This window comes from Gigantopelta aegis, chromosome 7 (assembly GCF_016097555.1).
Source record: "Gigantopelta aegis isolate Gae_Host chromosome 7, Gae_host_genome, whole genome shotgun sequence".
Taxonomy (NCBI): domain Eukaryota; kingdom Metazoa; phylum Mollusca; class Gastropoda; order Neomphalida; family Peltospiridae; genus Gigantopelta; species Gigantopelta aegis.
In genome coordinates, this window is record NC_054705.1 from 27,355,470 (window position 1) to 27,499,413 (window position 143,944).

General features: G+C 36.8%; 2 protein-coding genes across 5 annotated transcripts; one reads left to right on the forward strand and one right to left on the reverse strand.

Annotated features, from left to right (window-relative positions):
• Positions 1-457: 457 nt before the first annotated feature.
• On the reverse strand, positions 458-68,958 carry LOC121377466 (sorting nexin-17-like). Of its 4 annotated transcripts, none has more exons than XM_041505465.1 (18): positions 68,807-68,958; positions 63,230-63,304; positions 61,617-61,734; positions 58,311-58,375; positions 54,886-54,996; positions 45,144-45,234; positions 36,893-36,983; positions 35,453-35,522; positions 29,411-29,503; positions 28,221-28,358; positions 27,055-27,117; positions 24,258-24,371; positions 23,538-23,615; positions 21,751-21,798; positions 20,964-21,002; positions 11,989-12,024; positions 2,949-3,002; positions 458-2,200 (listed from the first exon to the last, which is right to left on the reverse strand). In XM_041505465.1, the coding sequence occupies exons 1-18, from the start codon at positions 68,864-68,866 to the stop codon at positions 2,117-2,119; spliced, it is 1,428 nt and encodes a 475-aa protein (XP_041361399.1). In that variant the 5' UTR covers positions 68,867-68,958; the 3' UTR covers positions 458-2,116. The 4 variants fall into 4 exon arrangements, with proteins under 4 accessions (XP_041361399.1, XP_041361398.1, XP_041361401.1 ...); XM_041505464.1 differs by having other exon boundaries at positions 11,989-12,027; XM_041505467.1 differs by lacking the exon at positions 20,964-21,002 and having other exon boundaries at positions 11,989-12,027.
• A 44,347-nt stretch (positions 68,959-113,305) lies between these two features.
• LOC121378011 (uncharacterized protein K02A2.6-like) lies at positions 113,306-116,662 on the forward strand. The gene has a single exon (XM_041506108.1). The coding sequence runs from the start codon at positions 113,306-113,308 to the stop codon at positions 116,660-116,662; it is 3,357 nt and encodes a 1,118-aa protein (XP_041362042.1).
• The last annotated feature ends 27,282 nt before the right edge of the window (positions 116,663-143,944 follow it).

A 143,944-nucleotide genomic window follows, 5' to 3' on the forward strand; every position in this document is an offset into this window, starting at 1 on the left:
AACCCTTTCTCGGTCACATTTATTAAAAACATAACCGCCTAGGACGATCTTTTAATTACTAACAAGGCTTCTCAACATAACGTAATTGATACAGAACAATGATTGCCCTAAACATGTCAATCGAATAGGGCCTCAATAGTTGAGTGCACATGCGTACAAGCGCACAGGCGGTACTTCTAAAAATAATAGTCGGAGAGTTACCTGTTATTGAGATGGCCTCTGATTAACAGCAATATATTGCAAACAAAACATTAGGTCTTAGGTTTATTCAACTTAATTATGTCATTCTTAAATCTTGTAGTCGGGTATTGTGATTCACCATCTCATTTGCATGCCACACGTCGACTCTGTAAGCTCAAACAAAACAGATTAATCGGTGATTTATTTGAGTTTGTTTGCCAAAGTTTGATAGACTTTCTCAGTCATTTGTGACATTAATTTAGCACAAAAAAAAAAAAAATTGTTATTTATGTGTGCAAATAACCGATATATAGCCTGTAGTCTGTGCAATTAACCGGATGTTTTGTAGTGTTACAAGGGCAAATGGTTCCATGTTGGGTGAAAATAGTCAATTAACCGAATTATGCTATAAACCGATGTGCAAATAAGTGGAGATGACTGTATCTTCAAACCAATGTGTTATTTAAATACTACATATAGCAAGTATCTTCAAACCAATGTGTTATTTCAATAATACGTATAACTAGTATCTTCAAACCAATGTGTTATTTCAATACTACATATAGCAAGTATCTTCAAACCAATGTGTTATTTAAATACTACATATAGCAAATATCTTCAAACCAATGTGTTATTTAAATACTACATATAGCAAGTATCTTCAAACCAATGTGTTATTTAAATACTACATATAGCAAGTATCTTCAAACCAATGTGTTATTTAAATACTACATATAGCAAGTATCTTCAAACCAATGTGTTATTTCAATACTACATATAGCAAGTATCTTCAAACCAATGTGTTATTTAAATACTACATATAGCAAGTATCTTCAAACCAATGTGTTATTTAAATACTACATATAGCAAATATCTTCAAACCAATGTGTTATTTAAATACTACATATAGCAAGTATCTTCAAACCAATGTGTTATTTAAATACTACATATAGCAAGTATCTTCAAACCAATGTGTTATTTCAATAATACAGAGGTCAGGCTACTTATAATCATCAAAGAAGGATTTCAAAAGGCATATCAGAATTTTGCAGTACACAGTGTATTTTTTTATATGAGGAACTATTTCCTAAACCAGGCTATATTAAACTGCTACAACAAGTAATGACATAACAAATGGTAGTGTGGCGCCTTTTGATGTTGTATAGAGATAACTGTTATACTGTCTGAAGTCATTCTTACGTTATACTGTCTGAAGTCATTCTGACATTATACTGTCTGAAGTCATTCTTACGTTATACTGTCTGAAGTCATTCTGACATTATACTGTCTGAAGTCATTCTTATGTTATACTGTTTGAAGCCATTCTGACATTATACTGTCTGAAGTCAGTCTTACGTTATACTGTCTGAAGTCATTCTCACGTTATACCGTTTGAAGCCATTCTGTCATTATACTGTCTGAAGTCATTGTTATGTTATACTGTATGAAGTCATTCTCACGTTATACTGTTTGAAGCCATTCTGTCATTATACTGTCTGAAGTCATTGTTACGTTATACTGTATGAAGTCATTCTCACGTTATACTGTTTGAAGCCATTCTGTCATTATACTGTCTGAAGCCATTCTGAAGTTGTAAAGTTTGAAGCCATTCTGAAGTTGTAAAGTTTGAAGCCATTCTGAAGTTGTAAAGTTTGAAGCTATTAATGAAGTTGTACAGAGGTACCGTAAGTGTTATATTGTTTGCAGCCATTCTGACTTTATACTGTTAGAAGCCATTCTGACATTGTATAAAGGTAAGTGCTATATTTTTTCAAGCTATTCTGACATTGTACAAGGGTAACTGGTATACTGTTTGAAGGTTATAAGATCACAAATCTGCAGATGGTGTCCAAAGGTCACAAGTTCATTCAGTGTTGTTCCAAGGTCACAAGTTCATTCAGTGTTGTTCCAAGGTCACTATGCCAATGTTTGGAGGTCACAAGTCATCATCACCAATCTGTTCGAAGGCATCGTTTTGTGTAATGCTGTTTTCTGCTTTGCTGCTCTTGGAGAATTTATCCTGCAATATGTCAAACTTAACAATATTAGACTACAAAAACAGGCCTTTTCTCACTAAATGAAAGCAATACTAGTTTACAACTATAGCTGTCTAACATAATCAATATATGCACATATAAACAGTGCACCTAAAATTCAATACCAAAATGCTCTTTGTTTATGTCTTTCTTTTTCTTTCTTTTTATTGTGACAAAAGTGATGGTGTTAAAAGGTGGTCATAGATCTATTTTAGGACATATAAAAAAAAAAAAAAAAATTCTTGTGGGAATACATACCATCCTACTTGCTTCTGGAACATTCCAGAATTGGTTGCCCAAATATTATAATAAAAAGAAAGAAATGTTTTATTTAATGATGCACTCAACACATTTTATTTACGGTTATATGGCATCAGACATATGGTTACGGATCACACAGATTTTGAGAGGAAACCCGCTGTCGCCACTATATGGGCTACTCTTCCGATTAGCAGCAAAGGATCTTTTATTTGAGCTTCCCACAGGCAGGACAGCACAAACCATGGCCTTTGTTGAACCAATTATGAATCACTGGATGGTGCAAGTGGTTTACACCTACCCATTGAGCCTTGTGGAGCACTCACTCAGGGTTTGGAGTCAGTATCTGGATTAAAAATCCCATGCCTCGACTGGGATCCGAACCCAGTACCTACCAGCCTGTAGACCGATGGCCTACCACCGAGGCCAGTAAATATTATAATAATACGTCTATATAAAATAAAACTGACTCACTGAAATTTTCTTCACTGAACCCATTGCCTTGTTTATTGCACTCTGATCATCATTCTACAAAGCAAATAACAATTTAATTTTAATATATTTATTTGTAACAAAATAATAATACCTTTGAGAACAAGTAATGTTTAGAAGTGAAATTTTAATAAATGTTAATACATATATCCATGCATGAGGTATATGAAGGGCAAACGCTAGATGGTGGCTCCAAAACCAGCAACATATCGAGGGATGGGACAACGTCTTTGTAAAGGTTGTTGGACATGTCCACCCATCCATCTGATAGCCACAGATAGCAGTGTTAAGGATGAAGGAAAGGAAATGTTTTATTTAACGACGCACTCAACACATTTTATTTATGGTTATATGCGTCGGACATATGGTTAAGGACCACACAGATATAGAGAGAGGAAACCCGCTGTTGCCACTTCATGAGCTACTCTTTTCGATTAGCAGCAAGGGATCTTTTATATGCACCAACCCACAGACAGGATAGTACATACCACGACCTTTGTTACACCAGTTGTGGAGCACTGGCTGGAATGAGAAATAGCCCAACAGGGCCACCGGCGGGGATCGATCCTAAACCGATGAAGCCCAGGTTGCTACTGCACTACTTTAGTGCCAGCGGATTGTGAACCACCTGCAAATATTCTTTTTTTTCTGTGGGCCCATATTCCAGGTGGGGTTGTTCTAGTAGGGTTTTATCCCCGTTTTTTATAAATTAAATATCAATCTCATATCCCAATTCTATAAGACTGTTTACTATTAAACACAGACACAGAGGTATGAGTTTTATCTTATTTGAAATAAATTGTTTTATATATACTAGTAAAACTAGTAATGCCCAACTTTAGATATCCACATAAAACATACAATATGCTATATTCTTTAGATAGCGCAGGAAGATATACATGGGCTACTGCTATTAAGAAAACTTAATTTTCTCTAGGATTTGGATATGTCTGGATTGCTCAAGGGGTGGGAGATGTGCCATTATTTTTAGCGGAATTTAAACAAAGAATTAAGGATATACAAAATCAACAGTGGATTGCAAAAATTACATCTTACATGTCCTGAACTTGATTTGTATAAGAAAGATATAGCACGTATCAGAATGGGTGGGGCTGGTTTAGCAGTGGATGAGGGGAGATATATTGGTTTAACTAAAACGGAAAGAATTTGTATATTATGCAATAGAAAAGAAATAAAAAATGAATTTCATTTTATTATAAATTGTTCAGTGTATGAGACATTAAGAACTATATATATTCCTAGAAAGTATTATATTACGAGATCCTTTTATAAGTTTATCTAACTTAATGGTAACAAGGAATGAATATGTTTTTAAAAATTTAGGAATCTATATTGTAAAAGCATTAAAGTGTAGAGAAGAGGAAATTGCATTACTTTAAACTGAACCATCATGTGTTAAGGTAGATACTTGATGTATAACGACGTGTATCATGTATGTATAATCCACTGTATGCTACTATACTTGACGTATAGCGACGTGTATCATGTATGTATAATCCACTGTATGCTACTATACTTGACGTATAACGACGTGTATCATGTATGTATAATCCACTGTATGCTACTATACTTGATGTATAACGAAGTGTATCATGTATGTATAATCCACTGTATGCTACTATACTTGAAAATGCTGTTACCTGCACCAGGGGCCAGTTGTTCAAAGAATGGTTATGCTGACCACAGGCATTTATAAATATCAGTTTTTGTAATTTTTGTGAAATGTAATATCTATGGGATATTGGACGAACTTCCATTTTATATGGTGTTTGTGTCCCAAGTGAAATAGTCCTCAGTAGTTTTGAGCTTTAGGGAGTGACAAATAAGAACTGTTTCTCGAGGGACATAGATATTGTGCGGGGTGGTGGCGTGTTCAATATCATTTTCGTTACTCATAATTGATCTCGATCTGTATCACTCAACTTGTTTGGTTGGCATCCATGGAAGGTCGTAGTAAGATAATCGATGATATGTTGCAAGATATGTGTTTCTAAAACAGCTGGCTAATCATTTGAACAACTGGTCCCAAAATATATCAATGTACAAGTGCTTGTATATATGGGCTTATGGCCTTACATACAATAAAAAACTTGAATTGAATTGAATAGTAAAACACCAAGAATCATAATATTTTACCAAATGTGATTTAAATCATATTATAAAACATGCTACCTTCAAATGCACATTTAATGCAAAAAAAATCTTACATATATTATACAGATAGATTAATATTTATAGTTATATACAGGACAAAAATGTGTTTGACATATGTTTACAATCTCCCAAAAGCACAAGACATCTTCAACTATTAAGAAAATATGTGAACAAATAAAATCATTATTCATGATCAAGACTGTATATCTGCACAATGCAGAGTCGAATGGGTATTTGGCAAAATAGTGATTGGATTCATGAATCTCTATCTAGTGCCTCGTCTATAGGACGACAGCCATTCCCAAGGCGATTCTTCACTGGACAAGACATCGTTCCTGCACCAATCAGAGGACTGCCACTTCCAGACTAGTCTACTAAATCAAAAACTAGCACACAACAGAGCTCACTGAAATAATTATCATGAATCACTGCCAAAACAATGATATTTGGCGTAAATCAGGAAATGTTAGCGAGCATAAGATATTAGTGAATTTAGGTCATACAAAATGATAATATTTCATGACTCTAAATTTAAAGGGATCTTATTTATCTTTCAAGGGTTTTTTCCCTTCTTTCACTCTTTATTTCTATTTCTAAATTTAAAAACAATTTTTTTTTTAAAGAGACATATAACAGACTGTTTAAAAAAAAGTGTATATTATTCTTTTGATAGTGATCAAGTGAACACACAACAATGGTTACTTGTACATGCTACTAATTAAATTATAATGTAGTAAACAATAATAGTTAGTTAGTATGCTAAATTCAAGTTGTCTATAAGCTTCATATTACATCAAAATATATCTGATTCAGTAAAATATATGTTAGTAATTTTGGAACAAGTTATAGTAACTTATACTGATTATGTTTTAATCTATTGCTAGTAAAATGTTCAAATTGTAAAATGTTAAGAAAGGCCTTAATATAAGCTAAAACCTTTTGGCGAATCCCCAGATTGCTACTGTTTTTGAACGGAAATAAACATTGTTTAAACCAAAATATACTCCTCCAAAAAAGTTAAGGATCATATATTAAATATATAATATTTTCTTATATAAAGATGAAAAGTGTTATTTTTAGTTTCATGAGTAAAAATGAAATATCGTACTTTGTGTGTAGATTGTTTTACACGATTATGCACAATTTGCATGTGCACACCTGGGCCTTGATGTGGCTTGGGTGAAAATCAGAGTGAAAATGCACTGTTTTGAAATCGCAAATTGATAGCTCTGATGAAATTGAATGTTGTTAGTTTGAGACTACACATTGTTTAATGTTAAAGTTCAGTTACAATGCCACCACGACGCCATTTGACAATTGAAGAGTGAGGCAGAGCAATTGGAATGCTTGAAAGTGGTCATAGTCAAAGACAGGTGGCTAGAACACTTGCAGTATCACAAAGTGTTATTTCCAGATTGCAAACACGTTACAACAATACTGGACAATTGCGTGATAGACCCAGGAGTGGAAGACCGCGAGCTACAACACAGCGTCAAGACAGATTTATGGTGACATTGGCTCGTTGAAATCGTTTTAATGATGCTGCAAACCTGAATAGACAATTCCACCAGGCCACTGGAGTCCGCATCACCCCACAAACACTGAAAAACAGACTCCATGCAGCCAATTTCCGAGCCCTCAGGCCAGCAGTAAAGCCAATACTGCTCCCACGTCACCATCAAGCTCAATTGTTGTGGGCGCGAAACCATGTCAGATGGCAATGTCGTCATTGGCGTCCTGTTCTGTTTACAGACAAGTCAAGATTTTGCTTGGACTTTAACGATGGTCGTAGGCGTGTTTGGCGTCAACCTGGAGAGCGACATGCTGACTGTAACATATTGCAACACGATCGGTTTGGTGGGGGTCAATTATGGTATGGGGTGGAATATCTTTGGATGGTCGTACAAACTTATACGCCATCAGGAATGGAGCTCTTACCACAATTCGGTACAGAGATGAGATCCTTCATCCATTTGTGAGACCGTTTGCAGGTGCCATTGGTCCTGAGTTTGTGCTAATGGACGATAACGCACGGCCACATAGAGCACGAATTGTGAGAGATTACCTTGAAGAAGAGACAATTGAAAGAATGGATTGGCCAGCTGTTTCTCCCGACCTTAACCCTATTGAACACATCTGGGATCAACTTCAGACACACATTTCAAGACTTGATAACCCATCAAGCACCATAGACGACCTTGCAAATGCTCTGATTAGAGAATGGCAGAACATTCCACTGCAGGACATTAGGCACTTGATACAGAGCATGCAGCGATGTTGAAGAGCAGTGATTAATGCTCGTGGTGGTCATACCCACTACTAAACAGCAATCAGTGAACTGACTTTCACACATAATGAAAATTTCTGTTCCGCTGATCATTGAAAACCAGTATGAATTTTGTACGTGTTTTCATTTTTATCAGAATTGTTTGTTTAATCACATTTTATACAGATAACCACATGCACAATGATAGTTGAAACCAAATTTAAGCATTTTATCTTTTCTGGTTCTGATGTTATGTTCAAAGTAAATACCGATCCTTAACATTTTTGGAGGAGTATACACATGTATATCAAAAGTATTCTTTTAGTCGATTGATCCTACAAGCTAAGGGTTTTTTAAATTGTCTGAGGTGTCAACCTCACTGACATTTTATGTCACTAATAATATGTCACTTACTTGAATTTTGCTAAATTTTAAGATAGCTAATATTTAATGATTTAATGACAGAGGGAAGTCATAATTATACTTTATCATCCATTAAAGGCTTTTGTAGGAGATATTGCTGGCACTATAATTTGCGATATCTCCTGCGATATTCTCCTTGGAGATATTGCTTCTTTTGTTACGTCACTGTGTAGGTTTCAGCACTAAACCTATCATCTGTAAAATCACGCCACTGTCATTCTGCTAGTTAATGAGTCTACCACTGCCAAATATAGTTTACAATTATCGCAAATGAAAAGAATGATAATGGATGAATAAAAAATAACATAGTTAACTTATCCCTATTCTAATTCAATAAATGCATTTTCTTTTGAAAAATCTTTTAAATAATAATTGTTTGGAATGAACACAGTGTTAACAACCTGGTCACTACTATCATATTTCAAGTCATCCACCTTATGAAATACTTATAGCACACACAGATCACAAAATAAGTTTACAACTGTTGTTCCTAATACAAATGTATTCTTTTTGTATTTTAAGGTTTTATTAACAACAATACCAACCATTATAATTACCAATTTCACTTATTCTGAATACTCATGAAGACAACTGGTGCTTTGTAATGAAGATTCATAATTCGACATAGTTGCCATTAATTACTTAAGCATTCCTGTCAACGTCACACATATCATCAAATTTAAAGAAACACACATTTTGCTTCAGAAAAAGATTTAACGTTAGTATTTTAAAAGTACATTGTACTTCCAACAAAAAACAGTGAGAAGTAGCGTATAAATATGTAAATACAGGTAGGCTCTTGGGAAATCCCCCAAATTTCCGACACGTTAATGCTGGTTTTATTGCCACAAATGGATTTGATTAGCCAATCAAATTTTGTTTTGTATGCAGAGTGAATAAAAAAATGTAGTTTATTGGTAAACAAAATTATTTTAAAATTTGTCACTGTCAATGTTTTCACTTTTTCTCACTATTATGTGGCAACTGTATAAACAATGCAAACAAAAGTTTCACTGTATGTGCATTTTGTTTTTGTCTTGTATTAATTAGCCGAAGCTGGGGTTAAACATTCATTCATTCATTCTTTAATTAGCCGAAACTCACTCTCGTATTGTGAGAACAGTCACTGAGAGTGACACACAATGTAACATCTTGGTTGCTTTTATCCACTATTTCAAATAACGTTTACATCTTGATCTGCAATATACTGTATATTCACTTGCTTGTTGGTGCTGTTAGTAAATGCTAGACAGGGTAATGGCCCCAGCTACATGTACACTACTTTCTCAATCTACTGGCAAAATGTACTAACAACTACTGCAGTATTATGAACATGTAGTTAGTAAAACAAATGTGAACGTGTACATGTAGTTAATAAAACTAATGTGAACATGTACATGTAGTTAATAAAACTATGTGAAAATGAAAAACATAGTTAATAAAACTAATGTGAAAATGAAACGTAGTTAATAAAACTAATGTGAACATGAATATGTATTTAATAAAACTAATGTGAACATGAATATGTATTTAATAAAACTAATGTGAACATGAATATGTATTTAATAAAACTAATGTGAACATGAACATGTAGTTAATAAAACTAATGTGAACATGTACATGTATTTAATAAAACTAATGTGAACATGAATATGTATTTAATAAAACTAATGTGAATATGAACATGCAGTTAATAAAACTAATGTGAACATGAACATGTAGTTAATAAAACTAATGTAAACATGTACATGTAGTTAATAAAACTAATGTGAACATGTACATGTAGTTAATAAAACTAATGTGAACATGTACATGTAGTTAATAAAACTAATGTGAATGTGTAAATGCAGTTAACAAAACAAATATGAACATGTAGTTAGTAAAACTAATGTGAACATGTACATGTAGTTAATAAAACTAATGTGAACATGTACATGTAGTTAATAAAACTAATGTGAACATGTACATGTAGTTAATAAAACTAATGTGAATGTGTAAATGCAGTTAACAAAACAAATATGAACATGTAGTTAGTAAAACTAATGTGAACATGTACATGTAGTTAATAAAACTAATGTGAACATGTACATGTAGTTAATAAAACTAATGTGAATGTGTAAATGCAGTTAACAAAACAAATATGAACATGTAGTTAGTAAAACTAATGTGAACATGTACATGTAGTTAATAAAACTAATGTGAACATATACATGTAGTTAATAAAACTAATGTGAACATGTGAATATGTAGTTAATAAAACAAATATGAACATGTACATGTAGTTAATAAAACTAATGTGAACATGTACATGTAGTTAATAAAACTAATGTGAACATGTACAAGTAGTTAATAAAACTAATGTGAACATGAATATGTATTTAATAAAACTAATGTGAACATGTACATGTAGTTAATAAAACTAATGTGAACGTGTACATGTAGTTAATAAAACTAATGTGAACATGTGCATGTAGTTAATAAAACTAATGTGAACGTACATGTAGTTAATAAAACTAATGTGAACATGTACATGTAGTTAATAAAACTAATGTGAACGTGTACATGTAGTTAATAAAAAAAATGTGAACATGTACATGTAGTTAGTAAAACTAATGTAAACATGAATATGTAGTTAATAAAACTAATGTGAACATGTACATGTAGTTAATAAAACTAATGTGAATGTGTACATGTAGTTAATAAAACTAATGTGAACATAAACATGTAGTTAATAAAACTAATATGAACATGTACATGTAGTTAATAAAACTAATGTGAACATGTACATGTAGTTAATAAAACTAATGTTCACGAACATGTAAATGTAGTTAACAAAACTACATGTAATGTGAACATGTTGTTAATAGCTATACTAACTTGAATGGTCTGTCCTGTGTTTACTACAGTAACTGATATTGTGACATGTTTCTCATCATCATAATTCTTGTAGTAGTTCACAATATATCAGTTTTTGTATACAGTGGAACTGTGGAACCCATTAATCCGGATAGTATGGTTTTTCCTAAAAGTGTCCATATTAACAAATTTCTATAGTACTGAATCATACCTGAAGACTTACTTCCCTTGACTGACAAATCAATAAAAATAATTATTGATCAGATCCATCAAAGAAAAATAATTTATATGTATATTTTAAGACAGCAATTAAATATTGAATTTTATTTGTATCAACATTTGTGTTTCAATTTAAAATCTGTATTTTTGCAACATCTTCATTTCTTGGGATTCTTGTCAAAATAATATAAATTTATGTTTCACCAGTGACTACTGAACCTAATTTTATTAATTACATTTTACCAATGCAACCTAGATCAGTGAACCCTGTCATTCCCAAGCTGAAGGAAAACACCCTACAATTAAACATACTCAGAGGTGTGAGACCTTTTGCCGCCATTTTGGCATTTGTTAGTTGTCTCGACTGGTGTTTACTGGTTATGGCTGAATTAACTTGGAACAAGTGGTACTTTTGTTTCAAATTAAATTATCTGTTGAAAGAAATCACGTCCTATCACGTGAAAGAGATTGTCTTTATCTTGTATACTTTGTTCTGAATAGTGACCGTCCGGTTCAGGAAGCTGAATATCCGGGTTAATGAACATCTTTACAGAGTGTAGAGTTTGTTTTGCATTTCAACGGTCTGTGTAAGATGGGTTTCTGGACTAATGGAGTCCAGATTATCACAGTCAACCTGTACATGTACAAAATGTTTGGAAGGTAAATTCATGTTTTGGCCGCTACAAAGATTAAAAACACCATAGTCTCAAATATTCGAAACAATAATGCACATGTAATACTCTGTTTAATACGATATCTTAGCCATTACAAAGGCTCTACATGTATTACTGTGAAACCTCTCAAAACTAGACCCTCTGTAAACCAAAATTCCCTCAAAACCGGACGTTTTGCTTGGTCCCTTTTTAAATATCTCTGCAGAAGAGTACCTCTGTAAACAAGATACCTCTAAAAACCAGACTTTTTACTTGGACCTGAGCGTGTCCTTTTCAGAGAAGTTTCACTATAGTTGAAAATATGTTACAATAGCAGCAAACTGAGGACAGGTTCTTTAATAATATTAAATATTATGTGATTAGTGAAAAGTGAAAAGCAAACAAAGATATTTCGTAAAAACTGTGTTACATGTACTGCTTTGCTGTCCACCTGTGATTCTCTTGACTGCTGCATGTAAAAAGAAAACAGAAAAGAAGATAACAAACAGTGAATAATTTGTAACTAAAGTAAAATCAGCAATAAAACAGTTGCCAACAACAGCCATGTTTCTGTACCATGACAAAAAGATCAATCTTAAAGTTGCAAATTCGCTAAGAAAGAAACACATTTTTTTTTTTAATAACACCCTCAACCGTATGAGACAGGGTGGCAGATGGGGGGAAAACTGCCCCCCTCCCCACCCAGTGCTGGAGAAAAACCTCAAATTATGGTAAAAATTAGAGAGATATTTGGTCAAAATGTGCTACCGTAACCTGAGACCTTTTTACAATGGGAGCCTGAACACCTATGCAGCCTAATTTAAACTAGAACTATTTGGTGTCTAATAAATGGCTATTTTGACACTGTCAAGACAGAGATAGATATTTTACTATGCACTTTCACATACATTCCACAGACTTTGATGTACCATGGGGATGTACGTAGCCCAGTGGGAAAGTGCTCAGCTGATACGTTGTGGATCTAGGATCGATCCCCGGGCTATTTATTGTTTCAGCCACGACTGGTATATCAAAAGTCATGGTATGTGCCATCCTGCCTGTGAGATGGTGCATATAAAAGACTGCTTGCTACTAATGGAAAAATGTAGGAGGTTTCCTCTTTACAACTATATGTCAAAATTAAAAAATGTTTGATATCCAATAGCCGATGATTACAAAATCAAATGCTCTAGTGGTGTAGTTGAACAAAACAAGCTTTTGAAAAGCCCAGTGGAGGGGAGGTGTAATTATTATTGTATGCCTGGTGTGTCTGCTGAATCTGTTTCTCTAAACAAACAGGTATGTTTTATATGAAGAGTTCACTGCTAAAACGAGACAGATCCATTTATCCTGTACCTTACCCATACTACCAATGTCATAAACCTATTTGATATTTACTATTATTAACTCAGATAATTGTTTTTTGCTGTCAAGTGGTCATTTGTTTACCAGCCAATAAGACCTGTATACCTCAACATAACATTTGTTTACCAGCCAATAAGACCTGTATACCTCAACATGGCATGGCGTCAAATGTTTACAAATATATACAATTTTTGTGCTAAACGTGATGATGTCATATTACCTACCGATGGAGACATCTTTAGGACTGTGATTTATAGAATAAATAGAATTTGTTACTCATGGTTTTTTAAAATGTAAAATATCAATCTTGACAAATACCAATTAATGTAGACTCAATTGAAATATATTTTCCATATTAAAGAGACACTTGTTTACATCATTTTTTTTAGGAAAACAGTTTTGGTGCACCATGAAGAAGCCTATATCACATGAAACACAGTTTTAAGATTCTATTTAATGGACATAGATCGTGTTTTGATGGAAACTCTATTGTCGTATTGCTGACTTTGTACTAACATTAGAATATTATGCATCTTCAATGCTAACTCAAAAATTTTAAAATTTGTGTACATAGGACTGTACTTGAAACGTGTGGGGTCCTACTAACATCAGGACTGTACTTGAAACGTGTGGGGTCCTACTAATATCAGGACTCGACTTGAAACGTGTGTGGGGTCCTACTAATATCAGGACTGTACTTGAAACCGTGTGTGGGGTCCTACTAATATCAGGATTGTACTTGAAACGTGTGTGGGGTCCTACTAATATCAGGACTGTACTTGAAACGTGTGTGGGGTCCTACTAATATCAGGACTGTACTTGAAACGTGTGTGGGGTCCTACTAATATCAGGACTGTACTTGAAACATGTGTGGGGTCCTACTAATATCAGGACTCTACTTGAAACATGTGTGGGGTCCTACTAATATCAGGACTCTACTTGAAACGTGTGTGGGGTCCTACTAATATCAGGACTGTACTTGAAACGTGTGTGGGGTCCTACTAATATCAGGACTGTACTTGAAACATGTGTGGGGTCCTACTAATATCAGGACTCTACTTGAAACATGTGTGGGGTCCTACTAATATCAGGACTCTACTTGAAACGTGTGTGGGGTCCTACTAATATCAGGACTCTACTTGAAACGTGTGTGGGGTCCTACTAATATCAGGACTGTACTTGAAACGTGTGTGGGGTCCTACTAATATCAGGACTCTACTTGAAACATGTGTGGGGTCCTACTAATATCAGGATTGTACTTGAAACGTGTGTGGGGTCCTACTAATATCAGGACTGTACTTGAAACGTGTGTGGGGTCCTACTAATATCAGGACTGTACTTGAAACGTGTGTGGGGTCCTACTAATATCAGGATTGTACTTGAAACGTGTGTGGGGTCCTACTAATATCAGGACTGTACTTGAAACGTGTGTGGGACCCTACTAACATCAGGACTGTACTTGAAACGTGTGTGGGGTCCTACTAATATCAGGACTGTACTTGAAACGTGTGTGGGGTCCTACTAATATCAGGACTGTACTTGAAACGTGTGTGGGGTCCTACTAATATCAGGACTGTACTTGAAACATGTGTGGGGTCCTACTAATATCAGGACTCTACTTGAAACATGTGTGGGGTCCTACTAATATCAGGACTCTACTTGAAACGTGTGTGGGGTCCTACTAATATCAGGACTGTACTTGAAACGTGTGTGGGGTCCTACTAATATCAGGACTGTACTTGAAACGTGTGTGGGGTCCTACTAATATCAGGACTCTACTTGAAACGTGTGTGGGGTCCTACTAATATCAGGACTCTACTTGAAACGTGTGTGGGGTCCTACTAATATCAGGACCATACTTGAAACATGTGTGGGGTCCTACTAATATCAGGACTGTACTTGAAACGTGTGTGGGGTCCTACTAACATCAGGACCGTACTTGAAACGTGTGTGGGGTCCTACTAACATCAGGACTCTACTTGAAACGTGTGTGGGGTCCTACTAATATCAGGACTGTACTTGAAACGTGTGTGGGGTCCTACTAACATCAGGACTCTACTTGAAACGTGTGTGGGGTCCTACTAATATCAGGATTGTACTTGAAACGTGTGTGGGGTCCTACTAACATCAGGACTGTACTTGAAACGTGTGTGGGGTCCTACTAACATCAGGACTGTACTTGAAACGTGTGTGGGGTCCTACTAATATCAGGATTGTACTTGAAACGTGTGTGGGGTCCTACTAATATCAGGACTGTACTTGAAACGTGTGTGGGGTCCTACTAATATCAGGACTGTACTTGAAACGTGTGTGGGGTCCTACTAATATCAGGACTGTACTTGAAACATGTGTGGGGTCCTACTAATATCAGGACTGTACTTGAAACATGTGTGGGGTCCTACTAATATCAGGACTCTACTTGAAACGTGTGTGGGGTCCTACTAACATCAGGACTGTACTTGAAACATGTGTGGGGTCCTACTAACATCAGGACTGTACTTGAAACATGTGTGGGGTCCTACTAACATCAGGACTGTACTTGAAACATGTGTGGGGTCCTACTAATATCAGGATTGTACTTGAAACGTGTGTGGGACCCTACTAACATCAGGACTGTACTTGAAACGTGTGTGGGGTCCTACTAACATCAGGACTGTACTTGAAACATGTGGGGTCCTACTAATATCAGGACTGTACTTGAAACATGTGGGGTCCTACTAATATCAGGATTGTACTTGAAACATGTGTGGGGTCCTACTAACATCAGGACCGTACTTGAAACATGTGTGGGGCCCTACTAACATCAGGACCATACTTGAAACATGTGTGGAGTCCTACTAATATCAGGACTGTACTTGAAACGTGTGGGGTCCTACTAACATCAGGACTGTACTTGAAACGTGTGTGGGGTCCTACTAACATCAGGACCATACTTGAAACATGTGTGGGGTCCTACTAATATCAGGACTGTACTTGAAACGTGTGTGGGGTCCTACTAATATCAGGACTGTACTTGAAACGTGTGTGGGGTCCTACTAATATCAGGACCGTACTTGAAACATGTGTGGGGTCCTACTAATATCAGGACTGTACTTGAAACGTGTGTGGGGTCCTACTAATATCAGGATTGTACTTGAAACGTGTGTGGGGTCCTACTAATATCAGGATTGTACTTGAAACATGTGTGGGGTCCTACTAATATCAGGACTGTACTTGAAACGTGTGGGGTCCTACTAATATCAGGACTGTACTTGAAACGTGTGGGGTCCTACTAATATCAGGACTGTACTTGAAACGTGTGGGGTCCTACTAATATCAGGACTGTACTTGAAACGTGTGGGGTCCTACTAATATCAGGACTGTACTTGAAACGTGTGTGGGGTCCTACTAACATCAGGACTGTACTTGAAACGTGTGTGGGGTCCTACTAATATCAGGACTGTACTTGAAACGTGTGGGGTCCTACTAACATCAGGACTGTACTTGAAACGTGTGTGGGGTCCTACTAATATCAGGACTGTACTTGAAACATGTGTGGGGTCCTACTAACATCAGGACCGTACTTGAAACGTGTGTGGGGTCCTACTAATATCAGGACTGTACTTGAAACGTGTGTGGGGTCCTACTAACATCAGGACTGTACTTGAAACATGTGTGGGGTCCTACTAACATCAGGACTGTACTTGAAACGTGTGTGGGGTCCTACTAATATCAGGACCGTACTTGAAACGTGTGTGGGGTCCTACTAATATCAGGACTGTACTTGAAACGTGTGTGGGGTCCTACTAACATCAGGACTGTACTTGAAACGTGTGTGGGGTCCTACTAATATCAGGACTCTACTTGAAACGTGTGTGGGGTCCTACTAATATCAGGACTGTACTTGAAACATGTGTGGGGTCCTACTAATATCAGGACTGTACTTGAAACATGTGTGGGGTCCTACTAATATCAGGACTCTACTTGAAACGTGTGTGGGGTCCTACTAATATCAGGACTGTACTTGAAACGTGTGGGGTCCTACTAATATCAGGACTGTACTTGCAACGTGTGTGGGGTCCTACTAATATCAGGACTCTACTTGAAACGTGTGGGGTCCTACTAATATCAGGACTGTACTTGCAACGTGTGGGATCCTACTAACATCAGGACTGTACTTGAAACATGTGTGGGACCCTACTAACATCAGGACTGTACTTGAAACGTGTGTGGGGTCCTACTAATATCAGGACTGTACTTGAAACGTGTGTGGGGTCCTACTAATATCAGGACTGTACTTGAAACGTGTGTGGGGTCCTACTAATATCAGGACTCTACTTGAAACATGTGTGGGGTCCTACTAATATCAGGACTCTACTTGAAACATGTGTGGGGTCCTACTAATATCAGGACTCTACTTGAAACGTGTGGGGTCCTACTAATATCAGGACTGTACTTGCAACGTGTGGGATCCTACTAACATCAGGACTGTACTTGAAACATGTGTGGGACCCTACTAACATCAGGACTCTACTTGAAACGTGTGTGGGGTCCTACTAATATCAGGACTGTACTTGAAACGTGTGTGGGGTCCTACTAATATCAGGATTGTACTTGAAACCGTGTGTGGGGTCCTACTAATATCAGGACTGTACTTGAAACGTGTGTGGGGTCCTACTAATATCAGGACCGTACTTGAAACGTGTGTGGGGTCCTACTAATATCAGGACTCTACTTGAAACGTGTGTGGGGTCCTACTAATATCAGGACTGTACTTGAAACGTGTGTGGGGTCCTACTAACATCAGGACTGTACTTGAAACGTGTGTGGGGTCCTACTAACATCAGGACTCTACTTGAAACATGTGTGGGGTCCTACTAATATCAGGACTGTACTTGAAACGTGTGTGGGGTCCTACTAATATCAGGACTCTACTTGAAACGTGTGTGGGGTCCTACTAACATCAGGACTCTACTTGAAACATGTGTGGGGTCCTACTAATATCAGGACTGTACTTGAAACGTGTGTGGGGTCCTACTAATATCAGGACTCTACTTGAAACGTGTGTGGGGTCCTACTAACATCAGGACTCTACTTGAAACATGTGTGGGGTCCTACTAATATCAGGACTGTACTTGAAACGTGTGTGGGGTCCTACTAATATCAGGACTGTACTTGAAACATGTGTGGGGTCCTACTAACATCAGGATGACAATATCTGTGTGAACTAGGCTACCAGCAGTTTTCATTCTATATGAAACTAGCAGCTTAAACCTCTTTTTTTTCTCATTTACGTCATGGATAAGGGTTTGTGATTAAATCCATGGTGTACGTATTGTATGAGATGTAGAATCTTTAGCCACATATTAGTATTGTCATCTATAAGTTTTGATTTGATGGTATACATGTGACTCTAATGAAAAAGCAGAACAAATTTAAAGATATAACTATAAAAAAAACAGTAGAGAGAAATCTAAACCTTCCAAAACAGCACAGACATATCTAAACATTCTAAACAGCACAGAGAAATCTAAACATTCTAAAACAGCACAGAGAAATCTAAACATTCTAAACAGCACAGAGAAATCTAAACATTCTAAAACAGCACAGAGAAATCTAAACATTCTAAACAGCACAGAGAAATCTAAACATTCTAAACAGCACAGAGAAATCTAAACATTCCAAAACAGCACAGAGAAATATAAACATTCCAAAACAACACAAAGAAATCTACACATTCTACACAGAAACAAAAGTGGGTTATGAAAACAATCCAAAAATTGTAATATTAGTGGTTGGGTATTGCCGACCGCAATAACCGTCATCGTGATAGGAATGGTTGTTTGACATGGGTGTCACCAGTGGCACTTTTGTGCCATTGGATAAAAAAAAAAATGGATAAAAATTTAAAATCAGATAAAAAGTTCCTCATTGACTGCAAAATACATGTATATACACTTTGTGTACATTATTTGCAGCTATATTTACCAATAATATATAAGTGCATAGAGAAATCTATACATTTAAAAATCTGACCAGCACAGCGAAATCTACACATTAAAAACCAAAACCAGCATAGAGAAATCTATACATTAAAAACCAAAACCAGCACAAACAAATCTACACATTAAAAACCAAAAACAGCACAGAGAAATCTACACATTGAAAACTAAAAACAGCACAGAGAAATATATACCTTTAAAAACAAAAACCACAGAGAAATCTACACATTCAAAAACAAAAAATAGCAGAGAAATTTACACATAAAAAAGCAGAAATAGCACAAATCTGTGTATATTCTACGAGGGGTGATTGATAAGTTCGTGGCCTAAGACAGAAGTACATGAGCTGCACATGTTTCATTGAAATTTGAGTGCAGTTCAACTTGTTCAACACAGAATGTTTTAAGTTACTAACTTGAGTTGTTTTTCTGTTAGAGATAATTAATTCTAGCACAATGACGTCATAGAAAGGTGCTAGAAAGGGGTGGTAGAAAAACCGTCTACCACATGTGTGTAGATGTTAATCTGCCCTTTTCATTGGTTAATATTAGGATGTACACGGCAGTTGCTACCGGGTGATTAAGTCATTTTTTAAACAAAGTAGTATATGACGTCACATAATATGAGTAGGTCTTCTCGACATCACTGTATGCTTTCACACTCGTGACGTAACATGGGTGTCAGCTTAGAGGTGACGTCACGTTACAAAAATAAAATGAAGAGACTTACAGTATAGTTAGACTAAATTAATAATAAAATTTATAAGACAGGTTGTGCTAGAAAATATTTCTGGCACTCGTCCTTTTGTAGATGGTTTTTCTGACACTCGTCTCAAGAAAATCAATCCATGGAGCTCGTTAAAGCTCGCTCCAAAGATTGATTTTCTTGAGACTCGTGTCAGAAAAACCATCTACAAAAGGACTCATGCCAGAAACTATTAACAATGAGCATCGATGGTTTCTGATAATATGGACAACATTAGCCATTGTGCGGTCATCCGCTACCTCGGTCTCAAGGGCTTAACACCCAAGGAGATCCACGAAGATATCGTGAATACACTAGGGAAGGATGCCTTTTCATACAGCATGGTGAAGAAGTAGGCTGCTGAATACAAACGTGGCAGAGAGATTCTGGAAGACGACCCCCGTTCGGGAAGGCCAGTCACCATCGCCACAGGAGACCATTGCCAAGATTCATGACATCATCATGGTAGACAAACGAGTAACGGAGTGTTACATTGCCACTGAGTTGGGCATCTCCCAGGAATGCGTCCATGCCGTCATCCACAACGAACTTCAAATGTCCAAGGTGTCAGCACGTTGGGTCCCAAAGCTCCTTGGACCTGATCTGAGACGGACTCGGCTCAACATGTCAAGGGAAAATCTTGCTATTTTTGAGGCAGATACCAACAGTTTTCTTCGGCGATTTGTGACTATCGATGACACCTGGGTCCATCACTTCCAACCAGAGACGAAGCAACAATCGAAGCAGTGGAAACACCCAGGTTCTCCGCTTCCCAAGAAAGCCAAGACTGATGTCTGCAGGCACGGTAATGACCTCCATTTTCTGTGATGCAGAAGGAGTGCTGCTGGTGGACTACCTAGACAAGGGTCACACTATCACCGGGGCCTACTATGCTGATCTTCCACCAGTGGCCATGGCTGCTATCCAGAAATGTGGATTCAAACTTGTCGAACACCCACCCTTTTCTCCTGATTTGGCTCCCTCTGACTACTACCTCTTCCCAAAAATGAAAAAGGAGCTCGGTGGTCATCATTTTGCCACATGTGATGATGTTATGAATGCTGTGGACCACTTTCTGAGGGCCCAAAATGGCACCTTCTATACAGAAGTGATCCGTCTGCTCCATGACCACTGGACTAAGTGTGTTAATGTAGGAGGGGACTATGTTGAAAAATGACTGTATTTGATTTTCTAACACTGATTCCTTCTACCTTAGGCCACAAACTTATCAATCACCCCTCGTAAATATAGAAATCACACCCTAAAACTAAAAGCATGCAGTTATTTACAAGCCATAAACAATGCATACATGTACCTGTCTTTTAAAATGTGTATTGTCTCCATAGTGAGTAGTCTGTGAAATATATACAGTACAAATTGAATATGGTGGTCTTTGAAATATACATATATGTAACCTACAAATGTATCTGAATAAAGTTAACAATGAAATTATTAGTTAATGTATATGTACCCTTCAAAACAAGAATTCTGCAGGATTAAATGTCCCACCTACTATATTTCATTTTAACTTATTTTCATGCTTATATCCAATAAGGTTCAAGCATGCTGTCCTGGGCACACACCTCAGCTATCTGGGCTGTCTGTCCAGGACAGCGGGTTAGTTGTTAGTTGGTTGGTGGTTAGTGAGAGAGAAGAGGGTGTAGTGGCCTTACACCTACCCATTGAGCCCTAACGAACTCGCTCTGGGTTGGTACTGGGCTGCGAACCCTGTACCTACCAGCCTGTAGTCCGATGGCTTAACCAATGCACCACCAAGGCCAGTCCACCTACTATAAACATTTTCAGTGCACTGTGATGACCATCTACAGGTGCAATTAAAAATCACGTTTCACTGACTTTAGAATAACAGTTTGTGAGAAACTGATCTAAACCTGAAACCTTAAAGTTAAACTTTAACACAAACATTGATGCCATTGTAATTATCACTGCCACCACAGTTGAAAAGCAATACCTACACATGTATATTTGGCCTTTGTACCTTGTAAAGGCTAGACAAACAGTTATAAGGGCCACTTTTTCAAATGCATGCCAGGCAAAAATTATTCAACAAAATTGTCTTTTTATATAAATATTTTTCTTACCTCACCATTTACACCAATGGTTTGTGGACTTTTTGTATGATCCTGTGGCTAAAAAGGAAACAATTAACATACATGTGTCATTATGCATTGAAATGATGCCAATCTGCTAATACCTTGTATTTTACAAACTGTACTCAACACAAAAGTAGATCTTTTCTGAGTATGGTGACTTAAACAGAAGATTAAAAATAGAGTACAGTTTTTCATTATACAAATTATTCTTACACAATGATAGTAGCACCACACTAAATTATTGAAGAATAAAATGTATTAAAGAAAACTGTCTTTATTACAGAGATTATTATATGAGCTTGTGTCATACTAATTTTAAAAAACAAGTATCATGATTCACGTGTTGCCCGAGTGTCAGGGAGGGTAATACATCAATCCCAATAGGAGTTTCATAAAATCAGTACAACTCACACTCAAGTGTAATCATTTCTTTATTTTCCATATTACAAAATTATATTAATATTATTGTTATTACTTTTTATGAATAAAACATAACCATAAGGAGACAACGAAATGACTTCTTTTTCAGAAATGAAGTCATTGTGACAAGCGACGTCATCTTTACAAAAAATTACATTTAATGACCGACCATTGACAAAACAAAGTTACAATGGACTATACTTTACCAAAGAACTATGAAATGTAATTGCAATGTTTCACATACTACATATATACATAGAGCTAAGACTGGGGAAGCCATGTCGTGTTATGATGTTGCTTCCCACAATTACAGCTCATTGGTTGGTCAAGTGATTATATTTGTTATTTACATGTGTGCTGCATATGTTTTTTATTAGCTCGGTTATGTTGAAACAAATGAATAATAAGTGACATTACATGTGCTTTGTACGTTTTGTTATTAACTCGGATATGTTGAATCATGTGGATAATAAACCATATTATGTAACAGCGTTAAAGCAGATATAAAAGTGTTGCTAGAAGATCAGGTCTTACTCTCCATATTAGTGAATTTGAGCAAATCCAAGGACTGGGACGAAGCCCAGTGGTAAAGGCATCATCTGATGCTCGGCTGATCTAGGATTTAGGATCGATCCCCATCGGTGGGCCCACTAGGCTATTTCTTGTTCCAGCCAGTGCACTACAACTGGTATATCAAAGGTCATGGTATGTGTTATCCTGTCTGTGGGGAGATGCACATAAAAGATCCCTTGCTATTAATGGAAAAATATAGATGGTTTCCCCTCTAAGACTTTACTTCAAAATTACCAAGTGTTAGACATCCAATAGTCGATGATTAATCAATATGCTCTAGTGGTATCGTTAAACAAAACAAATTTTAACTGAGCAAAGCCAATGATGTACTGGGTTTACATGATCTTTCATTCAATTACTCAAGGGACGTGGTCTAGCTCAGTTAGTTCTTGGTACATCACTTGCCTGAGGTGCTCTAGTCATAGGATAGGATCGAATCACCACAGTATCTGCATATAAAAGATCCCTTGTTGCCAGAACAGGCGTACATTACAACAGCTTATTTTGAATGTGCACATAAAAGCCTATGACCTGACCTTACCTAAATATAATGGAAACATGTAGGTTTCCTCTAAGATTATATGTCAGACAGCCAATGATTTAATAACTTATTATGCTCTAGTGTTGTCATTAAACAAAACAAATTTTTAGTGAGTCATGTATTTAGGTGGACGTCACTCAACTGTCTCATTCTACCACCTAAATAAAGCCTACTCATCAAAACCATGTTACAACTGTGACTTGTGAAACTTTTAAAATTAAGCAATACTCTCTCTGCCTACCTTTTTAAACTTCTTGCCTTGTTTCTTCATGATGAGTTCATCTACCATGTTTTGTAGACACATACTCATCAACATTGCCTGCACAGTTTAAATAAACATACCGTGAAATCTATGAAACATGGAAAGGTCTCAGTAATATAGTGGTGAAGCTATCAGACTTGAATTAAAACTGGTAGGCACAGGGTTTGCACAGCTCAATGAGCCATTACAGCAACCAAAAAAAGCAGCAGTCAGTGTAACCTATTAGTAGATTATATGATATTGCACCCATAATGCTTGAAGATTAACTGATAATCTGGAAAAGCAAGTTATAACAAAATGAAAATTATAAATAAATAATATAATTTCCATTTCATTTATTACAATTTGACGTCATCCCATTGGCCCAGTTGTAGCAACATGTGTTTATTCATTTCTCGATGAACGTGATATCTAATGACATCACTTTATCTTAGTACTTTGTCTTATAAAGCATTATTGTTTGAGAACCAAAACATAATTCAAAATAAAATATGAACTTTTAGTGTCATTATTAATAAGTCTGTTTCAAATTAAATTATACGGATTGTTTGCTATTTCATCTGGGTATGAACAAAAAAACTAAATCTGCAAACTTATGTGTGAACGGCTTCATCAATTCAGGGGTTTTTTTTCATACCCCGCTGAATGTACCAAAATTACGAGACAATGTGTAAAGATTAATGAGAAATGTCATCTCACCTGACTGCTTGTGATGGTAATCCACTTGAGGGTGTCGCGAGCCATCAGGTACTCGAAGGACAACTCCAAGTTAGGGCTGGAAGACGAGCTCGAATCACCACTTCCTTCTGGATACTGAAATGTATAACCAATTTACACTTTGTTTTCTTTATTGACACCATTAGAACGCATTGATTTATTAATCATTGGCTACTGGATGTCAAACATTTGGTAATTCTGACATCTAGTCTTTGAAAGGAAACCTGCTATATTTTTCCATTAGTAACAAGGGATCATTGATATGCACCATTCCACATACAGGATGGCACATACCATGGCCTTTGATATACCAGTCGTGGTGCACTGGCTGGAATGAGAAATAGCCAAATGGATCCACTGATGGGGATCGATCCTAGACCGACCGTGCATCAGGTGAGTGCTTTACCACTGGACTACATCCCACTCTGAAATGTATAAACAGGGTACTTACTACAATTAGAATAATTAAATTAAAACAAACTGAAATCATAATTTTCTTCTGGATACCTAAAGATTGCAGAAAAAAAATGTAATTACTACAATTAGAATAAAATTAATTGAGACAAACTGGAAAAAAAATGACTTCCTTCTGAATCCTGAAATACTACAGAATTACCAGGTAAATAACATATTACAAACATTAGAATAAAACTAATCAAGATAAAGTGTAAATAATGTTTTAGAAGGAATACACATTGTGTTAATAAAGTGTAGATAATGTTTTAGAAGGAATACACATTGTGGTAATAAAGTGTTGATAATGTTTTAGAAGGAATACACATTGTGGTAATAAAGTGTAGATAATGTTTTAGAAGGAATACACATTGTGGTAATAAAGTACAGTGAAACTGATCTCCCCCCCCCCCCCCCCCCCCACCCATGTTGATCCACCAGTACAATGAGGTAAATACAGATAGTAGTGACAGTGTTTGTATATGAATGTAATTTAATAATTAAAGTGGAATTTGTTTAATAAAATATTTTTTATAAAAATGCTTAAAGTCACAGACCCTAGTTTCAACAATAAAGTTTGGTTAATCTACAAACCTGTAACACATTTGGATAAAGGTACAATCTAGAGTATGTAGTGATATGCGGTTATCAAATCTGTCTTCGGTTTTGCTTGCCAGTCTCGGTTGTGACAAATTAAAGAGTAGAGTTTTGGTTTCGCTTTTTATTGACATTTTAATGAAATTAGGTTTGGCAATAAGAAACTTTGCAAAGCTCAAAAAGAACAGTTTGTAGAACAATCATGTTCCAGGCTTGTGGGTCTATTTAAAAAAATAAAAAATACTACTCAGCCGGGTTAGTAAATATAAAAATACATTAGTCTACAAATATTATCACTAGCCCAAGGTTCTTTTCTGCAACTTTTTTTTCCCATCTACATGTGTATAAACAATTTGTCAGCATGGTTTTATTTTGCAACTAAAACCAAAAAGTAGTGAAAATAACACACACAAAAAAAAGAGTTGAAAACAAACTCACTGGAATACCTCGGCCGAAGTGTAAGCATAAATCAAATGGCTGAGTTGTTTCAAATGGGTCAGTATCGGACGTCCTCAGGTAATGTCACACAGTACGATAAGACAGGCCGACATCACTGTAATTGTGTTTGTTTGTAATCTGGATTAACTTTAACAAACAATTTATCTTAATTCTCATTTTGATACAAAGAAAATAGCCAATATTGAAAACCCCACTGGAAATATCTTACGGGTACAAATACTAAAGTATGGCCAAAAATCAAGGGTTCAAACAAATAATAAACATGGGACGACTTTTGCTGAAGACATACACGCATAAGAAAACATCACGCGGATGTGGTAAAATAGGCATTATGTTCACAGACAAACAGGGTTTTCCGAACTCTGTCTCGTTTTCAACAAGTTTAAATGGTGACAAGTTTGTATTGCAAATGACACTGTTCGACGTTCAAATCATGTACCGAATTCGCAAATCAACATCACAAAATGTAAAAATATGAGTCATTTGGCAAGTTATTGCCAGAAGTGGACTTTGGTCATGACTCACCTAGGAAATTTTGTTTTAATTTTGGACAAGCTGGGCTAAAAATGGCAAATTTGGAAAACAAAATTTTGCACATTTTTCCTATCTTCACGGTTACAGTTTTCAGTTTTTCTTCTATAACAGAAACCGAACTGATTCCATGGTTAACCACACATCACTAAATTACACTGAAATTTGGAAATACCCTTAAAAAGTAGACGAGAGTTTGTGTCTGAGGTACTTGTGTTTTTAAAAATATGAAAATGAATTTTTTGCTTTAGAAACAGCAGAATGACTGGAAACACTTCAGTAATTTAAACAATAACATAACATTGTGAAATGCAGCTCTAATTGTGAAAAAATGCTGTAGTGTTTAAAAACTAGGGTCTGTCCCTTTAATAGTATGTACATGTATATAGTCCGACCCACAGAGAATGCCGTAGTGTTTATAAACTAGGGTCTGTCCCTTTAATAGTATGTACATGTATATAGTCCGACCTACAGAGAATGCTGTTTTTCATAGTATGAAATTTACTACTAGTTATTTATTTCTGAGCCGATTGTTTTCTAACTTGCACAAAAAAATTGGTTTTTTATTATTTCCAAAACACTTTTACTTTTCTTTTTACATCAAACCAAACTGAAATATTTACAAAAAACATTTTTTGTAGGATGATGGGACAGACAATGGGCAAACATTTGCATGTGATGAGGATATATCTACATTTGTACATGTGCATGATGTTTGTGTACTCTTAAAATCACTTACTGTTGTTGTGATGCGCCAACATCGCATTCTGGTAATTTTGAATGAGCCTTCTTTGATTTGATCCTGAAAACAATAAAAGAAACATTCAGAATTCACAAGTAAACAGTTTCACTAACTGACTTGAGAGTTGATTTAATTTAGTGGTTAGTGAGAGAGAAGATATTAGCTGACATCACGCATGTTCACACACTGTATACCACATTCAGATCATGCACCCATTCATGAATATTACCCACCGTTTTGCACATGGCATTTACCAATAACAGTAACAGAACATCTGGAAATAGCTTTAATACCGAAAATGATCCATTTACTTCTTTTTTCTTTTTTTTTGTGAGAAATACCTGGGAATTTTTAATTTAAAAAAAGTAGTTTTTGGCAATTATTTTCACCTGACAATAATAGCAGCATATTGCAGACATTTGATAATAAATTTGACAGCTAATTTGATATAAATTTGACATAAATTTGATATAAATCTGAGCCCTCCCAACCAACCCCCGAGTCTATAAAGGGTGTTCAATACTGCAACTCACTGCACCTCCTGCCAATACGCTACGACTGAAGGGCAATGTACATGTCACTGTGTTCAATACTGCAACTCACTGCACTTCCTGCCAATACGCTACGACTGAAGGGCAATGTACATGTCACTGTGTTCAATACTGCAACTCACTGCACCTCCTGCCAATACGCTACGACTGAAGGGCAATGTACATGTCACTGTGTTCAATACTGCACTCACTGCACTTCCTGCCAATACGCTACGACTGAAGGGCAATGTACATGTCACTGTGTTCAATACTGCAACTCACTGCACCTCCTGCCAATACGCTACGACTGAAGGGCAATGTACATGTCACTGTGTTCAATACTGCAACTCACTGCACCTCCTGCCAATACGCTACGACTGAAGGGCAATGTACATGTCACTGTGTTCAATACTGCAACTCACTGCACCTCCTGCCAATACGCTACGACTGAAGGGCAATGTACATGTCACTGTGTTCAATACTGCAACTCACTGCACCTCCTGCCAATACGCTACGACTGAAGGGCAATGCACATGTCACTGTGGACATGGCTTGGTGATATAGTCAGAATCCACTAGCCTTAGTCCTGGTAGCTTAACCATTGTAATGTGATTAGCACCAACTTTTACATACCTGTACTTGTACCCGGAAATTGAGCTCCTTGTTTCCCGCAGCAACTAAAACTCGAGAATTTGGATTTGGGTAATCTGTGACGCATGGGCGGAACTGAATGTAACCGTAGTATTTCAGCGTTCTGGCAAGACGCACATACTGAAATAAAAAATCTTAGTACAGCATTATTATATGGACTACATGTAGATTTTGGTAACCGATTAAATAATAATTTTTAAGGTTATGTTTTTTCAAAATAATGAACATAAATAAGTGTGAATATTTTGGTCAATACAATATGGGTAACTTCATTTCATACATTTAGAAAATAAAACAAAACTGAGAAATTTAAAATGAATTCATGATAAAAGTAGCCTTATAGACAGGCCTCATCGAGTGAGCAGAGTGAGCAAAAACGTCTCTTTGATCAGCTTGATTTTACCGTGTTAATGACCCTTAAACGTCCAAAAAGTAAATAATGAGGAGATGAGGGTTAATAAAGTTTGACTGCACCCTTAAAAATAAAATAGACCTACAACTATAATAATTTGAAATAATTATTAAAATATAGGTTTGACGCAATTTTTGATGGGCTGGTCTAAATATTTAATTAATAAATTATATTACCCAATAAAATAACATATTTTAAACCCCTGGGAGGTTAGGAGAAAAGGTTGAATGGTTGGTCCAAACCCACAGGAAAGTTAATATTACGATTAGAGGAGGGATTACCAATCATATTTTGAATGTTGGAGTGACCAAATGAAGGCCGGGAGGGGGGGAGGAGGGTACACTAAACCTATGGCCAAACCGCCTATGCCTTATGGCCCCCAAAAAACCTATCCTCCGGCATCCCCTCCATCTCACCCCACACAGTGTCCAAACGCAGTTCAATCCAATCATGGCAATCTGTTTCTTTATGGTGTCACTAGGAGAGTGACATAAAAAATTAATATTATTCCATCATTGGTGCCACTAGAGGTGGTAGATTTATGAAGAAAGAAGAAGTGTCGGACAGTTTTGCATGTCTAACCCACCATAGGCCTAGATAATAATTCATTGTTAAGTATCTGAAAGTTCGAATCGACACAATGGCACCACAAAACCTTGCAACAGACTCTGGGTTAGGCAGTCTAGCCCAGACCACACCTGTGTCTGTAACTGTTCTACATATAACTGAACAGACAACTTTGTTACATAATATGGCATACGTCTCGTTTGGAACCTCTCTCTTGTAATGTAGTCAGATGTTTGAGCTGATCTTTTGTGGCCAACACCCATTGTCTCTCTATATCACTCACAGCCTGCAAACAAACGAAAGCGGTGTTTTTATAAAAACACCCCAGCACATTGTTTAAAGGAAAGGTTGTATGGTAACAATGTTAAACAATAAAATAGGGATAATTTAACATGTACATGTATATACATCAATTAACTAAGTAAAAGAAGCTAAGTCAATGGTGCTGATAGCTGCTTCACCAGACAGTTTCACAATGTGATCAACAAGACACATTTACTGATTTACTGTATTACAATATTGAAGAAATCATGTGACTTCTATTAACTAAGTAAAAGAAGCTAAGTCAATGGTGCTGATAGCTGCTTCACCAGACAGTTTCACAATGTGATCAACAAGACACATTTACTGATTTACTGTATTACAATATTGAAGAAATCATGTGACTTCTATTAACTAAGTAAAAGAAGCTAAGTCAATGGTGCTGATAGCTGCTTCACCAGACAGTTTCACAATGTGATCAACAAGACACATTTACTGATTTACTGTATTACAATATTGAAGAAATCATGTGACTTCTATTAACTAAGTAAAAGAAGCTAAGTCAATGGTGCTGATAGCTGCTTCACCAGACAGTTTCACAATGTGATCAACAAGACACATTTACTGATTTACTGTATTACAATATTGAAGAAATCATGTGACTTCTATTAACTAAGTAAAAGAAGCTAAGTCAATGGTGCTGATAGCTGCTTCACCAGACAGTTTCACAATGTGATCAACAAGACACATTTACTGATTTACTGTATTACAATATTGAAGAAATCATGTGACTTCTATTAACTAAGTAAAAGAAGCTAAGTCAATGGTGCTGATAGCTGCTTCACCAGACAGTTTCACAATGTGATCAACAAGACACATTTACTGATTTACTGTATTACAATATTGAAGAAATCATGTGACTTCTATTAACTAAGTAAAAGAAGCTAAGTCAATGGTGCTGATAGCTGCTTCACCAGACAGTTTCACAATGTGATCAACAAGACACATTTACTGATTTACTGTATTACAATATTGAAGAAATCATGTGACTTCTATTAACTAAGTAAAAGAAGCTAAGTCAATGGTGCTGATAGCTGCTTCACCAGACAGTTTCACAATGTGATCAACAAGACACATTTACTGATTTACTGTATTACAATATTGAAGAAATCATGTGACTTCTATTAACTAAGTAAAAGAAGCTAAGTCAATGGTGCTGATAGCTGCTTCACCAGACAGTTTCACAATGTGATCAACAAGACACATTTACTGATTTACTGTATTACAATATTGAAGAAATCATGTGACTTCTATTAACTAAGTAAAAGAAGCTAAGTCAATGGTGCTGATAGCTGCTTCACCAGACAGTTTCACAATGTGATCAACAAGACACATTTACTGATTTACTGTATTACAATATTGAAGAAATCATGTGACTTCTATTAACTAAGTAAAAGAAGCTAAGTCAATGGTGCTGATAGCTGCTTCACCAGACAGTTTCACAATGTGATCAACAAGACACATTTACTGATTTACTGTATTACAATATTGAAGAAATCATGTGACTTCTATTAACTAAGTAAAAGAAGCTAAGTCAATGGTGCTGATAGCTGCTTCACCAGACAGTTTCACAATGTGATCAACAAGACACATTTACTGATTTACTGTATTACAATATTGAAGAAATCATGTGACTTCTATTAACTAAGTAAAAGAAGCTAAGTCAATGGTGCTGATAGCTGCTTCACCAGACAGTTTCACAATGTGATCAACAAGACACATTTACTGATTTACTGTATTACAATATTGAAGAAATCATGTGACTTCTATTAACTAAGTAAAAGAAGCTAAGTCAATGGTGCTGATAGCTGCTTCACCAGACAGTTTCACAATGTGATCAACAAGACACATTTACTGATTTACTGTATTACAATATTGAAGAAATCATGTGACTTCTATTAACTAAGTAAAAGAAGCTAAGTCAATGGTGCTGATAGCTGCTTCACCAGACAGTTTCACAATGTGATCAACAAGACACATTTACTGATTTACTGTATTACAATATTGAAGAAATCATGTGACTTCTATTAACTAAGTAAAAGAAGCTAAGTCAATGGTGCTGATAGCTGCTTCACCAGACAGTTTCACAATGTGATCAACAAGACACATTTACTGATTTACTGTATTACAATATTGAAGAAATCATGTGACTTCTATTAACTAAGTAAAAGAAGCTAAGTCAATGGTGCTGATAGCTGCTTCACCAGACAGTTTCACAATGTGATCAACAAGACACATTTACTGATTTACTGTATTACAATATTGAAGAAATCATGTGACTTCTATTAACTAAGTAAAAGAAGCTAAGTCAATGGTGCTGATAGCTGCTTCACCAGACAGTTTCACAATGTGATCAACAAGACACATTTACTGATTTACTGTATTACAATATTGAAGAAATCATGTGACTTCTATTAACTAAGTAAAAGAAGCTAAGTCAATGGTGCTGATAGCTGCTTCACCAGACAGTTTCACAATGTGATCAACAAGACACATTTACTGATTTACTGTATTACAATATTGAAGAAATCATGTGACTTCTATTAACTAAGTAAAAGAAGCTAAGTCAATGGTGCTGATAGCTGCTTCACCAGACAGTTTCACAATGTGATCAACAAGACACATTTACTGATTTACTGTATTACAATATTGAAGAAATCATGTGACTTCTATTAACTAAGTAAAAGAAGCTAAGTCAATGGTGCTGATAGCTGCTTCACCAGACAGTTTCACAATGTGATCAACAAGACACATTTACTGATTTACTGTATTACAATATTGAAGAAATCATGTGACTTCTATTAACTAAGTAAAAGAAGCTAAGTCAATGGTGCTGATAGCTGCTTCACCAGACAGTTTCACAATGTGATCAACAAGACACATTTACTGATTTACTGTATTACAATATTGAAGAAATCATGTGACTTCTATTAACTAAGTAAAAGAAGCTAAGTCAATGGTGCTGATAGCTGCTTCACCAGACAGTTTCACAATGTGATCAACAAGACACATTTACTGATTTACTGTATTACAATATTGAAGAAATCATGTGACTTCTATTAACTAAGTAAAAGAAGCTAAGTCAATGGTGCTGATAGCTGCTTCACCAGACAGTTTCACAATGTGATCAACAAGACACATTTACTGATTTACTGTATTACAATATTGAAGAAATCATGTGACTTCTATTAACTAAGTAAAAGAAGCTAAGTCAATGGTGCTGATAGCTGCTTCACCAGACAGTTTCACAATGTGATCAACAAGACACATTTACTGATTTACTGTATTACAATATTGAAGAAATCATGTGACTTCTATTAACTAAGTAAAAGAAGCTAAGTCAATGGTGCTGATAGCTGCTTCACCAGACAGTTTCACAATGTGATCAACAAGACACATTTACTGATTTACTGTATTACAATATTGAAGAAATCATGTGACTTCTATTAACTAAGTAAAAGAAGCTAAGTCAATGGTGCTGATAGCTGCTTCACCAGACAGTTTCACAATGTGATCAACAAGACACATTTACTGATTTACTGTATTACAATATTGAAGAAATCATGTGACTTCTATTAACTAAGTAAAAGAAGCTAAGTCAATGGTGCTGATAGCTGCTTCACCAGACAGTTTCACAATGTGATCAACAAGACACATTTACTGATTTACTGTATTACAATATTGAAGAAATCATGTGACTTCTATTAACTAAGTAAAAGAAGCTAAGTCAATGGTGCTGATAGCTGCTTCACCAGACAGTTTCACAATGTGATCAACAAGACACATTTACTGATTTACTGTATTACAATATTGAAGAAATCATGTGACTTCTATTAACTAAGTAAAAGAAGCTAAGTCAATGGTGCTGATAGCTGCTTCACCAGACAGTTTCACAATGTGATCAACAAGACACATTTACTGATTTACTGTATTACAATATTGAAGAAATCATGTGACTTCTATTAACTAAGTAAAAGAAGCTAAGTCAATGGTGCTGATAGCTGCTTCACCAGACAGTTTCACAATGTGATCAACAAGACACATTTACTGATTTACTGTATTACAATATTGAAGAAATCATGTGACTTCTATTAACTAAGTAAAAGAAGCTAAGTCAATGGTGCTGATAGCTGCTTCACCAGACAGTTTCACAATGTGATCAACAAGACACATTTACTGATTTACTGTATTACAATATTGAAGAAATCATGTGACTTCTATTAACTAAGTAAAAGAAGCTAAGTCAATGGTGCTGATAGCTGCTTCACCAGACAGTTTCACAATGTGATCAACAAGACACATTTACTGATTTACTGTATTACAATATTGAAGAAATCATGTGACTTCTATTAACTAAGTAAAAGAAGCTAAGTCAATGGTGCTGATAGCTGCTTCACCAGACAGTTTCACAATGTGATCAACAAGACACATTTACTGATTTACTGTATTACAATATTGAAGAAATCATGTGACTTCTATTAACTAAGTAAAAGAAGCTAAGTCAATGGTGCTGATAGCTGCTTCACCAGACAGTTTCACAATGTGATCAACAAGACACATTTACTGATTTACTGTATTACAATATTGAAGAAATCATGTGACTTCTATTAACTAAGTAAAAGAAGCTAAGTCAATGGTGCTGATAGCTGCTTCACCAGACAGTTTCACAATGTGATCAACAAGACACATTTACTGATTTACTGTATTACAATATTGAAGAAATCATGTGACTTCTATTAACTAAGTAAAAGAAGCTAAGTCAATGGTGCTGATAGCTGCTTCACCAGACAGTTTCACAATGTGATCAACAAGACACATTTACTGATTTACTGTATTACAATATTGAAGAAATCATGTGACTTCTATTAACTAAGTAAAAGAAGCTAAGTCAATGGTGCTGATAGCTGCTTCACCAGACAGTTTCACAATGTGATCAACAAGACACATTTACTGATTTACTGTATTACAATATTGAAGAAATCATGTGACTTCTATTAACTAAGTAAAAGAAGCTAAGTCAATGGTGCTGATAGCTGCTTCACCAGACAGTTTCACAATGTGATCAACAAGACACATTTACTGATTTACTGTATTACAATATTGAAGAAATCATGTGACTTCTATTAACTAAGTAAAAGAAGCTAAGTCAATGGTGCTGATAGCTGCTTCACCAGACAGTTTCACAATGTGATCAACAAGACACATTTACTGATTTACTGTATTACAATATTGAAGAAATCATGTGACTTCTATTTTTAGGAAGCACAGTCACTTGGTAACAAAAGTTTTCAGTTAATGTGCCCTTAAGCCAGAGCACTGTCTCACTTTGCTGTTATAGAAATGGCAGCACACCAAATGTACAGTTGTTATCATCTAGTAATAAAAATTACACATTCAAACCACTGGGTTATTTACATGTTACAAAGGTAAATATACCTGTGATCATGAAATATAGTTTTGATTTCTCTATTTTATATAAATGTTTTATTGAAAACCTACATGTATTTCCTAAACTGGACTATATAAAGCTTCTACATAAAGTAACAACGCAGGGAATGGTGGTGTGTTTGTTTTGTTTAACATCACCACTAGAGCATATTGACTGATTAATCATCAGCTATTGGATGTCAAACATTTGGTAATTTATAGTCTTAGAGAGGAAACCTGCTATATATTTCCATTAGTAGCAAGGGATCTTTTATACGCACCATCCCACAGACAGGATAGCACATACCACAGCCTCTGATATACCAGTCGTGGTGCACTGGCTGGAACAAGAAATAGCCCAATGGGTCTACTGATGAGGATCGATCCCAAACCGACCATGCAACAAGCAAGTGCTTTACGATTGGGCTACGTCCCGCCTGATGAGTTATGAAAAGCTATCTTCAATTGGTCTTAGACTAGCACTGACCTGGACGTACAGCAGATTCATGGTTATTTTATTCTCCAGCAGGTCATCATCAAACGAAGAATCCCAGTAGCTGAAACCAAATCAGTTAATTTTATTAAACAGATAACCAGAATTAACAAGCATTCTTACACACCCGTTGGTGAGAAAATCATTAGTTATTTTTGATAACACATACTTGTTAATACATATAGTCAAACCTGTCTTAAGCGGTCACACAAGGGAGTAAATAAAAGTGGCCGCTTAAGACAGGTGACCGCTGATTACAGGTTACCACATATACAGTCTTAAAACATTTGTTTCTTGTTTTACCATCTGTACTCCTAATCAATGAATGTGTGCTTCACAGTTGACTATATGACATGTCTCCTTCAGAAAAAATGCAAATGGACTTGTATGAAATTAACCGTTCTCAATAAGTTTTATTTTTCTATTTAATTATTTAATTCCTACTTCATGCGTTGTATTGTTATAGTAAGCGAATCTACAAATGTCAAGCTTAGCCTACTCAGAGGCAATTAGATGCATTGCAGAGTCATACTTTCTTAATTGATATACAGCAGAGATGTCAGGACTGAATGGGTACTAGTATTCCTGAAGGTGCAAAGATCGGTTATTTGCTGCACCGTATCGCTGTTGTTAAAATATCCCTTTTGTATAATAGTAACCATTTTATGTGGCCACTTAATACAGGTATTACGGCAATTTGGGATCTGATTTAGGTGGCTGCTGGCTGCGTTAAGACAGGTGACTGCTTATTACAGGTGCATTTACATTATAAATCATTTGGGAGGGGGGGAAAAAGTGGAAATCTGGAAGTAAATTTATCTAGTGGGCAATGCTTAAACGCTGATTGCCAAAATTGCTTGTAATTGCACAAGTGTGCACGAACATCGGTGCAATTTTATATGAGAAAATGAAACGTGGAAGTAAATTCATCTAGTGGATGCTGCTTAAACGTGGAATGACTATAATTGCTTGCAATTGCACAATTAAGTGCGCACGAACATCGATGCAATTCCTTACAAGAAAAATGAAACGCGGAAGTCCAGAATGCATTGCCTGGTTTATGTTCAGTAACGAAATTACTGTTAACATTGAAACTTTTGTCAAGAACGAAACACTGTTTTTGACTTTTCTTACATGTGGTAACCTGAACGACCATTTTCAACTTATTTCAATGCCTGCAAATATTCACATATCCTAAGTTCAAGGAACATAACTCTGTGAAACGTTATGCTATGAAAGTTAAACTTGATCTGTAACAGTATTTGATAAAGCTATACACAAAATGTTAGCTTTGTGAAGAAAAAGTTTTTAAAAACCTGTACATGTACATGTATGTGGGACAGACAGTCAGAAAGACAGACAGACAGACAGACAGACAGTGAAGAAACCTGCGGCTGTACCAGTAGGGGCTAATAACACATGTATCATAATTACCTTTTTCTGAGAACTATTCTATGTACTCCTTCTTTGTTTGCTGCCTTCAAGGAAATATATGGAGACTCAAAGTCTTGCAGTTTTCTCACAACTGAAACAGAACAAAATGCCAGCTATTATATTATGTTACCTAGACATTATTTCTTCCTGTACTAGTCACAAGTCAGAAACCTGCTTACAAAACAGATGGATGTTTGACTGTTTATACGGTTAAACCTGCTCAAGTGTCAACCTGTATGAAGCAACCACCTTTCTTAAAAGGCCACATTACCAATAATACAACCAACTATCATTAATATTATTTAACCTGTATTAAACAGTCATCTGTTATAAGAGGTCACATTAACAGTATTACAAAAAGTATCTATCATTAAGGTGTAGCCTTTATGCCGTTCCAACCAGCAACCCCTTCGCTGCCCTCAGTGGTGCCTACTCCCCAACTCCGTCGGACCGTTCCAAAGTGTACTCTAAAAACATAGGTAAAGAAAAAAAGGAAATAAAAAAAGTATTAGGTCTGAGGAGAATACTTTTTGGAAATTTTGACCCCACCCCCTATGGATTGGAATTTTTATGACATACAATTTTGGACCTACAAAAGAAATCAAATTCGGGGACATTCAGGAAATCTGTTTTTTTTTTACTCTAGACTTTCTAACGGACAGACTTTTATTAGGACCAACTGTGACGCCCCCTTTGCTGCCCTGGGGTCAGTTCTTAGTATCAGGCCCCACCCTGATAGTGGCGATGAGGTTGCGGTTGTATTCAAAGAGTGCAGTGCTGAGTCCACTGATAGTGATAATAATAATTTATCAAACAGGCTGTCTAGTGACAGTTATATAGAAACATTTGGGCCGATAAAACTAAATACCCATGATATGGAGGTGGATGCTTTTTGAGTGACGAAAAATTGTGTCCAGCTTGTGCTAAACCGTATCAGTTTGAACCACTTATCAGAGAGTTTGTCCCTAAACCTGGAAATGTTGTCTTAGACAAAAAATCAGATGAATCAAAACTAGCATACAAGCATTTTTCAAACATAACTTTTTATGACATTTTTAATGTAAACTGAAGCAAATGGACCTAATTAGAAGAAAAGCACACAAAATGTAATAATATTTCATCATAAATCTTGTTCAGCATAGATGTAAATATGACACGTCAGTGGATATTCCATAGGCCGATTTCGCAAATTTGCAAAAAAGCGTCCTCTCCTCAACAAAGCATGATATAATAATTTAACAAAAAACTAAAATTAGCACAATTTTCTTTGTTCTCTTAACTAGTTATCCTCCAAGTTTTAATGTGTTTGGTTAAACTGTGTATTTTTTATTATTAAGAAAATGTGTTGCCAGTCTAACCGAAACTGTTCACAGCCGGGTACAGAAACACAGAAATGTTGGAAAATATTATACTGTTGCCACATACTGACAATCACTTTACAACTAATATGTCTTATCGACAATATTATTATGTAGTCTTTGCATTTATCCCGTAGGAACTGGGAAGGGGCGGGCCTAGGGACTTGTTCTCCATCATATACTCTAGGATGAAAATACATGTTTTAAATTTTCAAGTTACTCTGCATTTATATAGTAAAGATGATATAAAGATAAAAATCTAGTTTGTATCCCTCACTAGAGACTGTATTCCCCCTCCTCCCTCTTCCACTTCAAATATCGTTCCTACAGGCCTATACAAATGTAGATACTATGTAGAGGGTGAGGTTAGGAACCAGTTCCTTTTATCTTTAGGATTTTGTAATCATGATTTCAAACCAACTGTTTCAGGTAATTTGCTCCACATACTGACATAAAACACATTTGTTATATATTGAAATAAAATAAAAATAATTACAATATATCCAGTGTTATTTTCTTTAATCATTCATGGAGAAAGAAGGAAGTCCTGATGAAAATATGTTACAGGTAAAACAAAATAATATATGATGCTTATTCCATGTGGTAACTATTGTTAATTTTGCTTTAAATTGTTAGATGCCAAAAGTGATTAATTATATTATTTTATGGTAACAGTCGAAAATTAGACGACCAATTGTTTCAACCTCTGCCAAAGGTACCAGGTTTTCTGCCAGAAAATAAGTTGAGGGTACGTAATAAAACAGGCCCACTTGTGAGCTTTTTTTTATCACATTAATTTTTGCCATTGTAACCAAAATCTGATGTAGAGTTTATACCCGGTCCGTCAGTGGCCCACCTCCCAAAGTCGTTCCTACGGGCCTGTAAAAACTAAATATATTCAAAGGAGTATATTGGGTGGTTATAGGTTTGAAATGTTTTGTTTTTTTATTGAACATTTTATTTCACGCACTTTTACAAATTTTAAACAGCAATTATGTTACTATAATCTATCGAAAAAATAAAACATTTATATATACATTGATTTCTGAGATTTTTTAGTTCATACATGTAAGTTTACCATCTGCACCCTCTGACAGAAACCCAGGGTAGGTATTAAAACAATTATTTGGTGTAGAGTATTTTTAATATGACATACAGAAAGCATTGAAAAGTACAATTTTATTATGCTTTGATGATCGACATTAGCTTTAAAACTAATTAACCATCATTCCTTCTGGCCAGAGTACATATGTTGTTTTTGCCAAAGAGTTAGCATTTTAATTTTAATGACAATATACTGAACTGACGATAAACATTGTTAACTAATGTAATAATTAACGTTTTGAAGGTGTTTTGTTATGAGGTTAACAAACCAACTAGATCAAGAGACATTAGTACAGAGTTGTTATGGGCTGTCGGTAAAAATTAATTTGGTAATTATAGGTAAATAAATGTGAAGTTTAAATATTCGTATGTGAACAAATTGCAATACCTTTATTTTATGTATATCTTAAGTGCATACTTGTTTTAATTTTCACGTTATAAATGTACCATAACCTGCTGTATTTAGTTGGTGTAAAGCCCGTTTGACGACAATAATGCGTCCATGTTTTAAAACAACTTTCAGTTTAAAATAAAATCGAAACCATGGTGTTGGCCGTTTCTTGGGATGCATTGCTGTTACTGTTGCAGTTAAACACTGCACGGTTAACCATCATATAATTACGTCGACAGTATATAATAACACTAATTATCTTGTAAATTAAATTTCGATAAACCTGGAGACATAAAAAAAGAAAGAAAAAAGACACAACCAAAGAATCAACACGTGTACCGGTATTGCTTGGTAACTCTCACCGATGACGTATTGCCTCACTTTCGTTCAGATCTATGCATAATCCCACCCACTTCTGTTTTTACTCCAAACCTAAGACACGCAGCTGACCGGTGCCTCGCAGCGAGCCGGGTGTTAGAGTAATGCGGTCTTTGACGCTAACTTAATCCATTACACACTACATGTCTTTTGGTGTCCGGTCTCCTTTAACAGGGAAGAGCCAACCCCCCCACCCCCCCCCCACCTCATCTATGAGGAGAATTGTTAAAACTGACTTGAGGAGAGTTTCAATCCAAACTTATCCATTACCAATATAATGGTATGGAATAATGGCTACCTGGATGTCTTACTTGCCCGCCCCCTGGGGGTGGGGACCATAAGGGTGAAAGGGGTGGAGCACATTCTGCATCCGTATCATGGTAAGCCTATTAAATGTGCCAGGTGCCAGAGATGGGGGCATACCCAAAGAAAGTGCAGGTCGACAAGGGAGCACCCCATCTGCTTTAGGTGTGGGATGGCTCATCCCAGGAGGACCCCTAGAAATGTCTCTTGCTCCCATTGCACTCACAACAAGGAGTGCCCTGATTATAGGAGAGCACTCCGCCTGATGATGGATAAGGGTCCCCCCCCACCCCACAGGTCGACCAGCAGGTAGACAAACGATTCCACCTCACCTTGTCATGGCAGCTGGCGCAAAACTGCTAGAAAGACTGAGTCTTCTAATATAACCATTGGAACTTAGTCTACTAACTGTATTTCTTATGCCCGCGCTACCTCAGGGGCAAATAAATTGAATTCAGACCAACCGATTACGGCTCTCGATTTGGTTAGGGTCATTTCTGGAATATTTTTGACACGAGAGGTTCCAAAAGCTCCTAATACAAAATTCTTTCTAGATGACATTATCAAGGCTTCTAGAGATGCATGCATGGTTCTGAATGATCGCCTGGCTATTAAAGTCAATGCTAATGCCATTGAAACACGTAGTGTTTCATGGTATAAAGCCAGGGATCTTGCTATTACCGAGAGCAGGACAAATACTAGCGTGGATTAACTCTTAGTAGTTCTTCTAACTAGTACTGTCCCGCGACTCATCATGTCTATACACCAGATATATAATAATAATAATAATAACAACAATAGTGTTAAACACAATATTAAGAAGGTTGAACATCAGGGCCTGGTTATTCTGCAATGGAATGCCAAGGGCCAGAGTTAAAAAAGTTTTTGGAAGTAAATAAAGAGATAGATGTTATTGCCATTCAGGAGTCCTGGATTCCAAATGTTACAGACAAAATTAAACGGACCAAATTATTTACAAAATATAAAATTGCCGGTTATACTGGACTCTTTTTCACGAATGACAATACGATTAGGGGAGGGGTAGCTACCTTTGTCAGAAATGGTATATCCCACTCCCAGATTGGGACTACTAATACCCATCCAGGTATCGAGTCGGTGGGGGTCTCTATCCATACTAAAACAGGGGATATTAATATTTTTAATTATTATGTTTATCCCACAACTTCCTGTAAAAAATTAAATTTAAATAATTTTTTGGCACAGATTGGTAACTATTCAAAAAACTTTTTTATTTTAGGGGATTTTAATTGTAAAAATAAATTATGGGGATCAAAAGTTACCAATCTTCAAGGCTGTACTATAGATACTTTTATTGAAAAATTAGAGTTGGCCTGTTTAAATGACGGAAGTTCGACTTTTCTCTCAGACTCCTACCATACTTGGTCTTGTTTGGATATTACGTTGGTCTCCAATAATATAGCGGCAGGTTGTGAGTGGGAGGTCCTGGATGACTTGGGTAGCGACCACCTCCCAGTTAAGACCACTTATAACATTTCAAATATTTGGACAGATAAAGTAAAGTGGAATTTTGATAGAGTAAACTGGTCTAAATTTGGACACCTTTGTGCTAGATTGTAATACAGCAAACTGGTCTAAATTTGGACACCTTTGTGCCAGATTGTAATAGAGCAAACTGGTCTAAATTTGGACACCTTTGTGCCAGATTATAATAGAGCAAACTGGTCTAAATTTGGACACCTTTGTGCCAGATTGTAATAGAGCAAACTGGTCTAAATTTGGACACCTTTGTGCCAGATTGTAATAGAGCAAACTGGTCTAAATTTGGACACCTTTGTGCCAGATTGTAATAGAGCAAACTGGTCTAAATTTGGACACCTTTGTGCTAAATTTGGACACCTTTGTGCCAGATTATAATAGAGCAAACTGGTCTAAATTTGGACACCTTTGTGCCAGATTATAATAGAGCAAACTGGTCTAAATTTGGACACCTTTGTGCCAGATTGTAATAGAGCAAACTGGTCTAAATTTGGACACCTTTGTGCCAGATTGTAATAGAGCAAACTGGTCTAAATTTGGACACCTTTGTGCCAGATTATAATAGAGCAAACTGGTCTAAATTTGGACACCTTTGTGCCAGATTGGATCATGAGCAGATAAGAGATAACAATATTGATAAATTTAATAAAAACTTAGTTTCGGCCATTATCAATATTGCTAAAGAGTCAATTCCGATTTACTCTATGAAAAATAATTATAACCCAGTCCCGTGGTGGACTGAGGAACTTTCAAAATTAAAAAAATTAAGTAATAAAGCTAGAAAGCTTTTATAAAAATTTAATACTGAGGAAAATATTAGAAATTTTAAAGATATAAAATATAAATTAAAACTCAGTATTACTAAAACTAAACAGGCCTCATGGACTCAGTTTTGTGGTTCTCTAAACAACAACTCAAAGGTTAGCGAGGTGTGGTCAAAGATCAAAAGGGTGAAGGGGAAACCTGTTAATAATAAAGTTTTACTAAAAAACAATAAGTCCTGTAAATCCAATCAGGACAAAGCTAATTTATTAGGAGCTAATTTTAAAAATAATTTGGCTACCACTAACTATATTAGAGAATTTCAAACCAGGAAAATTGAAATTAAAATTGAAAAAGATAGCCCTATCCCCCAAGAACTCTGCTCAGTGAAAGATGACCTTCCTTATAATGCACCTTTTACATTACAGGAATTGTTTAGTGCTTTTGGTGGCTGAAAGGCCACAGCTCCTGGCCCAGATAATGTCAGTTATATATTTCTTTAAAACATGCCCACCAAAACACTTGAACTCTTCTGGAATTATTTAATTTAATATGGAGTGAGGGTTACTTGCCCTTAGAGTGGAAACACGCAGAAGTGTTTGCACTCCCCAAAAAGGATCTCTCACTCCCTACTAATTACAGACCTATATCATTAACATCAAGCGTCTGCAAGACTATGCAGTGCATGGTAAACAATCACCGTATCCACTTTCAGGAGGTAAATAAATTATTGTCTACTTTCCAGAGTGGTTTTAGAAAGCATCACTCCACCATAGATCACGTTGTTCGTCTTCAAACCGAAGCAAAAGATGCCCTGTGGAATGGACACAGGGTAGGTGGGGTGTTTGTGGATATAGAAAAGGCATACGACATAGTCTGGTGATGTGGCTTGTTAATTAAAACATATCAAATGGGGATCAGAGGAGCGATGTTCACTTTTATTTATAGATTTTTGGAAGATAGAACATTCGCTGTTAATGTTAATTTTGACATTAGAAAATGGTATCCCACAAGGCTCAGTGATAGCGCCCACTTTATTTGCAATTTTTATTAATGATTTGGTGGAGGCACTTATCACTACAAATAAAAGTAATAAAACTAAATTAAGTATCGGTCTCTTTGCAGATGGTACTGCCTTCTGGAGAGTTGGAAATAATTATGATGACCTTCAAAAAGATCTCCAGTTAGATGTTAATAATTTGGCTTTGTGGTCTAGAGCTTGGGGTGTTACCATTTCTAAATCTAAAACTAAAAGTATAATTTTTCATAACAAATGACAATTTAAATCCGTGTGTGATCTAAAATTTAAACTGAAGGAGGTTATTATTAACCAGGTGCAATCGGTCAAATTTCTAGGAGTAATCTTTGATGACAATCTTAGTTTTGGAGAACACCTAGCTGAGGTGACTGGTAATTGTACTATTTATATTAATTTACTTAGGGTATTATCAGGCACACCGTGGGGCGCTGATAGAAAAACACTGCTCATGATCTTTGAGGCCTTTATTGTGTCCAGATTGCAGTATGGCACCCAGGCCTTTGGATGTGCTTCCCAGACTCAGCTGAGAAAACTTGATAGTGTGTATGGCAGAGCACTCAAGATAATAGTTGGGGGCACTATCTGCACACCATATGATAGTGTCTTGGTAGAGCTGGGGATAATGCCACTGGCCCTGAGGAGAATCAGGCAGGGACTGAAATATATTAATAAAATGTGTAGCCTTGTGCCTGACTCTCCAGTTAACAACCTCAAACCTGTTAAAATTAATATAAACAGAGATAGGGACATATCTATTGTATCTTATCTTAATAAATTTGCAAATGACTTTGGAACGGTTGGGCTGCCACTAAGCAGAATAGAACGAATGAATGAATGTTTAACGACACCCCAGCACGAAAAATACATCGGCTATTAGGTGTCAAACTATGGTAATGGAAACAAACAAGGTGATGATCAACATCAACAGAAAAATTCAAGATATAAATAAAAACAGTGTAAAGAACTGTGCAAAAATACAAATACAAATATCACAGATAAGATACTGACTTTTACTCTAAACTTCAATTTGTGCTGTATTGGCCATTCTCAAAGAGAATGTTACACCCCTGCACCACGGTGAGGTTACAGCACGCGCAGGGGTCTCAAAGAGAATGTTACACCCCTGCACCACGGTGAGGTTACAGCACGCGCAGGGGTCTCAAAGAGAATGTTACACCCCTGCACCACGGTGAGGTTACCTAAGCAGAATAGAGACGTATGTCAATCTGCCGTGGCAGATCACCATTCCAAAAGTTCATTACCACATCAGGCATTAAAAAAATCAACACCGATAATTATTATGTAGTCACTAGTGGTATTGTTTTTATGTTTAGTATGGCAGATTATAGATAGTGTAATGAATACTAAGAATTGTAAAATGTTTTCTTAAAAACATACTTGAGTTATCTCCCCCTTCTTCCTTGCGTACAAGATAGAGTCCAAAGTAGTACACATATTCATCTGGGATTTCAATTTGTGATGCAACTGCCTGGATAAAGAACAGCATTCAGTTATAACAAAGAAAGAATGTATGTAAAGTTCTAATAACAATCATAATAATACCTATTATCTATTTTGTGTTTGTAAGTTCTCTTTTATGAAAATCCTTGACATTTTTGATTGCACAACAGTGAAGAAGTCCTCGAAGTTCGAATAAATTTCCAGTCATAATTTAGTAGAAATAACAACAATGTAAATACCCAATTTTGCAACATATTTTAGTGGTGGCAGTGTAGACTGCAAACATCAATTTCAAGGACTGGTGAAGGTTTATCTGATTTGATTTTTGAAGCCATACCAATAAATATGCAGGCCCTAATCTTACCAGCAAAATGAAAGGTTTTTTTGCCAAAAGTTGGCTCAAGTTGCCGAGTTATTAGCAGTAGTGAGAAGTCGAAGTCGCTATAGTATTTTGGATCTAATCTGATTTAAAAAACAAAATCACACAAAAGATGTAAAAAAAACCTGACTTGTGCAATGCTATACAGCACACTTGGCACCTTGTCATCATATGTCGGACGTGTTTTTACTTTGGTTCCAGACTGTACATTAACGCATGTCACACCATTTATTGTGACTGGTCAAGCGTTGTTAATCCCCGGCCACATTCATTTCAGTAAAGCCAGAAAATACTAATTATTACTTTCATTATAACATAACAACACATTATCAACTACTTAATAATATCACGTCTTAATGAAACATACAACTGTTTTGTTTACATTTTATTACCGGAAGTGGTATTTTATATCGAAATATTACTATTAGAACCAAGTGTATAATTTGGAATGTATCCGATTGAATGTGGAACATGGTGAAACTTTAAGAAATGTACCGATAAATGTTCACTTTGTCTATTTTTATCAAACTTCTCCGCTTCCTTCTGGGAAGGGAGAAGTTACTTCTACTTTTTCAGTTCTAGATTAGGTCCTGAATATGGTGGGGTAGGATACCACACAGTGGTAAAGCATTCATCTGAGAACCAGTGGGCCATAGGACCGATCCCTTGGCAGAAGGGATGGAGTTTTCCTGTCAGGATACGCAAGACCTGAGTTGAATTAGACTCGGTGTAGACACCAGATAGTAAAATAGGTAAAATACCATCCACAAAAACAAAAATTTTGGAATGAAGCATCAGTGAAAAAACCACCTTGCAGGCAAAGTTTGTTTTCTTAAATATTGACCTTTTGAAACAATATAACAATTATTACTTGATTAATGTGGACTTTCAGGGGTCGAAATATTTAACTCTAAAGTCTGAATCAAATTGTTAACAACTATAATAAATTGCTCTCCTACCTTTACTTTTCGTTAGATTTCTCCCACATTTTTTTCCAGACAGAAATCTTGAAAAAACCATTACAATGACACAGGTTCCTCATACTAGATGATAACTATGTCACCTATATCGACTTCACTGAGATTTTGTGTCAGCTGCCATTTTGCCTTTTTATCCAAGAGGATATGATCTAACAACGTCATAAAATGTTATGATATATAAGCAAATGTGATGACATCGTATTAAAAAGAAAATATTAAAGTTTGTTTTCTTTAAAGAGATTACTAGCACATTGATTTCATATTAATTATGTCACATACATGTACTTCGGAGGCTTTCACCCCTCTTGAAGAGTATTCCATTAAAAAGTAAAATGGCAGATGGCAGAAAACTGTATGTATTTTGCCCTATGTGACCTCAGTGAAGAAAAAAGTTGATCTGTTTGACAAAATATAATCAGACTAGTCACCAATTTAAGCTTGGACTTTTTAATGTTATACCCTTGCTATGGGTCGCTAATTACTCTACAGTCGTAAAGATTCAAATGTTAATTACATCATCCACTTACTGTTATACATGTACTTACATATCTGTTACAGATAAAGTTAACAAACATATTCGTTAAACGATAAAGGTTTTTGGTAGTTTTCTTTATTTATAAGTGCACATGTTTTATATGGGTAGCCCATGTTACTTTTACATATGTGTTAAGCGTGGGTATATGTACATGTGTGTGTATGTATCGTGTGTGTGTGTATATATATATATATATATATATATATATATATATATATATATATATGTATGTGTATATATGTGTGTATATGTGTGTGTGTATGTGTGTGTATATATATATATGTATGTATGTATGTATGTATGTATGTATGTATGTATTGATGTATGAATATCTATATATTGTATGTATGTCGAGGTTGACTATTACATACATAGATATTAACGCACTGGCGCAGGGGATAATTAAATCCTTTCTGGCCTCACAAATTGTCCCATGCCGTTGCTGGGACTCGAACCTGTGGCACCGATTCGCCCGCAAATTGCAAGACTAACCACGATACGCTCTGAGCTATCGAAGCTTCCATAAAAAGGAAGCTCTTTTAACTCAACCATATGCATGGGGCCTACAATCTACGCGGTTGATCCCGCTTACGTGCATGAAACAGTGGGCAGACCTGGCACTGGCTAGTATGTATTGATGTATGAATATCTATATATTGTATGTATGTCGAGGTTGACTATTACATACATAGATATTAACGCACTGGCGCAGGGGATAATTAAATCCTTTCTGGCCTCACAAATTGTCCCATGCCGTTGCTGGGACTCGAACCTGTGGCACCGATTTGCCCTCAAATTGCAAGACTAACCACGATACGCTCTGAGCTATCGAAGCTTCCATAAAAAGGAAGCTCTTTTAACTCAACCATATGCATGGGGCCTACAATCTACGCGGTCGATCCCGCTTACGTGCATGAAACAGTGGGCAGACCTGGCACTGGCTAGTATGTATTGATGTATGAATATCTATATATTGTATGTATGTCGAGGTTGACTATTACATACATAGATATTAACGCACTGGCGCAGGGGATGTATGTATGTATGTATGTATTTAAGAATGAATGAACGCACTGGCTCAAGAATTTTTTAAAAACTAAAAAATTGTTATTTTCTAATTTTGCCCCAGGGATTCGAAATTGATTTTAAATTGACCGTTGTGATATACAAAATATAACTGTTTTTCGGTCAGTCTTGTTTTAAATTTATTTGGCTAGTACTATGTTTTGTTTACAGCCGGATACGATGCATTTGTTTTTTTTGTGGGTTTTTTATGTACCGGTATGTATGTATGTATGTATGTATGTATGTATGTGTATATATGTATATGTGTATGTATATGTGTGTGTGTATGTATATGTGTGTATGTATGTATATGTGTATGTATGTATGTGTGTATATATGTGTGTATATGTATATTTATATGTGTACACGTATGTGTGTATGTATGTGTATATATGTATGTATATGTATATGTGTTTATGTATATTGTGTGTATGTATGTATATGTATGTGTATATGCATATATGTATTGTGTGTGTATATATACAGTAGAATCTCACTGGCTCAAACGCCCAACGGTCGAACCTACCGGTATTCTCGAACCAAGAACAATGTCCCGATTTTTTCTCTCTATTAAATCGTTTTATTTTGGTGCTGATTGGTCGAATACCCCTAGGGTCGAACAGAAGCTTTCTCTCGAACCAGTTTATTAGTCCGAACTGTAAAATTAAATATATACAGCTCGAACTACTAAGTCTATCCGAAGAAATACAAAAAATAATTTATATTTATTTACGAATTTTTCATTGACCCTTTCACGTCAGTCACAGAGTAAGTTAATATAAATTCGGAAGTGGAACGAATTAATCCTAGATCATATGCCGGCTTCTCATGTTGTTTATTTAGCACCTATCGGTAATTATCTTTCTAGTACAAATAATAGTACTACGATAATCGTGAGCTGAATGAACCTTGCATGAAACACCAATCAATTGGTAAGCCTAGTTCGGCCTCGCCGGTTTACTTTAATCATTTTAATCGCTACTCTACGCATGAGTGTCAGCATATTTTGTTTTTAACTTGAAATACAGGAGAGATCAATGTAATGTAGTGATTGCAACAATAAAAGGTAAAGGGCCTCCGCCTGTGCTTCATGCACTTTCATTCTTTTCTCAACGTTGTCAATGTGTCGCAAAAGATTCTACAACAGCATAATAAAGAACGATTTTTTAAATTAATAAATATTTATAAATACAGACTACCAGTGTGTTTGTTATTTGTTTATTCAACGGTGATAAATAATAGTTACAAATATGTATCTCATCCGACATTTGAAGGCGACTTCGTTACTCATGAGTCAATCGGACCATCTCGCCCAAGCCAGTTTTACGGAAATATGCGAGGTATTCCGATTGGTTTTTGTGTTACAAAAGCACCCGACAACGGCCGAATGCATGGTTCGAACTACCCGATGGGTCGAACAGACTTTGATGCACCGACAGTGTTCGAGCCAATGAGATTCTACTGTATATGTGCATGCATATGAATATGTGTGTATATGTATATATAGATACATTTGTGAGCCACTGTGCATTTGTTTTTAGGAATTTTCTATTTCACTATTAGTGGGTTGGGTTTGGGGTTTTTTCTTCTTCTTTTTTTTTCTTCTTTTTTTTTCTTTCCCACCATTAAACTTTTGTGATTATGATTAAGAAATTATTACGATAGAATTTGGATTGTATATTGCTGCATTGATGTTCATAATGTTTGGATGTTGGTTGTTGGGGGGTTTTTGGGTTATTTTTGTTGTTTTTGTTTTTGTTGTTTTGTTGTTGTCGTTGTTGTGTGTTTGTGTGGGTTTTATATTTTGGGTTTTTTGGTGGGGTTTTTTGGTGGGGGTTTGGGTTTTTTGGGGTGGGGTTTTTTTTTTGGGGGGGTGGGTGGGGGGTGGATGCATTTCCATGATATTTAGATTGGAGCTATATAAATAATATTATATTACATTGTAATGCAATCCCATAAGTTTCTTAGCTGAATATATGTTTTATGAGCTGTTTCGTACTTCCACCGAGGCGTTGAGAGAAACTGGATATTTTATTGGTTCTTTTTCCCTTTCCTAGTGATATCTTACTCTATTCCGTCTATATTTCCAAACTGCATTTCTCATTTGTCTTATATTGGTGTATATGGTTAAGATATGGTAGATATTCATTGAAATATGGCTTCTCTAAAAATTATAACAGTTAACTGTCAGGGATTGGGTGATCCAGAAAAAAGAAAGGATGTTCTGAATTATTTGAAGCAAAAGAATATGAATGTATGCTGTTTACAAGACACTCACTTTATAAGTGAATTAGAACCTTACATCCCAGCACAGTGGGGATACAAATGTGTCTTTAGTTCCTTTTCGCGGAACTCACGCGGCGTAACCCTACTGCTAAATAATAACTGAGTACAAACTGCATAAAACTAAAACTGATATTTATGGTAACTATATTATACTCGATATAACAATAGAAAGGGAAAGAATAACACTTGTTAATTTATATGGGCCGAATGATGATAAACCACAATTTTATGAGAATATATTTGACTTTATTGAGGATTTTGAAAACGAAAAATTTGTTATTTGTGGTGATTTTAATTTAGTCCTTAATCAAAACTTGGATACCAAAAATTACATATACATAAATAACCCGAAGGCAAAAACCGAAATTCTAGAAAATTTTGAAAAATATAGCCTTGTCGATCCATTTCATGAACTTAATCCGAATTTAAAGAAATATACTTGAATAAAAAAAAATCCAGTCAAACAAACTAGATTAGACTTTTTCCTATTATCTGAAAATGTGATACCACTCGTAAATAAAGTCTCGTTTGAAAGTCGCTACAGGTCTGACCATTCAGGTGTAGACTTACATTTAAACGTAAGTCATTTTGAAAAAGGTAAAGGACTATGGAAATTCAATAACTCACTACAAATATATGTTGATTATGTCAAAGAGACTATTAAAAAGATTAAATGTCAATATGCCATTCCAGTATATAACGCAGAAAACATTGAATCAATTTTGAATGCAAGTATACAATTCACAATTAACGATCAATTATTTTTAGAAGTATTATTAATGGAAATAAGGGGAAACACAATTTCGTATACAACATTTAAGAAAAAATCGGAAAATATGTTAGAATTAAAACTTAGTGAAGAAATACAGGTGTTAGAAGAAGATGAAAATAATACAAATTCTGACTTACTAGAAGCAAAAAGAAATGAACTAAAAGAAATTCGAAGGAAGAAGTTAAAAGGGAAATTCATTAGATCTAGAGCAAAATGGATAGAAGAAGGCGAGAAGCCTACTAAATACTTTTGTAATTTAGAATCGAGGAACTACTATAGCAAATTTATTTCCAAAATAGAATTAGGTAACGGTAACGAAATAACAGAACAAACAAAAATCTTAGAGGAAACTAAACAATTCTATGAAAACTTATACTCTAAACGAAATCCATCTACTGGCGATAAACATCAAAAATATTAATAATATTAATGCAAATAAACTATCAGATGCAGTAGCAGAAGGCTTAGAAGGAGAAATAAAATATAGTGAAGCACTAGAATGTCTTAAAAATATGAAAAACGATAAAAGCCCTGGTTCAGATGGTTTTACGGCTGAATTTTTAAAATTCTCTTAATTATAGTTATAATATAAATGAAATGTCCAACACTAAAAAATTAGGAATTATTACTTGTATACCGAAATTAAATAAACAAAGCAGTTTTTAAAAAATTGGCGTCCTATTACTTTATTGAACTGTATATACAAAATAGCTTCAGGATGCATAGCCAACAGAATAAAAACAGTACTTGATACAATTATTGCTAAAGATCAAACTGGTTTTATCAAAGGCAGGTATATTGGTGAAAATATACGATTAATATTTGACATAATGGACTATACAGAAACATGTATGTTGGTTTTGGTAGATTTTGAAAAAGCCTTCGACTCGGTCTCCTGGGATTTTATTGAACAATAAAAAAGTGGATAAATACTCTTTATAAAAATTCTGTGTCGTGAATATTACAAAATGGGTTTCTATCAGAAAGTTTTAAGTTAGAAAGGGGTTGTAGGCAAGGCGATCCACTATCCCCCTATATTTTTATCATATGTGCTGAAATTCTAGCAATATTAATCAGAAATTCAAAGGATATTAAAGGAATACATATTGATGGGGAAGAATACTTTCTATCTCAGTATGCAGATGATACCACCTTTATTTTAGACGGATCATCCCAGTCCCTGGACAGTACTTTAAGTGCATTAAACATGTATGCAGATGTTTCTGGTTTGAAAATAAATTACTTGAAATCGAAAATTACATGGATAGGAAGTAAGAAATTCTCAAAAGAGGTCTTTCATCCATCAAAATGGAAGCTAGAATGGGGAGCTGAATCTTTTAGTTTATTAGGAATAAACTTTTCTCTAAATATGCAACAAATAATTGATGAAAATTATAAATATAAAATATTGAAAATGAAGAAATCTATGAAACAGTGGTCAACAAGAAAATTAACCGTTTTGGGTAGAATTATTGTGGTAAAATCGCTTGTAATACCCAAAATAACGCATTTACTTATTTCTTTACCAAATTCACCGGAAAGAATATTAAAACAAATAAATAAATTACTTTTTAATTTTGTATGGCAAAACAAACCTGACCGGATGAAAAGAACAATACTAGTGCAAGATTATGAAAAAGGTGGGCTTAAAATGATAGATATTATACATTTCTCTACAGCATTAAAACTGACTTGGATAAAAAGACTGGGTCAAATTCTAAATTGGCAAATATTTTTCAGTCTATAACAGGTTTAACAAGGTGATTTTTTAATTCAGCTTAGGATAAAGAAAATTAAAAATATGTTTTGGAAGGATGTATTAAATAGTTGGATCTTATTTCAACAAAAATTAACATTTCAAAACGAAGAAGAAATTCTAAGTTTGAACATTTGGAATAATAGTAATATACTAATAGACAGAAAACCTATATTATATAAGAATTTCATTCAAAAAGGCGTTATATTTTTATATGATTTACTAGATAGTCAAGGGCAGTTTATGGATTATAACACTTTTAATGCAAAATATAATATACGATCAATTTTTTTTAGAATATGCGTCTTATGCGTCTTTAATGTGTGCAATCAAACTATTTATACGAAACAAAACAAATTTAAATAAACAAACATACGAAGTGCCTAAACATCCAGTATTTCCTTTGAAAATAAAGCTTCTTGCGAAAAACAAATCGGGAAGTAGAGAAATATATAAAGTACTGAATAATGCTATTGTAGTTCCTACATCACAATTGAAATATTCTCGTGAAGGATGCTGTTTTCCTACTTCAAAATGGGCAAAGTATTATAGTCTGCCATTTATGATTTTGAAAGACCCAACTCTATTATGGTTTCAGTACCAACTTTTACATAGGATTATACCAACAAATTCGTTTTTATATAAAATAAAGTATATTGCTTCCAGTACTTGTAACTTTTGTAATCAGCAACCAGAAACATTGCAACACTTGTTTTATGATTGCCCTAAAGTCAGTAATTACAAATAAATTACAAATAGAGAAATACATACTCTATAAAAACTGTTCACATAAAGAGTTTGATGAAAACTGGGCACCTTGGCAAATATGTCTAGAAAATTAAACTTAGCCTTAATAGTTAAAAATAACTCCAATATAAGACACATGCTATTGGTGGTGGTTTTTTTGTGTGGGGGGGGGGGGGGGGGTTTGTAACATCAAAGCCAATAACGTTTGTTTTCTATATTTGGAAATATGGATTTTTCTTTTCTTCTTTTCTCTCTGTCTATCTGTTTAATTTCTTTTTTATTATATATTTAGTCTGTCATTAATTTTGTGCTCCAAATTTGACTGTTTCAATTAACTAGTAATTTTATTGAATGCACTTTATATTTATGTATCTATTGTTAGATAATGATTTCAGGGCCCCAACCCTGACATTATCAATATATAAATATCTGGGACAATAAATATTTTTTTTTTTTAAAAGAAACAAAAAAAAAGAGTCAATATTGGTGATATCGTCTGTGTCACTGTAATGGTTTTTTCACTTGTGTCTGGACAAAATTTGGGGGAAATGTAACAATAATTAAAGGTAGCATAGTAATGTACCATAGTTGTTAACAATTTGGTCGAACTTTAAAAGGAACAGTGGTTAAAAAATATATGCTAGTTGGACACGACTTTAAGCATATACATGCATGTTAAAACTCCCAATCAGATAGAACTGCCCATTGTCTTTGCTTACCTTACCTTTGATAATTTAAACAATCTATTTATTGGGGGGTGGGGGAGAGATTTAAAATTGAAACTGAAAAATAATGGCTACAACTGCAGAATGAAAATACTTTTCTAAGGCAGACCTCTCCATGACATACATGTATGTATGCCATCCTAAAACAAAACATTTGTGTCGGTCCCATGTGGAGTGCTCTCAGCCCTGTACCTAGCCCACAACTAACTGAGGCGGGCGAAATAAAAATCAGGGCAGAGTATTAAATGGTCTCTCCAGCTACATGTATATGTAGAAACAAATATACCTTAATAATAATTTCATCTAAAAGACCCAGTATTTTGTTATATTTTATGGGAGGAGGGGGATCAAGAGCCTTGACCTGCCCCCCTCCACCACCAGGTGTGGCTTGGACTACTGTAGCTTAACTACCTTGTAGCACTGTTTACACATACCTCTAGTATTTCCTCTGTTTGGTTTGTTGACACGATGTTCACTGTGATCTTGTGGCCATTCATCAGATAGGCAGCCAGGGAAACATTCTCAGGTTCCTGTTTCTGAGTCTCCTGCGAAAACATAAAATTAGTCATCTGTCAGCTCAACAAAACTTTAGAGTCACGACCTATGTGCTGTCACTGTGTGGGACCAACAATGATATTGGTACTGTCATAAAAACAAATCTTGCTAGTAAAGAAAATAATTATTTTGTCTTTTATTAATGACTTAATGTTACCATTAATCAAGTTCATATTAGTTCATATAACTTTACCATTGCACAACACATTAACGCATTTCTTTCATTAAAAATAGTGAATTGCTATTATACCAGTTATGTTTACAATTTTGAACAGCGTTTACATTTTATCTCAGAATTAACAGTTGGCGTATTTGTTTTCTAAACATCTTAAATATAGGTCTTTAATTGCTTTGAATTATTACCAGTTTTAACTATCAGTTATATGTTAAAACAATTTTATTACCATTACAGTTCAATCATGGTGCCAAAATATGTAAGACGACTATAGCTACGACACAGTACCACTATCCGATGTGGGTCCTACACAGTGACTATGCATGTTCAAGAGATCGCTGCACAATTCTAACATGTTAAATAGTTGTTTTAATACAACAAATATATACAATGACAAGAACACAACAGAAGTTCTCTGTAAATATATACAGACACAGATCTTCTGAAAATATTATGGTGCACCATGTATATGTACTAATAAAAACAATACCAAACAGTGAAATAAATTTTATCTGTCAAAATGAAACAAAACTTACATGAACGTCAAGAATAAATAATTCCCCAAATATTAAAAACAATTACAGTTGACTCTGTCTAAACCGGATTCTGTGTAATCCGGATCTCTGTGTAAACCGGTCCATTTCTAAAGTCCCGCCCAGCTACCGTTAAACTCTTAGGTATAAATATCTGCCTAATCCGGATTCTGTGTATTCCGGACTCCGGACCAAAAATCAAGAACGAAAGAACCATTCATGTATTAATTACCTCTGTCTACATCGGTTTCGGATTTCCCGAAACGACGGGCCTCTTAATCAGTGGAACAATGATCGCCAATTATCAAGGAATCGGGACGCCGTCGCAAGATGAAATACAAAACGTAATCCCAGTAGTGTGAATATTACTCTAATTACGGTCGGCCGTTAGATCAGTCGGATTAAAATTAGTGTGTGTGTTGATACACAACTAATTTTACTCTTACGAATTCTGTGAGTTGTACTTGTCAAACTAACACATGTATAAATACGTGAGAGTCGCTCGTATGTTTTGTGTTCTCATTTCATTTATAATGGCGGAACGTCCCAAAAAACGGCAGCGTATCGAACTTTCGTTAGAAACTAAAGTCAAATTAATACAAGAATTTGATTCAAATCCTCAGTCAAAACAGAAAGATTTAGCACTAAAATTTAAAATCGGAAAACAGACAGTATCAGACATCATAAAGCATAAACAACACTACCTGCAATTGTACGATGCAAACATTTCTAGGGAGAGAAAACGAATAACAAATGGAAAGTTTGAAAATCTAAATGGACTGTTGCACCAATGGTTTAATCAGGCAAGATCTAAAACTCTACCAATTTCCGGCCCAATTTTAAAAGAAAAGGCTCTTCAGTTTGCCGAGCAGCTTGGCATAGCAGACTTTAAAGCATCAGATGGTTGGCTAACGTCTTGGAAAACTCGTTTTAATATCAAACAATTCAAAGTTAGCGGAGAAAGCGCAGGTGTCAATCATGACGTTGTCGACGATTACAAAGAACGCCTACCGACGATAATAGGAGATTTCGACTCCAAGGATATCTTCAACTGTGACGAGACCGGATTGTTTTTTCGAGCGTTACCTGACAAGACCCTTTGTTACAAAAGCCAGGCGGCAAAAGGAGGTAAAATTTTGAAAGAACAATTAACTGTTTTATTGTGCTGCAGTTCAATGGGAGAAAAGTTAAAACCTTTGGTGATTGGCAAAGCACAGAATCCTCATTGTTTTAAGAACATAAATAAGGACACACTACCTGTCACTTGGACAGCCAATCAGAAAGCTTGGATGACATCTCAACTGTTCAACGATTGGCTACAACAACTTAACAGACAGATGCAGCGATAGCGAAGAAAAATCCTGTTGTTTATTGACAACGCACCATCCCACGGTCAAGATCTAAGTGTGAGCAACGTAACGGTGAAATTTCTCCCTGCTAACACCACTTCAATGCTGCAGCCATTAGACCAGGGTATTATCAAAGCTTTCAAAGCACGATACCGAAAGTATCTGATGCGATCACTCATTTCGCGGATGGAAGACTGTGCAAGCGTGACCGAGCTCTGCAAGGCAATCACAGTTCTGGATGCAGTAAACTGGATTAACGCAGCATGGAAGGAAACCCAACAAACAACAATCGCCAAGCAGGAATCTGATGATGAAAATGATGACATTCCTCTCGCTACATTGCTAGCCACCATCTCAAGTGAAGTTCCAGTGGCTGAGTTTGTTAATTTCGATCACGATATTCCCACAGAGGACCCGGATGCGAGTGACTGGGAAACTCAACTAGTGGCGGTGCACAAATCTACCGACAAAGGTGAGGAAAAACCAGCAGACGACAGCTCAGACGATGACAACAACACAGAGTTGGACACAATGCCTGAACTAAATTATGCCGAAGTGCTAAAAATGATAAAACAAGTTAAAAACTTTGCAGCAACTAAAGAAAATAGACTTTTACAACCAGTTTTAAACTTGGAAGTCATGACAGAAGAGTTTGCCCTTGAAAGAAACATCAGGAACAAACAGACAGCAGTGACAGACTATTTCTCAGGTGAAACTCGATAAACTACGTGTACATTCATTCAACTAATAACAGTGACACTTGCTATTTAAATAAATAAAATGTTTATTCATTCGATACAGTCCATTCAATCAATGTGACACTTGTTAAAACTACCATGTCCTTGTGCTATTTGATGTGTATTAAATCAATAAATTATTTATTCATTTTACGTTTTTTGTTTTATGTGTTAAGAGGTTTTGCAATTTAAAAATATTTTTATTGTCTTTGAAATGATCGATTGAAAGTCTGGCTTGCGGTGTAAATGTCACTGCTGATCGCGAGTCGCCGATCTTTCAAGAACCATAACTCTGGATGAACTCTGGCTAAACCGGTCCTCTGTATAAACCGGACTATTTCAACGGTACGAAGTGAGTCCGGTTTAGACAGAGTCCACTGTATTACCAAATGATTTTTTGGCCTCTCTTTGTTGGTAGCTTAACATATGCATGGTCTGCCTACTGGGAAATTCAGGACTGTCACGATACATGTATGTACAAAACACAATGATGTTTTAGACATGACCAACCTGCTGTGCCATGGACAGGAAGCCATTAAACTGGTCACTGTTTGAAATCTGGACATCTTGGCTGGCTGAAATTAGACGTAATTCACATGTCAACCAGTTGTAAGGATCACTAAAAACAAACTGCATTAACCAAAATTTAAACCCAAACTATCGCATGACATGGCTAGCTCTTCTGCAGTGAAACCCTCAAGACCAGACCCTCTCTAAACAGGAATTCTCTCAAAACCGGATGTTTTCCACGGTCCCGTGATTTACGTATCTTTTAACACAAAAATTTACCTCAGTTTTCAAACCAGAAATTTCTCTAAACTGAACACTGGATGACTAATTAATTCCCAAACTCTTTATTTAGTGCAATTTGTACCTCTGAAAACAGGGCGATCAGACCATTGTCAATCATTATGGTGCCACTAATTGTTTTGTTTACTGTCACTTCATCATCTTCAGCCAGATACCTTGCTGCGAACATGCTCAGGTTAGCCAATAGATGTGTAGTCACTGTTACATATAACTGGGTATGCAGGGGTACAGAAAGTACTCGCCCGCTTGCCAAATGCAAGTAACAATTCTGACAGACGAGTTAAAAAATGCAACTACTAGTCTTTTTCTGACTGACAGTGGGTTTTTTTATTATTATTTTTCTTTTGCATCAAATCCGCAACTGCACATTAGCTATGCCAGAATTCCAAACCAATCAAACAAATGGTTCAGAATTATGACGAAATACACAAAAATATGTGTATCACATTGATAATAGACCACTTCGGAGTTACGAACTGCGTAAGCACAGCTTTCCAAAATGACTGGTCAAGGGTCAATACTTCTTAAAAATAGCTTGTTTATGTTGTATGTTACCAGTGTTTTTTAATTAGATCGTTCTGTTAAATACTTAAGTAAATCTATATGACAGAAATGTGAAATACCAGAATATTTCAAAATGTATTGTTTTGTCAATCAAAGTTTGGGGCTTAATTTCATTTGTCATGTGATGTTGATCACTTGGCCTACCAAGTGTCCTTAAATTAATAATGTTTTTGTCAAATATATATCTATCATTTGAAGTTAAGATAGTGTTATTAAACACTAATATATTGTTCTCTAATCTGGTGGACTAAGTAACAATTCTGGCTGGCTAGTAAATTTTAGTTGGTTCTGGTCTGGTGGGCAAGTGAAATATTTTCTATTTCTGCACCCCTGGTACGGTTGGCAAATAGCACTTAAGCAATTAAAAATCAAGTGACATCTTTCATATTTTTAACTAACATGTTTATAGTTTGCTTCAAGGATTGACAAAACAACTATCAATTTAATTCATTGTCTTCTTATTGTTTGAATTTGATTTGTTTTAAAAATGTTTATTTAGCAAAATAAAGAGTAGGCAAAAGTAGTGACGGCTTTGTTGTGTTGAAAAGACATCAGCAGCATTTCATTGTCATATTGATTTTAAATATGGAACACCAAGCTTAACTTTCCCATATTGAACTGTCACTCGATAATAACCTTAACATCATTAAACGTTTTAAACGTATATAAGCAAAGATTAATATACCTGAAAACGTTAAATTAAATATACTGAAAACATTAAATTAAATATATATACTAAAAACTGGACAAAATTCTTGGTGGCATGGATGTCCGGTTTGGAGGGGTTTCACTGTATTCTAGCATTCATTGAATACAATACAGACTTGCCCTATAGTTATAGCATTCCATTTATTTAACAGAATAAAACAGGTCTGTTGAGTACATACACATGAATTCAGTACCTGTTCAGTATGTAAACATGGATTCAATACCTATCAATTATGTTCACATGAATTTAATACATGTACCTCTTCAGTATATTCACATGAATTTATTGTCATGTCAGTATGTACACTTAAATTTAAGTCGTTCAGTATGTTCACATGATTTAATACCTGTTCAGTATGTTCACATGAATTTAATACCTTTTCAGTATGTACACATGAATTTAATACATGTTCAGTATAAACACATGCATTTAATACATGTTCAGTATAAACACATGCATTTAATATCTGTTCAGTATGTAAAAATTAATTTAATATAGGTCTATTCTATATGTACACATTATTTTAATATCTGTTCGGTGGGTACACATGAATTTAATACCTGTTCAGTAGTTAAACATGAATTTAATATAGGTCTGTTATATATGTACACATGAATTTAATACCTGTTCAGTATGTACACATGAATTTAATACCTGTTCAATATAAACACATGGATTTAATATCTGTTTAATATGTACAAACAGATTTAATATCTATTCACTGTATTCAGCGTGTCTAGGAAATCAGAAACATGCGCAGTCCATTTCTGTGCTACCAGTATATTTATTGGGAGGTATGGATGCTTTTATGTATAGAGAATAATACATGAGTGGCCGTTAGATACCATTTATCTTACAACAAGTTGTTATAAAATGTATCTAACGAGCGAAAGTGAGTTTCATATGTTTTTAAACAACAAATCTATTATTCTATTTCTTTCATATCATCAAAAACCAGGTTTTAAGCAAAATTTAACATATTTTTCGACTCAAAGTTATTTACAGCCCTTTCACTTGTAGCTAACTTATGCATCACAGACAAATGATTGTCAGGTTAACTATACTTCACCGTGTAATCGATTTTGACCATGCTGTTTTTTCATTAGATGTATGGCATTTGGTAACCTGGTCATCACCTAGGAGCAGCCAGTTGTATGTCTTGAAATTGTTAACACACATACATGTGTAAACAAGTATGTGTTATCAAAAATAACTAATGATGTTCTCACCAACGGGTACGCAAGACATTTATTTAATATTTATTGTAGCAATCACTGGTAACATATCAGAATTGTTTGTCATTTTTTATGAATTTATCGAAGTAAAACAGTCACAAATGGTACAAAATCATGTAGCGTAGCGATTTTATTCTACATTTCAGTTTCTGTCTTTTTCATGACCTGTATTACAAACTGATGTAATGATGTAATTTTTCAAGGTTTATCGAACGATAATATTAAGTTGTTTAGTAACATCATCCAATCAGAATAGAGTTGATAGTATAACAGTGTGAAATTTGTAATAATATAACAGCGATTTTCATAAGGGCTTTGATCTTTTATCATAATGAACATTATCAAGAATTTTATCATAGGAAATTTTTCAATTTTTTATATTATTATTATTATGTATAATGCCACCCTCAAGTATATTGTGTATTGTGAAGAAAAAAGTGCACAAACTACAGAGGTAAATACAGTATATAGCTAGCTGAGCAACACTTTTCACCATACCAAGTTGGATGTATCTCTCAAGTAGGGTCCGCCTCTCTTCCACCTGGCTCGGGGACAGAGGCAGAATTTTCTTTGGAGGGAATGCTGGTAAGGCAGATGCACCAAATTCTTTCTTCAGCTGAAACAACAATTACATAATCATTTATACCTGTGCATTAATGCTATGTGGTCAAGTGGTTATAACATTGTATTAGCACCTATCTCAGTAGTCAAGTGGTTATAATATTGTATTAGCACCTATCTCAGTAGTCAAGTGGTTATAATATTGTATTAGCACCTATCTCAGTAGTCAAGTGGTTATAATATTGTGTTAGTACCTGTCTCAGTGGTCAAGTGGTTATAATATTGTATTAGCACCTGTCTCAGTGGTCAAGTGGTTATAATATTGTGTTAGCACCTGTCTCAGTGATCAAGTGGTTATAATATTGTATTAGCACCTGTCTCAGTGGTCAAGTGGTTATAATATTGTATTAGCACCTGTCTCAGTGGTCAAGTGGTTATAATATTGTATTAGCACCTATCTCAGTAGTCAAGTGGTTATAACATTGTATTAGCACCTGTCTCAGTGGTCAAGTGGTTATAACATTGTATTAGCACCTGTCTCAGTGGTCAAGTGGTTATAATATTGTATTAGCACCTGTCTCAGTGGTCAAGTGGTTATAATATTGTGTTAGCACCTGTCTCAGTAGTCAAGTGGTTATAATATTGTATTAGCACCTGTCTCAGTGGTCAAGTGGTTATAATATTGTGTTAGCACCTGTCTCAGTGGTCAAGTGGTTATAATATTGTGTTAGCACCTGTCTCAGTAGTCAAGTGGTTATAATATTGTATTAGCACCTGTCTCAGTGGTCAAGTGGTTATAATATTGTGTTAGCACCTGTCTCAGTGGTCAAGTGGTTATATTACTGTGTTAGAATCTGTATCAGTGGTCAAGTGGTATAATATTGTGGTAGCACCTGTATCAGTGGTCAAGTGGTATAATATTGTGGTAGCATGTGTGTGTCTCGGTGGCCAAGAGGTATAACATCAATTGTGTGTCTAGTTGGTCAAGTGGTTATAATATTGTGTTGGTATAGATCTGTCTCAGCAGTCATGGAGATCATGTAATTAGCCTGCTGTGACTTAGCGAATAATACACGAGTCAGATACATTTTCAAAACAAGACACTAAAACATATTTATACGGCACTCGTGCAGCAGATACTGTAATCAATTTCTGGTTAACTCACATGTCACAGAACAATCTATTTCGGACATCCTTATTTTTATTGGATGGTATGGCAACCAGTCCACAAGTCTCAAAAATTATCTCCAACATATGCTGGAGATGATATTTATCTACAGTGCATTATCTTTTACATGGGTGTGTAAGAAATAATTATTGTCTGGGCATTGTTTGCCGAGTTTCCAGGTGTTGGCCATGTGGTGCCTCTAACTTACCGGTACTCACTGATGCTGGTACATAATTACATAATTACTGGCAATATAACCTGTGGTGTTCCCTATTTATAGTGTCTATACATGTATGTAGCTTATCATGTGAATCACATTATGTTTTTTATAGCTTGTTTTTAGTTTGAGATTAAGTATTCAAACTAAGGAAAAGTAACTCACTTCTTCATGAAACTGATGCAGCTGCCGGTAGCGAACTGAGCAATGAAAAACTCCATTCACATAGATGTTGTATGACTGAAAATTAAAATATAACATTAACAAAATATTATCTTCAAGTACATGTAGAGTCTTAATTACCTGGAATAGTTTTGAAATATTATGATATTAAATTGAACTGTGGGAGAGATTATACTTTTAAAATATTTTCCTAATGGACCAAAAATAATTATAATAATAAAGTAAAAGGTAAGATTCAAAATGAATGCGGGAAGCTTATAGTCTGTGAGAAACTGATCTAAATGAGAAACTGTAATGCAAAACCTAAATGCAAAGTCAACACCACCACCACCAAAGAAGTATTACCTATAGCAGTGTCGGAAATAGAATAAACCTGATTTTCGGCGATTATGTTTTTCATATTAAACTGACAAGTAAATATTTTGTAAATATCTATTTAATGATACTCTACCTAATTTGGCATTTACTTGTTTGGGTTATCATTGATGTACAAGGTGGTGTTTACTCTTGAAATTAAAAGAAAGATGTCAGTAAACAGGTGATTTGTACACTTTATTGGAACAATATATAAAAAAAATTGTCAATTTCATTACTGTTGCAATATGAGAGGGATCATCTCTGATGACGGTTTATCCCTATCCCTTTCCAAAACAAAATATTTGTAGACATTTCTAAGTAACTTTTGAGCAAAACTGTCATGAACCATTCTGAGTGTGTGATCTATTATACCGGTATTAAATGTGCTATGTATTAAAGGAGCTATCTCCAAGTTGCATAATGACAGCTATTGCAAATAAAAAAAAAAAATTAAATTTTGCTTTAAAATTTAAAAACTATACATTCAAGTATATATGCCCATAAATGATTCTAACAAAATAATTTTATCTACTAGTAGAATTTTTTTTTTATTGGAGAATTTTTATCACAAACAGATGCTCACATATAACTATGATATAGCACCTTTAAGTGGTTGCAAGATTGTGTAAATTTCTAACGTACTTATATTGAATTTATATTCACTAAATATGCTGATAATAATTAATAATTTATGCTGCAATACAAAATACTCAGTTAACTTGCAATTTTAAATTAAAAGTTTGTTTAAGGGTAAATGAAAATGACACATGTAGATCAAAATGTGTTATAGTCTGTTCCAATAAAGTGCACAAATCACCTGTTTACTGACATATTTCTTTTAATTTCAAGAGTAAACACTACCTTGTACATCAATGAGAGCCTAAACAAGTAAATGTTAAATTAGGTAGAGTATCATTAAATAGATATTCATAAAATATTTACCTGTTAGTTCAATATGAAAGAAGTAATCGACAAAAATCATTTTTATTCTATTTGTATTTCCGACACTACTTTTAGTATACAAATGTATAGCTTTTTACTTCGTAAAGACGAGACAAAAAATGCAAAAGGTATAATAAGGCTAATGAGTACCGGTGAGGGATATGATACACCCATCAGGAGTTTGATGGAAAACCACAGATATTAATGAATATGCTATGGGTATGATTCAATTATAATTATGTGAAATTTTTGTAATGGGATGGATGAACAGTTTGTTTTAGACCAACCACCATCCCAAGTTGTTCTTATATCTGATGTTTGATGGTACTGTATGCATCTGTATGCAGTATGCAAGATATGATCTGGATAATGATTTCCTGTTATGTGCAGTAGACCATGAAAATTAGGTCACAGTGACCTAATAGTACACACAATAGTACATAATTATGTGAAATTTTTGCAATGGGATGGATGAACAGTTTGTTTTGGACCAACCGCCATCCCAGGTTGTTCCTACATGTGAGGTTTGATGGTCCTGTATGCATCTGTATGCAAGATATGGTCTTAACAAGGATTTACTGTTATTTGCAGTAGACCGTGAAAACGTATGTCATAGTGACCTAGTAATAGATCGCGACACACCACCATGCCAATTTGTTCCTACATGTGAGGTTCGATGGTCCTGTATGCATCTGTATGCAAGATATGATCCGGACAAGGATTTACTGTTATGTGCAGTAGACCATGAAAAGTAGGTCAGAGTGACCTAGTAATAGTACGCGACACATTGCCATCCCATGTTGTTCCTATATGTGAGGTTTGATGGTCTGTATGCAAGATATGGTCCGGACAATAAAAAGTTAACAGATGGACGGACGGACAAAGCCATATCATAATACGACCCATTATAGATGGGCATATAAAAATTATTTACATCATAAAATGTATGTGGCAACATTTGAAAATAACATGACTATGCTATAAAGCATCAAATATGATATCATAATGTTAGAAATACATGTAATAAAAAAATTCTTTATCTCCTCTTGATACTAAAGGATATACAGCTACAGATGTAAACAAAAGGCCTACTAGCGTAATGAGCTCCGCTATTTAATTTTTCATATTGTCAGTAGCAGATACATTAATTTATAATTCATTAATTTGAAAAGATCATCTTAGAATATCCATACCTGTGTCAACTTTAAGGCAGATTTGAAAAAAAAAAAAAAAAAAAAAAAAAATCTATCTATTAATTTATGGAGAGTGCCCCAAGGGACCATTTCAAGTTTCAAAACAATACAATCTGAACTCTATTAGAAGGTATACTTCAAAGCAAACATTGATGGATAGATGCCAGACAGACAGTCACCAGACAAATTGGTACAGTATTACATAGATATTAACATAGAATTGAAAAAGTAGGGGAGAAGTTTGATAAAAATAGGCAAAGTGAACATTTATCGGTACAACGTTTCGCCCATTTCCGTGGTCAGTTTGAAAAATTCAGAATTGTACACTCAGTACATTTTGATATAAAATACTACTTCTGATAATAAAATTTAAACAAAAGTTGTATGCTTCATTAAAAACATGATATGAAGAGTTTAGGCGCAAAACACGATATATAATTTTTTTTCATTTTCAGTAAAAGCGAATTTTTTAATTGGGTTATATCGCGTTTTAATATTTAAAAAATGGGATTTATCCAATACAATTTCATATGGATCAATTGCATTTTGCGGCAAATCAGTGGGCCTATGATTAGCCCTTACAGACATACAATAATGGCTTTAACTAAAAAAAAGAAAATAAAATGGTTTATACCGTGTTTTGCGCCTGAACTCTTCATTTTATTAAATCATTGTTAATGTGCCACTATGTTAAAATTGAAGTATTAATTAGTATTTTCTGACATTATACTGACATGGGGAACAATACAGCAAAAACATAAATGTAGGGTTCAAATAGCATAATTGATTAATTTCTCCAATATAGACGTGTTTTTCCAATTGTCGCCCAGCAGTTTATGACGTTGTCGATAGATGGCGTAACCGTATGGCCGCCATTAAGCAGCTGGGTGTAATTTCAGTCTCTATGACTTTTTTGGAACGTTTTGCAAAAGCAAAACCAGTCTGTTGGATAATTCAACCTCATTTAAAGATTGTGTATTCATATCAATGTCAGTGGAAATCTGTGAATGATTAAAAACATAAATAATAAAGCACCTATAGTAGCTATACATCCCAATACAAAAGCATAGTGATTAAATTAAACACATGCAAGTGTAAATAGTGTTTATGGTTATTAAGTGAAACTATACTGAATGCATCCTAAAATATAGAAAAGTATTTCAATTGTGTACGTTTGTAGAAGATGTGGTGTACTTTTTTTTTTTAAAGGATTAATTAATGAATTTATTATTATTATAAATAATTATAATATATATCTTTAAAAATTATTATCTTTTGTTTGTTAGGAAAAAATTTTTAATTAAATTAATCATCCACAATATAAACACTAAATTTCCCTGATAATGTGCCTCTGATTAGTCATAAAATTTTCTATATACATGTACTAGTTAATTGCAAAACGAACCTCTTTGATTACTGGTGGTGCCCAAGACAAGTACAAACAAAACAGGAGCTTAGGTTGGCGGTGTGTGTGTGTGTGTGTGTGTGTGTGTGTGTGTGTGTGTGTGTCATCTGATACCCTCCTCCGCTGAGGTTAAAATATTGTTTTAAAGTTGAATATATTAGGCTATACAAGTGTCCCGGGAAATTATATCTGCTTGCATAAGTTTAAATTATTCGTTATGCTTCTTTATTCGCGTTTTTAATGATTAATACACTTCCACCAACTTTGATATGAATCTACAATCTTTAAATGAGGTTGTATTATTCGACATACTGGTTTTACTTTCACAAAATGTAATAAAAAGGTAATAAATACTGAAAATGCACCCAGATGCAATGCCTTCACATGATATTATTGTGCTAGATAGTTTCACTCCCTTAATGGTGAACCGATCACGTGATTCTAAACATGGCCACGCACAATACTTTGACATCACTGGCCAATAAACCCGTCTATAGGTCCACAATCATAAGCAACCGGAAATCTAAATGTAAGCATTCTATAGTGATACTTTGCAAGGGAAAACATAGGAGATTGCTTAAAGTAAAAATAACTACTTCAGACAAAAAATATGTTGGAATTTGGGTTTGTTTTCACGTGTAGGTAAATCTTCACTTAAAAGCTATGATATTTGCACATATGGTTGGGATTGGGTACTCACAATTAGTATGAGGTAGTTCATAACTTATTTTAGTAGACGAATCTTTCATGGACAACTTATATTTTTTTCGATTTTATTTAGCTCAACATGTTTTGATTTAGTGGTTGCACACCGCTCTTTAATCAAGACAATTTTTGTTTCATACTTAGATAGGCCTAATAATTTATATTTTCTTGGTCCCATTTGTGAATGAATAATAATAATTTTTGAATATAACAGATATTTTGAAAAAAAATTATAATAATAATACTTTTTTAAAATCTCAATATTTGTTTTCTTCTTTATGGCAAATGTGAAAATAAATAAATGTCAGTGAACACACAGATTTACCAGTACATAGTCACACATGATAGTGGCATAGTCTCAAAAGGTTAGAAATCAAGAAACGTACACAACAATAGCCCACAAATACTGGATTTGATGAATGTAAATTGTGACAATGAGTAAGGAAATATTTACTGCGGTTAACATTTTCCGAAACAATCGATTATGAATTTCACATCGCTAGAGCCCCAACCGATCAATCTTCAATTGTAATCGAACATCGGAACACCACTAATATTTAATTTAGTAATTTACACACATCGTAACAATTATTTTACATAGTTCATATGAATTTGTAATTTAATCTTATTAAACACAAAATAGTTATTTTACTAGTGTTATTTTGGTGAGGATGTTGTGACCCAAGGACGTTTTGATTGGACACAGGGCTTTAGGAGCTCAGGATTAGGTTAGTCCAAAGAAGAGTAAGGTGTAAAAACTAACAAAGTAAACACCCATATGAACCTAAAATGTGTAACACCAGCAAATTTATGAATAAATTATAGCGATGGTACAATAGCATAACTGATTTACTTATTTAACTGTGCGTTAACCAAAACCCGGAAGCGTACATGTAAAACGATAAAAACGTGTAAGTCAGTGCAAGTAGGAACACATTGTCCAAAATATATACTTACTGTGAAGATAGAGCCATTGGCATCCTTTGTTTCTTGTGTATCAGGAATAGAAAAATGCATATTCGTTGTTGTGATAAAGTTACTGAAATTACAATGAGCAAAATACTGAAATAGAAAATATGAAAAACCTCAAAACAACTCCCCTTCCGCCATTTTGAACATATCATCACGTGACTACATATTGTTGCCACCTAAAATGCGTACTATAAAATGGCATTGTGTGGAACCGACAATGGATATTGGTACTGTCGTAACGATAAATCTTGCTAGTACAAGTAAAGAAAATAATTATTAACGGTTTTTCTTTTATTTATGACTTCCTGTCAAAATAAAAGGGAGCAGGTCAACTCGCCTTAAAATCAACTCGTCCCCTAGGGAGAGGCCTTAAAGGTCCACCTTTATCAAAAACGTAATTCACTATTGTATGGTATCTACGAATACATTTTACAATATTTATAAAGTATTAACAAAATATATATTTTTTAAATTTAGCCGTTTTTAATATATTCGCAATAAAAAGTCGCGTTTTTCCCATCGCTTGCCCAAACGCCTGTCGACTCAAAGACCTAAGTCACGTGATCCCGTGACGCGCTAACCGGCATAAAGGCCACCGCAGACCTATGCAACAAGGTGCAATTTTTTATGCATGCAACAAAAATCGTATGTCGTATTTTTGTTGCATACAACTGAAATTGCTCCGATCAAACATGTTTGATTTTATTGCATGTAATTGCATCTAATTGCACGCTGTCGCAAACGTGTGCGCCTTCAATGCAACAAAACGCTGACGCAATAATTTAAACTGCCAATGAACGGATAGATAGTGATAACATGACTCAAAATGGCAGCCTCCAGCAGCATGTGATCTACAGAAAAAGAGGATGAATTAGTTGTGATGTGGCAGACAATGCCATGTCTTTTTGACACAGTATCCCCTGAATATAGCAACAATGCTGAAAGGTAGATATGTCTTGCAGGAATTGAATCTGCGCTTGGAATACCAAGTATGTGTAGGTATGTTTTCTATACAAATTGTGTGGTTATATCCTAAAGGACCAAAAAAACGTTTGGGACGAATTCAGTGCTACTTTACGTATATTCAGTCTTCTTCGTCATAACAAATATGTTGTAGAACGTGTCTCGTTGACCACCGTCGAAACAAATATGGGGGAAAACCCCCGCCATTTTGACTGTCACGTGATCACTGCTAGACTAAAATTGCTGGTTGTCGCATGTGTGTGCGGATCAGTGCAACGAGAAAAATGTTGCTTGCAATCATGCAATTTCAATTGCATGCGACAAAGTTGCAAAGGTCTGCGGTGGCCTTTACACGAAAGCGTGATTCGCAGCCTTTCAGACATTATACTGGGAAGGTGGAACACGTGTGTTTTAAAAAAGCGAAAATTTTATTCTATTGAATTGAATTGTATGGATAGAATATTCTTTTGGGGGTAGTTTTCAAATTTAAAATATGGTGAACCATTGTTTAGTTTGGATGTATCAAAACAGCAGTTTTTCCGAACTTTAAACAAACCGACAATCACAGTGTTTGTCTGGAAGTGGTTCTTAAACAGAACCCGTGCGTAATGGAAAGGACCATCACGATTGGATAGGATCTGCAGTGACCACTTCATCCCTGGGGTTTACGACAATAATTTAAGGTGGTCGATAAATATGACACCTATTTATTATTATTATTATTATTATTATTATTATTATTATTATTTTTATTATTATTATTATTATTATCATCATTATTATTATTAAACATATCTGTTCCAAGCCTGTATCCCCACCGGTACATGTTCTACGATTGCGCAGAACAGAACTTTATTGTAAAACGCTTGGGGGAAAACTCCACTGCTCAGTCGATTTGACCCATATCAGACCTGTGACGTAGCATCCGGAGTTCTGTTAGTAGGTCAACATGCCGATAGCAGAGAATAATTTGTTTGAAAAACAGCTGATTCTTAACGGACGCTAGTTTGGACATTTTGGTCTTATCACATATGTACATCTACTCTCATGGTACCTCGATTGGTGAGGAAGTGGTATATAAGCACGTTAACCTAGTTACCTACCTACCTGTGAGAAGTAGGACACAAGTTCAGTCCCGACTTTTGAAAAGTGGGATATTAACATTTGACTGTAATAAAAATATGTGTTCAGATCAGAACGCATTTAAAACAACAAGCAGAATAAATAACATTATTTTACGGATTAATATCACATAAAATACAGATCGATATAATGCAATGCAGGTATGAACACATACAAATAATAATACGATTTATCTTGCTACCTACACCCAATACTACAGGTGTTGTTCATTGTTTATTAAGCTTTCACAGAGGCGCGATTATTTCATAACACTTTCTGTGGAGTCCTAATTACTGGGGAACTGCCGCCATTGTTTAAAAGGTGGCCTCAGATTACAGTTATCTTCCCAAATCCGGAAATTTGACCGCGCAAGTAGTCTGCTTTTTGACTGTGATTATTTCATGGCAGACAGCTATGAAGTGGGAACTATTTGACTGAAGTGACAGGGGAGAGCATGTAGTTTGTAAACACGTGTAACTTGTTGACATTGAAGACTTGTTTGTGGTAATTCCGGCCCATGCAAAAGTAGTGCTGTTTGTGTAAAATGGGTGTACTCCAGCCTGGTTTAGAGGGTGTGTTTGTTTAAACCAATATGCTGGGAGAAAGAGCTGGACAACAGGAGTTGTCCTTTTCAGGGTATGTGTCCCCCAGGCAGGCAAAGATACATACAAAAATCCACTGACCTGCTGATATTAATAAAAAAAATTATAGCCACTAAGGCTATAAAGAAACATATAGCGAAATTAATTGTGGTCTGAGGCCAGGTGACCACTGGCAGACAGTAGAGGTATGATCGTATGCCGGTGTAGACAGTAGGGGCAAGATCGCGTGCCGGTGTAGACAGAGCTAATTACTACATGAACCGTTCTTTTGTTCTTGAATTTGCATCTGAAGTCCAGAATAGAAGGCACCCGGTGTCGACAGAGGGTTTTTTTTAACGGTAGCTGAACGGGACTTTAAAACTGTGCCGGTTTACACATAATGCCGGTTTAGATAGATGCCGGTTTGGACGAGTCCGCAGTGTGTGTGTGTGTGTGTGTGTGTGTGTGTGTGTGTATACAAACTTTGTATATGTGTGTGTGTATATATATATATATATATATATATATATATATATATATATATATATATATATATATATATATACACACACACACACACACGCACGCACATATATATATATATACACACACACACACACACAAACTGTATACGTGTGTATGTGTGTGTGTATATATATATATATATATATATATATATATATATATATATATATATATAGATATAGATATATAGATATATAGATATATATACAAACTTTGTGTATGTGTGTATATATATATATATATATATATATATATATATATATATATATATATATATATATATATATACACACACACGCACGCACAGAAAGTTTGTATTTAATTATAAAATACAAGCCACATATTTTTTATTGTTCTAGGCTTGGTACCCTCCACTGGCGTAGGCAGGATTTTATATTGGGATTGGGGGGGGGGGGGGGGGGGGGGGGGAGACAACCCACACTATGTATATACATGTGTATGTATGATTTTATAAAATTAAGTTTAAAAAAAAAAAGCGTTTGATGGGGGTGGGGGCTTGTTCCCGTGGGCCCCCTCCCTATGCCACTGCAGGGACGGCGCTTGGCCGTAACACTTTTCAAAGAGGCACTTTTGAGGGTAACATTTGTTGTATCTGTGAAAATTTCTTTCTCAATTGAATTTGAAAGAAGAGGGGCAACCTCGAGCCATACCACTATATTTTGCACTGCCGCCCTTCCTCTGGTACCCTCCCCCCCCCCCTCCACCACACCCTGTTGAGCTCTAGTTTAGCTCGTGCTCGTCGTGGTTTCTTGTTTGCTGTATCATGCGCAATCGTAGAACATGTGCCGGTGGGGATACAGGCTTGGAACAGATATGTTTTTAAAAAAAACTAATAAAAAATAGGTGTCATATTTATTCACCGATATTCAACGTTCAACATTCAATATTCAGTATTCAATATTGCTCTGACAGAACAACATTCAACATTCAATATTTTTCTCAATTATGTGACATTCTTTAAAATCTACGATACATTTAAGAATTTAAGAGTATGTCCTATGATTGATACTGTGGTGGATCTAGGATGGCTTAAATCCCTTTCGTACGGTGCGCGCGGTTCTGGAGTGTACGGTTTTCCGCCAGTTTTTTATGACCAACGCGCAAATTTCATTACCTAGGCGGTGTGCTCACGGGTTGATCACGGCGGTGTAGCGGTTCCTGCGGTTCGATGCGTTTCGGCTCGCGTAGGGTCGTAGAAGGTCGTCTTTCAGCGGATCGCCGGAGATGACAGACGGTGATCACGTTATTTACACGGATATGCACGGTGTTCTCACGGATGTACACGGTGTCCTCACGGATATACGCGGTGGTTTTACGGATGTGTGCCTTGTCTTCACGAATATAAGCGGTGGGCTCGCGGACATGCACGGATATTCGCGGTCGCTTTGCGGATAATCACGGAAGCACTACGATGAATATGTACACCACGGATTCCTCACGGTGTGTAGACGGTTCTGGAACTGCGTAAAACAGCGAGAGACTGGGAGTGGGCAACCGCGCAGAACCGCAGAAGTTTTGGTATAAAAAGTCCATTCAATGCTGCTGTCTGCCATTTCATCTGCTGATTTCAAGAAGATAACATGCTGTCTGAAGAAGACACGCTTTTTCTACCAGACAATAGAGCTAAATTACTGCAACAATGTGCTATGGAGCTCCTGGTTCTGACTGCAGAAGCTGCTATGGTCATTATAATAATGAGGAGGCAAAAAGAAGCTGAAATTGTTGCTGCAAGAGAAAGAAGGAGAATGAAAAGACAGAGAAGAGTATGGGTCAAATAGAGGTTGCTGAGAAGGGTCAGGTTTGGACAGTATGAGCAACTCATGGTTGAATTGGGAGCAGAAGACCAGTCAAGTTTCAAGAACTTTCTGAGGTAACTTCACATTTCTGTCATCATTCCAATTAAAATGTAAGTTTTGCATGAGGACGGAGGGAAAGGGCTTATAGTCCGATCAACACAATATAGGTCATTTACGGACATGCCAGTTTTAGTGGTCGAGGAAACCAGAGTACTCGGAGTAATCCACCGACCCGCGGCAAGTAACTGGCAACTTTCCCACACTCGTATGTGTAAAAATCCCTTGACAAGTATTAACCTGCCCTGAGCGGGATTCGAACTCACGCCTAGGAGGTGAGAGGCGTAAGATAAATAATCAAGCAACTTTGACCCCACGGCTACCGTGAAAAAGAGAAAAATAGCTTTAACCTAAGTACAAAGAGAATCCTTCCTGACTGTGACAGCTTGGAAAGCTAGTGTCATAATTATGGAGGCAAAGTACATTACTAAAGAATCATACAAATCTGAAATGAACCATAATGATGAAATTGCAAGCAAAGCAAAGAAGAGGAATGATCATTGTCACAAAATGTACTTACTTTACTCAGAACTTCTTCTGCTGAAGGTGTTGTTGTGGAGGACATCTTTGAGGAACGCTTGGAAGAAGAAACCTTTGAGGATTTGGACGCCTTGGACACTTCACTAGCGGACTCAGGATCTGAATCTCCATCCTCCTCTTCTGTGGAACCATGATCTTGAGATACATCAGATGGAGCAGCACTGGGCAATTTCTCCGACAGTTGACCCCCTTTCTTTCTCTTGCCTCTGCAACTCTCCTCATGTAATTCTGGATGTAACCGAAGTTGTCTAGGACCCACTTGTCACGGTCAGTGAGGGGCTGCGCTCCAGAGCCAGAGCGCTGCTTCTTGGTGATTTTCCCTGCTCTGTCTCGCATCGATTTCAACCAGGTGGTCAACTGTTCTGCAAATATTCCGAACTGTTGAGGTTTTTCTTTCATTATTCTCTGCCTCTTCTCCTTGTTTTTATAATCAGCCATCCTGAAGTTGTATAAGAATTCATTTTCTTTATACCAGTCAGCCAATTCTTGTTCTTGTTCTGGCTGCAAGGTCAATGGAACAGCTCTCGTTTTTTTCATTGCTGGGGTTGTTGCAGCTTCGTCTTTTGTTTGTACTTCTATCTCAACTGTCTCATGTGTTTGTTGTTCTTCATCGGATTCTACCGTAGCAGGATCATGTTGTGGAGAAGGTGCAACAGGAGGAGTGACAGACCTATGTCTTTTCTGTTTGCCCTTTCCTCGTCCCTTGGGTGGCATGGTTATCAGATGATGGACAGTACAGTCTTGTAATAGGTTTTCTCAAGACAGTCGCTTTTCGTGGAATGAGGTGCTTTGGCATGGGCTGCTTTATATATTTCTCCAGAACCGCTACAGATCGTGAGAAGAACGTAATTAAACGTATTAGCCGTATGGATAACGTAACAACCGTAGTTACCGTCAAGAAACCGCATGCAAACCGCCAATGCATTCAAGGGAACCGTATAGCTTCCGCAAAGAAACCGTAGCGACCGTAAATGTTAATTGTGGCGGAAGGCTGCGGTTGTCTCGCGGAAGGTTAACGGTTTGCTTGCGGTCAGTACGGTGCATTCACGGTTCGCGCGGATTTCTTACGTTTTAGAGCTTTCCGCAGCATTTAATTTTTTCGGCGGTGCCCGCGGACAGTCACGGAACCTGCGGAAGCTTGCGGAAACATGCGAATCATCGCGCGGTGTCTTCGAGGTTCCCTGCGGTTTTCAAACCGCGTCAAACCACGGTCTAAACCGCATAAGTGGGAAAGGGGTATTAGTGATATAAGATAGTATATGGTGTGGCTCGGAAATAAAACACAGAACTAAAAAATCAACATAGGCACACATCTGAAACTAAAAATAGAATGATTATGATATGATAAACAGGTGTTTACTAGTGCACATTCCACCGATATATAACAAATACAGGGTGGCTCAGGGGCAACGTACACGGAAACGCCCCGTCGAAACATACGGTACACAGTAAAACTACACACTGATTCTCAATAAAGATGTGCATTTCAGTATTTTACGTGCGGCACCATAAAATACTGTCGTCAATTACTCTGGGAAACCAAGTGAGTTTCTAGTCCGAAACATACCCATGTATTTACCTTTGTAACATAATATGTGGACTGGAATCTCAGTTATTATTTATGGTTCGGCGACATAACATTTCAAATTGGAAATGTTCGTTACTGTCTCGCTTGAATATATTTTATAACAAATGTATACTACCAACGGAAAAACACTACTGTGTTCAAATATTTGTTATTATCGCAAAGTTTGTTAATATTCTGTTGACTTTTTATGAAATTGTGATTAAATGAGGGAACTGAATTAGTATCCCAGGGCCAAACGATGTTGTCTCAAGTAAATGTGAAATGTACGTTACACATTTTATATTTGTTAATATCGCATTTTCTAAGTGAGTTCTGACACTGATGTATATTCGAAACTATTTATTTCTATTGCAGAATCACTTTTATAAGGAAAGACATCACCTTCAATTTAATGCTGAAAATAAACAGCACGACAATTATTTAGTTTGGGCAGCGTATACAAATTCTTGAAATGTATGTGTCACGAGGATCCTACAATACCCGTAACTAAATGAAACATGATTATCCAAATATCTCTCCTAACTGTCTATCTATTAGATCTCTCTGTAACGGGCAGTTATACCCGCGTGGCTCGTCTAGGTATGATCAGAGATAAGATCTTATATAAAGTATATGTAATATAGCACGTTTAGTTCACTAGAAAACACAACAAAAACACAATACACTTTGGAATCTGTATTAATACTACGCTGACAAATGTACTGCCGCAGTAGTTAATTAACAACAACAAATAATAACAACCCAGAACTGATAACTTAATTAGTTAATCTCTAGGTGTCTAGTTTACACAATATTGTAATCACTTCACCGTGACACAACACCCACACGTGTGATAATTGAGAAACGCTTCCAGGGGAACTTAATTAATAAAGGAATTACAACTCTATTCCTAACTGGTTAATTTTTAATTAACCCTTATCTGCTCATTCAGTAACCTTGTAATACAGAATTAATACTGGTACCTATCACAATAAAGACAATAACCTACAGTTTACCTAGGTTCTCTAGGATGACTCGTTAAGCTTTATATATATATTAGAACAGTGAGCCTACAGATTACTGCGTCAGATTACCGGCAGCACCGTCTAAATAATATTGGTATAATACAGTATTAACATATTTAAAGTCACATCAATCATATCAAGGTTATACAACAGAGCAGAAATAATATTTACCAAGTCCAAACGGACAACGTTCCCCCTGGAAGCCTTCCTATGTTTTCCTTGATATTTCTAAAACCCTAGCTATTTATTATAAAGATCCCAGACTGGTCCGGAGACAGTACGCGGAACCGAATCTTATGATGTGTATATTTCCACAGCGACCAAGCGGTATTTTTTTCTTACAAGCCTAGACTGGTCGTCGCCAGTTCGTCGGCAATACCCCGATCGTACCGAACTAGCGGAGGTATTACGTAACTACTGGCCACATGGCCTCCGCACCTGGGCTGGGTGTGTATTAGGCACAGCTTGACCACGGTCGCGCGGAGGTATTACGTAACAAAGTGCCCATCTGGGCTTAAGTGCATATTGGAACTGCACACGGCCCTCTAAAACAATTAATATCGCCACAGGCGAAAACAAAATTAAGAGCATGTGCCGTCACACACCCCTACCTCAAAAAGGATATTTCCTCTACTCTACATTAAAACAAAAAGTGCGTTAACCGACGCATCCGGGCATTTATAACACATAGTAATAAGGTGACTACCAGTAATCACACTGAGTCTCCTGAGTCCCTGGTATACAATAAAATATATAAAAACAAAACAAATCAAGAATGTCAACACATTATCATAACATTCAACTTCGGGACAGGGCATCAGCGATTACATTGGATGTGCCCTTGATATGTTCAATGGTAAGTGGGAATTCTTGCAGAAGAAGACTCCATCTTAAAACTCTCTGGTTGGTGGCTTTCATTCTGTGAATGAAGGTAAGCGGATTATGATCAGTAAAGACCACCACTTGATGCACTGCCGATTTCACGTAGATCTGAAAATGCTTCAGAGCTTGTACCATGGCCAAAGCTTCCTTCTCTATAGTGGAATAGTTCACCTGGTGTTTGTCAAACCTTTTGGAGAAGAAACTTACAGGATGGTCCAGTCCATTTTCGTCTTCTTGGAACAGCACAGCTCCAGCTCCCACGTCACTGGCATCCACAGCCAGCTTGAGCGGCATTCGGTAGTCTGGTGCTGCCATCACGGGAGACGAGGAGTGCATCTGCTTGAGACGGTTGAATGACTTCTCGCATTCTTCTGACCACTGGAACTTCGTTTCCTTCTTTTTCAGTGTCGCACGTTTTCCAGGTTTTCTCCGATAGGCATGCTGTCGAATCGGTGTAGCGTTGGGTTCCAAGCGCACATCCTGGCTTAGTGTGTTGGTAACCGTTGGAAGGTCCTGACAAATGGAAACATTGTCTTGTTTCAACGTAGTCAACTGTGCTCGCTGGGGGCTCAAGTCTGCTAGAATCTGGCCGTTGGCCAACTTGATCTCCGCAGTCTTGACGTCATCACAGGAAATTGAGTGTCTCTCAATTTGGACAGGTAGCACTGGAACTATCGGCAGTCTGTCAAAATAACCTTTTAGCAAATTGATGTGACAATACCTACTTTTCCTAACCCTATCAGGAGTGTTTATCACATACCCTGTCTCATTAACCCGTTTGTGTACAACATAGGGCCCAAAATACCCCGTTTAATGGGAAGGTATAGCAGCACCTTATCCCCTGGTTTAAATTCCCGACTCTTAGTCTTCCTATCAAACACTGATTTTATTTTGCTCTGCGCATGGCTCAGTTGCTTCCTAGCCTTCCTATCTCTAACTCTCTTATTCATTAATACTCCCTTGTCCATATCATAACCTGACATCTGATCCTCCATCTCACTCTCTGTTAACAATGTAGTGCGAGTTGCCAACAATGTTGGATCAGCCCCCTGCTCTAGAATTAACTCTTGTCTATTACAAGGTAAGTCCCCTCTATCAAACACAACTGGTTCATTTACCCTTTGCGGGAGGTCAACAGGTTCCACCACATTTAGTTCCTCAGTTGACTTATCTACCATTTTACTGATAACCTCATCCACTCCAATTTCATGGCTCACACACGTATCAGACAAATCACAATTTACCTCTGGGTCTCGTGCTACCCTTCTGGCCATAGCCCTAGTCTTTACACACGCAGGATATCTAAACTCATCAACCTCACTCTCTTCTATTGGTAAAGGGCTGTCTTTAATTAACAATTGGTCACATTTCGGCTGACAACACTGACTTGTCAAATCATTACCCAACAAAACTCCTATGTTTTCAACAGGCAAGTCCTTCACAACACCCATAATGACTGGTCCCGTCACAAACTTCGAACACAAGAAAACGTTATGTAACCGGACAACCATATTTTCTCCAGTAACCGAGCTTAAGGCCAAACTACGTCTTGTATCTGAATTCTCTATACCAGCTAAACACTCCGACATGATCAGTGACTGACTACACCCGGTATCTCGATAGATTGATATTGCCTTAGGACTCAATTTTTGTTTCACATCACAAACCATACCAGTGGACACATACGGGTTTACTTTCTCTGCCATGGGACTAACCATTAACTCCCTCGCTAACGGAGCTGACCTCACTAAACCGACCACGTGCGCATTATCACGTTTCCTTTTAAAACAGTCCCCGACAAGATGGTTATCTTTTTTACAGTAACTGCAATGTGGACGAAAAGTTCGTGCATTGGCTGATAATGCAGGTTTATCCTTACTTTGCCCACCAGGTACATTCCTTGCCTGACTAGCTGACCAACTAGACGACTCTCCCCAATAGTTACCTTCCCAGGAAAAACCTGGCTGAAATTTCTTCTTATCACCCTGTTGTAAAGAGCTACCCTGTACTGCCTGAGCTTTGTGTATTAACACGTAATCATCTGCCACTATGCCTGCCTCCTCTATCTTTTTGACATCACGATCCTCTAAATGAATACGTAAGCTAACTGGTAATCCATTTTTAATGTCCTGTAAGATCAACAACTCCCGTAACTCGATATATGACTCTACCTGATGAGACACCACCCATTTATCAAACATCCCTGCCTTCTTAGCCACAAACTCACTATAAGACTGACCCTGCGTTTTTCTCAACTTGCTATACCGTAAACGATAATCCTCAGGTCGTAATTCATACGCCCTCAACACTGCAGCCTTAACTAGGTCGTACTGACTTGCTCGCTCATCACTCATTGAATTATAAGCTACGCTAGCCTTCCCCTTAAACTTAGACACGGCTAACAATGTCCACTTAGACTGCGGCCAATTTAGCTGCTTGGCGGCCCGTTCAAAAAGTTGGAAGAACATATCTACCTCCTGGTCGTCAAATACAGGCACTGATCTATAAGCCTCCGACATGTTAAACCCATTTCCGGCTTCCCGTCTAACTTTTTCAGTATTCAACTTTAACTCATGTTCCACTTTTAATTTTGCTAACTGGAATTCTCTATCCCTATCTTCTCTTTCTCTCTCTCTCTCTCTCTCTCTCTCTCTCTCTCTCTCTCTCTCTCTCTCTCTCTCTCTCTCTCTCTCTCTATCTCTTCTCTATCTCTATCTCTCTCTTCTCTATCCCTCTCTTCTTTTTCTCTATCCCTCTCTTCTCTTTCTCTCTCTCTCTCTCTCTCTCTCTCTCTCTCTCTCTCTCTCTCTCTCTCTCTCTCTCTCTCTCTCTCTCTCTCTCTCTCTCTCTATCTAATGCACGTTCTTCTCTTTCGTACTCAAGCTTTTGAAAAGCTAATTGTTGTTCCACACTTAACTCATTTATCTCTATCTCTGGAACAATCTCACTGTCTTCCATAACAGGCCTATCACCAAAAACCTCCTGGATAATAATTGTCTTTATATCACCTAAGGTTTTAGCTGATGTTAAATCAATTTCTCGCTCACCCGCGATTTCAACTAACTCGGCCTTACGTGCTCACTTAATCTCCACTACACTGAGCGTAGGCCTATCCAGCAAATTCTTATCCATGTTTAGATATGACGCACTTATTATTAATTAATTTTCTAGTGAACAAAGTTGCTACTTCTGGTTATTTGTAAAAAATAATTTATAAAGCTCCCATTTACAAACAATACTTTTTTAAATATGCATGTCCCGTTTCAGATCCGGGACGAGCGCCCCAATTTTCACTCCTGTCACGGGGATCCTACAATACCCGTAACTAAATGAAACACGATTATCCAAATATCTCTCCTAACTGTCTATCTATTACATCTCTCTGTAACAGGCAGTTATACCCGCGTGGCTCGTCTAGGTATGATCAGAGATAAGATCTTATATAAAGTATATGTAAAATAGTACGTTTAGTTCACTAGAAAACACAACAAAAACACAATACACTTTGGAATCTGTATTAATACTACGCTGACAAATGTACTGCCGCAGTAGTTAATTAACAACAACAAATAATAACAACCCAGAACTGATCATTTAATTAGTTAATCTCTAGGTGTCTAGTTTACACAATATTGTAAACACTTCACCGTGACACAACACCCACACGTGTGATAATTGAGAAACGCTTCCAGGGGAACTTAATTAATAAAGGAATTACAACTCTATTCCTAACTGGTTAATTTTTAATTAACCCTTATCTACTCATTCAGTAACCTTGTAATACAGAATTAATACTGGTACCTATCACAATAAAGACAATAACCTACAGTTTACCTAGGTCCTCTAGGATGACTGGTTAAGCTTTATATATATATTAGAACAGTGAGCCTACAGATTACTGCGTCAGATTACCGGCAGCACCGTCTAAATAATATTGGTATAATACAGTATTAAAATATTTAAAGTCACATCAGTCATATCAAGGTTATACAACAGAGCAGAAATAATATTTACCAAGTCCAAACGGACAACGTTCCCCCTGGAAGCCTTCCTATGTTTTCCTTGATATTTCTAAAACCCTAGCTATTTATTATAAAGATCCCAGACTGGTCCGGAGACAGTACGCGGAACCGAATCTTATGATGTGTATATTTCCACAGCGACCAAGCGGTATTTTTTTCTTACAAGCCTAGACTGGTCGTCGCCAGTTCGCCGGCAATACCCCGATCGTACCGAACTAGCGGAGGTATTACGTAACTACTGGCCACATGGTCTCCGCACCTGGGCTGGGTGTGTATTAGGCACAGCTCGACCACTGTCGCGCGGAGGTATTACGTAACAAAGTGCCCATCTGGGCTTAAGTGCATATTGGAACTGCACACGGCCCTCTAAAACAATTAATATCGCCACAGGCGAAAACAAAATTAAGAGCATGTTCCGTCACAGTATGGTACCGCTGTTTATACAATAATTATCGTCACCAGAAGTTATACCGTGTTGTTCCATAATTTAGTTGTATATTCCACTCAAATACTGCATGTTAGCAAATATGCCTTTTATAACAGTATGTTTATAGATATTGATTTGTGCGCGTATGACATGTTCGTTATTCAAATGTACGTTATATGAAATGTACGTTTCTCATGAAATAAGAAGAATGCTTGATTATTAGTACTGCCAAGTGATTTGCAAGGGGATTCCACTTTGTAATCTACGATCTCAGAGACTGAAACACGTGGATGGGAATATTTGCACAGAGTGTAAAAATCAAGCTGTGAGTTGGTATTTTATTCAGAACAATTTTTGCTTATAGTCAAGTATGAACAAAACTGTTTCTGCTTTAAAAATAAAATTAGATATTTTATGTAATCAATCAGCTGGTGCGTGTTTTGCTACTTTTTATTACTTTTCCTCCACAGTGGACTAAAATAATTGAAATGTACGTTACAATTGGTAACGAACATTTCAACTATCAGGTACCAGTTTGTATTGTTTAATTAATGTTCTTGCCATAAGTTAAACTTCTTGAATGTTTAGGCTATCATATTTTATTACATTTACAATCAAATTATAAATGTTAGATGTAATTATTTTTAAGTTAAAGCAGTTTTACGTTAATTTAAAATATACTACATCGGTTTCATATAACTAGAATAAATAGAGTGACATTAATTAGAACTACCTCTTCCATTAAAGTTAAAGTACGTGTCATTTAACGGTTAACCTGATTTGACAAAACTATATATTTTGCAATATTTACACATATATTTTATAATTAATTTCTTGCATCTATCAACTCTTTATGAAACCTTTGGTAACGTAATTTCATTTAAAATTTTCCAGTCTCCATTTATAGAAACTATGGCAAAAACTTGAGCTGAGATTTAGCATGCATATAGAGAACGCAAAAAGGCAAACACGGGAGAGAAATACCTGAAGAAAGAAAGAGAAAGAAGAAAGGTCAATTATATTCCATCAAGCAAAATACTGCAAGTTGAGAAGGATGCGAGTAACTTGCCAGTGGAAGTTTCATTTATGAAACAAAGTAGGCAGATGTTTCAATGGCCCCCACGTCCAGATGTCATTTGGATTAGCCTGGAGTCAGTTTTGTGTATCAGTCATGATCCAGTACCTTCGGGAAAATCAAAGCGAATGTTAAAAATTCCACAGAAAGAGGTTGACAAAATTGAACTTTGTCAAGAAACGTACGTTACCAATCATTAAGAAAGTATGCCATTAATGTTTGGATGTGACCCAAAATTATTGTTCAGTTTATCTATCAGCATAATCTGAAATCTCGAAAGATGTTTTTTCTACTATTTTCATTAGTTTAATTAGTGGCCGAATACAAATATTTGCAGATGTGAAATGTACGTTACACTGTGTAAAGGAATTATTATGTCGAAGATAGACACTCATTATTAAAGTTTTAGGTTATCAGAAAATAAGATAACTATAATTCTTCGTTTCCTTGGTGTTTTTCACTTAAAATAGTATTTCTTAGATTTTAACTTGTTCGTGAAACGTACGTTACAATTTACTATTATGAAAAGGATAGCAATTGTTTACTGCGGCGATCAGCAAACATGTTTAGGTATTGAGATTTCTTTCTTGCTTGTCTTTGAAATCGCAAAATATGTGCATTTATTATTTCATTTCAAGATGCTACTTAGTGAGTGAACTTGTAGCAGATCAGTTTGAAGTTAAAATCCTATTTGGCAGTGGTTTACTGTGACTGTGTTGGTGCCAATACAAATAAATAAATTTTGATATCAGTTTGATGTGTTTGTTTAATTGCTGATAGGTCTGTTCAATATATATTTCTATCATGCTGATAGTGTTTTTCCGATATGTGTCTTAGTGATATTTCAGTACAATTTTATTGGAAGTGGGTAATGTATAACGTACATTTCTGTACTGCAAAATGAAGTATCAAGAGCTGCTACAATTCCATGCAGTGAGACAAAACCACGAAAGTTAACTTGAAACCATTATACCATTATACAGCTGATATATATAACTATTATATGGAATATAATATTCATTGATTTCAAAGTTTTTATTTTTGGTCGTTTCATGATCCTAATATGCGCCTCGTTTACAGGCACACAATTCTGAAACTAAACATAGAACGTTTATGAAATTATACAGATCCATCATCTGGTGCATGTTGTATGGAAATACGAAGAACCTAGGTTAGCTTAAGGCTCTGTCTAGTCGACATTCGAATTTCATCTCAATATTCACATTAGACCTTCAGTTCTGAAACTAAACATAGAATGTTTATCATATGATAGAAATGTGTTCAGTAGTGCACATTCAGCCCATAAATAACAAACACGCAGTTGCTTAGGGCCAACTTCCAAGGTAACGCTCCGTCAAAGTATATGGTACACAGTATAACTACACCACAGTCGTTTACAGGCACACAATTCTGGAACTAAACATAGACATTTTATGAAAGTCTACAGATCCATCCTCTAGTGCTTGATTTATAGAAATGAGAAGAACCTAGGGTGGCTCAAAGCTCTATCTGAACGTGACGCCTCGTTAAAAGTCGAAATTTCACGCTCAATATTCAGATTGGACTCACAATTCTGAAACTAAAGATAGAATGTTTATCATATGATAGAGATGTATTCATTAGCGCACATTCAACCCATAAATAACAAACACAGGCTGGCTCAGGGGCAACTTCCAACGTTACGCCCCATCCATGTATATAGTCTCAATTCGGATTTCAGCTCAATATTGAGATTTGACCCATAATTGTGAAACTAAACATAGAATGTTTATCATTTGATAAACAAGTGTTCAGTGGTGCACATTCAATCCAAAAATAACAAACACAGGGTGGCTCGGCAGTAACTTCCCACGTAACGCCCCATCCATATATAAAGTACACAGTGTAAAATAAATATACACACAATTCTGAAACAAATAATAGAATGTTTATCATATGATAAATGCAGGGTGGCTCAAGGGCAATTTCCATTGTAACGTCCCTTTAAACTATATTGGTACAAAGTATAACTACACCACCCTCGTTTTCAGGCACACAATTCTGTAACTAAACAGAAAGTTTATGAAATTCTACAGATTCATCATCTAGTGCTTATTATATGGAAATGAAAAGAACCTAGGGTGGCTAAAGGCTTTATCTTAGAACGTGACATCCTGTTAAAGTTCGAAATTCGGATTTTAGCTCAATATTCAGATTAGACCCACAATTCTGAAACTAAACATAGAATGTTTATCATATGATAGAGATGTATTCAGAAGTGCACATTCAATCCATAAATAACAAACACAGGGTGGCTCAGGGGCAACTTCCAACGTTACGCCTCATCCATGTATATAGTACTCAGTGTAAAATCAATGATTTCTAAAATAATCGCTCGCATCCAGTTAGGATACAGCTTTAATAGAGATAATTATATGAGTTAGCAGGCCCGTCGGAGAATTTTGTTTTAAATGGGATGTGCTAATGATCAGGGTCGTTGTTAAGCATGTTTGTAGGGGTTTGAGGGTATGCCCCATCAGGGCAATTTAAAAACTGGATGGCTTTAAACGCCTTTTCTTGGCATCTGAATCGCAAAATTAGCCGTATTTAAATAATAATTTAAAAACTATTTTAAGCATTATTTTGCATAGTATTATAACCCAATAATGTTTTTTTTTTTCTTGGCATCTTGATAGCAAAATTACCCATTTTCAGACAGTGATCAGTTTCTCTTTTGAAGTTTTATAACCCAAAAAGTATTATTTAGAAAAGTTCAAACCCGTTACTCTTAAATCTCAATCACTAAATCGTGAATTTTAGCGTTGACCACCGTCGAAATGACCAGGGGCGGGAGAGCGGGAGAGGAGGACCCGAGGAAAAGCCATAGAATCAACTTTGCGTCGTATCATATATTTCATTTAATTTGACTTTGATCACTTTTTTGAAAGGGCACTATTCTAGGGACGGCTCTGTCTAGGTAGGGCAGATATACATGAAAACGATACAAAGAGGCACTTGTAAGAACTTGTAAATTAAAACTTTAAAAGGTACTATTCTAGGGACGGCTCGGTCTAGGTAGGACAGTTGTACATAAAAACGATACAAAGGGGCACTTGTAAATTATAGATTTATAGGGCACCATTCTAGGGACGGCTCGGTCTAGGTAGGGCAGATATACTTAGAACATAAAAATTAGCCTAATGTTCATTAGTAATTTTGATGATCTATACAATTTCAAAGCAAAAACTATTAGGCTATCATTATGCAACTTTGATCACGCAAAAGTAAGGCGCCTATTACTCGCGTTAAACACTGTGGTGAACACTGAACTCCATTGGGAATCAGTAACACAGACACTCATTTGCAAGCTTGCGCATACAAGCACAACTTAACTTCATACAGCTAAAAATGCTTACGTGTAAAACAATTTTTATACAAACAAAAAGGGCACGTGAACATTTTGAGGGCACTTGAAAAAAACTTGGGGGGCGGGGGGCGTCGCCCTGGTCCCCTCTAGATCCGCCTCTGAGCATACACTACATACGCTAATTATACACTATAAATATACACTATACACATACGTATATACATTAAGTATATGAAGTAAACATGTATAGAGTATGCTCTACATACATCAAGTAAACACTACGTAAATACGGGACACGCTACGTGTATAAGATATATATAAAATACACATAGTACACATTACGCACGTATAAATGTATTACGTATTCACTAAGTAGGTCAAGTGTGCACAACTTAAATGAAGGATACCTTATATACACAGCATGTACTGTACTTATCTCAAGTGTACACTGTGTACATCAAGTATTCACTACGTACACCAAGTATATACACTACGTACGCAATATATACCCGAAGTGTGTAGTGTTTACTTCAAAAATAGTGTTAAGTTAATGCAATTACTGTATATCTTGAGTACGTATTACATATGGCATGTAGCTAATGTTCAGCTCTTGTTTAACGTATATTATATATTGACAGTGTATAATGTACGTTAGTAGTTTGTACTTGATATACGTAGTGTATATATGACGTGTTTAGTGTGCATTTGATATAGGAAGTATATAATTAATTTCAATACATGTGCATTTGATATATAATACCGGCCTCGGTGGCGTCGTGGCAGGCCATCGGTCTACAGGCTGGTAGGTACTGGGTTCGGATCCCAGTCGAGGCATGGGATTTTTAATCCAGATACCGACTCCAAACCCTGAGTGAGTGCTCCGCAAGGCTCAATGGGTAGGTGTAAACCACTTGCACCGACCAGTGATCCATAACTGGTTCAACAAAGGCCATGGTTTGTGCTATCCTGCCTGTGGGAAGCGCAAATAAAAGATCCCTTGCTGCCTGTCGTAAAGAAGAGTAGCCTATGTGGCGACAGCGGGTTTCCTCTAAAAACAGTGTCAGAATGACCATATGTTTGACGTCCAATAGCCGATGATAAGATTAAAAATCAATGTGCTCTAGTGGCGTCGTTAAATAAAACAAACTTTACTTTTGATATATAATAGACAGAGGATGAGAACCAAACAGAGGGAGACAGAAAAAGACAGGAAGGGAGACTCAGAAAAACAACAACAAGAAGACAAAAACAGACAGACAGACAGACATACTAGCAGATTGGGGATAATATTCGTTTACATATTTTGTTGGAGAGTACTTAAAAAGAAAAATAATCTCCTAGTTTAGTGTTTTTTTGTTGTTGTTTTGTTGTTGTTGTTTTGTTTGTTTGTTTGTTGTTGTTTTTTGTTTGTTTGTTTTTGTTGTTGTTTGTTTGTTGTTGTTGTTGTTGGTTTTTGTTGGGGGGGGTTTGGGGGGGAGGGGCTTGTGGGGGGGTTTTCTGTGTGTTTGTGTTTTGTTTGGGAATTTTTTTTGTTTTTTGTTGACACTTTTCCAGAACAAATATATATTTATAAAATTTAAAAAATTCGTCAAAACATCACTGATCACGTCAGTACATTATATTGTAATACATTATCATCAATAAACGAAGGAAGGAAGGAAATGTTTTATTTAATGACGCACTCAACACATTTTATTTACGGTTATATGGTTTCGGACATATGGTTAAGGACCACACAAATATTGAGGGAGGAAACCCGCTATCGCCACTTCATGGGCTGCTCTTTTCGATTAGGAGCAAGGGATCTGTTATATGCACCATCCCACAGAGTGGATAATACATACCACGGCCTTTGATATACTAGTCGTGGTGCAATGGCTGGAGCGAGAAATAGCCCAATGGGCCCCCTGACGCATCAATAAGTATTAAGTTCTATGTATAAAGTTTATACTCGATCCGTTGTGTGTGAGTGTTGCAATGCAATCTCTCTCTCTCTCTCTCTCTCTCTCTCTGTCTCTCTCTGTCTCTCTCTCTATATACTCGATCCGTTCTGTGTGTGTTGCAATGTCGATATCTCTCTCTCTCTCTCTCTCTCTCTCTGTCTCTCTCTCTCTCTGTCTCTCTCTCTCTCTCTCTCTCTCTCTCTCTCTCTCTCTGTCTCTGTCTCTCTCTGTCTCTTTCTATCTGTGTCTCTCTCTCTCTCTCTGTCTCTCTCTGTCTCTGTCTCTGTCTCTCTCTCTCTCTCTCTCTGTCTCTCTCTCTCTGTCTGTCTCTCTCTGTCTCTCTCTGTCTCTCTCTCTCTCTCTGTCTCTGTCTCTCTCTGTCTCTTTCTATCTGTGTCTCTCTCTCTCTCTCTCTGTCTCTCTCTGTCTCTGTCTCTCTCTCTCTCTCTCTGTCTCTCTCTCTCTCTCTCTCTCTCTCTCTCTCTCTCTCTCTCTCTCTCTCTCTCTCTCTCTCTCTCTCTCTCTCTCACTCTCTCTCTCTCACTCTCTCTCTGGGATGGGACATAGCCCAGTGGTAAAAACACTTGCGTAATGTGCAGTCGGTCTAAGATTGATTCTCGGCATGACTCATTTGGGCTATTGCTCGTTCGAGCCAGTCGTCATCATATGGTGTAACAAATTCCGTGGTATATATTAACCTGCCTGTGGGACGATGCATATAATAGATGCCGTGTTGCTAATCGAAAAGTAGCCCATAACATGGCGGCATCGAGTTTCCTCTCTGTGGTCTTTATCCATTTGTACCACGCTTTGGTGTCGGCCCCTTTGATTTTACCCGTGGTGTATCCCATAGTTAGACCTCGGGCGTGTCTGACCTAAATTTTAGCGATTGCTGAATGGCTGAAGAAAGTTACGCCTACAGGTCACATAAAATTATAGTTCAGCAGGACGTAAATTAGAACATTGTTCTAAAAAGTAACACTTTCACTAACATTACTAATAAAGCTACAATATAAATCTGTAATGGGGGCGTGGTACAAGCTAGTTACATAATCCTTTTCCGAGAGATTTGTCTAGATAGACCACGGTTATTGCGGCCGTTGAGTGACGGGTGTAATAGATCTTGGGCTACGCCCTCGATCATTACACCCGTCACTCAACGGCCGCAATAGCTAGGCAATTCTCTCGGAAAAACATGATGTAACTATAACTTGTCCGACGCAGTATAATCGTAATTAACATGACTTTACTAAATAATTGGCAATGTAAAATGTCGTATGTCACTATTACTATTTTATCCTTTTTAATGGACTTTTTCGTAGACAATACCATTGAAAACGTGCTGACCATGAATGGCATCATTATAATATTATTTATTACAATATACTGGACGGTGCATAGCTATAGCTTCCAATGTATGAAAGCCGAAATTTCCGTGTCAAAGTTTGAGGGGCACCGTCAAATATTCACGGAGTATAAACAGCTGCGGCTCTGATTAGTAGTAATATATGACAATAGTCACCTATACAAATACTATTATCCATTCCAAATAAATAAATAAACACTTATTAAATATACTCTTGTTATCCAGTATATACTACATAATAAAACCAATAGAGGGTATCCCGTATTCTATATCTTCCTCTTTATCATATGATAAATATACTATGTTTAGTTTCAGAATTGTGGGTCTAATCTGAATATTGAGCTGATTGAGTTGAATTTGGACCATTAACGGTGCGTCACGTTCAGACAGAGTCTCGAAGTACCCTAGACACTTCACATTTCCATAGAACATGCACTAGAGGATAGATCTGTAGAATTTTATCAACTTTCTATGTTTAGTTTCAGAATTGTGTGACTGTAAACGAGTGTGGTGTAGTTATACTGTGTACCATATATATGGATGGGGCGTTACCTTTTTTTTCTTTTCTTTTTTTACGTTTCGGGCACTACCGGTCAATTCGCCGGTTGCCCCATTTATTTAAGAATTGACCGCAATTATTTTTTGATTCATGCAAGTATGAACCGAAAAAACGATGTGCACATTGTATGAGCCCGCGTAGAGAGTCATACAAAGGTAGCGAGCTCATACAAAAGTGTGCACATCGTTTTTTTTCGGTTCATACTTGCATGAACCAAAAAATAATTGCGGTCAAATCTTATAATTAAATTTATATGCATACTTTAACAATACATAACTGAATTTATTTTGTTTAGCTTTAAATACGCCTGTAGTATTGTTTGTGTAAACTTCATTGATACTTATGTCGGGTAAGAATGCGAACGTTCATTCACTATCATTTGAATCAGGTGATTTTTTTGTAAATGACGTCATTTCCTCTAGCTGCTGTGCATTTTTACGGATCGTTTAGTTATATTGGAAGGAATTGTCCTATTCGTGTTTAGTTTATATTTTATGAAAGTGAACGAAGAGAACGTGTCTAACATTTATGCTGTTGGTGGAACCGTTTAATTTTCGCCAACAGCTGTAGAACATCGCTTACAAGTAACTTACAGATATGAAGTTTCCTACATGGTTTCTTTGGCCACCGACCGAGTCTCATGTCATGATTAGCGAAGAGGTTGGGATTTTTGGGTGTGTTTTTTTTGTTTGTTTTTTTAAATCAATGCGTATATATCTACATGTCTACTCTGCTATAGCATTTCCCATTAATTTATCGTATAAATTTTTTGTAGCTTTCACGTGTTTTCTTCAAACTATTTAAATATATATTCTTTATTGCATTAGGCCAACTGGCCCTTGAGCATACAAAATAACATTAAGTAAATACATTATAAAACAGGAGGTGTATATATACATGCATTTCATTATATAAATGCTAACAATGTAATAATAATAAGAGGATAAGCTAATTAATACAACACAATTAAATAATTTAGGATATAGACACACACAAATAATATTAATATTATACGTGAGTTATGCTGGAGAAGCTTTAAATTAATTATATAATATATTATCTCGGTGTTGAAATGCTCTATAGCAAAACAGAGCTAGTTTCCTCAATAACTGAACACTTTCACTGTTACATAATTGAATAAATTTAAACATACTAGGATTTCTTGTATAAAATTCAGGAATATATCTTCTACGAATGGTATTATAAACAGGACACATAAGTATAAAATGGTATTCGTCTTCAATAACGTTACAGTTATAACATACTCGGTCTTCGAGTAATACAGCATTTGGCTCGAAAGATAGCCTATGTGCTGATACACGAAGTCTAGTCAATGCAAATCTAAATTTTTCAACATACACACAGTCTAAATATTGCTTATAACTAAATGTATCTGAGAAATTACGATATAATACAGCTCTTGTAGATGCCATTATATGATTGCCAGAATAAACTGGCTTGTTCCACAAAAGTAGTGCGAGTCAGTGGGGTGGGGGTGGCGGGTGGGGGGTGGGTGGGGGTAGTAGGCGTGGCTTAAATCTTTTCGGTTCATCGATATATGAATGAAAAAAAGTAAGCACCTCTGGACCAATCAAATTGCCGTAAAGTGTATAGACGCAAAGAAAAATTAATTATTTATCAATATCCTACCTTTTTACAATTTAACCAGGTTCTCCTTGAATGTTAAAAATATATGTACATTAAAAGTGTTTGTGTTTGTATCATAATAAAATATATTTACTGCTGCTTGTGTTCTTGTTTTCATTTAAAAGCTTTAGTGTATGTTGTTTAAAATTGATTAGTTAAAAGATTCTAACCTTGTTTGAGGGCCTGGCCTCCAAAGCTACAAGCCGGGAGATCCAGGCCTATTTTTGTCTACGTTTTGTGCATAATTTGCCAATAATTTCCATAGTTGATACGTAATGTCGAAGGCGTCATTGCACAAGGCAACGACCCCTTCGAAACACCAGTGTTTTAAGAATTTTTCTCTTCTATTAGGCAGTTCTAATGCGGCAAAATATTCTGTTTCAACCCTTGAATATACTGTTTGAAAAGTGCCATTTCGTTACTTGGCTTATAACCCTCTAATAATTTTCGTGTAGTCCAAATTACCCTTATAACTTTACTCCAGAGAAAGATCTTTAAGTTCGACGCATAGTTGCCAGGTTTATGTTTAATTCCAAAAATCATTCTATATGGATTTAATCCGAATTTATCGCCAATTTATCTTGAAAGTCGCCCTTGAACGACCCCGTCTTTGTTATTAACACAGCGTGGTTTTCTTACAATATTCTCTCGATCGATCACTGGAAGTGAGCAGATTGCTTAAAACTCTATGAAACAGACTGCCGAGAAACAGAAAAGAGACATGTAAGTCAATAATGCGAAATATCAATTAATTATGACAATTAAATCTGTGAATCCGATACACGGCTTACATTCGGAGCACAATTTTCAAGTTCGAAATTGCGTTGTTGGATAAGATGTCAGACTGTGATGCAGAATAGAAATTTATACTGTTTCTAAATTTACTAGAACATGAACTATAACTTCCAGATACAAATAAACTACCTGGTATAATATAAAAGAAGCGTTTGTAGCGAACTGTGAGAACTACTCACTAGAAAGAAACATGGCGACAAGCGATGAACTGTCTACAGTTCTCCATAACACACGAGAGGTGATATATGGAAGTAGCGCCAAGACTGAGACACTACCACTAGATCTGTTGATAGATTTAATGTCAAAAATGAACACCAGACTTTCTAACATTGAAACGTATGCGAAAAAAATGGAAGATGTTGAAACGTATGCTAAAAAAATTGAAGATGTCCAGTCGTCTATCTTGTCACTTGCTAACAAAGTTTATTCGTTGGAAGCTGACGTTAAGAACGTTATCACCGATAAACGAAACATGGAATCCAATTTCCAAGGTCTGAGTAATTTGTACGATTGTGTGAAGGAAACAGGTGACAAAAATAAAGCGGAAATAGAAGCGATAAAGCGGACAATTAAAAACACTGGTAATGACAACGCGGAATGCAAAAAAGAAATAGAGTCGCTGAAAAAGGACAATTATGAAATGAGAGATTTGATAACCGATCTACAATGCCGATCTATGAAATGTAACCTCATCTTCACCGGTCTTGCCGAAAACCCTAACGAAATTACAGAGTACGTAATAAGAGAATTTCTTGGAAATGAACTTGGCTTGGATTACGATTTTGAGTTTGGTAATGTACATCGTTTTGGCAAAAGACGACTTGGTTCATCTCGCCCCATTGTTGCTCGCTTTCTGTACCACAAGGATATCGTACTGATAAAGTCGAACGCGTACCAGCTCAAGGGAAAACCTTACGGTATCAGTGAGCAGTTCCCCCCGGCGATCGAGGAACGCCGTAAGAAACTGTATCCCATAGCCAAACGCCTGAGACAAGCTGGACACAGGACGAAACTGTTACGGGACAAGTTATTTGTAGATGGGAAACCTTACGAGGAGGCAAATTACACCGATTATCGGTCGTTCCGAGATGTAGTACAAAACAAGCCACGCCAACAGCGACCAAGTCCTACACACGCGAGGGATACCAGACCGGCATAGAAACGACCCGCGCGTTTGTTCATCGCCAACGGTAACAACCGACCCCCCTCACCTATCTGGCGCAGACCCCCATCACTTATCTGGCGCAGACCCCCCTCACGTATTCGCCGCAGACCCCAATCACCCATCCGCCGCAAACGGAGCGATGTCGGCTACATAGGACGGGCTGGAGGGTGAACATGTGATCAAAATTATGACATGGAATGTTCAAAGGAGACTAGCTTTTAAACTTTGCGACAGCGAATTTGTTAATATTATTTCAGGATGTGATTTGCTCTTTTTAAATGAATGTTGGATTGATAACACTGATGATCTCAATGTAAACGAATTTATCTTAGCCGCCCGCATAGTACGATCGAAGTGTAAGGGTGGTGGCTGTGTTTTGTATTACAAAAATTGGTTACATAAATATATATCTATTGTCAAGATATGTGCCAATACATATTGCTGGGTTAAACTTGACAAATCCCTGTTTGTAAATAAACTTCACGTATTTATTTTATGTGTGTACATACCTCCTGAAAATAATGTGTTTTATGTTAAATATGACTGTGACATTTTTGATATGATATACAATGACATTTTGATCTTTCAAACCCAGGGCGAGGTATTGTGTATAGGTGACTTTAACGCGCGCACTGGAGCGGAACCGGATTATATCCCACTGGATCGGCTTGATGATCAAGTGTTGCGTAACATCGGTGAACTGTTTGACTATGTCTCTGACAGTGTTCAACGCCAAGAGTGTCTCAAGACAAAACTGTAAATAACTTGGGTCGTAACTTGTTACGCTTGTGTAAAGCTACTGGTATCCGTATTGTGAATGGCAGATCACCTGGTGATAATATTGGTCGTTTTACTTTTTATCATAGAAATGGATCAAGCTGTATTGACTACGCTATATGCTCCAACGACATACTTCATATCGTTAGCGACTTTACAGTGTGCGATTTTAATATGTTTTCTGACCACGCGCCCTGTTTGATCGAGGTTGTTTGCTCATTGAAATTTTTTAACAAAGTTGTAGTTAATAAAGGTAATCCTTTATATATGACTTGAACTATCTGGAATGAGGAATGCAAGGTTGATATTTTAAACAGTTTAAGCGGAAAGTCCGAACAATTACAGATTCTCTTTCAAAATATTTGTCCCACCAAAGAAAGTATTGATAAATCAGTTACTGATTTAACTCATCTGATAAATGACTCGACCAAACAATACTGTTCCCACACTGTTAAATGTAAAAACTGTTGGAGGTCATTGTCTAAAATCAGTCCGTGACAAACCATGGTTTGATGATAAGTGCCGTGAGTTATATCGCAGTTACAAGGAGGCTCTATATTTGTTTAACAAGCATTCTTCATTCGAGAACAGGTATAATTTAGCTGTAAAAAAGAAAACATATAAACAGCATATAGGTAAAGCAAAACGAATGTATTTATATCAGGAAGGTAACCTGTTGCATTATTTGAAAAAACATAACCCAAAGCAATTCTTCAAGCGTTTTAAGAACAAACGTAAGCAAGTTAATACGTCATTAACAATCAATGATTTTTTTTATACATTTTAAAAATTTAACAAACACCGATCATGTTGAACAGGTTAATATTACCCAAATGATAGATGAATTTGACGATACCTCAGTTAATACCCATAATGAAAGTGTTTTTGAAGAATTGGATAAAATAATAACACCTGCTGAGATTGAACATGTTATTTCAAATCTTAAACGAGACAAAACCCCTGGCCATGATCTTCTGTTAACTGAATATTTCATAGAATTTAAAGACATTTTATTACCCGTTTTAAGCAAGCTATTCAATAGCATTATTGATTGTGGTTATTTCCCCAATTCTTGGTCAAACGGGATCATCCTACCCTTATACAAAAAGAACGACCCTAACGATGTAGGCAACTATAGAGGTATAACTTTATTAAGTGTTATATCCAAAATATTTACTTCTCTTATTAACAATAGACTTCTACAATGGAGCAGTAATCACAATATTATATCTGATGCCCAGTTCGGATTTAAGCCTGGCTATGGAACTTGTGATGCAATTTTTTCCATACATAGTCTGCTATCATCCACTTTAGCGCATAAAAAACGTTTATATTGTTGTTTCATTGATTACAAAAAGGCCTTTGATAGTATTAATAGAAATAGTCTTTGGTATAAACTATTCGGATACGGTGTCACAGGAAAACTATTAACTATAATTAGATCAATGTATAATGATGTTAAATCATGTGTTAAACACCACGGGTCCTTCTCTGATTCTTTTTCAACTAGTGTGGGTTTAATGCAGGGAGACGCACTATCGCCTATGCTCTTTTCTCTTTTTGTCAACGATATTGAACTTGACCTGTTAAACCACTGCAATAACTCTTACGAATTGAAATATTTGAACTTATTATTGCTAATGTATGCTGATGACACAGTTATTTTTTCAGAAAGTATAGAAGGCTTGCAAGAAATGTTAAATTGTCTAAATATATATTGTTATAAGTGGAATTTATGTATTAATACCGATAAGACCAAGGTTCTTATATTTCGTAACGGAGGTATTATACGAGATAATGAAAAGTGGTATCTAGGGGATAACGAATTGGAAATAGTAAATGAATTCAATTATCTGGGATTGGTATTAAAATTCAATGGAAAGTTTGTTGAGACACAAAAATGCATTGCTAATCAAGGTCGCAAAGCTTTATTTGGTTTGCTGAGAAAATTTAATGATTGTAACCTTAATGTAGAAACTAAGTTATATTTGTTTGATACTTATGTTAGCAGCATATTAAGCTATTGCTGCGAGATTTGGGGATACCATAGCGCTACAGATATTGAAAAGGTACACATCGATTTCTGCAAAAGAATACTTGGTGTAAGTAAAAAATGTACTAATATGATGGTATTCGCAGAACTTGGTCGCTTTCCTTTAACCACTTCTCGAAAATTCAGAATTATTAAATATTGGCTGAAAATATTAAATACTAACAACTGTATTTTAAAGAGCTGCTACGAATTATTATTAGATGATATCAATCTCCCTAGATTTAATTGGGCAAATTCTGTGAAAAATATTCTACTAGAAGTAGGCCTTCCTCACATATGGGATAGCCAACAGGTCGAAAATAAAACTTCTTTCTTATTCACAGTTAAACAACGTTTAGAGGATCACTTCATCCAGGATTGTAACAGAATAATTGATTCGTCATCTAAAGGATTCTTATATCAACATCTAAATCCTACTCATAATGTCAAGAACTATCTAAAAAAACGCCTTGAATTTGTATACAGCAAACTGATTACCAAAATACGATTATCTGACCATTGCCTTTGTTTTGAAGTCGGGAGACGCCAAAATACCCCAAGAGAAAACAGATTATGTACACTATGTGATAATGAAACAATCGAAGACGAATTCCATTTTATTCTGAGTTGTCCTTTTACCATGATCTAAGAATAAATTACATAAAGAAATACTTCTACGTCAGACCTTCCGTGTTTAAGTTAATCAAACTATTGAACTCGGAAAATATAAAAACTTTAAACAATCTTGGAAAATATTTATACAAGGCTTTTCTAAGAAGGGAAATGTTCATTAAAAATTAATATATTATGTTTACCCTCCTATTGACATTTTATATACTCTATTCATGTAATTTTGATTGTTAAATATCACACTATGTATATATGCACAACTGTTACTATGATAATAATATTGATGTTTATGTCGCGCCTATAGCCAGGATGGCTTTGGATAATAAAGAACTTATGAATGTAAATGAAGTAACAGAAGTCTTTAAGTTGGTGATGTAGTTTCTTGTATTTTACTTTCCAAACATGAAACATGGTTAATAAATTACCTGCATGGGTCTCACCTTCCCGGTCTCTATCTCTGGGTCTCTATATTCCTCTGTCTCTTTCTGTTTTGTTTTTTGTTTTTTTAGTTTTTTTTATAAGACTCGGCTAAAATGGTTACGTCTTAATGTTCCTTGGATATTTATTTCCCGTCAATAGCAATTCACTAGGCACATAGCCAGAGTAAGACCTCTTTGTAAATTGTGTCACATGATAAATTATAATAGTTAACTGCTGAATAGGTAATTGTAACAGAGAAATAAATGTTCAGTTCAGTTCAGTTCAGTTGGCAAACCGGGTATTAGCTGGGGGCATCAATTAAAAGTCCGCAGTGTCTTGATTGCAGTGATTTAGTTTCAAACTAATTGGTCTGATTGCTAGCCCCTAAGTAACTAAAGTCTAAGTTATTGCATAATCGACAGGTGACACCCTAACAATTAATTCAATCGTATATGAACGCTAAAAATATGTAAAGTGCATATGAATATAGTTGTAAATCGTCTACTGTGATATTATATATGGGTTGAATGTGCACTGCTGAACACTTGTTTATCATATGATACACATTCTATGTTTAGTTACAGAATTGTGGGTGGCTTTATTTTACACTGTGCACCTTATATGTGGATGGGGCGTTACGTGGGAAGTTGCCCCTGAGCCACCCTGTTTTTGTCATGTATTGGTGGGATGGACACAATTGAACAACTCTTTATGAAATCATAAAAATTATATGTTTACTTTCTTTTTCAATACCTTTACAGTGTTAGTAGATTTTGGTGTGGATTACCACTTTGCTTTATTTCCCACACTATTAACGAACGATTTGATGAAACTGATGAAATGTGAACTCCAAAACAAAAGAAACAGACATAGTAAGGTATGTTTAGTTCGATAAGGGTGTCTGGTACTCTTATTGAAATATTAAAACTCATCATAATTAGAAAAAATACGTTTGAGGAAGATTTTAATATTTTAAAAATAAATAAACTTGTTATTTTCTTAGTACAAAATGTAATTTTAGAAAGTGGATTGACATATAGAGTTATGATCTGAGTCAGGGGCCTACTTTACATTGCGAGGACGAGTTTCACCCCTGTCAGAATAAGTCTCACACTATTAATGAACGATTTCCATAGACCATGCACTAGAGGACGGATCTGTAGAATTTCATAAACTTTCTATGTTTAGTTTTACAAATTTGTGACTGTAAACGAGAGTGGTGTAGTTATACTGTGTATCATATATACGGATAGGGCTCTACAGTGAAAGCTGCCCCTGAGCCACCCCGTGTTTGTTATATATGGGTTGAATGTGCAGTGCTCAACACCTCTTTATCATATGATAAACATTTTATGTTTAGTTTCAGAATTGTGGTTAGCTTTATTTGGACTGTGTATCATTTATATTGATGGGGCGTTAATTGGGAAGTTGCCCCTGAGCCACCCGTGTTTGTTATATGTGGGTTGAATTTGCACTGCTCAACACCTCTTTATCATAAGATACACTTTCTATGTTTAGTTTCAGAATTTTGGTTACCTTTATTTTGCACTGTGTATCATATGTATTGTTCTGGCGTTACTTGGGAAGTTGCCCTTGAGCCACCCCGTGTTTATTATGTGTGGGTTGCATGTGCACTATTGGACTCTTGTTTATCATGTGGTAAACATTCTATGTTTAGTTTCAGAATTGTGGGTCTAATCTGAATATTGTTCTCATCTCCGAATTTCAACATTTAACGGGGCGTCACGTTCAGATATAATCTTGAACCACCCTAGACTCTTCACATTTCCATAGAACATGCACCAGAGGACGGATCTGCAGAATTTCATACACTTTCTATGTTTAGTTTCAGAATTGTGTGACTGTAAACAATCGTCGTGTAGTTATAATATGTACTATATATATATGGATGGGGCGTTACCGTGAAAGGTGCCCCTGAGCCACCCCGTGTTTGTTATATATGGGTTGAATGTGAACTGCTCAACACCTCTTTATCATATACTGAAAACCTGTTTATGATAATATCTGTCACGGGGATCCTATAATACCCGTAACTGAATGAAACACGATTGTCCAAATATATCTCCTAACTGTATATCTATTAGATCTCTCTGTAACAGGCAGTTATACCCGCTTTGGCTCGTCTCTAGGTATGATCAGAGATACGATCTTATATAAGGTATATATAATATAGCACGTTTAGTTCATTAGAAAACACAACAAAAACACAATACTCTTTGGAATCTGTATTAACCTACGCTGACAAATGTACTGCCGCAGTAGTTAATTAATAACAACAATAATAACAACCCAGAACTGATCACTTAATTAGTTAATCTCTAGGTGTCTAGTTTACACAATATGCTAATCACTTCACCGTGACACAACACCCACACGTGTGATAATTGAGAAACGCTAACACACACACGTGCGATAATGGAGAAACGCTTCCAGGGGAACTTAATTAATAAAGGAATTACAACACTATTCCTAACTGGTTAATTTTTAATTAACCCTAACTACTCATTCAATAACCTTGTAATACAGAATTAATACTGGTACCTATCACAATAAAGACAATAACCTACAGTTTACCTAGGTCCTCTAGGATGACTGGCTAAGCTTTATATATATATATCAGAAAGGTGAGCCTACAGAATACTGCGTCACATGACCGGCAGCACCGTCTAAATAATATTGGTATAATACAGTATTACAATATTTAAAGTCACATCAATCACATCAAGGTTATACACAGAGCAGAAATATATATTTACCAAAGTCCCGTCTGAACTAATATAGATCGTTCAGTGGACGGCGACCGTTCCCCTGGATACTTCCAAAATGGTTCTCCTCGATATCTCTAAAATCCTAGCTATTTATTATAAATCGAATATCGCCTGGGGATACATCGCGGCACCGAATCTTATCATGTGAGTTTCCACCACGACCACGCCGGCATATTTTTCTATGATCGCCAGACTTAATGACGCCGATCGTCGCCAAATCACGGTTGTAAAAACCGCACTTGCGGAGGTATTACGTAACTACTCGCCACATGGCCTCCGCACCTAGTTGGGTGTGTATTAGAAAGTACAGCTCGACGACCGTCGCGCAGAAGTATTACGTAACAAGTTGCCCTCCTGGGCTAAGTGCAATTGAACTGCGCACGGCCCTCTAACACAATTAATATCGCCACAGGCGAAAACAAAATTAAGCGCATGTTCCGTCACAATATCATATGACAAACATTCTATTTTTAGTTTCAGAATTGACCCCTCCGTACTGCGTGATTGACAACCGCGCTGGACCAATCATGTTTCGCGGTTCAAAAACCGCGGGCCCAAATTTGCTTGGACACCATTAAGTTAGACAACATAATTTTTTACGATGTGTAACGGTTTTGTATAGTTAGCATTAAAATTAGTTAAAATAATTGTCTCCCCCAACTGAATTATAATCATAGTAAACATATACTTCTGCTGACATGTGTTAACAGCGATGACAACTATGCGGAGCCTACGATTGACGTAAAATCAGTGTTTTCCTGCGAAACCGTCAGATCATGACACATGGAATTTACTGACTCATTTAATCAGTCTTCGATGTATATATTGTCGTTAAGAATCCGTCGTTAAACGGCACACAGTCAGACGAATGGCCAAAATGAAAATAAAAGTTTTGGCAAGACTTCCGATCGTTCCAGCCTTCAGTTAATTCAGGCTTAAGTTTGGTTTAGGGTTAGTGATAGTATTAACAAGGATGCTGGAACGTTTGGAAGTATTAGCCTTTTTTCTTTTCTTTTTGTTTGTATTCGTGAGTGTGTATGGGGGGGGGGGGGGGGGGGGAGGGAGTAACCTATATGGTTGTAAGCTTTAGGGGGATAAGGAAGTATTGTCTGGAAAGTTATAAATTAGGCAAATTTTATAATGGGACCCTGAAATGTTTCGAAGCAAAAAAAAAAAAAATAATAATAATAATAATTGTGAATTTTTGCAATCGGAACAGATCTACCAGTTACGATTTCTCAGTTCGATTCGATTTAAGCCAGTGCATCACGACTAGTATATCAAAGGCTGTGGTATGTGCTATTCTGTCTGTTGGGTGGTGTGTATGTGTGTATATATATATATATATATATATATATATATATATATATATGATACCTGGCTACTAATGTAGCAGGTTTGCACTCTAGACAATACATGTCAAAAGTACAAAATGTTTGACATCCAATAGTTGATGATTAATAATTCAATGTGCTCTAGTGGTGTCTTTAAACAAAACAAATTTTAACTTATCCATTAGTCCCCCTTCACGCCACCCCTCAATTAAAACAGCCCAATTTTACCATAATATATATTAAAACAATTCCTCACCTAACAGCAGATCAATTACCTTTATTGTTGTTCTTAGAATTTTCAACTTAATGGTTTCTGCCAGAGGGTACTGAGGTTAAACTTGGAAATTTTGGAAATTAATAGATATCTTTTTTAATGTTTAGACAAATGATAGTAAAAAAACTGCTGTTTATAAATGGTCATGCGCTTGAAATGTAATGTCCTAACCCTAATTTCAAAACATTTCAAACCCATAACCACCTAGATGAGGCTCTTACATCTGTTTTGTTTTTATTACCTACCCTAAATATGATTTTCTTTTGGAGACAGCAGTTTTGTTTTTGATCATTATTTTATACCCCAAATTTTAGCAAAGCATAGGCATTTTTCTTCTTCCACATGTCATCTTATATGTAGCTTTGTGCAACTTTCTAATAGAAATCAAATAACATCATCAAAGTTAAATACATTGTTTACTGCTTTGCTAAAATTTGGGGTATAAAATAATGATGAAAAACAAAACTACTGTCTCCAAAAGAATTGTTGCCAAAATGAAAAAAAAAAAAAAAAAAAATCAGTTTTCAGCCAATTTTTAATTTAATTTTCCCGCCTACTTATGATTTTTACAGTGGCGGTGTCGGGAAATACGAAATAAATAAAAATACAAGCCTTGAAATATAAAACTAAATCAGTATTTACAAGCCCATCCAAATGACCCCTCCGTATGACGAGTTAACCACGCCCACCGTGACACGTGATGCAAGGTTAGACACTTTCAATAATGGCTGCCAATTCGCATAGGTCGATAACAAAATCAATCCATCTGCCAATTACGTTTTTGCCTTAATTTATTTACAAATATCGTTGTTTAAATAAAAAGCCAACAAGTGGAGACATTCAAGTATTTCACTACATTTACGATTTACGATGACAACGTGATTTAAATCGACAAAACCATTTTTACTTAAGTAAATTTTATCGAAGCACAAGAACCCGGAAGTGAACGTCGAATGCAACCAAAAGAACATTTAAAACATCCTATACTCGTTTTTCTTGTCAGAACTGACAAATTAAAATGTCTTGTTTGTTTCTTTTTTCTTCTTCTTTTTCATCTTAATTTTTGTTGTTGTTGTTGATCGATTTTTATATTAATGGAATCCCGATATGCTGAGGAACAAGAGAATAGAATGCGCGGCGACGACCCGGCCCGTTTAAAACCGTGGAGTCTTTATTTGGTAAAATTGGGCTGTTTTAATTGAGGGGTGGGGGGGGGGGGGGGGGACTAATGGATAAGTTAAAGTTTGTTTTGTTTAAAGACACCACTAGAGCACATTGAATTATTAATCATCAGCTATTGGATGTCAAACATTTTGTACTTTTGACATGTATAGTTTAGAGTGCAAACCTGCTACATTAGTAGCCAGGTATCTTTTATTATATATATATATATATATATATATATATATATATATATATATATATATATATATATATATATATATATATATATATATATATATATATATACACACACACACCACCCAACAGACAGAATAGCACATACCACAGCCTTTGATATACTAGTCATGATGCACTGGCTTAAATCGAATCAAACCTAGAAACCGTAACCGGCAGATCTGTTCCGATTGCAAAAAACCACAATTATTATTATTATATTTTTTTCTTCTTCAAAACATTTCAGGGTCCCTACATAAAATTTGCCTAATTTATAACTTTCCAGACAATACTTCCTAATCCCCCTAAATTTCACAAACATATAGGTTACTCCCTAGAAAAAATGCTAAGACTTCCAAACGTTCCAGCATGCTTGTTAATACTATTACTAACCCTAAACTTAACTTACGCCTAAATTAACTGAATGCTGGAACGATCGGAAGTCTTGCCAAAACTTTTATTTTGGCCATTCGTCTGACTGTGTATTGTTTAACGACGGATTCTTAACGACAATATATACATCGAAAACTGATTAAATGAGTCAGTAAATTCCATTACATTGGAGGGAAAGTGATTCTTAAACTCTTACCTTCGTAGAATTTATATATCAGTTGAATTTTGATGGATTTCGGCAAAACTTCACTTTCAATACCATGTGACGGTTTCGCAGGAAAACACCGATTTTACGTCAATCGTAGGCTCCGCATAGTTGTCATCGCTGTTAACACTTGTCAGCAGAAGTATATGTTTACTATGATTATAATTCAGTTGGAGGAGACAATTATTTTAGCTAATTTTAATGCTAACTATACGAAAATGTTACAGATCGAAAAACAAATATGTTGTCTAACCTATTGTCCGAACCAAATTGTTAACAACTACAAAAAAATTACTCTCCTACCTTTAATTGCCGTTAGATTTCCTCCAAAGTTTGTCTAAACACAAATCGTAAAAAACCACACTACAAATATACAGATTCCACACACGAGACTGCAACGATGTCGCCGATATTGTCTTTGCTGGGATTGCATAGGGAAAAATACATGCAGTTTTCTGCCGTCTGCCATGTTGCTTGTTTATGGAATACTCTTCAAGAGGGGTGAAAGCCTCCAAAGTATGTGACACAATTAATATGAAATCGATGATCTCTAGTGGTATCTTTAAAATAATAATAATAATAATAATAATAAAAATTAATAATATGACGTCATCACGTTTGTTTTTATATCATAACATGTTATGATGTTGTTAGATTAAGTCCTATCCTTTCACCCCTCTTGAAGAATATTCCATAAAAAGTCAAAATTGCAGCTGATACAAAATTACATGCTTTTTTCCCTATGCGCTCTCAGCGAAGTCGATATAGGTGATATGGTTATCATCTGGTATGTGGAATCTGTGTCATTGTAATGGTTTTTTCAAGATTTGTGCCTGGACAAACTTTGGAGGAAATCTAACAGCAATTAAAGGTAGGAGAGTAATTTTTCGTAGTTGTTAACAATTTGGTTCGGACAATAATGGCGTCCAAGCAAATTTGGGCCCGCGGTTTTTGAACCGCGAAACATGATTGGTCCAGCGCGGTTGTCAATCACGCCGTACGGAGGGGTCAATTGTGGATCTAATCTCAATAATGAGCTCATCTCCGAATTTCGTCCGTTAACGAGGCTTCGCGTTCAGATAGAGTCTTGTTCCACCGTAGACTTCATATTTCCATAGAACATGCACTAAGAGTACAGATCTGTAGAATTTCATACACTTTCTGTTTGGTTTTAGAATTGTGTGACTGTAAACGAGCGTGGTGTAGTTATACTATATTGTCGCGTGGCCTCTCTTCGGGTGGTTCACTGACAAAATTATTAGGGTTACTAATATGGAAATAAACACGTAATTCAATGAGTTTTAAAATTTATAAAATTATTTTTCTTTCATTCTTTTTAATCAACGTGTCAACTAATTCTTCTTCTGTATTCCTATTAGTATAAATATGACTATAATTTGTATAATTAGTTGTCTCTAACAACTAATTAACACTAATGGCATGTACAACTGCATACATGAAAAAGTTCCTACAGAACGCCTCCCTGGAGAGGGTTCCTCCATGGAGACAAGAGTTCCTCCAAGTTTCCTCCATGGAGAGAGTTCCTCTAAGTTTCCTCCATGAAGAGAAAGCGTCAAACCAAATCATCACCAGATACATTACTAAACACCAACTTAGGAGGCTGGTGGCCCTCCAGTGGTGATTTCTACAGTGGAGTGTTCCTCCACTTTTCCTACAGAATTCTTCCCTGGAGAGAGTTGGACTCTACATTTCTCCAGCTAACAAGTGGCGATCTCCGCCAGACCAAAACTGTAATAAAATGCCATTATCCGTATTTACCTTAATTATGGATTTGGTCCCCAAATGGAGAGCAAAGAGCAAGTAACATGTGAACTAGTATTTGAATAACTTAAGCATAAAATACATCTTGCTTCCTAACAGAAACACTCGAAACGATAGAACAAAGTAGGCCCCTAACAAGTATTAAAACAAACTGTGTATCTCAATCACAAAATTATGAACACAACACACTCCATATATAGAAATGTCTCCATTGAACAGTTATTTTAACACAGTTGAACTATAATATAAGTCGCGTTTACTCCATCAAAGTTTCGAACACAACGCGGAAAATTGAAATATAATATATTGTATTTCCTCCATTGAACAGTTATGAACACCATGCGAAAACTTGAAGTATAATATGTTATGTTTCCTCCAATGAACAGTTATGAACACCACGTGAAAAATTGAAGTATAATATGTCAGGTTTTCTCCAGTGAACAGTTATGAACACCACGCGAAAAATTCAAATATAATATGTCATGTTTCCTCCACTGAACAGTTATAATGAACACCACGCGAAAATTTTTAATATAATATGTCATGCTTCCTCCACCGAACAGTTATGAACACCACGCAAAAAACCTGAAATATAATATGTTATATTTCTTCCATTGAACAGTTATGAACACAATGCAAAAAATTCAAATATAATGTAACTGTGAACAGCGAAGATTTACAGATTGTAGATATTTATAACTCAACTTTCTCCTGAACAAACATGGATAACTTGCCATTGACGGTTTCAAGTAGGCCAGGCAGACGATAGTACGCAGCTTCCAAAGCTAATTCTTTCAGAAATTGGTAGTCTCTGGGGAGAAAGGAAGAAAAGCAGGCTCCATTTCGATTTTAATTTAAAATATGTCTGAAGTGGACGGGATCTCTGTCTAAAACAAATGCTGTCCCTTGGTTTGTTATTCTTTGGTGCTGAAGATAGTATTTCTAGTAGTGAAGTTGAAAAGTTTTGTAAAGTTACGCGTGAATTTGGTCCCCCCAATATCCAAAACAATGCGTTGTTCTTTTATCTGGTGGTGCCTTACCAGGAGTTGAAGTACATCTCCCTCTCCACTACTGACTGGCATTTCCTTTGCATCTTGTACAGTGTGCAAACTGGCCACACGTTTCCTCGAGTCACTGGAACTCGATCTCTCTGAAGAGGAGGAGGAGGAGGAGGAGGCGGAGGAGGATCCACGGTCATAGCACCTCACATTGGGTGAACGCACACATGGCCTTGATCTTTCAAGTGATTGGCAATCTTTAGAAGGTAACTAGATCGGACTCGAGATCTTGGTGGCCATCGTGACCTAACTCGCCTGCTAGGATGGCGATCATCATCAGGTGACGTTGATCTAACTCGCTTTCCTGGATGACGATCCTCAACAGGTGACATTGATCTCATACGTTTAGACGCTGGCTCTGAGACACTCGCTCTTTCATAGATGACAAGCAACCACTGTCGTTCTCCGAGGATAAAGGCCCTGCTACACGATACGAGTGACTCGGATTGCAAAGCCAACAAGCATATCGTAACGTGTGGCATGTCATACGATTGAATCGGTCCGAGTCACTCATACGAGTCGAAGTTTAGAACTTGTTCTATTTTCATACGATTGAATCCAACGTTTGGGGACGTTGACCAATCAGATCGTGGCGCAGATAACGTTGACGTTCTGAGTGTAATGGTGGAAAACTCTGTTTGCTTGTCGTCGGTACAGACCCAACAGCTCATACAGTTGTATCAGTGGCACAACTCTTTGTTGGGTGTGTCCAGTCATTTATATAAATACAGAGACGTTACGACAGCCGCCTTCTTATCAATACACAACATTGTTTACCATGGTTACAGGAAGGATATTTTTTCAATGATGTCACATTTCATACGATTGACAAGTACCGTGTGGCAACACGTCCGATTCAATCGGTCCGATTGACTCGTGCCAGTGACTCGTACGAGTAACTCGGTCCGATTCTATCGTATCGTGTAGCAGGCCCTTAAGATTTCGTGGAACACCATTTCTTTCCAAACAAATTATTAATGTTGGTAATGTGTCTTTTTTATACTTTTCAAAAGACACCTCTGCATTTTCTCCTAAAATACCTGTTGCCCTTTCAAATAATATTAAGTCTCGTCTGGCACATAATCTGTCATTATGTGCGCCTTTCTGGGACCAGATCTTCTTGCAGCTTCTGCATTTCCAGGCGAACCCATTATGTTATTCAAGAACATGACGTTCGGCCAGGTCTTGTCTTCTAAAGTTGAAATCCTCGCATAACCTGCATTTCAACGTGTCATGACTATCCAACAAAACCAACAAAATGAAAACAGGTTAAACTAGTAAAATTAAATCATACTGAAATATTTCTTAGTGGGTAATCAATATTTTCTTCACTACTAGTTTGTCAACCTCTATAACACTATACATTTTATGACAACAAATCAAACTGCCTAGGTACAGGAACTAATTCTACTTGTGTTTCTATACTAGCGTTTATTTTAAACCATTCTGGTTTCTTCTCACCAGTATATGGTCTAATACGGTCATGATGAATTACTTTGGGTTTTGACCGTGGACCGTCTCGAATTCTATATGTTACATCATTTAATCTATGAGTAACAACAAAGGGACCATGCCATGGTCTTTGTAATTTCGGACACACACCAGTCGTGCGTTTCGGGTTGTAAAACCATACAAAATCTCCCGGGGAGTACGTGTGTTCCATAATGTTGTGGTCATAACCCCTTTTCATTCTATCATTAGCTATTTTAATTTTATTTCTAGCTAATTGATGAATGTCTTCTAGTTTGCTTGACAGCTCATAAGCATAATCAGACTGATACTGACTATGATGCTCAACATCTGAGATACCAAACAGCAAATCTATCGGCAACTGTATTTCTCGCCCTAACATCATAGCTGATGGCGTCTGACCAGTTGTATCATTGATAAATGATCTATAAGCCATCATTACAAATGGAACAAATCTATCCCAATCTCTCTGGTGATTGGAAACAAATGCAGACAACATATTTTTGATGGTCTGATTACATCTTTCAACCATTCCATCTGATTGTGGTCTACATGGTGTTGTTCTGGTTTTGTCAATTCCTAATAATTGACATACCTCTTTAAACATTGTTGATTCAAAATTAGTTCCCTGATCGGAATGGATCATCTTAGGGACACCAAAAACATATATGAATTTATCTATTAATGCCTGTGCTACAGTAACAGCTTCTTGAACTTTTATGGGTATGGCCTCGAACCATTTTGTGAAATAGTCATCAATCACTAAAAGGTAATGATTTCCCTTGTCAGAGTAAGCTAAAGGACCCATTACATCAATGGCAATCCTTTCCATTGGCGCTCCAACATTATATTGCATCATTGGTGCCTTAGGTTTGGGGCGGGAACCTTTATTGGAACCACAAATATCACAAACCCTACACAAAATGAGCTACATCTCTTCTCAAACCATACCAAAAATATCTTTGTCTAACACGACCTAGGGTTTTTGTGACACCTAAATGACCTGATGTCGGTGCTCCATGAAGCTCTCCGAGTACAAAATGTCTCAACGCTTTAGGCAGCACTACTTGCAAATCAATGTTACTTCCTGTATTATTTTCCCATTTACGAAATAATACTCCATCTTTTAGAGTTTGGCAATCCCATCTTGCCCAGTAATGCTTTACAGCTCTATTTTCATGTGCAATTTCAGACCAGTCAGGACTCCTATTTGCTTCTTTCCACTCTACAATTGGTGCAATCGTAGTGTCTTCCATCTGAAGCTTGTGCATTTCTTTCATTGAAATCACTTGACCAATGCTCTCACCAGTATTATTTGACCGCATTTCACTTTGTTGAGATGAACCTTCAAGAGGATCTTCCTGCTCGTCTTGTACAGTTGCTGCATTAACAAAATGCAGTTTCCGCTGCTCACATGGCGTAGCAGTAGCCTCATATTCACCTAACCACTTAGCATGCGTCATACAGTCAACCTCTCTGTTACAACTTTCAGTGTGTTCAATTTCTTCGTTTTCTACCTCAACAAACTTCATATCTATTTTTTCACAATGTGAACATTTCGTTACAAAGCAAGGTCTTCTAGACAATGCATCAGCATTGGAATGAACTCGACCAGCTCTGTGTTCAATTTCCATATCATACATTGACAAAACTTCAAGCCATCTAGCCATTTGTCCTTCAGGATTTTTAAAATTCAACAACCACCTGAGAGCACCATGGTCAGTTCGAACTTTAAAATGTCTACCATACAAATAATGGTTAAACTGCTTTACTGCAGATGCTATAGCAAGAAGCTCTCTTCTGGTCACACAATAACTTCTTTCAGCCCGACTAAAGGTTTTACTATAGTAACAAATTACTTTTTCAACACCATTCTCTACTTGTGAGAGAACAGCGCCCATTCCGACATTGCTAGCGTCGGTATCTAGTAAAAACAATTTATCTGGCTCTGGATATGCCAAAATTAATGCACTAATCAGGGCTGCTTTCAATGTATCAAACGCTGTTTGACATTTATCTGTCCACTCATATGGACAGCTATGTTCTGTAAGTCTATGCAGTGGTCTAGGTATATCAGCAAAGTTTCTGACAAATCTCCTAAGACCAAGAAAACTTCTGATTTCTTTCACATTCCTTGAAATAGGCCAATCTTTTACTGCCGTCACTTTTCTCGGGTCAGTGGCTATTCCATTCTCATTTACAATATGACCCAAGAATGAGACCTCTTTCTCAAAAAGATTGCATTTCTTTGGGTTCAACTTCAAATTAGCAATTCTAAATCTTTGAAAAACTAATCTTTTGTTTATTATTTGTTTTTCAAATGATGGTGCCATCACTATGACATCATCCAAATATATCAAACAAGCTTGCATTGATAAACCAGATAAGACACTTTCCATGAGGCGTTCAAAAGTGGCTGGCGCATTACACAGTCCAAATGGCATTACTGTAAACTGCCAAAATCCACAATCCCACATAGCAAACGCTGTCTTTTCTTTGTCGGACTCGTCCATACCAACTTGCCAAAATCCACTTTTAAGATCTGGTGTTGAAAACCACTTTGAATTAGATAACTGATCTAGTGTATCATCAATTCTTGGCAAAGGATGACTGTCTTTTACAGTAACATCATTTACCTTCCTATAATCAATACAAAAACGTATTGTATTATCAGATTTCTGCACTAACACAACAGGACTAGACCATGGACTAGTAGAAGGTTCTATAATACCTTTCTCAACCATACTTTGTATTTCTTTCTCAACTTCAATCTGTTTTGCAAGAGGAACCCGTCTTGCCTTTTGTCTAATAGGATGAGCATTTCCAGTATTTATTCTATACTCAACTATGTTAGTTCTTCCTGTGTCATTGGGTGTTAGACTAAATACATCTGCAAAATCTTTCAACAGATTTTCTACAGCATTTGTCTGACACTCATCTAGATTTTTACAACTTCTTTCAAATAAAGGCTTCAGAGACTCGTGAAGCATTTTAGTCTTGTTAATGGACAATCCCGCAGCTAATGTACAGCTGGCTACATCTTTCAAACATGGACTAATATTTGCAGGATCTATAGTACAAGGGGTATCTACGGTATTTATCATTCTCAACGGAAATACACCCTTGTTAGGATGAACCACAGCCTTTGCAACTATAAGACCATTTTTAAAAGAAAGCATAGCAGAAGGTTCTAATATTCCTGCTTTAAAAATTGGTACCACACCAATAATTCTACTGGGTACAATCACCTCACTTTTAGATGGAACTAATGTAGTTTCACAAACAACTATTCGTGAACATACAGGTATACTATTGTGTTGCATTTGAAAGCAGGGTATGCTTTCTCTGCTCACTAAAAGTGTCTTTTTACTAAGAAGTACATCACAGTTGTAAGCAGACATAAAATCCATCCCTAAGATTCCATCATTCTTTATATCTGCAAAATAAATATCATGTTGAAATGATCTATTTCCAATTTTCATTTTAACAGAGGATATTCCTAAGGTCACACTTTTTATTTTTTTAGGATTACGGATTTTTTTTTGAAGGAGGCAATTGTCTCGATATATAAAGTTACATGTTACATGTTGAGTCTCGATAAAGAGATGTTAGTGTTTGCGAGATTAACTCTCGTGAGATCTTGTCGCCATGAGTTAGATGAAGAATAAACCGCATGTTAGTGACTAACTTGTTTCTTGCTTGTTTGCGTTATAATAACTATAACGCATAACGTAACATGGTGTCAGAAGGTGAAAAAGTACCCTGCTCTCGAAAAACATGTTTTGGAACAGAGTAAATGTGATATTGCTGTAAAAAAACTGACCAAAATGTTAGTAAGTGGGCATTTCTTCTGTGACACTTCCTCCTTAAAGTGCGCACCAGTCCGAGAAAACTTTCTTCTTTGAACTACGACCGGAAGTGATGGTCCGTAGTCGTACGTTGGAATTGTAAATTCCTCCGGAAGTAAGCACTGCTTTGGTATGTCCGACCGGAAAGGAGCATCACAGCGATCTTTTCCATCGGAAACGTGAACCGAAAGTGTTTATAAGTAAACTTGGTGCGTTAAATACTGGATTATTTTTCTGTACTACACTGCTACTAGTAAGTGATAACAATGGGTGACCAAGAGGTACAGCCTACAGTCATTCAGAGTGTTCCGTTCCCGTGCAAACTAGAGTTGAGTGGAAACGTTGCTACAAAATGGGAGCATTTTAGACAAGTATGGGATAATTATGAAATTGCTTCGCGACTTGAGCTACAACCCACACAAGTAAGAACAGCTACACTTCTAACATGTTTTGGCCCTGAAGCACTGAAAGTATACAATGGGATGCAATTTCCTAATGTAGATGATAGAACTAACATTAACATTGTGTTAGAGAGAATGCAACAATTCTGTCTTGGTGAAGTAAATGAAATCTACGAAAGGTATTGTTTCAATAAACGTGACCAAGAGAAAGGTGAATCTATAGATGCGTACTATACTACATTGATGAAGATGTCAAAAAACTGCAACTACGAACAGTTGAGAGATTCTTTGATAAGAGATCGGATTGTTGTAGGCGTTGGTGACAACCACACGAGGAAACGGCTACTACAGATGAGAAATCTGAACCTTCAGCAATGTCTAGATACCGCTAGGGCATGTGAATCCACAAATCAGCATCTTCAAGAGATGGCTCAGGGAAAATCGGAAGACGTTCAAGCTTTTCAGCATAGAACAAAGAAAAAGTCTACTGTTGGTCTGCAGGTTGGTCAAAAGAGAGTTACTTTGATCAACTGTTATTACTGTGATAAACGACATCCCAAGAGGAAAGAGGAGTGTCCTGCTTGGGGAAAGACCTGTAATATCTGCAAGAAAGAAAACCACTTTGCTTTAAAATGTCCTACTAGGAGATTCAAACCAAGGAGTGATCGAAAACAAAAATCTAAAGAGAAACTATATACAGTAGAAGACAACTCTGATGACAGTAGTGAGGGAAGTCTTATGTCCGTGGATGCTATTGCTGAGGTTGCTGCTGTTAATGTTGGTGGTGAAACATATCCTACTAGAATCTTTGCGGACATGATAGTAAACGGACAGAAAGTGAACTTTCAGATAGATAGTGGAGCGAGTGTAAACGTAATATCTGAAGCAGTATATTCAGGTTTGTCTGAAGAAAAGCTGGAAACTGGTAACACTACACTTATTATGTTCAACAAATCTCAGATCAAACCAGTAGGAAAATGCAGATTAAGGATTCTCAATCCTAAAACTAAGAAAGAATACAGTGCAGAGTTCCAAGTTGTAAAAGAGAAATGTCGATCTGTATTGGGGTCGAGAACCGTGCAGAAAATGAAACTAATAACTGTGAATCAAAACAATTTTGAGTCTGTACATGGTATGGAGACCATGCTTCCTCTCAGGAAAAAAGACATTGAAACACAGTTCACTGATGTGTTCACAAGAGGTGGTAAACTGGAAGGAGAGTTACATCTAAAAGTGGATCCAGCGGTAGTACCAGTACAGATACCACCAAGGAAACTGCCTTTGGCAAAAAAGACAATGGTCAAGAAACATATTGACAGACTTGTCAAGAAAAATGTTTTGGCTCCTGTCTCAGTACCTACAGATTGGGTGTCTTCTATGGTAGTATGCAATAAACAAAGTGGCATACGTCTCTGTATAGACCCAAAACCTTTAAACAAAGCTTTGAAGAGAAACCACTATCCATTACCCACGATTGATGATATCCTTCCTGAACTGTCAACGGCTAAGTTGTTCACTGTACTTGATGCAAAAGATGGGTTTTGGCATGTTGTCTTAGATGAAGAGTCTAGTTACTTAACTACATTCTCAACTCCATTTGGTCGTTACAGGTGGAAGTGGATGCCATTTGGAATTTCTCCAGCGCCTGAGGAATTTCAAAGGAGACTGCAAGAAGCTCTAGAAGGATTAGAAGGAGTGGCTGTTGTAACTGATGACATACTACTATATGCACTGGATGAAGCTGATCATGATCGTAAACTAGTTTTGTTGTTGAGGAGATGCCAAGAGAAAGGTATTCGGCTCAACAAAGACAAAATGAAGTTCAAACAGACTGAAGTTAAATATGTTGGACATACTCTAACTGCATCAGGTCTGAAACCTGATCCAGCCAAAGTTGAAGCAATCATTAAGATGCCACCCCCTTCTGATAAACAAGGAGTGCAACGCTTGATTGGGATGGTGAACTACGTTGCCAAGTTTGCTCCACAGCTAGCAACAGTCACCGCTCCGATTCGGGAATTACTGAAAGCAGAAGTAGCGTTTTACTGGGATGAGACTATACAAGGGAAAGCTTTCAGCAAAGTGAAAGATATTCTGTCAAGGGCTCCTGTCCTTGGATACTTTGACAATGATAAGCCAGTAGTTTTGCAATGTGATGCAAGCCAGCATGGGCTTGGAGCTTGTCTTATGCAGGAGGGAAAACCTGTTGCATATGCTTCACGATCTCTGAACACAACAGAATGTAATTATGCACAGATCGAAAAAGAACTTCTAGCGATCGTGTTTGGTGTTGAAAAATTTGAAACATACTTGTTTGGCAGATCTTTTACTGTGGAATCAGACCACAAGCCGCTGGAAAGTATTTTCAAAAAGAGCCTACTGAATGCACCAAAGAGACTACAAAGAATGCTGTTGAGACTACAAAAGTTTGAATTTGTCTTGGTATATAAGAAGGGATCGTCAATGTTCATGGCAGATGCTTTGAGCAGAGCATACATACCACATCTGACAAAAGAGGTACATGATGGTGAAGTATTTCATGTGGATGTGCGGACTGTAACTGAAAAAGATGTTGAACTGATAAATATGTCGGAGGATGTAAGGATGACTCCAGAAACTCTGGAGGAAATACAACAAGCATCTGAAACTGATACAGTGATGAATCAACTAAAGAAAATCATTGTACAAGGATGGCCGGAGACAAAAGCAGAAATACAAATATCAGTTCAAGATTATTTCAACATTCGGGATGAGTTAACTATACAAGATGGTCTTGTCTACAAAGGAGACCGTATTGTAATCCCTACAGCAATGAGAGGGAAAATCAAAGAAAGAATTCAGAGAAGTCATCTAGGAATTCAAGGATGCCTTAGACGGGCAAGAGAAGTGGTTTATTGGCCGAGGATGAACAAAGAAATTGAAGAATGTATTTCAAAATGCTCTGTCTGCAGAGAATTCTCGGTGAAACAACAAAAAGAACCACTCATCAGTCAAGAGATACCAGATCGACCATGGCAAAAAGTCAGCATGGACCTTTTTGAAACTGAAGGCTGTGATTATCTAGTCATTGTTGATCACTATTCAGACTTTTTCGAAGTTGACAAACTAAGTGCAAACAAGAAAGCATCACAAGTTATTGGAAAGATCAAGGCTCAGTTTCCAAGGCATGGTATTCCCGAAGAAATGTTCACAGACAATGGACCTCCGTTCAACTCAAAAGAATTCAGTGAGTTCGCAAAGGAGTATGGATGTATGCATGTTACAAGTTCACCAAGATATCCACAATCAAATGGAAAGGCAGAGAGTGCTGTCAAAATAGCTCAGTCTATCATCAAGAAAGCTCACAGAGCTAACACCGACCCATACATTGGCCTACTCGACTACTACAACACTCCGACAGAGTTGGTAACCACATCGCCAGCACAACGGATGTTTTCTCGCAGAACTAGAACATTGTTGCCTACTGCTCGACGTCTGCTCACACCAGAAGTAGTCAAAGATGTCAAAGAACAACTGTATTATCGGAAAGAAAAGCAGGTCAAGTACTGCAACAGAAGTACAAAAGAGCTTGAAAGTTTAAAACCTGGTGATATTGTGAGGATATAACCAGTAGAAAAAGGGAAATGGGTTTTGGCTAAAGTTGAAGGTCAAGTGGATGTGAGGTCATACCAAGTGCGAACAGAAAATGGTAGAACCTACAGAAGGAACAGAAAACATCTAAGAAAAACGGGAGAAGAGTATGCACCAGAACCATATGTACCAGAACCATGTATTCTTCCTGTAAACATTCAACCTATCCAACCTACCCAGGAAAGATGCGAAAACAAAGAAGCACAGAGTACTACAATACATCAGTCAATGTCAGAGATACCAGTTCAGACTAAGACGGTGCGAAAATCACCCGAGAAGCTGAAACGCGCATTTGGTGAAAAACTTATTGTTACAAGAAGCGGAAGAGTGTCCAAACCAAACCCAAAGTTTAAATAATTAAGTTAGTTCAAGTACAAGAATGAAGAGAACAATTCGTTATGGATGTGCTTTCTTGGAATATAATTTTTCATTATGGATGTGCAAGGACATGCATAAAAACCACACAGGTCAGAATAATACCTGGTTTTTATGTATAAAGGCAGGGCAGTCTACCCTCGTCCTTTATTGTGTTTATTTTCGGTAGTTAATTGTTGTAGTTTATTTGAATAGTTAAGAAAACAGAATAGAACACTAATGCAAAGTTGAAATTGTTTTATTTACAGAAACTCTAAATTGATTGTAAAGGGAGATTGGCTAAAGAACTATTCAACAAAAAGAACTGTTAAACAGAAGAAGACTAGAAACTTTAGTTTGAAAACAAAAAAGGGGAGATGTCTCGATATATAAAGTTACATGTTACATGTTGAGTCTCGATAAAGAGATGTTAGTGTTTGCGAGATTAACTCTCGTGAGATCTTGTCGCCATGAGTTAGATGAAGAATAAACCGCATGTTAGTGACTAACTTGTTTCTTGCTTGTTTGCGTTATAATAACTATAACGCATAACGTAACAGCAATGTCGGAGGATGGAATAAAATAAAAATAAAATTCACCCAATTTCTGTTGTTATTATTATTATTTTTTGTATTATGGATGTTTTCAGTAAGACAACCGATTTCAGTCAAAACAATGACGTCAACATGTTGTTTTGTGACGTATATTGGCCATACTGAATGCGTTTGGTCTAAATTCCGAACTTGTCAACAGATGAAATGAAATTTCAGCAAAGTCGGAGTTTGGTATAAATTAAAGTATTAACACCATTCAAAACATACTTTGTACTACTTTTAATAAAAATCCATCAAAATAAAATTTAAATAAACATATTAATTAATTAATGAAATGTCAAGGGAGAGAACGATTCTTCGGCACTCCGTTTCAGATGGGATTGAATTCCACTTTTCTATATACCACTCCACTCCAGGTTGCACCGCACCAAATAAAATACTTCCGGATCGAAGCTGAAAGTGCACCGACAAAATCTTATGGAGTTGGAATTGACCCCTCCGTACGGCGTGATTAACAACCGCGCTGGACCAATCATGTTTCGCGGTTCAAAAACCGCGGGCTCAAATTTGCTTGGACGCCATTAGGTTAGACAACATAATTTTTTTCGATGTGTAACGTTTTTGTATAGTTAGCATTAAAATTAGTTAAAATAATTGTTTCCACCAACTGAATTATAATCATAGTAAACATATACTTCTGCTGACAAGTGTTAACAGCGATGACAACTATGCGGAGCCTACGATTGACGTAAAATCGGTGTTTTCCTGCGAAACCGTCACATGGTATTGAAAGTGAAGTTTTGCCGAAATCCATCAAAATTCAACTGATATATAAATTCTACGAAGGTAAGAGTTTAAGAATCACTTTCCCTCCAATGTAATGGAATTTACTGACTCATTTAATCAGTTTTCGATGTATATATTGTCATTAAGAATCCGTCGTTAAACAATACACAGTCAGACGAATGGCCAAAATAAAAGTTTTGGCAAGACTTCCGATCGTTCCAGCATTCAGTTAATTTAGGCGTAAGTTAAGTTTAGGGTTAGTAATAGTATTAACAAGCATGCTGGAACGTTTGGAAGTCTTAGCATTTTTTCTAGGGAGTAACCTATATGTTTGTGAGATTTAGGGGGATTAGGAAGTATTGTCTGGAAAGTTATAAATTAGGCAAATTTTATGTAGGGACCCTGAAATGTTTTGAAAAAAAATAAAATAATAATAATAATAATTGTGTTTTTTTGCAATCGGAACAGATCTGCCGGTTACGGTTTCTAGGTTTGATTCGATTTAAGCCAGTGCATCATGACTAGTATATCAAAGGCTGTGATATGTGCTATTCTGTCTGTTGGGTGGTGTATATAAATAAATAAATAAATATATATATATATATATATATATATATATATATATATATATATATATATATATATATATATATATATATATATATATATATATATATATATATAAAAGATACCTGGCTACTAATGTAGCAGGTTTGCACTCTAAACTATACATGTCAAAAGTACAAAATGTTTGACATCCAATAGCTGATGATTAATAATTCAATGTGCTCTAGTGGTGTCTTTAAACAAAACAAACTTTAACTTATCCATTAGTCCCCCTCCACCCCACCCCTCAATTAAAACAGCCCAGTTTTACCAAATAAAGACGCCACGGTTTTAAACGGGTCGACCGTTCAAAATTGCGCCAAACTTCCTCAATCAAAATTGCGCACCACTTTCTCTTTGGCATTAACGGCTCCATTCAAAATTCCATAGCACCACCACCACCCCCACCCGTCTGCTACCGATTCGGTCGGGCTGCTGGTGCTCCCTTGCACCTGCCAGTGCAGGCGGTCCCTCCTCTCCCCTCCCCCAACCTTTCCTGTCATGGCCGGCTCTTGTGCCCACGACAGGCGTGCGCTACAACAGCTTGTTCTGAATGTGCACGTAAAACCCTATGACATGACATAAACGGGTCGAGGCCGGGTCGTCGCCGCGCATTCTATTCTCTTGTTCCTGAGCATATCGGGATTCCATTAATATAAAAATTGAACAACAATAACAACAACAAAAATTAAGATGAAAAAGAAGAAGAAAAAAGAAAGAAACAAGACATTTTAATTTATCAGTTCTGACAAGAAAAACGAGTATAGGATGTTTTAAATGTTCTTTTGGTTGCATTCGACGTTCACTTCCGGGTTCTTGTGCTTCGATAAAATTTACTGAAGTAAAAATGGTTTTGTCGATTTAAATCACGTTGTCATCGTAAATCCTAAATGTAGTGAAATACTTGAATGTCTCCTCTTGTTGGCTTTTTATTTAAACAACGATATTTGTAAATAAATTAAGGCAAAAAGGTAATCGGCAGATGGATTGATTTTGCTATCGACCTATGCGAATTGGCAGCCATTATTGAAAGTTTGTCTAACCTTGCATCACGTGTCACGGTGGGCGTGGTTAACTCGTCATACGGAGGGGTCATTTGGATGGGCTTGTAAATACTGATTTAGCTTTATATTTCAAGGCTTGTATTTTTATTTATTTCGTATTTCCCGACACCGCCACTGTAAAAATCATAAGTAGGCGGGAAAATAAAATAAAAAATGGCTGAAAACTGATTTTTAATTTTTTTTTTCATTCTGGCAAAATTAACGTCGGCGGATCCGTAATTCGAAAAAAAAAAAAAATGTGGCCTAAGAAAGGAGACACTTCTCCTGTAGCCGTGCGTAGTGTGGCTCTTACACTTTGTATACTAGGTCGTGATGAAGGTGGCCACTGTTCTACCAGTGATTTGTTAAGAAGTGTGATATTTGCTCCTATATCTACAAGCATAACTATAGGTTTATCACAAATCGTAACATTCACAAACAATCCTTCATCACTGTCCCATGTACTTCCAACTATAAATTGGGCCTCTGACCTAGAAACCGAGGTCTGGCCCCTACGCCCGGTCCTTGAAAGTTTTCCTGCTGTCTAAATGCAGGTCTCTCAATTTGGTTTTGCATAAAACCTCTATTTGAGTTTCTATCATTCATATCATGATGAATTCCACTAACTGGTTCTCTATTACCAATACGATGTACTTCCTCATAGCAGGTATTACTCCATCTCTTATTATTTCCAAAATATTCACCTCTGTGATCGGATGTGTTGTAAAGTCGCTGCACTGACTTATTCATATTATCTAATTTGTCTTGCAAAGTTTGTATTTTCTGTTCAAGTGCAGTGTTTTTATCAATCATATCTGACTCAACATGTTGATTAACCGTACGGACCTAGAGCGTTGTCTGTCTGCTAATCTGTAAGTCTCAAACCTTACAGCTAATGTTTCTGCATCATCACGGTCTCGTGGCCTTGATTCCCTGAAACGCAATCTCATTTCACTATCAGGCAGTGAATCTATGAAACGATCTAATGCTAGTGTCTTGATGGTAGTACTATACCAAATAACTTCCGGCTGGGTCAAAGTTCGAGGTGCACCGAACTTTTGATAGAGAAGTGAACACCACAAGTCCTGTGATTGGTTATAAATGTGAGTGTGTTGGTTGTAAAAAATAATAGTTTCATCTGGGTAAAATAAATGTGCAATTTTATTTCATCTAGTACCAATGTGTCAAGTAGCCTTGTGCTTGAAACATGTATGGGGTACCTGTAAAAAAAAGTACTCAAATTTTGTGCGAAACTAGGGTAGTCATAGACGCTACCCGTTATCTCAGAAACGAGCAGCTTGACCCCCATTTTTTTCTGATTCACTTTAAGTGTAAGGGGTGGTAGTATTTATATCCGTGGCGTTTATGTCGGTTGATACGTTGCAGGTAGGAGTTTTAGCCGCATATGTTATTTTGGTCGTCTATGGGATTTGATTTGGTAGTATACACCCTATAATGAGTGATGTAGGTGCATCTGGGTACGCTTTACGTGTCATTTTCTTAACACTTTGAGCTAACGCTTCTATGCTTTCATCTTTTCCTTTGACCTTTGTCTGTAATTGTGCTCTATACAACTCAGCACGATTTACTGACCCATGTCTATTTGAAATAGCCTTTACCAGGAAATCAAAGTTCCTTCTCTGCATATTGGTGAGCTCACCTAACAGTGATCTAACGCTACCTCTAAGACTACTTGCTAAGTACAGTGCCTTAGTATCTGCATTCCAGCCATTTATCTCTGCAGTTATTTAAAATTGCGCTAGATATTCGTCCCAATCCTCTCTACCATCATATGGCTGAGCTTCATAGTTGGGTGGCTAATGTTTTGGTCTATAAGCATTATTGTTCATAACCCGACTAGGTCAAAACATGTCTGATGAATTGGAGCACTTTCCTCTCTACATAAAGTTGGACTCACACCGTCTACAAATTGAGGTTGATTTGTAAACTCTCTAAACATAGGTTGATTCGTAACCACTTAATCATGTCCACGCAAATCAGGCCAAGTATCTGTATTATAACACCATTTTCTTGGACTAGTGACACTTTGACTACCAGTATATGTGTTATGATGGACAGTAGCATCATTTCGAAATGATGCGCTAGGTGTCTCTAAACACTCTACATTTCTACCATTCCACCAACTTGAATTACTGACATCAGGACGTGTGTTTATGTTTGGACCTGTGTCCCTGTCATGTTCAAAAACATCACAATTATTCCTTTTACTACTTGAGTTTATATCTAACGCTGTTTCTACAAACACCTTCAAATCATCAATGTTATTTTTCATCAAATTAGACATTGTCTTAATTTGACTCCTGAAAAACGTGAGCCCTTCAGTGCTTCACGTAATTCTTCTTGAAGAGATCTCCATACTAACTCATACATACTTGTGTTTTCGGCTATTTCAGGTGATTTCACCTCTAAATTATCACTACTTTTCGAACTTGAACTTGCTGCTGATGGTGACTGATTCACCTCATCTACAGTCTCAAAATATTCAATTGTTTCAATACTTTCATTTTGGTCAGGTGGATTAGAGAAAACTATCTCCGGATCATTAGAGTAAGCCATACTACTTTGTGGTTATTTCCAAATTTATAAAGGGAGACTACGAGCAAAACACATACGTGAACAAAATAAAATCACAATATATTACAAATCTAGGGTCCCTACGTCGGCTCCAGTTGTCGCGTGGCCTCTCTTCGAGTGGTTCACACCCCTGCGCGTGCTGTAACCTCACCGTGGTGCAGGGGTGTAACATTCTCTTTGAGATTGGCCAATACAGCACAACTCCCCTTTTGGGGCACCTTGTTGGCCGTGAGGTGCATCCCGTAATGCTGGATGATGGGATCCTGGTGGTTGAGTTGGGGACATATCTGCGGATATGTTTTCTGGCAACACATCACTTTGGCATGGAGTTCAGCCAGACGGGTGGTCAGGGAGGCCCGACCTGATTAATCGGCTGGTCATGCCAAGCTCTAGAGCAAACAACCTTTGTTTTGTTTATATAGCTAAGAACAAACATTGTTTTGTTACCTTTTGTATCTGTTGCTCTTGGGGCGGTGGCTAGGGTCAATCAGGTGCTTGAATATTTCATTACCTGAGTATATTAAACATGTATCCCTGGCATGGGTGTCTGGTGGTTATCCGCAGCTCCATGTCCCCATGTTGGACTCTGTGGTGGGTGGGGAGCATGGTTGATGAATCTTTCCCCCCTACATTATGGCTTCAAACCATTCTAATACTCTTGATGGGACCCTGAAAAGGGTCCACACCGAGGTTTCTATGACTACTGTATCAATTGTGAAAAAATCGAAGGTGTTAACATCAGATTCCTGGCCAAGGTTTCTGGTCATCAGTTCATCTGATGACGGAGCTTTGAAGAGGTTATCACCTTTTGCTGTACAGAAAGGGCTTGTTGGCTTAGCTGGCGAGCCTAAAACTGTCAAAAAATTGAAAAATGGATCGCTGTTGGTCGAATGCAGCACTGAGAGTCATTCAAAGTGCTTGCTGAAATCAACCAGTTTTTGCAATATCCGTATCATTGTAACGCCACATTCCTCCCTAAACTCATCAAAGGGGGTGATCCGGTCTCGTGACTTGGAAGGTGTATGTGATGATGAAATTTGTGAAAATTTGTCATCACAGGGTGTTTCTGCTGTCAAGAGGATTAAGGTTCGTAGGAATAATGAATTAGTTCCTACGAATACCTTTATCCTAACTTTTGGAAAGCCAATCCTTCCGCAGTCGATTAAGGCTGGGTATTTAAATATACCTGTTGAGCCTTACATACCAAATCCCTTGTGCTGTGGTCAGGCTGATCATGACAGCAAGTCATGCAATAATGACATCAGCTGCATCAATTGCAAGGGAAGTCACTTTGCATACTCACGAGAGTGTGCAAGGTGGAAGTTGGAAAAAAAAGGTTCAACAGGTAAAAGTTGAAAAACGCTTGTCTTTTCCTGAAGCCAGGAAACTGGTGGAGGCCGCAGCTCCAGTCACTGCTTGTCAGTCATATGCTGCTGCTGTTAAGGTCTCTACCGGAAGCGTGGCAGTCAACACAGATTTAACATGGCGTTATAATGAAAGTAAATATAAAAAGCTTTCAGATATTGAAAAAGCTGAAAAGCAGCTAGCAAAACAAGTTCAGCGACAACATGAAGCTGTTAAAAAAATTAAAGATGCTGTTCAACAACAGAAAGAACGTAAGTCAGTCCAAGTGTCTTTGGATTCTGAGAATCCATCAAGTAGGTTGACCACTGAGATGCCAGGTCCTAGTGTCCCTCAGACAGGAAAAGACACTAAAGGTAATAAAAATAGTTCTTCGGGACGGATGAAGAAGATTGAGCAGAGATCTGTCCCAATACATAACCCTTTTGATCCTTTGTCAATGGATGTTTGTGATGACATGGATGATTCATCTCAGGATCATTCTCAATCACAAAAGTCATCACGACCTAGGGCAAAGGAAAAGGTCAAAATAAACCCCATACTTCCCCCGAATGACTAATTCAGTCATTCAGTGGAACTGCCGTGTGCTTAGGCCCAATTTTGATGAATTAAGTCTTTTAATTATAAAACATAATCCTCTTGCAGTGTGTCTTCAAGAAACTTTCTTGAAGGACACTGATCATATTACCATGAGGGGATTTAACCTCTATCATAAATTTCAAGAAACTGAAAATAGAGCATCTGGGGGTGTTTCCATTCTTGTTAATGAAAACATTCCTCAGAGTTCAGTAACATTAAATACCAATTTACAATCTGTGGCTGTCAAAGTCACGGCTTATAAAACTGTTACTCTGTGCTCAGTTTACTTGCCACCTCGTAATCATTTTAATTTTAATCCGAGGGATTTTCAAGGTCTTCTTGATCAGCTGCCTACTCCCTTTATTATTATGGGAGATATTAATGGTCACCACACTTTGTGGGGATGCGAGGATATCAATATTAGAGGTAAACAATTGGAAGACTTAATTCTCAAAAACGACTTACTTTTATTTAATGATAAAAGTCGTACATATTTTCATTCTGCAAGTGGATCTTTCACTTCCATAGATTTAACTCTTTCTAGTCCATCACTTTTTCTTGATTTCTCCTGGAAAGTTGGTTCAGACCTTTGTGGTAGTGACCACTTTCCCATTATTTTGGAGAATGATGGACCACCATCACTTGAAAGGGTTCAAAGGTGGAAGTTGGCGAAGGCAAATTGGGGTCAGTTTCAGCATCTGTGCAGCACTCGTCTGCAACAATTTGCCATTACTGATGCTGATGATCCCATGTCTCTGTTCACTTCCATCTTGAAGGACATTGTAGATGAAACTATTCCTGAGACTTCGGCAGTGCCAAAGTGTTTCAATAAACCATGGTTTAATGATACGTGCAAAGATGCATTTAAAGAGCGAAACAGGTTGCTTGAGCAGTTCAAACGTGAACCTACAGCAGACAACCTGGATGCATTTCGTATTGCTAGGGCTAAGGCTCGCAGAGAGATTAGACAGAGTAAGAAAACCTCTTGGAGAACTTTTGTCTCCAAGTTGAATTCGCAAACATCAGTGAAATCTGTCTGGAATAGGATCCATAAAATCAAAGGTAAAGAATCCAGTAATACAGTTCATCATTTGTCTGTCAATGACACGGATGTCACGACTCATCGTGACATTGCCAATGCATTGGCAGACAACTTTTCTCATAATTCATCTTCTGTTTTCAGTACAGATGCTTTTACATCTGTCAGAACTAAAGCTGAAAAGCAGTCCATTAATTTTTCATCTGAAAATGCTGAAGTGTACAACAGGCGTTTCTCTATGGAGGAATTGCAGGATGCTCTTCGTAGAGCCCATGATACTTCAGTAGGACCAGATGAAATTCATTATCAGTTATTAAAACATTTACCTGAATTATCTTTGATGGTTCTTTTGAATATTTTTAATAACATCTGGATTTCTGGAGACTTTCCTTCTGATTGGAGGAAAGCTATTATCATTCCTATTCCCAAGCCTGGTAAGGATCCAACCAATGCTACTAGCTATCGCCCTATCGCTTTGACAAGTTGCATTTGTAAAACCATGGAACGAATGATCAATCGTCGACTTGTCTGGTATCTTGAATCCCACAAATTGCTCACTAACGTGCAGTGTGGGTTCAGATCTAGACGTAGCACGGTTGATCATCTTATTAGATTTGAAACGTTTTGTAGGGAAGCTTTCATCCATAATCAGCACTTGCTTTCAGTGTTTTTTGATTTGGAGAAAGCTTACGATACCACGTGGAAGTATGGGATTTTAAACGAACTCCATGGCATGGGCCTGAGAGGTCGACTTCCAGTTTTTATTTCACAATTTTTAAAAGATAGATCTTTTAAAGTTCGGGTGGGGTCGACATTGTCCGACATTCACCCACAGGAGATGGGTGTGCCTCAAGGTAGTATCCTGTCTGTAACTTTATTTTCTGTGAAAATTAACAGCATCTCCCAGTGTTTAACACCTGGTGTGGATTGCTCGTTATATGTCGATGATTTTCAGATTTGCTATAGATCGTCCAATATGAGTATCATTGAACGTAAGTTGCAGCTTTGTTTGAATAAACTTCATCAATGGGCAACTGACAATGGCTTTCGATTCTCAAAAGCAAAAACGGTTTGTATGCATATCTGCCAGAAAAGAGGTCTCCACTTAGACCCACAGTTGTTTTTGGACAAAAATCCAATTCCAGTTGTGGAGGAGACTAAATTTCTGGGGGTTATATTTGACAGGAAGCTATCTTTTGTGCGCCATCTTAAATATGTTAAAAAGAAGGGCTTAAAAGCTTTGAATATTTTAAAAGTTATTGGTAATACGGAATGGGGAGCAGACCGAAAGGTTATGCTCCGTCTGTATAGATCTCTAGTTAGATCAAAAATTGATTATGGATGCATTGTGTATGGGTCGGCACGCAAGTCTTACTTGCAGATGCTAGATCCTATACACAATCAGGGACTTAGGCTTTGTCTTGGTGCATTTAGAACATCTCCTGTAGAGAGCTTGTACATTGATGCACACGAACCTTGTTTGGGTGCTAGACGTGCCAAGCTTTCTCTGCAGTATGCTGCCAAGATTAAATCGTTACCAACACATCCAGCTCATGATGCTGTGTTTGACAACAAATATATGAAGTTGTATGATGCAAGGCTAAATGCTATTCGTACATTTGATCTTCGCATTAAGCGTTTTTTATCGCTTTCCAACATTGATTTATCAGACACTTTGGAAACATCTTCATATTTTGTTTTACCACCATGGTGTATTACACCACCTAAAATTGTATTTGATCTGGCGCATCTGAAGAAAGATCGTACATATGCTGTTGTTTTTGAACAGTTTTTCATGGAAATTCAAGACAAGTACCGTGATTACATTCCTGTGTATACAGATGGATCACGGGATGGAAATTCTGTGGCTTGTGCTACAGTTTTTCCATCAGACACTATCATTTCCATGAGACTGCCTGACTCAGCATCGATTTTTACTGCTGAAGTTTGGGCAATCATTAAAGCCTTTTTTAACAGACTCACTTTCGTGTCTTCAAGCTTTACGTAATATGAAGCTGGACCATCCCTTAATTGGGATGGTGATACGAAAATGTGTCTTTTTATATATTGCCAATAAAGACATTGTATTTTGTTGGGTACCCAGCCATGTTGGCATCAGGGGTAATGAAAAGGCAGATTCAGCTGCCAAGTCTGCTTTGGATTTGCCTCACGCCAGGGTTGCTGTACTGTATACTGATTTTAAATATTGTATCAGCCAATTTATCTTTTCCTCTTGGCAACGTGATTGGGACGGTGAGGTTGCTAACAAGCTTCATGCTATCAAGCCAGTCTTGGGAGAGTGGCAGTCCTCCTATAGACAGTGCAGGAAGGATGAACTAGTCTTGTGTCGTGCCTGCATCGGTCACACTTACTTAACCCATTCATTTATCTTGAAGAAAGATCCTCCAGCTCAGTGTGAGCACTGCCAGTGTCTTCTGACTGTGCAACACATTTTGGTGGAGTGTAAGCAGTTGTCAGCAACTTGAAAAGATATATTTGGACAAAGAAATGTGATGGAATCATTTCGATTCCATCCAGAACTTTTATTGCGGTTTTTACGAGATACTGAATTTTATTCTAAATTTTAATTATATCTATCTGTGATATTTGTACTTTTACACAGTCCTTTACACTGTGTTTTTATTTAATTGTTGAATTTTTATATTGATGATGATCATCACACTTTTCTTGCATTTTACCATAGTTTGACACCCAATAGCCGATGTATTTTTCGTGCTGGGGTGTCGTTAAACATTCATTCATTCATTCATTCGAGTGGTTCACTGACAAAATTATTAGGGTTCGTTTGCTCGAGTCATCGGCTTTATAAAAACTAATATGGAAATAAACACGTAATTCAATGAGTTTTAAAATTTATACATTTATTTTTTTCTTTCGTTTTAATCAACGTGTCAACTAATTCTTCTTCTGTATTCCTATTAGTATAAATATGACTATAATTTGTATAATTAGTTCTCTAACAACTAATTAATACTAATGGCATGTACAACAGCATACATGAAAAGAAAGTTCCTCCAAGTTTCCTCCATGGACAAAGTTCCTCCACGTTTCCTCCATGAAGAGAAAGCGTCAAACTAAATATTTCTGCAGTGACTAAACTTCCAAATCATCACCAGCTACATTACTAAACACCGACTTTGGAGGCTGATGGCCCTCCAGCGGTGATTTCTACAGTGGAGTGTTCCTCCACTTTTACTACAGAATTCTTCCCTGGAGAGAGTACATTTCTCCAGCTAACAACTGGCGATCTCCGCTAGACCAAAACTGTAATAAAATGCCATTACCCGTATTTACTCAAATAACTGCACTAATACATATAAATAAAAGTAAACATTTTTATTTATTTAAAACTAACCATATATTTCTTTCCGGCAACCCGACTCATCTTAAAAAGAACAAAATGACTAGCACGTTCAAAATCTAGTGAAGAACTCTCCGTTCAAATCTATGTGTTTTTTTAGCTCATATCCGCACAAACGTAAGTAATGACGTCATGAAAAATGACGTCAGGGAAGTGACGTCATTATTATGACGCTGACTGGAATGCCGTGTTTGTAAACATTGCATGGCTTTTAACCAAAGAGAAAGGGTGCGCATTTTTTATTGAGAAAATTTGGCGCAATTTTGAATGGTCAGTCGAAAGATAAATGGCCGAGCTAGTATACTTTTTGATATTAGTGAATCGAGAGTAGCTCGTTAGTTATAGACCTCTACGATGCTGGTTGTCTCCCTAGGTTGCCCGTAGGGCCCTGATAAGGACCTGACCGCTTCTGGTCGTAGCATGACAACCCAGAGGAGAATCGTGCAATTGTGTATTTGGCACTGGCAGGCAGGGGGTTTTTGTTCCGGGTTGGTCGACGTGATGATATTGGCGTAGTCCTCCGTGTCCTCCTTTAGTGTCACCAAGTACAAGTTTACACCAGCAGCAAGTATTGGGGGTTTGGGTGGGGGAGGCCGATATTCTTTTGTTCGGTTTCCCCTGGGTGCATTGCAATTGTGTACTCGGAACCGGTATTCTTTTGTCCGGTTCCTTATTAGAGCACGTGCTGGGCCATTAAATGGGGGGCGGGTGCATTGTTATCATTAGTCAATGCACCCTGTGTACTGATGCAATGAGCATGTAGTCTGTGTGTAAATCCTAGTTTTGGGTTAAGGTTGTACCTATTGTCTTAAGTCCCTATTCTAGTGAATTCAACAGTCATCATGACCGCCCATACCCCTCCATACCCCTCCGTCTTTGTATAGCATTGAATACAATGACGGAGGGGGAGTTAAACTAGCCTAGCTATCTAATTTGAAGGGTGTAACCTGTATAGTGTAGGTATTGGTTTTAAAAGCCTAGTGCTTGACATACTTAACTTTATTACCAATGAATGAAACAAAATAGCAGTAGTATCAGCAATTGTATACAGTAGCACAGTTGACAGACAGACAGGTATCTAGTTTGAAGAATTTTGATTCCCGCCCCCTAAATAGATTATCTTAGTAGACTTACATGGTTTGTCTTCGGCTATCTGGTTTTCCTGCTTGTTTTCTTCTGGGGCCCTAGATGACTTACCGTAGTCAGCTAGGATTTCATGCATCAGTAATAAAGAACATGGTGCGAGTGCAAAGACAAATTCGTGCAGTTATTTACAGTTAGGTGTGGTGGGGTTCTTGATCTGTGATTGGCTGGATTGTATCACTGAGGATTGCTGCAAAAAATAGGTGATATTTAGTGGTGTCCTATCGTGGTTGATTGTTTAACAATGTTGTTTGGCTGGTTTAGCCAATTGGGTTGCTGTGTAAGAAGAGAAAAAAAAAAGAAAGAAAAAGCTAGTGGGTACGCCAGTTGTCAATCACGGGTTTCAGAACATGAACATATTTACAGTAGGATAATATCGTTGCATTGGCATTTCTAGTGGTTATCAATTATTCGCCACCATTCCGCCGTTAATCCCCCAGTTGGAGTGCCTGGTCGAGTGCTTAAGGTCGCTCTTCCATCCAAGGGATGCACGGGCAGGTGGTTTTGAGTAATTGTTATCTTATATTGCTACTTTATGCCAGCTAACTAGGTTAAGTATATGCTTTTATTTTTGTCGTTTCACCGTTCTCCCCTCGGGTTGGAATACCTAGTCTGTTCGAGTGCGTAGGGTGGATGTTCCATCCAGGGAGTCACGGGTGTCACGAGTTAAGTAGCGTATTAATTACTTATCTTAGTTATAGATCGCCACCTTCCCTCCGTTGATCTCCCAGATTGGAGTGCATGTCGGTCGATTGCAGAAGGTCGCTCTTCCCTCCGGGAGACGTACAGGCGGGTGGTTGCGATCTTTTTTTTATGTTTAGTTTTTTAACTTTTATGACTGCCAGGAGCCCGATGGGTGTGCTACGGTTTCCCATCCTGCCTGCGATCAGTTGGGTTGGTGGTCCGCGTCGACGGAACGCTGGCACGGCGGGCAGCACGTGGCACTTATAGTTTTGGTTTGGTGGACTGGACGAATTGATATACTGCTTTGAAGGTTTTATGTTTTAGATATTTATCAGGGTTAAGTAAAAAATTAGGTGTAATTGGTTTATTGTGGTTGGCTTCGGTTATTGATTCTATCATTAGTTTTCTCTGGCTGTTGTGTAGCGTGCAATCCAGGAGATACTGTTTCATGTCTTCCCGGGTGCCACATTCACAGTCAGGATTTTGTTTGGTGAAAGAGCAGCTGTTGAGCTGCGAAGATTTACCTATGCGTAATTTAGTAATTAGTTATAGTGCTATGTATTGGTTATTAGGTCCCAGTTTGCCTACCATTGATTAATGTAGTGTTGCTTTTGACATTAGTTCTGATATTCCTAAAGGTAGTGCTGTAATTGTACTAGTGATTAAAAGTGCAGTTTTGGCTCCATAATTAGCTATTTCATTGCCAATTATACTTACGTGAGCTGGGACCCATTCGAATACTACTATTAAATTAAGCTGGTTTAGTTCTTGAAGTTTATTGTGAATAGCTACGAGGATATCTGGCCTGGTAGATTTATTAGTTTGAAGTGATTGGATGGAGCTAAGACTATCTGAGAAGAAAAACGCTTTTAGAGTATTGTTTATTTTTAATCCAGATTAGCGCTTCGTAGATGGCTGACAGTTCTGCTGTATAGACTGATAGATTATCTGACAGCCTGGCGTACTTAACTAGTTTAGAGTGTTTAGATATTTTTTCTTCAACTATTGCGAAGCCAACCCTACCATTATCTGGATTTTTTTAGCCATCCGTGTAGATATGGATATGCTCAGGGTAGTTTTCATTAGCTGTGGCTTCAAACAGGACTTTCTTAAATGGTGGAAAGGGAGTTTCATCGGTATCTTTTTTAATTAGGTATGGAGTGTGGCAGTCAACTGGTTGATTGAGATGGTATAGTGCCACAGGTGTTTTATCAATTCCTACCTCTATTTCAAGTTTACCAGCCCTAGTGGCAAATGAATCGTTAAGGTTTTTATTAGTTTTAAATTCTAGCCCTGGTTTTGCTATTATGGGAGTAAGTTCCTGAACTGGGTGATCTAATTTAAGTGAATGGATTTTAAGATGGTAGTTGAGATGTTGAAGATTACGGCGGAATTTAAGTGACATAATGTTAAATTCAACGTCTAGGCTTTGGCTGCTAGTATTAGATGGAACTTTAGCTATTGTTCTAAGAGCTTGGTTTTGGATGATATCTAGTTTTTGCAGTAGCTTTGGGGAGGCGCAACTGTAAGCCTGGGCTCCATAGTCTATTCTGGAGAGTATACATGCTTTGTAAACCATAAGCACTGCCTCTTATTGCGCTCCCTAGCTGGTGCCTGAGATTGCTCTTAATAGGTTTAGAGTATTTTTTAGCTTGTCTGACAATATGATTAATATGATCACTAAAGGTTAGCTTAGAGTCGAAGGTGACCCCTAGGAATTTAAATTTTTGATCTCTTGGAATTGGCTTATTATTTGAGGTTATTTGATGATTATCTGACGAGTTAACTTTATTGAATAGCATACAAACTGTTTTAGTTTCAGATTGTTTAATGCCCCAGTCCAGGGTCCATTTATTTAATTTATCCATATCGGCTTGCATTAAATTAAATAGATTTTTGGTTACTCTGCCTGTGCACCAAATGGCGCAGTCATCGGCAAACAGTGCTGTGTTTAATGGAGTGGTTGATTTAATTTTATCTTTAGCATTAAGGGCTTTAGTTATATCATTGATAAATATGTTAAATAAGGTTGGTGAGAGGACCGAGCCTTGTGGTATTCCATTAAATATTTCGGTTTTATCTGAGTAGTGGCCGTTAACTCTGACTGAAATTGATCTATTATGGATAAAATTATTGATAAAGTTAAACATATTGCCTTTAATTCCATTAGTTTGTAGTTTATTGAGTAGGCCATATCAAATGCTTTTTCGATGTCTATGAATATTGCTAGTACTTTATTAGATTTGCGAAAGGCGTCGTTAATACTATTTTGAAGTCTGACTATTTGGTCTATTGTTGAGTGTTTAGATCTAAATCCACTTTGTACATTTGTAATTAGGTGTTAAGTCTTTTATTAATGATAGTCTCTAGCGTTTTACACATGTGGGACGTGAGTGTTATCGGTCTATAACTCCCTGGGAGGGAGTGGTCTTTTCCCGCTTTAGGGAGACTAAAGCATTCTGCATGTTTCCATGCAGTGGGCATTTGGCCCTTCCTCCAAATTCGGTTAAAGAGCGACAACACTACCTCTAGGGATACGTCCGGCATGTGTTTGAGTAGTGTATAACTAATTTGGTCAGGCCCGGTGGCAGTACTTTTTTTTAGCTTTAAGAGCTGCTTTTAGTTCTATCAGGGTTAGTGGTTTGTTAAATTCTAAGTTATCGGTGTTAGAATGGTTGGCAGTACTTGTACTGGTTGTTGGTAGAGAGTTGTCGTTCTTAAGTTTATCAAAGAATTGTTTGGGGAAATTTTCGTTACTGCTATTTTTGCTAACTGTTTTACTTAGAAGGTCGGCCTTTAGTTTTTTAGTAGTTGCAGTCTTTTGTTTTTGAAGGACTGTGGTAGTCGTGCGCTATCCTTGTATGGCTCTAACGTTTTTCCACATTTCTCTGATGGATGTTCTATTGTTAATTTCACCACAAAATGTCTGCCAGCTGATCTGTTTAGCTTCTATAATTAGTTTACCTATTTCATTTTTTGCTATTTTATATTTAGAGTGGTATTCTTGTTTTCCTGTTTTTTTGAAGAATTTACGCATCCTGTTTCTGAAGCCGCATTTTGTTTTAATCTCGTCCGTCCACCAACTAACAGGTTTATTTTTACTAGGTTGTTTAGTTTTAGGTATAGTTTTTGCTGCTATTTTTATTATTTCGCTGGCGAGTGTAGTGGTAGCGTCGTCAATACTTAAGTTATCTTCTAATTTAATTTTGCTACATTCGATTGTAAAGCCTGCCCAGTTGGCTTTACTAAATTTAAATTTAGGTATGAATTTTTCTTCTTCTGCGTATTCTACATTACATTTATAGCTGGTTAAAATAGGGAGGTGGTCGCTGTTTAGAGCATCGAGCACCTCCCATTGGGCGTTTGCACCTATGTTATTAGAGGTTATAGTAAGATTGATGGCAGATGAGCTCGGTGATTGATCGTGATAGAAGGTAGTGCTGCCATCGTTGAGACATACTAGGTTATGTGTGTTGATGAATTCTTCCAATATGTCTCCCTGTGCGTCGGAGTGCTGACCTCCCCACAGTGTATTATGGCTGTTGAAGTCTCCTACTAGAATTAGGTTATTGTTTGGTTTTATAAGTTTATTGTAGTCTCTTAAAGTTAGTTGGTTATGGGCTGTTCCCGGTGGGCTATATACGTTAATAACGTCTATGGGCATTTTATCTTTTAGTATAGTAAGTCCTAGGACTTCTAGGTTGGCGTTGATGGATTCGTGTTTAATTTCGCTATGAGGTATGGTATTTTTAATGAGCGTGGCTATTCCACCTCTGGTGCTATTTTCTCTATGTTTATAATAAGTTGAGTATCCTGGAATTTTGAAAGTTTTAGTTTTTTTAGTTTTGTTTTTACTGGTGCCATTTCCTAGCCAAGTTTCTTGCAGGCATATGATATCTGGCTTGGTGTTACTGATGCTAATTAGTTGTACGAGTTCGGCACTATGCCCCATTGAATGGCGGTCTTTAGCGTTCCATTGGAGAACGCTAAGACCTTTGGGGTTTTTTAGATGGTTTTGTTTATTTTGGGTGTGTGGAGATGGATCTCCCATGTCTTATCCTGAAGTTTGTTTATTTGTTTTATTTATCTGTTTATTTTATTTAATTTTTATTTTTATTTTTATTTTTATTTTTTTTTTTATTTTTTTTTTTTATTTTTTTTTTTTTTTTTTTTGTCTTATGTCAGCTTTGATGGAGGAAATTTCTAGGGCCAGCTTTTCAATAATGGCTTTGAGTTCATTGATTTGTGTCTGGTCTGTGGTTTTAACCTTTTCTGCGTAAGTGATCGTTTTTGTGACTAGACAGTTATCTCTAGCGATTGGTTTGGGTTTAGCTGTGATTTTTTCCTGTTTATCTAGAAGGTTCGTTTACCGCAGCCCCTGCGTGTGCTGTAACCTCATCGTGGTGCAGGGGTGTAACATTCTCTTTGAGAATGGCCAATACAGCACAAAATTGAAGTTTTGAGTAAAATTCAGTATCCGTAAAATTCTGTGATATTTGTGTTTTTGCAGTTCTTTACACTGTTTTTGTTTAAGTCTTGGATTTTTGTATTGATGTTGATCATCACTTTATTTATTTGCATTACCATAGTTTGACACCCAATAGCCGGTGTATTTTTCGTGCTGGGGTGTCGTTGAACATTCATTCATTCATTTGCCGCAGCGCCCTTTGGTTGTGGTGGCACCGAGAGTCGTGTGCCATGTGCCTGTCCAAGCAATTAGGGCATTTGATGGGGTTGGTGCAAGGCGAGTTATGGGAGGCTCTGGCGTGTTTCTGGCCACAGCGATGACAGGTGGGTGGGCTTCTATAGTGACGGCATTTTGCGGTCCCGTGCCCCTGCTGCTGGCAGTGGTGACACTTACTGGCTTCTTCTCGTAAGGGAGGAGCGTGTGTCTGCGACCTTGTATTATGATGAAGTGGTCACTTGGTTGGGTGGTTGCTATTAGGAGGTAACCGTTTGTCCATGTTGTTACTTCGCTAATTGATAGGTTGGGTTGTCCTCTTTGAGAGTTTGGAGTAAGGTGGCGTGTGCTAGCAGCGGGTGGAGTTTGGCCAGCCATTTGTTAGTTGTGGTGGGGGAGGGGGTAGTGGTTTGGGCGGTGGGGGGGGGGGCAGCTGGGGGTTTGGCTTTGGATGTTGGGCTGGCTTTTCAAGTTGCCGGTGGTCTTTGTTGGTACCTGCTTGTAAAAGGGGCTTGGGACCGTGTTAGTAGTAGGGGTGGGAGTGGGGGTGGTAGGGTGGGTGGGTGTGCATGCACTATCCTTGGACGCTGCAACTGGCGTTTTGACTGGTTTTTGCAGTTTGGTTTTAATTAGGGCTTTTGCTGGTTTATTTTTCAGGAAGAGATTACGGGTTAGTATTTTTGCTGGGCTCCTGCCTTGGTACTTGCTTAAGGGTTTGAATGACAGAAGGGTTATTTCCCCTATTTTGGTGGTGGTTTGAGTTTTGGGGGCCTGTCTAGTTTTGTTGAGCTTGGTATTGTTCGTTGTTGTTGAACGGTTTTTAGCACCGAGGTTACCTGTTACATCAAGCTGTTTGGCGTTGTTGGTGGGCGGCAGTGGCCGTGTTTCCATTCCAGTGTCTTCTACGACGTCCGACGTCCGAAGGAAAAAATGGAGTCTGACTCCGAGTGCGAGTGCGATAATGCTCATATACCACTAGAGTTTCGAGCATGTCCGTCCCGGGGCCTGTCTCTGGGTAGCCAGGGGCTTTCTCGGGACAGAAAAAAATTAAGCGGACAATTTTGAAATTTACATCCAAAAATTAAATAGTGGGCCTTTAAAATTTTGATGCGCATCTCTAATTAATATAATTAATAAAGGAAATTCTTCGCATTAAATTTGGTCGCTAGATTAGATCGGGTGGTCAAAAAGAAATTAGATAAGATCGGTGTTCTGACTCGGGATGGGGGGGGGGGGGGGGGGGGGGGGGGGGGGGGGGGGGGGGGGGGGGGGGGGGGGGGTAGAGTTGAAAATGGCCAGAATTTTGAAAATAGCCATTAGTAAAAAAAAAGTTAATAGAATTTAAAAAAAGAAGAAAAAAGTTACAAGCCAAAAATAAAAAGAATTGACTGCTCGATCGAATATTTATTTAATTTGGAGTATTTTAGAAGGACAGTCCAAAAATATATAAGAGAAAGAAGAGAGGATCGAACTATTTAATAATATTAAAAAAGGAAAGTAATTTCGACATAAACTTTTGAACAAAGGTCTAAAAGTTTAAAGTCCGATCTATATGTCCACGTGAGTGGCCTCGTTAAGGCCGTTAGGGTGCACAGCTTGTAGGGGGACGAGATGGGTTGCATCCCGTCAAGAAAACCCCTAGATTTGACAGTCAATAGACGTTGTGCTGAAATACAGATCTTGAGAAGCCGGATCCGTCTGAACGAGAGAGCTATTGTCCAGTCGTCATGGGTTGGTATAGTGGTGCGGACGGGCCCGACTCCGGAGGATACGAGATGGTATCACTATAAAGTAAGGTAAAGTCTAGAAAAAGAGTAGTAGGGGCCGACCCCGCTTCCTATTTCTTCTTAGAGTGGGGCGGTCAATCTTCCAGTGCTGCTAGGACAGGCTCGGACATGTAGAGACTAAACGCGAACAACCGTGGCGTTCTGTAGAATGGCCGTCATACGAGTCACGAAAAAAAAAATCAACATAGTCAGACGGAGAAATGACGTGGAGGCAAGGAATCTCGCTAAAAAAGAATCCAACCTCGTGTGGCAGACTGTCGAAACGAGAAGCGTTCCAGTGTTCAGTCAGTTCCAATGGCCGCATACATCCCAGTAGAAAACTTCACTTCGTTGACAAAAACAAAAAAAGTGAAGGATCCCCAAGTCGAGTCGCGAAAGCACGTGCAGTGTGCACAAACACGTCTTACCGCGACAAGCTCTGGACTGGAAATGGTCTGACTCCGGTGTGGTTTTGGCGGACGTCGTAGCTTTGGTGCCTTCTGTTTGGTCCGGTTGCTCCGCTGTGTTGTTTATGGTAGCGTTGTTTTGTTTGACAAGAGGGAAAAAAACAGGGTCTTTTTGTGCTTTTAAGTGTAGACATGTCAGGGCTTTTATTCTGCCTGTCTTGTATTTTCTTTCTTCTTTCCAGTTTATCTATCTTATTTCCTTTTGTCACTGTCTATTTTGTTTGTCTTTCAATTATCTTATTTCTATTTACTTTTCCTATCTCCTATTTTCACTTTCCTGTTCTCTTTATTATCTTCGTTTTCTATTTGTTCATCTTTCTTCTTTTTAGTTTTCCTTATTGTCTTCTATTCTCTCTCAACTTTTATTTTCTTTTATTCTTGATTCTTTTATGTACTTATTCTTTCTCCTATTTTGACTATCCTATGTTCTCTACCTTCTGTTTGCCTTTGTTTTTGATAAACAGAAGGAAGAGAACAGAGGAAGAGGGTGAAAATTGGAGAAAGAAAGAGTAAATAGAAGAGGAAGAGACCAGAGAAAGAGAACAGAGGAAGAGAGTGAAAATAGGAGAAAGAAAGAGTAAATAGAAGAGGAAGAGAACAGAGGAAGAGAACAGAGGAAGAGAACAGAGGAAGAGAGTGAAAATAGGAGAAAGAAAGAGTAAATAGAAGAGGAAGAGAATAGAGGAAGAGAACAGAGGAAGAGAACAGAGGAAGAGAGTGAAAATAGGAGAAAGAGTAAATAGAAGAGGAAGAGAACAGAGGAAGAGAACAGAGGAAGAGAGTGAAAATAGGAGAAAGAAAGAGTAAATAGAAGAGGAAGAGAACAGAGGAAGAGAACAGAGGAAGAGAGTGAAAATAGGAGAAAGAGTAAATAGAAGAGGAAGAGAACAGAGGAAGAGAACAGAGGAAGAGAGTGAAAATAGGAGAAAGAAAGAGTAAATAGAAGAGGAAGAGAACAGAGGAAGAGAACAGAGGAAGAGAGTGAAAATAGGAGAAAGAGTAAATAGAAGAGGAAGAGAACAGAGGAAGAGAACAGAGGAAGAGAGTGAAAATAGGAGAAAGAAAGAGTAAATAGAAGAGGAAGAGAACAGAGGAAGAGAACAGAGGAAGAGAGTGAAAATAGGAGAAAGAAAGAGTAAATAGAAGAGGAAGAGAACAGAGGAAGAGAACAGAGGAAGAGAGTGAAAATAGGAGAAAGAAAGAGTAAATAGAAGAGGAAGAGACCAGAGGAAGAGAACAGAGGAAGAGAGTGAAAATAGGAGAAAGAAACAGTAAATAGAAGAGGAAGAGAACAGAGGAAGAGAACAGAGGAAGAGAGTGAAAATAGGAGAATCAAAGAGTAAATAGAAGAGGAAGAGAACAGAGGAAGAGAGTGAAAATAGGAGAAAGAAAGAGTAAATAGAAGAGGAAGAGACCAGAGGAAGAGAACAGAGGAAGAGAGTGAAAATAGGAGAAAGAAAGAGTAAATAGAAGAGGAAGAGACCAAAGGAAGAGAACAGAGGAAGAGAGTGAAAATAGGAGAAAGAAAGAGTAAATAGAAGAGGAAGAGAACAGAGGAAGAGAGTGAAAATAGGAGAAAGAAAGAGTAAATAGAAGAGGAAGAGAACAGAGGAAGAGAACAGAGGAAGAGAGTGAAAATAGGAGAAAGAAATAGTAAATAGAAGAGGAAGAGAACAGAGGAAGAGAGTGAAAATAGGAGAAAGAAAGAGTAAATAGAAGAGGAAGAGAACAGAGGAAGAGAGTGAAAATAGGAGAAAGAAAGAGTAAATAGAAGAGGAAGAGAACAGAGGAAGAGAACAGAGGAAGAGAGTGAAAATAGGAGAAAGAAAGAGTAAATAGAAGAGGAAGAGAACAGAGGAAGAGAGTGAAAATAGGAGAAAGAAAGAGTAAATAGAAGAGGAAGAGAACAGAGGAAGAGAGTGAAAATAGGAGAAAGAAAGAGTAAATAGAAGAGGAAGAGAACAGAGGAAGAGAACAGAGGAAGAGAGTGAAAATAGGAGAAAGAAAGAGTAAATAGAAGAGGAAGAGAACAGAGGAAGAGAACAGAGGAAGAGAGTGAAAATAGGAGAAAGAAAGAGTAAATAGAAGAGGAAGAGAACAGAGGAAGAGAGTGAAAATAGGAGAAAGAAAGAGTAAATAGAAGAGGAAGAGAACAGAGGAAGAGAACAGAGGAAGAGAGTGAAAATAGGAGAAAGAAAGAGTAAATAGAAGAGGAAGAGAACAGAGGAAGAGAGTGAAAATAGGAGAAAGAAAGAGTAAATAGAAGAGGAAGAGAACAGAGGAAGAGAACAGAGGAAGAGAGTGAAAATAGGAGAAAGAAAGAGTAAATAGAAGAGGAAGAGAACAGAGGAAGAGAGTGAAAATAGGAGAATGAAAGAGTAAATAGAAGAGGAAGAGAACAGAGGAAGAGAGTGAAAATAGGAGAAAGAAAGAGTAAATAGAAGAGGAAGAGACCAGAGGAAGAGAACAGAGGAAGAGAGTGAAAATAGGAGAAAGAAAGAGTAAATAGAAGAGGAAGAGACCAGAGGAAGAGAACAGAGGAAGAGAGTGAAAATAGGAGAAAGAAAGAGTAAATAGAAGAGGAAGAGAACAGAGGAAGAGAGTGAAAATAGGAGAAAGAAAGAGTAAATAGAAGAGGAAGAGAACAGAGGAAGAGAACAGAGGAAGAGAGTGAAAATAGGAGAAAGAAAGAGTAAATAGAAGAGGAAGAGAACAGAGGAAGAGAGTGAAAATAGGAGAAAGAAAGAGTAAATAGAAGAGGAAGAGAACAGAGGAAGAGAGTGAAAATAGGAGAAAGAAAGAGTAAATAGAAGAGGAAGAGAACAGAGGAAGAGAACAGAGGAAGAGAGTGAAAATAGGAGAAAGAAAGAGTAAATAGAAGAGGAAGAGAACAGAGGAAGAGAGTGAAAATAGGAGAAAGAAAGAGTAAATAGAAGAGGAAGAGAACAGAGGAAGAGAGTGAAAATAGGAGAAAGAAAGAGTAAATAGAAGAGGAAGAGAACAGAGGAAGAGAACAGAGGAAGAGAGTGAAAATAGGAGAAAGAAAGAGTAAATAGAAGAGGAAGAGAACAGAGGAAGAGAACAGAGGAAGAGAGTGAAAATAGGAGAAAGAAAGAGTAAATAGAAGAGGAAGAGAACAGAGGAAGAGAGTGAAAATAGGAGAAAGAAAGAGTAAATAGAAGAGGAAGAGAACAGAGGAAGAGAACAGAGGAAGAGAGTGAAAATAGGAGAAAGAAAGAGTAAATAGAAGAGGAAGAGAACAGAGGAAGAGAACAGAGGAAGAGAGTGAAAATAGGAGAAAGAAAGAGTAAATAGAAGAGGAAGAGAACAGAGGAAGAGAGTGAAAATAGGAGAAAGAAAGAGTAAATAGCAGATGAAGAGAAAATAAAAGTGTCAGATAAAGGGAAAGGAAGAAAGATGGACAAACAGAAAACAAAGATAATATAGAATAGAAAAAAGAGAAGTGAAAATAGGTGATAGAAAAAGTAAATAGCAATGAAATAATAGAAAGACAAACAAAATAGACAGAGACAAATGGAAATAAAATAGATAAACTGGAAAGAAAACAGAAACTACAGGAAAAGAAAACAAAAAAGAAGAAAATATAAAATAAACAAAGTCAAAATAATAAATAGCAGGGGCGGAGGCTGGGCGGGTTCCAAGCAAATGGTCCGCTTTCAGAACATACAGGTTTATACATATGGAGTTTCGGGTGGTGCAAAAACAAAATAGAAAAGATCCACTTGGTTCATATTCGAACCATACCCCCACCCACCCACCCCCCAGGTCCAGCTCGAGCTACGCCTCTGAATAGGGATATAAAGCGAACACCGATATAATTATAAAACAAATGATAAGCAGACAGAAAAAGAAATAAGAATGGAAATGTAAAGAACAAAAGAGGAAAATCTGAGGGGAGTGTCACGGGCCTACTTTACATTGTATAAGTCCCACACTATTAATGAACGATTTCCATAGAACATGCACTAGAGGACGGATCTGTAGAATTTTATAAACTTTCTTTGCTTAGTTTCAGAATTGTATGACTGTAAACGAGAGTGGTGTAGTTATACTGTGTATCATATGAATGTGCACTGCTCAACACCTCTTTATCATATGATAAACATTCTATGTTTAGTTGCAGAATTGTGATTAGCTTTATTTTGCACTGTGTGTCATTTATATTGATGGGGCGTTACTTGGGAAATTGCCCCATTGCCCCGGAGCCACCCCGTGTTTCCCATTTTGTGGGTTGGATGTGCACTACTGAACACTTGTTTATCATATGATAAACATTCTATGTTTAGTTTCTGAATTGTGGTTAGCTTTATTTTGCACTATATATGGATAGATGGATGGATGGATGGATGGATGGATAGACAGACCGACAGATCGACAGACCGACACATGCAAACAGAGAGCGAGACAGGCAAATTAATTTGAACTCAATGATACAATACAATTTTACCTTACGCCACTTGCCCTCCTTTGGTGATTGGCGTAGCCAGAATTTTTATATTGGGATGGGGGAGGGGGTAACTACACAGTTACTGTCTACGAGTCATGTTGTGTCTATTATAATGACACTGCATCGAACTGTCATCCTGCGAAAATACTCATTTGGGGTACAAAATTTAATGTAAGATGGCCGCCAAAAGTGATTTTGGATCGCACGATCACCAATTATAAAACGACCAAATAGGTGTACCAAAATGTATCATTCAAATAATGTAACAAAAGACATCAAAAATATTTGTCCTTTATTGAAAATAATAAATAAATGACACAGTTTCAGAATAATACAATCAAAATTCTAGAAGATACACTTCAAAGAAACAACCCAATCTCCTTCAGAATCATTTCAGCAATTCCAACACCACAATCTGTAGAAGCGCCAACATACGATAAAGTTCAGACTACAAACTTGTCATTTCCATCTCCGACCACAATCTGATTAAAATTAGCTCTACTGGTCCACCAGTAGATCTAACAGCATTGCGTGGACTCCCATGTCCAGGTGACATTTCATTTATAAATAACAATTTAAATATCGACCAATTACACTTCGTCTTTTATAGCGTTATTCAGGAGCATACACATTCTAAAAATATCGGGCAAGACTATTTATGCAATAGGTCTATTTCAACATTAAAAAACAGGGGGGGGGGGGGTGCAGTAATAAACTGGATTGTATACTAGTATTTTATGACTATACCATCACGGGTTTTTTGTTTCGTCTTGAAACGAATTTTATATAAAATTTTATATTGAAATTAGTTTCCGGCATACTTCGTAATTAAACCGAATCATTTCGTATACCCTCGGCATACTCCCGAATGTTTTCAAATTCTTTTCAAATCACTGGCATGATTTTGCAAGTTAGGTTTTGATTGGTCGAATGAAAGGTCAACTGGACATGAGCTCCAACGGGGTGCTGTTAGACCCACAGGTAATAGTAATTAACCAGTGGAGCTAATTTTAATTAGATTGCTCCGATCACATATGTATATACAATTCAATATTAAGGCCACGGGCCCAAAATACACCAAAAAACATCATATATATGTTGTCGCATGCGAGTCGTTAACTTACAAAACATCATCACTTAGCTTTCCTATTACAGATACCTGATATAAAAACAATGAAAAATTGTACAGCAATAGTTCATTTGTAGATGACACCAGCTTCACAAAAATAATCGAAGGTGGTACATGCAAATATTTATTGATAAAATAAAGAAGAAACTTTTTTCTTAAGTACGTATACTTTTTACACTCAAGTAATATATGTAGTTGGTCTTCAGTAAAAAAACCCACCTCATCATTATTTTTGGAAAAAGGACACCATCAATGTTCATAGGTTATGTTGCTAAATTTGCCAGCGTCTACAGCCAATATCCAAAGTTATTACATCTAAACGTCGACAGGGCCCTTTTCAAATGTACCGCAAAGTTAAGTTACAAGTACCGTTCGATATTCAATAAAGATTTATACTGCTTGTAATAACACGAGGCAGATATATTAATATCAGCTGACCATTGTTGCTGTAAATTGTCATGAAGTCTATGTTTAAATAATCATAAACAAATCAATATTACCTACTTCCTGACATAGCCATACAAAAGCAAAACCATAATTAAATAAAATGTTGTTTCACTTTTGTAGCCCAATTAATGTACCCAACATCATCTACAGCTTTTAACATCAAATAATTTAGA

Coding starts and splice junctions, on each gene's coding strand:
- LOC121378011 (XM_041506108.1), top strand. CDS start 113,306: ATGTCAAAAAACTGCAACTACGAACAGTTGAGAGATTCTTTGATAAGA.
- LOC121377466 (XM_041505464.1), bottom strand. CDS start 68,866: ATGCATTTTTCTATTCCTGATACACAAGAAACAAAGGATGCCAATGGC. Junction 58,376..61,616: donor TGAGAGATACATCCAACTTG/GTATGGTGAAAA, acceptor GTCTAATTTCAG/CCAGCCAAGATGTCCAGATT. Junction 12,028..20,963: donor ATACACATTTTAAAAGACAG/GTACATGTATGC, acceptor TTTTACATGCAG/CAGTCAAGAGAATCACAGGT.